We start from the raw sequence: 109,452 nt of genomic DNA on the forward strand, positions 1-109,452 counted from the left end.
AAGTGGATATATGGTTGTCAATTCTACTTTGTTCCATGCATACGCAAGTGTACATATAGAAGAGAACAAGTGAACAGTTAATTTCACAAATTACTTACTCGCCGGCGCAAGTGGTCCTTTATTTTCCATAAAGAACTCTGCATTTAGCGATGAACAAACTAATAATCCTCCAAGGTGAACTGAAAAACTTAATTTGCTTTTATCAACCATGGCTTCAGATGGTCTAAATCTAGGGTTAGGGTTTTGGAAAACTAGTTCAAATGATTGATCGAACTAGTTTTCCAAAACATGAAGTGATTTTGAAATTTTAGTTCATTTGGTTAAAGTAAGTAGCGTGTCAAAGGGTACCCTCCGAATACCCGTTTGCACTTCTACCTAGGAGTACTAATTACTGCAACGGGTATACTTTGAGAAGATGAGTACTATACTATTTACACTACAATACATACTTCCATTTTGATGATAATATCCATGTTAGGGTTATTCCCGAGCGTTCATGATAATCCTGTTTGTTGGTTGGTTAATTTAATTGGCTTACAGAGCCGGGTTTTTTCTTACAAGAAGGAAAATGAAGATTAGGTCAATAAAGCAGCTTGGAATTATCTCTCCATACACCTACCAACGGCATAATCCTCCTCCTTGGGATCATCTATCTATCAGTAACTTTCTGTGTTGGCACGTCTCTGTAAACGTACGTGTCAAGCTACAATACATGTCTTTGTCTTTGGCTCTCTTTTGCTTACAACAAGACAAAGAATATAGATCACGAAGCAGGGATAGCCACCACTTGCATATATAAGAATAGTCAAGGATAAAATGAGAATTGACATGCATGTTAAATACCACATGACAATGACATCTACAAGTGTACGTATATACCTCTCTCCAAGCTACCTTAGCCGTCTCCAAGATAGCTAGGCAAGTCAAAATAATTAACCAGGATGAGGCGAGCCTTGGACCAAGCACACAGGCATGAAGCTTCATGACTCCATCCTACTAGCTTAGCTAGCCAGAGACTCTGCCTCATGGGCTAGCTCAGTCCATGCGCATGCTTGCACATTCATATGTGTATATATAGAGAGATGCTCAGTTCATTCTCCGAAACAAGAGCAAAACATAAGTACATAACAAGACATACAGTTTCATCGATCGAACGATCCACCAGAGAAAGAAGAAGAAGATCAAATCGGACGCAACAAAGTCAATCGGCGCCGAATTAGAGGAGATTGAGAAATTGATGGTGGTAGCTTTGAAGGAGAGCATCATGGGGACGATGAAGATGATGCAAGGTGATGATAACCATGGAGGATCAGTAGTGCTTGAGGGGGGAGAGGTGGTTGTAGGAGAAGGGGAGGTGCTGGAGGAAGAAGAAGAGGAAGGAGTGGAGCTCCCTGGGTTCCGGTTCCACCCGACCGACGAGGAGCTGGTGACGTTCTACCTCCGGCGGAAGGTGGCCGGGAAGCGGCTGAGCATCGAGATCATCAAGGAAATGGATATCTACAAGCATGAACCCTCAGATTTACCCAGTAAGTTCACATACATATGTAGTGCTATTTAGTTTTAGTGCCTAGCTAGTTACACATTAATAGTTTAATAATTAATCATACCATGTTTTAACTAATTAATGGATGGTTTGCAGAGACAAGCACGGTTGGAGGTGGTGACAAGGAGTGGTACTTCTTCTGCCTGAGGGGTCGGAAGTACCGGAATAGCGTCCGGCCGAATAGGGTCACCGGCGCTGGTTTCTGGAAGGCTACCGGGATCGACCGCCCCATACATGGCTCTGCAGGCATTGTTGGCCTCAAGAAGTCCCTCGTCTACTACCGCGGTAGTGCCGGCAAAGGCGTCAAGACCGAATGGATGATGCACGAGTTCCGCCTCCCCCCTAACACCGCCGTCAACTCCTCCCCGTGCTTCCAAGAAGCGGTATGTACACCATCGCCATGACTAATGGAAATGGTTCTCACTTTCAATGAAATTTAGTCAAAATTTGAAAAATTCAGTCATTTCAGTAGATAGTAAAATATGTGCCTTTTGGTCAAAATTATTCAGACATTTGAGTGATTTCAAGTTAAAGTTTTGGTCCTTGGCCTAAATGCAAACCAAAATCACACTAAAGTCCATGCATTTTCAGTGTTTGTTGAAATATTTCTGAAACCGAAATTGGTAACTGAATATGACTTTAACTAACTGTGCGCCTGTCAAAATGCAGGAGGTGTGGACAATCTGCCGGATCTTCAAGAGGAGCGTCATCTACAAGAAGCACCCTCAGCAGCAGCAGCAACATATCGCCGCCGCTGCGCCGCCGCCGCAGCAGCAGCAGGACTCGAGCTCTGGCGTCACAGGCTGCGGCAGCCTCGAGTCTTCGGACTGCACTGGGGAGTATGCTGGCAACTACGAGTACACCATGAACAATAACTCCATGCCGGCACCGGCTCCGGCAAGCGGTGGCGCTTACTATGGCGGCGGGCAGCAGCAATATTTCCAGCAAGGGATGCAATGGAACGACGGCGGCGCAATGCAGCAGCCGGTGAGCGATGGTGATGTCTGGGATGACGACATTGGCAGGATGGTGATGGAGCTCACTGATCCCAGCGTCTTCTACGACTGTACATATGCCTAATTGAGCGATCGGTCGAGTTTGCAGGAAGCACATATAGTTTTAGGATTTTAGCAATGTTTTTGGTTGAGAATTTCCAGAGATCAACATATAATTTATTTATTTATTTGTGAGATGAGAGAACATATAAATTAATTGACACAAGATCAGTACAGTAGAGTACTGTAGTATAGTAGTGTAATATCAATTAATACACGTCAGTGAAACCGGCTGGCAAGCAGGGATGGGTTGTCAAAAATGTTATCAGCCCCATGATATAGACCCTGCCAGCGAGAGTTTCTTGGTTTCTTCCTTTCCTTGTGTGATTGGTTCCAATTTGTCTGTCTCTACACTTAACTTTGCACCTTGCATTGTGTCTGTGTGAGTGTGACAGGGTTTTATTTTTCCTTCTCGGACAATTAATCAGGTTTTGCTTTATTAATTAACTAAATTTAGTACGCGCGTTATGCGGAACAGTAGTGAGAGTGGCCATCAAAATGAAGAAAGAGATATGCAAAAGGCAAAAAAAGAAGAAGCGAAAAGAACATAATATATGTCTCCAAAAAGATCATATATATGCATGGCACCCCCCTATGCCAAGTATATGCATTTATTAAGACGATTTGGACGACGGTGTGGATCAAGGGGGAAGACAAGAAACATATATACTTAAGCAATTGTATAGGTATATATGATTAGCTAGAAGAAATTGAGACAAAAATACAAGCAGCATAGACCTCTGATAAAATCAAAAGTTGTGTCGAGATCTTTCAAATCTCGTCTTTCCTTATGTGCTTCCATGAAGAAACTGTAGAAGACCGAACACAAGCAACTACCAAGACAGGTTGCTGGGGTACCAAAAAACCATTGACTCTCGAGAGCATTGAACACAACCAGCACAATTTCGTTTTGGACATTCGGTACAAACAACTATTTTCGGGGTTTTGGTGTATGAAATTCCACCAAAAATTTATAAAATTTATGAAAATATTAGCAAAGCACAAAAAAATTCAGCGGCACAAGTTGATTACTATTTTTACTAGGTTCCAATTCAAATTAAAGGAAAGTCAAACCAAAATTTTTGGCCGGAAGCTAAAATTTTGAGGCCCACCAAAATGACCGAAACCTCGTCAAATGTCAAACCCTGATCACAGCCTAGACGAAGATGGTGTGTCACCGCCAGCATTTCGACGTCTCCCAAGAACAAACAAACATAACAAAGAACAAACACGATCTCCTGTTTCTCGGGTCTCGGCGTTACACCGATTACAAGAGGCTAAACTCACTTACTGATCACCCTCGCGTCTAGTTTAATTTTTGCTAGTCAACACCTTGTGGCTGGTCATTGCGAATCAGATTAATTATAACAAAACATACGGCATTGTTTACTGACTTAACATTATTCCACGGATAATATATATAACTCACCATCGATCTCCCAAATTTCCAGCTTGAGATCGTGAATCTGGACGAACAATCTACATCGACCAATCCTTCTCCAGTCATGCCCGGGGGAACCAAGAAGGAAACATCCATCAGTCGTCAGGTCACTTTCATGACTTTCAGCTAGGCGTTAGCGTTAGGTGAGACCGGCCGGCCGTGAGAGTGTGCTCAATGTAATGAGCGAGCTACCGTTGTCCCTTTCAGTGCAATTAACAACCAAACCCAAAACAGAAGAAGCTATAGCTCGCCGTAAATTCAAAAGGCGTTACGCAGCTCTCGCAATCGTCGCCGACGATGCTCGGCGAAGCGTCGCCTGTCTTCGCCGCCTGTCGATCAGTCGACCATGAACCCGTGCAGTTGGGACGACGAGATTTCCTGTTGACCTTATAAGGGACGCACGCACATGGCACAATTCCGAGTCCAAGCAAGCATGCTTGATCAGTTGATTGTGACACTGAGAACGGGCGAATTAAAGGTCTTCTTCAAGGCTGTCCTTAATTGTGTGCAGGGAGCAGAGGAGCCTCGGCTCAAGTTTGATTTTTGCCGGCTGGCTGGCCACACAATCTATCTATCTATATGTGTGTATATATATCTACCATGGGAAACAGCAAATTGGAACTATTGATCTGGCGACTAGTTCTATTATAAGATATTGACCTGGTTGTATCTTGTATAGTTGTATGTGTTCTCCGGCTGACTGACCAAAGAAGCTGAAGAATTCTTGGGAGGCACGGTCCCTTTCACGGCTGCTGCTATAGTTTCCATGTCTGAATGCACGATTGGTTTATACGGCAGGGAGGGACCCTTAGTGGTGCTAGTTTCCATGTCTGAATGCACGTTTAATATATACACCAATGGGGATTTTTAGCATCCGGGTACATGTGCTAGCTCTCCTTTTATTTCCATAATGTAAAAAATTTGTCTGCGAAATTAAAATACTATAATAAAAACTTTTTGTGTAGATATTAGTTACAGGGGACTATATATGTATATGCAAATTTAATTTCACGAGAATTTTGTTTTTGGGTGCTTGCTCATCTAATTTAGCTAACTTTTGGTAAATGTCGAACTACTAGACGTAGATGTGGACGAACGAACTGCGATGTTCTACGATGTTGATGGAATGCGAAGAACCAGCCCCCGTATTTATATGAATTTCGCGCGAAATTTCGAATTTGTCATTATTTGTTCGGTTTTGGTTTTCGGTATCTATTCTGCCGAAAGACAGCCAGTACCGATTTCTAGAATTCAGTTGATTCGACCTCGTTTAGTTCGGATCGCTCGGGTTCGGTAACTGGTAGAGTTGTTCTTACAACATGCAGACCGGAAACTGAACTGAACCCAAATAGAACGAATTGTCGGCCAATTCCAGTTTCGGGATTTGGGTTCAGTCAATGTTTTTTAATTTAATTCGGGGTTCAGATTTTCACCTTCAAATTCATAAGAAAATCTTTTGGCCAGCCAGGGCCCAGTTAGCTCTCTTCCGACCTATTCAATTCTACCACCCCTCCACTCTTGCCTTTCCCAAAATTCATCATGAAACCTCTCAACCAACCAAAAGCAAAGCCGAACTATATCTCCCCAAGCCAAGTCAATTTTACCAGGGCACTCTTCCATTCCCCGATCCAGTTCAGGTTATTCGTTGGGCCGGTCGAATAGACCAAACCAAAATTGTCGGTCTATTTGGATTCGGATTCTGTCTGTGTTTTTCTTTTTATTTCGGGCCTCATTTTTGCAGAGCCCGATTTTCTTTTTCTTTTTTCGATAGGCCAGGTACTGCAGGGACCGCAGTATGTCAGGGGATCTGCGAATAATTCATTGGCAACTCTCTCTGTGTGAAGTAGCTGTAGGGCCCCTACCAGTGCGCTAACATCCGGTCCCTACTCTCACTCTGTCTGTCTTGAAATATAATTGGCAGCATATGTACTACGAACAGCCAGAACGGCTCTACACATGCAAATGTAAATGAGGGTCCATCTTGCCATGCCCAGTTCTCCACTCTCCAAGAATATATACATAACCTCTTCTAGATATACTAGCTAAATACCCATGCATTGCTATAGATGAAAGAGTTATACTACTCGCTAAATTAAATTAATATCACTATTAGTACATGTTAGTGGCACTGCCCATCTTATTCCAATTTTGGTGACAAACATTATCCACGTGTCAATCTTTTGTAAGAGGTTTAGTTTTTTCTTTTCTTTTTTCCATTGGACCAAAATATGATCGGTTCCACAATTACTGATAACGGAATAAATAGGTTTAATTGTTTGCATTAGAAAGAGAGGGGCAATTGTTTTTTTGACAATAGAAAAAGATGATGAGGTTATTTCTTCACAACAAAAGGAGGTGACGGACCGCCGCCACCAATTGGCTCTTTTATATCTAGACTACATATATAGGAGCGGGGGGGGGGGGGGGGGGGATTCCATTTGGGATTGATCTTCTAGCGCACTGTTGCGTGTCGCGAAGAACTGGGGTAAATTTGAAGCCATGGATTTATTCTCCATCCAGTACGTAGTTGTGACAATAATATTGATCGATCACCGCCGTGCATTTCTAAATTATGCTTGGGGAATAACATACTGAAATTGCATAATTAACTAGCTATACCAAAACTACGCACTTATTGCATTTGCATACTGCAACTTAATTAAGTGACAGTCGATCATATATAAACTAACGAGTATTTCATAAAACCACAATTTTTTCGGTCTGTCTCAAGTAGCCCAAAAGAGAGGTTTAACTCCGTTTGGAAGGATTCCGTTACAGGTGGGGCCTAACTGTCAAGTTCTACATCGGTGTACCTGGCCTGTTTGAAAATATGTGCACATCTCTCAAAAGGAAAATGGTCCCGTCGGGTCAGTGTTACGCTGACGTGGCACCGACCACTACAACACAAATGTCTTGTCGTTAAGACAATATACTCTTTGTCTCTACCTAGAGACAATTTTGAGGCAGAGTTTCATGTAGAGGCAATCTATGAAGCGCTATGAAAAATGTCTTAAATATAGAGACACTAGTTGAGACATTATGGTGTAGAGACATTTTCTGAGGCGTTGAATATATTGTCACAAAAGTCTGTAGAGACATGGTTTTGAGATACTTGATGAAATGACCTTATGGTATGGTTAGAGACACTATTTGAGACACGTTTTATGTTGTGTAGAGACATTTTTAACAAGTTTGAGACATGTAGTAGACTACTCATAACAATTTCATTAGGAAGATAAGCACAAATTGGTATTAGGTTGAGATGGTTAGGTGAGTGTGGACTTTTCCTAAGGTCTTGAGTTCAAGGATTGGTCTTAACATGATTTTTTTCATTGTATATTTTCTAGCACGTGGGTATAGAGACACAATGTAATGTCTTCACAAAATGTCACATTGAATGTAGAGACAATATAGTGTCTTTATGAAATGTCTAAAAAGTATAAAGACACAATGCAATGTCTTTACAAAATGTCGTATTGAACATAAAGACATTATAGTGTCTTTATGAAATGTCTAAAACAACAGAGGCATTTTATTAGTGTCTCATCACACATAGCGACACTATCCGTAGTGACAGTATTGTGACACTGTACCAAATATGTCTAAAGTTATGTAGAGACAATTATAGTGTCTCTACGAACCAAAATAGTGTCTCTACGGGCTATTTCTCTTGTAGCGGACAAGTGGGCACACATGTAGGAATCCTCTCAAACGGGCTTGAACCTCTATTTTGGGATACTTGAGACAAACCGTCAAAAAAATGTGTGGTTCTGTGAACAAATTAGCAAAAATAGGTGATCGATGAGACAACCGCGGCCCCAAAAACTGTGGTTTTGTGAAATTACTCTAATCGAGCATTAATTAATTATTAGCTCCTCTTAATACCAAGATCGAGAGCACAACAACGAGATCGACTGATCGAGGCTATAATAGAATGACTGATTAGCTAGCTAGCTAAGCTAGGTAAAGGCGTTGAAGAGCAAGGGCAAGTAGAGTCCTCCTCCGAGACCTCCCAATCCCACGTCGTAGTAGCACCCGATCGGCACCCCGGGGAGGCACGGCGGCAGGGGCTCCAGAGCCGGCGCCGCCGCTTGCTGCATCGCCGTCGTCTTGCGACCACTACAAGAGGCCGCAGGGTTCTCAGCACTGGTCTTCGACGACGATGCCGCCGCCGCCTTGCCACTGCCGGCGGCATCATCATCAAGCTTGCCGCGCCCGATCTTGGTCTTGTTGGTCCTGACTTTCTTCTTCTTCTTCTTCTTCTTCTTCTTCTTCTTGGCGTAGGAGATGCCGCGCGCCCTGGACTGCGTGTCCCGGACATCCCGCAGGTACAGCCTCACCGCCCTGGCCGCAAACGGGTTAATGCTTGCCTTGTTGTTGTCGTTGTCGTTGTCGGCGAATGCGGCGCGGAGGCGGCCGACGAGCGCGTCGAGGCTGCCCCAGGCCTGCTGGAGCGGGCACTGGCATGGGTGAAAGTGTGTGTTGGCGGTGGAAGAAGAAAGGGCGGCGCCGCCGTAGGAAGGGCAGTGCGGGATGTGGACGCGTGTCTTGCCGAAGCGGTCGAGGTGGCGGAGGAACTCGAGCACGTGCGCGCCGCTGCAGCGCCGGAGCTCCAGCGGCGGGCGGTGCGCCGCCAGGTACCGCGTGAAGGTGGCCCAGTCGCGGCGCTTCTGCGACTCGTACCTGCTCATCGCCTTCTTCTTCGGCTCTGGCGCGTCTTCAGATTCAGACTTCTCCATGGATTGCCACTCGGCCGGACACCACTGCTCGATGTGCTTCAGATCGCCTTGAGACGAGACCCGCGGTGTATATATGTATATATAGTGGACCGGATTTCGTAAGGCATGTGCGTGGGTAGAACGTACTCCCTCTGGTCTTAAATTCTTGACTAAAATTTGTTCAAATTTGAATGTATCTATTCTCAAAAAATGTCTAGATACATGTAATATTTCGTTAACAAAATAGGATCGGAGGATGCACCCACATCAGTACATTATGGCTTTTGCATTTGGGAGTAGCTAGACGACGGGACGGCCGGCGGGCAGGGCGGCGGAGGTCGGTCAGAATGCAGAAGCAGGCGGTGTGGTACGCGTAGGGGCTCGGATGCATGCATGCAGATGCTGAGGTCAGCATGCATGCATGCATGAGGGCAGAGGGGCCGGCCGGGCCAGGGGAGGGGCTCGGGTTGATGCATGCATGCATGCACGTATACCGACGGTGTGCAGACATACATGCATCTGATCTGGGGACGGATATGGATCGAGACGCCGCGCGCCCACTGCATGCCCACTGGATTGCATATAGCTCTTTGGGCTCTTATACGGTACCCTGTAATGAAAACAGGCCGTCCGTTCGAGGAGATCCAGCGGTACGCAGAGCGAGCAGTATAAATCGGTTCGAGGGTAGTTTCGGAACATCATAACTTTTCAGCCCAGCAGGCCCCGCTCCCGGCCTCCCGCATGGCCCACACGGGTCTCGCTTCGCTCCCGCTGCTAGCCGCCGCTGCCCGCGTGCCCGCTAGGGTCCGGCCGTCGCTGACCAGCCCGGTCACCAACGCGCGTTCTGGAACCCGATGGGCCGCGTCACGTCATCCACCGCCTCCTGGGCGTTCGACGTCGACATCCCTGCCGTGCCAGAGTTCGCGCGGCGTCCCTGCTCCAAGGGCAGCAAGATGGTGTGGGAGGACGAGTAGCCATAGCCGAGGAGGTGCAGAGACCCCTAGCTAGCCTGCAAGATGCCCCGCCTCCTCACGAGTGAGAAGAGGGGCTCGCCGGTGAGGTTGAGGCCTCGAGGGTGGCTGGGGCCGGCGGCCATGCATGGCGAGGCGGACGAGCGGCTCACCTGCGAGGTCGAGGAGGGATTGGGTAGCGGCGAGAGGGCAATGAGCGGCTCACCGGCGAGGTCGACGAGGGCTGTTGACGCGGCCAGAGGACGATGAGCAGCTCGCCGACGAGGTCGAGGCTGAGGGCAGCGGCCGGAGGGCAACAACCGTCGAGGCCAAACAAACGGAGGAAATGGGCTGAAGCCCAAAAGGAATGCCCGGCCTCTACGAATTAAAAGGAAAAATATCCATATTACCCTTAAGAAATGAAGGGTGTACGATTATATACTGTTCGCTCTACCCAAGAAGTATAGGGGCCGGATACCAAAAAAACCTTTAGTTTTTTTCATCAGATCGGTCTTTTTGTTGAGTGGGCTAACGCATGAAGCTGTTTTGTTCAGTTTACGCACAAACCAACACCACCAAAAATTTGGCATACCCAATTTTTCGCCAGAGGATTTGCATGTGTCGGGTCAAATTTTGGTCAATTTGAGTCTCGTGAACATGGACACGTCGGGCATCATTAATTGGGCCATACAAACTCAAAATACATCATGCGGGCTTGAATTTCCTTCTACGATGATGGCATTTGGGCCATACAAACTCAAAATACATCATGCGAGCTTGGATTTCTTTCTACCATGATGGCATTTGGGCCAAACAGGCCCATGTGTAGATGGACTGGTCCAAAGCTTAGGTGTAGCCCAAATGGATGCAGCCTCTGTCTTGGGGCATTTAGGCACAAAGGAACCGAAAGACCCTCCCATCATCTCCTAAAAAGGGAGTAAGCTAGATTTTTTATACTTCGGTACTATTAAAAAAGGTGGAGTAAATTAGCTTGTTCTTTACAATATAAGTTGAGCAAAGTAGCTACGGACATGTGGCTTGTGCATCCACGGAACGTGCACATCTTGAAGATACCTAGCCAGTGCAAACTACTCAAAGGGCCCATACTACATCGATAGTCATCTTCCTGCTCTGACACTACTCTCATCTGCTAATGTGTAGAGTTGCAACATTACGGCTTCAGAATACCCTTTTGACTCTTCTTAGTTCAACCAAATGAACTAAATTTTCAAAATAACACAACATTTTGAAACTAATTCATTTGTTTGAACTAAAAAGGATCAAAGGATAGCCTGAGAATGACCATGTTGCACCCAACCTATGTGTATCACGGGTCTTTTCATAAATGTAGAAGGCATTCTAAGCCAAAAAAATTGTTGACAGCTTAGCAAAACCGAACTTCTGTTGACAAAGTTGGCACGTACAATAGAATTTTGCATCCAAGTTTTGGTTTCTGTGACGTAGGCTTGGGTGGCAATATTGATGTACACATATCAACCGTACATCATCAATTGCAGTTGATGTTCTTTTATTGGTCAGAGAACAAGACTTTTGTTGATGGTACCAGCTCAACTTTCAGGGAGGGGGGGGGGGGGGGTGTGTGGAATTCTATTATAGTTGCTAATTAATCTCATTAGCACATTGCATACTGCACGACTGCTAGTTTCGCATCTTTCAGTTAGACTGCCAACCTACCTTATTCCAAAAGCTGAAAACGAAGTAAGCCAACTCGATTGGGCAACCAATTTTCTTAAATGTAATTCAGGTTTTTTTGTATTAAGCAAGAAGAGTCTAACTACATAAAGTCAAAGGAAAAATGCCAAAGAAAACATTTCATGTTACTTGGCAGCTAGCTGGGGTGCTATCCTCAGAAATCATACACAGGTGCTGTTTGTCCATCTGTTTGGACGCCTTCATCTGTGCCGCTCGGCTGATGAAGCAGAAGCTCTGCCCTTACTCTGATCACACTGTACAATAATTGAAGTGTTTGAAATAAAAAAAGGCAGGCAACAATTTCTGACATGTGAATTTTATGGGTCTAGAGATATGGAGCGAGCTACACCAACGCGCTAAGACTGGTCCCGTTTACGCACAGACCATTGTTTTTTTAGAAACACAGTACAAACGCAGACGCTCACAACACACGCATACGCTCACCCCTATGAGCAAGCGCCGGTTAAATTCTAAAATAATCCAGGAAAATGTGACACGCATGTCAAGTTTAGGACTTGAACCTAGGTGGGCTGATTCTACCACAAGGAATCAGACCACCTGAGTTAGGCTCAGTTCACATCACAATCCATTGTTCTGTTTGCGCAGAAACTAAATATTCTTAGCAACTGATAATGTATACTCTCTCCCTTTCACAAAGGTTGGCGTATTAATTTTGTTTCGTCAAGACATGACTTTGACCAAGAATTATTCTATCTATTAATATGTAAGTTATATTAGGAAATCATGATCATTAGTAAGAACTTTTAAAGACAAATCTATCGATATAAATTTCATGTATGAAAAAACGCATACCAATAAAGTTTTCATTGGTCAAAGTCTTGTCTTAACGAATCAAAATACGCCGAGGGAGTATCTAGGTTGTTCATCGACGACTGTTTAGCAATAATGTAGGCCACCCGCACCGATTTTGACCTTAACTTTGGGGTTAGTTAAGCCTTAATTTTAGGCCTAGCTAGGATTGATTAACATTACTTTTGGTGTCAGCTACAGTAGGATTGATTAACCTTAATGTTTGTGGTTAGCTAGGATTGATTAATTGGATCGAGGGCTCAAATGTCAAACTATACAAGGAAAATTGTTTGACGGACCGAACGTCTGGCAGCCACTAGCTAGCCAGTATATCGAGTGCGAATATATACATGTCGAACCACTAATTAACCACTGCATGTGCAAAAGGTGAAAGTTAAGGACAGACTAATTGAACCATGCATATGGTTGCACGGCCCGCGGTCTCATGAGACAGACTGATCACGGCTGACCCGTCGTCCATGTGTTCGGTTTCGGTTGGCACCCATTTTTAAACAAGTCAAAAATGGCTGTCCACTGCGAAATATATCACGAGCCATCGTTCCTCATACATTCTCACATGCGTGCCGACCCTGGCCCACCATACAGTCACAGACCAAAGCAAAAGAAAACATCCAAATTGAATTAACACAAGCCAAGCAATTAAAACACTGCATTCATTCAGAGAGCTGACCAAGTCTGACCATGACGACGTCAGCGAGCAGTGGGCCCCACCCGCAGCCGTCTCTTTCCACGGGAAACTCCGCTGTGAGCACCGGATGCAGAGGAGACTAGTGCCTTTTCCCCCTCGCTGCCCCCTTTCCCTTTCCGTTTGTTCCCCACTTCACACGATCCATCCATCCATTCGCTGCCTGCCGCTTTCCTCGACCCAGTCGCAAAGCCGCGACCTTTCCTTCCAGTTCCACTCTCCCTTCCTCTTCCTCAGCCCGAGTGCCGCGGCGTACGCGTGTCCACCTTCCTTCTGCAAAAGGATCGGAGATTCGGAGGGCTGGCCTCGCACTAGCACTAGCTGTCTGCGCCTGTGTCTGGGAGAGGAAAAGGGAGAGGGTTGTTGGATCTGACTCTCTCTCACTCGCTGCGCCTCTCTCTCTTTTTGCGCGGCCGGCGGCGGATTCCAGCCTTTTCTTCAAATTCGCAGCAGGGACAGATCGATGCTGCCCAGCAGCAGGAGCAGGCCGCAGCCCAGACCCGCCGGCAGATCTTGGTCCTTCTCAGGTTCGCCGCAATTCCCGTCCTCCCAAACTCTTGCTAATACTCCGTAGTCAAGCTTCCTGGCTTCCTGCGATGGATGATTGATGCCCTGGCTCGTGATTAATTGAGCTTTCTTGCTATCTCCCTGGTTTCGCGCAATTCCCGTCTCCAACTCTACACACAAGCTCTTCTTGCGGTCAATACTGTCCATCGTTACAAGATGATTAGTCTGCTGATGAAAATGCTTAGTTCCTTGTCCGTCCGATGTCCATGTGTGCAATTGGGGGGATTTTGTTTTTTTGGCTTGGCGGGGTTATATGTGACAGCATGCGCTCTCGGTTCTTGCTCATGGCCATCTGATTGGTTAAAGATTTTCCATATGTACATCTAGCTGAACTGAGCTCGTGCTGTTCTGTTCGCAGAGATGGACTTCTCCGACCCCAAGCGCAAGCCGAGGTACCTCAGCAAGGTAATCATGGCCGCGCTGCTCATCGCCATGTGCGTCGTCATGCTCACCCAGCCGCCCTGCCATAGGAGGCTCCCCAGTGTGGTAAGTAACTCTTCCCAGCCACCCGGCCATTGGGCTGCAATGCGGGATGCTACTTGTTTGGTTAAATTTTCATGGTTTTGACTGGACAAAAGAGCTACTAGTATGAACTTCTAAACAGATCTTACTAGAAAACATTCGCCGGACACAATGATGAGACAATGCAGTAGAAACAGAACATGCATATATATTAATAGTGTATTGTTCTTTTAGTCTAGATGCTTCTGGGAAGCTGAGAGTATCTTGCCATACATAATTCAAGTGGTTCATATTTAAATCCTCACTTGTGTGCTGTCACCAGTTCTCCATCCACGAGCCTGGAGTAACACATGTGCTGGTGACGGGTGGTGCTGGCTACATTGGTTCGCACGCTGCTCTTCGGTTGCTGAAAGACTCCTTCAGAGTCACCATTGTGGTTGGTACTTTATTCACCACTCTGTGTTGTTGTTTCTTGCTCAAATTCAGCAATATATATATGCAGGTTTATGCAAACGCTTTCAATTTTTTCTCTTCTCCAGGATAATCTTTCAAGAGGAAATATCGGGGCAGTCAAGGTTCTTCAGAGCTTGTTTCCTGAGCCTGGGCGACTGCAATTTATATATGCTGACTTAGGGGATCCAAAAGCTGTATCCTGATATCTTTAAAAAAAATAGTTAGCCATTTCTGTAGATATATCTCTCACTTAAAGGTTAAGATTTTGTTCCTTGACATGTCCTTAGGTTAATAAAATATTTGCAGAAAATGCATTTGATGCTGTCATGCACTTTGCCGCCGTCGCTTATGTGGGCGAGAGCACGCTTGAGCCTCTCAGGTACCAAAGTTTTGCTTGTCAGTCTGTATTATCCATCAAACATACCTACTCTACCACACGAGATACTGAAACGCTTTGAACAGGTACTACCATAACATCACTGCAAATACTCTAGTTGTGCTAGAAGCCATGGCGACACACGATGTGAGAACTCTGATCTACTCTAGCACTTGTGCCACCTATGGTGAACCTGAGAAGATGCCTATCACTGAAGAAACTCCCCAGGTTAGTCGTTGCGCCTCTGTAACCTATTGCTTCTTTCTGAAGGCTTTTTCACAGCGTGTAAACTCCCAACAGTATTTCCCCCCTGAAATTGTTTGCTTAATCTTGTTGTGCAGTTTCCAATCAACCCGTATGGTAAGGCCAAGAAAATGGCAGAGGATATCATTTTGGACTTCTCCAAGTCCAGGAAATCAGACATGTCAGTGATGATTCTAAGGTTGGTGTCACTTGCTGAAAACTGTGAAGTATCCTCTTTACCACGCCATAGCACTATTTGATTACTGAGTGATTATTCCTGACACTATCAGATACTTCAATGTCATTGGTTCTGACCCAGAAGGCAGGCTGGGTGAGGCTCCACCACCTGAATTGCGTGAGCATGGCCGTATATCTGGTGCATGCTTCGATGCAGCACTAGGGATAATCCCAGGTTTGAAGGTACATCTTCCACCACCTAATCAATTTTTGTTCTGAGCTGTGCAACAATTACACCGAACAGTGTGTGTTAGATCACCTGACAATGAATAAAAAAAATCTGCTTATGTTCTACTTTTTTTTTTCTTCTTCTTGCGAACTCTTATTTACCAGTACATGACTGATTAATAGATCCTGCTTTTCTTTATCTTTACAGGTGAAAGGTACCGACTATGAGACGTCCGATGGCACTTGTGTAAGAGATTACATTGATGTCACTGATCTGGTTGACGCCCACGTGAAGGCGCTGAACAAGGCAGAAAGAGGCAAAGTTGGCATATACAACGTTGGCACTGGAAGAGGTCAACCCTCAGTCACCACATATTATATTATGACCATCTTAACAGAGAACAGAGGATTACATTTTCTGGCTACAGTTTCAGTCAGCTAATTCATTTTCATCCTTTTGGCTGGCCAGGTAGGTCAGTGAAGGAGTTTGTGGAAGCTTGCAAGAAGGCAACAGGGGTTGACATCAAGGTCGACTACTTCAATCGCCGCCCCGGTGACTACGCAGAAGTGTACAGCGACCCTGCAAAGATCAACCGTGAGCTGAATTGGACAGCACAGCACACGGAACTCCAAGAGAGCCTCAGGGTCGCATGGACTTGGCAGAAGAAGCACCGGAGTGGCTACGGACCGCCTCAGGCTATGATTTTGTGAAGAGGTTTACTTTACCATGTAGCATGATCTGTTGGCTGAAGATTTAGGTGGATATATTCCTAGGAATGTTCCTCAAGGGCTGTACTGGCTCAATATATAGCTCATATGGTCCATTCGTTCGATTCTTGAGATTTCATATTTATGGGAGATAATAGTAGTTCCTTGTGATATTGATATGACAGTATATAATGAAAATCCGATAAGTTATTCCCTGATTATCCAATGGCGCAAGTTTCTAGACAAAATTCCAGTGGGAAATATACCATAAATATGCCTCATGGCTAGTGCTGGGTAACACAAAAACTGGAGCATCAATATTCAATCAGTCAGAAACTACTTGTTAGGCCATATCAGTCTTTTTAAGGAACCCAAAACGGAGCGATAGATAGGATGGCACGCCATCTTTTCATGGAATGTAGGTGTAGACTTCGTAACTGACGACGGATTAGACAAACATTCCTCTTCGTAGAAACTAGAAAGGGGTGTAATTGTTTCGATGAAACGGTATTGACTTGTGCACCAGATGAAGCACCTAACCTAACCAACGTCCAGAGCCAAACAGGCAAGTACAAAGTAGCCAGTGGAGATGAGTTTCCAGGTTCTCCAAGAAACCAGATCCAAAAGAAAAAAAAACTACACCATTTTTTACATGCAAAATTGTTTTACAACCAAGCCATGCACTCATTCTGTTTTTGCCATCATACACAGTTTTAAACGCATGCATTAGCGAGATAAGCCCAGTGACAACAAACAAAAATGGCAAAAACAAAACAAGTACTCTCTCCGTTTCATAATTCTTATCGAAATCTTACGTGCATCTAGACACCTTTTAGGAATAGATACATCCATTTTTTGGTAAATTTGAGACAATTATGAAACAGAGGGAGTACAAACTTAGTGGCAAGAAAAAAAAAGATAGAAAGGAGCTTCAGTAAGCTAACACATCATGCTACCTTTGCGGAAGGATAACTAAAGCTTTTAAGTCCCCTATGTTTCCAGCCAGTCATGTATGCACCCACGACTCCCTGTTGGCGATCTACAGATCACAGCCATAGGGGGCACTGATTTTGTTTGGACAAGACTCCTGCATTAAGAATAGTTTTGCATGAATGGAATGCCTTTCTTTAATTCAGCAAAACTAGATGCTTGTAGCTCAGGAGTAGATAATAATAAACTGTACACTAGACCTTTTAAGAAGGAATCCGATACAGAACTACAGAGATCCTGTGCTCAACGCAATCAGAAAAACAGTACAAACCACTGTATTGAACACGACAAGGTGATGGCCTTCAGCTTATTGAACGCTGCACCCTCCTAGACACCAACAAAATGACTGGATGAGATATTTATCCTCTCTTAAGCCGGTAAAGTCATACTTGATACGTTTACTACCTATGCCCATGTCTCATTTCTCTAGCTTTCAGGAGTAAGACCAGCCACCAATATTGATAGGGAAAAAATCACTCTTCAATGATTGTTTCCTGCGGTCCAAAAGCAAGCACCATAAACAAATGATGTCAAATACTACACAACCAATGGCATTAATATATACATTTTATAAGGTTCATACCTAATCGTTATCTGCAAGCTTCGCAGTGCTGCCATTCTCAACAGGAATGGGATCTGGTCCAGCAGAAATGGTCACAGTTGGCCCCTGTAAATTTTCACCTGAGGGACCGTTCGATTGCATTGCGTTATTTAGTGACCTCATACTGCAACTGACAAAATGGAGAATTAAATTAATGATGCAGGACTGGCAGGTTGGGAGCCATCTAATTATTTTGCATCATCACTAAAAGGAGCTCTGTGCACAAAGTGAACTACCAATTAAGTAGATGTGAACCACTAAGTTCATAAAATGGGTCCTGGGTCTTCATCACTAACCAAATTACAGGAAATTTTTGGTAGAAGGCCAAAACATGAATACTATTCTGCAATACTTCAAATTTACATACCTTTTGTTCCTGCTAGTCCCATTTCTACGGGCAAAGGACAGGCAATCAGCAAGCCGCGAATATTCGTCAGCAGCCCCTTCAGCTATGTTTATATGCCTGGGTCTGCAAACGAGGGGGTAAGAAATTTAGAGGACACACATCGCCTTAGTTGACATTTGGCTCACAAACGCCACACAAAAACAAATTAGTCGGAGAGTAAAATACCTTGGGGTAGACTTCCGCTTCATCTTGTTAACATTTCCAGTATCAACATCTCTTTCCACAGAAGCTTCAGAAAGCAGAGTTGGAAGGTCCAACTCACAAGCATCAGCCATATCTGCTGCTGAACTATCTTTGGCTGATTTCCTGTGCAAAAGAGGTAAAAGACACTCTTGATGTCACTGAGAATATGAGGATAACAGATAGGAATTATGTCACGGTACACTATGAGGAATTGTTTTGCCAAAACATGCTACCTTGTTGCTCTCTTCCTTTTCACCGCGTTGCCTTCATTGCCGATGGGGACTGAACCCCTCGCCTTTTTTTTGGCTGCTCGCTCATCCCCAACAGAGATAGAGCCCCTCATTTTCTTTTTGAGAGTTCCCTCGTTGCCAGCAGACATAAAGCCATTTGTTCTCTTTTCAGATGTGCCTTCTTTACCAACAGATCTGGGTGCCTCATTGTCGATACCGATAGGCCCCCCAAGTATGTCTAGACTGGCCTCATTATCAAAAGATATTGATCCCCTCATTCTCTTTTGCACAACAACGGTGTTACCGTTGTTACTTTTCCTCTTCCTGGCTCTACTGTGGCCACTAGAGGATTTGTTGACACCATTAGACACAGCTATATCCTCTCCAGTTTGCATTTCAGATCCACTTCTGTAACAGCAAGCACAATACAAACTTGTGAGCAGGCAAAAGTGAATGAAATCCAATAGTCAAGCGTTTGTAATGTTATAAGGTATTACCCAGATGATTTTTTCCTTGATTTTCTCGTGGTGGTGTTTACAGAAGCAACATCAGCAGAAGATTTTGATGGATCACTAGCTGGCAGATTATCCTTGCATGTTCCTCTAGAGCGTTTTTTGACTTGATCACTGATAAATTAGAATTGATGAAAGATATCTTAGCTAAAACTACCCCCCAAAAAAAATTGAAATGCACTGATATTCAGTAACTGTACCTTACAGTGTTCCCATCACCTCTATCAACTTTGGAGTACACAAGTAATGGGAAGTCACTGGGGCCAATTGCAGGTCGCTCTGTTTCTCTATCAACAAAGTTGGTTTGGAAAATAGATTTCTTTACTTGATTGGTAGCGATAACTCGAGGTACTTCATCTTGACAGAGTCTTTTCCATCGCCTGCAGTTACAAATGACATAACTATTAGCAAGGAAGTATGCCCTCGGCATGAAGCTCATTACTGAACTGAAGTTTTGAGCAAAACATCAGATTAAAATCATGAAAAGTCTGGAAAGAAGAAAACGCTTCACCTCAAGCACATATTATCAGTTCGGCGAGGAATCATATCTCCAGCAATCTTAGACCAGCAGGCACCAACCTGATGGACAGAAGCCAATAACTTGGAATCCTCTTCAGGACGCCACTCCCCATGATCTATATCTGGATCAAGAACATTACGCCACCTGCTTAAAGAGGATAAAATGCTAGTATCACAGTCAAACCCTAAGCTTTGAACTAACATGGTAAAAACTACTACGTTACCTCTCGCTGCATTGACTTTGTGTACGGCCAGGAACGAATTGAGCGATCTTAATCCAGCTGCCAGATCCAAAAAGTTTGACAGATACCATGAGACGTTTGTCCTCATCCTCAGACCATCTCCCCACCCTTGTCCTTTCAGGGAGTAACGTCTTCCTCCACCTAGTAAAGTTGGATGTAAGGGTATTATCAAATATATCCCAACCAAATATAAGTAAAACATTATCCACATAAAATTATTAAGTCCATTTTACCCCCTGAACTGTGACCGAAGTCCAAATCACCACCTGAACTCTGAAATCAGACACATTACATCCCTGAACTTAAGAACCTGTTCACCTCGACCCCCTCGGTTGTTCCACACCTGCTTCTAGAGCTCAAAGACACCACACTGTGGGTTGACTGTGAAGACCGCCACGTCGATGTCATATCCTCCCTATCTCTATCTCCATCCATGAGTAGCAGCAGCAGCACAAACCCACTACTACCGCCCCCAACCACACCATCACCACCATGGCCCGCCCCTGCTGCTGCTCGACTCGACACTCAAGTCAGAGCCACACGCGCAGCTCGTCGACAGGCACGGTGTGGAGTCTGTCCAGGCAGTAATCAGTTACTTTGACGCAGCCGTGGCCAGCATATAAGGCAAAGTGCACAGGGAGGAAGGAGGACCAATCGAGGCCGTCAACGGCCACCGTGGAATCGGTGACCATCCAGACAGGGACGAGGAAGAAGCAGGGGACAACGGGTACAGCAGCGTCCATGGACTGAGCGGAGCCCCAAGAGTGGCGCACACTTGAGGGCAAAGACGCTCCTACTGCAGGATCTTGTGGCCTTGGTGGCGGCAGGCAGGTCGTCGAGGAAGAGTGAATGCAGGTTGGCCAGCCGTGAACGCAAGGGCAGCATCAGCGATGGAGAGAGCGTGCAAGGCTGCTAAGCCCGCAACAACCTCCGCAAGAAGCCAGGGCAGGTGGTGAAGAGCGGCAGCAACAACAGCAGAGGCGGGCCATGCTGGTGAGTTGGGGGCAGTAGCACTGGGCATGTGCTGGTGCTGCTATGGAGATGGAGGCTGGGTTGTAGGGGGTGATGTAGCACCGACATGGCAGTCTTCGCAGTCAAGTAGTCAACTAGCCAGTCTGGGTGATTTAAAGTAGTCAACTGGCATCTCTAGGCTAAAAACCCGGGCACGAAACAGTCAAGGTGAATGGGGATTGAAAGTTCAGGGACGTAATATGTCTGATTTCAGAGTTCAGGGGGTGATTTACACTGGGCAAAGTTCAGTGAGGTAACTTTATTGTAAAATTAAGGAGGGGGAAGATTAAGATACTATTAGAAAAGGTAACCACAAGAGAGAGAGAGTGACACCAGATGTGCCGTAACAGAATGTGGAATCACATAGGTCTCATAATAGGAAGTTTGAAAGAAAAACCAAAGAATATTACCTGTTAGAGCATTGATTGCCAATTCGACCATCCATGCTAGCTGATACAAGTTGCCAGTTGCAACCAAAAGTTTCGACGGCAGCTAGAAGTTGGAGATCTTCCTCTTTTGTCCAGACTCTCTTCAGTATGTGGGGATTAAGACTTCGTTGATAACGAGCAAGACATTGGAAAGGTGTTCTCTGAGTACCCAATGCTACTGCAATGTTAATCCAATTATGCATTCCTTTTTCTTGGACAGTTAGTATAAGTGTTTTCTCCTCATGTGCGGTCCAAGCATTGTTATTAATCAATGGATCGTCGACGTTTAGCCACCTAAATGAATAAATTACAATCTTTTGAATTAGGAATGACCAACTGGAAACACAGATGCAAATTGCTCTGTAGGCTAGAAGAAAAATATGTAGTTTTTTAAGGGAAAGTACCTTGATTCGCATTCAGCACCAGATCGACCAGGTAGGTACATAGCAGCAATTTTGTCCCAATTTACTAATGGCAAGACTGACCGGAGAATTTCAGGAGGCACCTCAAAATTACCCGCGGTGTTCGTCATTGCACATGCTATATCTAAAGCACTGAAGTCGCCAGTGGAACTGCAGTACAGGAAATATTTTTAATAGTAGAACAATGATTTCATGATCAAATCTTCTAGCAGAAGACCAAGTAAAATTTCATAAACTATAAGTTGCGCATCAAGCCCACATTTTGCTTTGTAGAAAATAAATAGCCCAATAGGACAAATAGATGAAGAAAAAAACTGTCAATTCATAATTGATAGGAAGTTCCCATCCAATTCAAACTGATAGAAGCCCAACAAGGAAAAATTAAATAGACTAATAAACAATGAGTTAACAGATTGCATCATGGAGAAACATGAGAATTACGAACTTACACAAAAGCATGACAATATACTGTGGTTATTTCTTAAGAGCTTGAAGCTTATAACTGGAAACTGTTCAAGTTTTAGCAACAAATTGTTGAGAAGAGGCAATAAGTTGTTCAATGCGGTATAAGAGATTTAAAATCATCCAAATAGAAGAGAAAATGCACCATTGGTGCAAAGAATTGAATAATTCAACATCACCTTCCATTCTTCATGGAGTTCTTAATCAATATTTCTTGGTACTGCTGCTTTACTCCTTTAGCAAGACTGTCTTTCTCCATATCTGACCATGATTGCTTCTGAAGCGAGATCGGAAATTGCTTCAGTACCGCTTTATACTCTGAAACATGAAGGTTCTCAGCTGGGCCATGAAGTAATGCAGACATCTTCTGCACGAACAGAAAATTCTTTTGTAAGCAGCCATATTTTCTGTTCCAAAAAAATTTAAACAACAAACATTTGACAATCATGCTTGCGCTAGCGCAAGACAGAGCAATATGTGACTAAGAAAAAACCATGGTCTGAGATCTAATAGGTTTTTGTTCACAATTCTCTTCATTATGAAAGGGAAAACATGACTGTGTACAATATAAACAACACATTTACAGAAGCGGTCGATTTAATAAATGATCAATCTAAGCATGAATGGAGCAGTAATTCTACAAAATTTGTTCCTCTTTACAGGAGAAGGATATCCCAGAATTTAATTAACACAAGTAAAATATGTCCAAAACAAAATACAATTGCAAATCGGCAGCTGGATTCTGATACAATCAAGATCTACCATGCTAATTAAGAGATGTGATTCAGATTCATAAATATTCTGTTGAGGATGACTAACAGATAACTAGATGTATACTATTTCATCTTATTTTTCTATTATTCAGACACATAGTACAATCTTGGGGAACAAGGCCCAAAGAGAGCAAAGAAAAATAATACTCCCTCCGATCCATATTAATTGTCGAAATATTACATGTATCTAGACGATTTTTAGGCATAGATACATCCATATTTGAGCAAATTTGAGACAATTAATATGGATCGGAGGGAGTAGCACATACAACATACATGAACCACCAACAAGAACTTAAGAGTGCCTGTCAACACATGCTGTTCCGGCTTGCAATAGGAACCAAACCAATTCACCTTTGCAACTATCATGTGAAGGAAACATAAGTGGGTGTAGGAAATTCTTTTATGCCAAGTTATGTTTCCAGAGAACAAACAATCAAACATAACATAATAACCATATGGCAAAAGTGCCTTATATATCAAAAATCAATTATATAAATGTCATCTAACATACAATTCACAGCTGTAAATACTGATATTGTTACCTTTTCAGATTGCAAACTTGGTTTTCGAGAGGAAATCAATCTAACACGAGGATCCACCTTCTGGCACAAAAATCTGCCAAATGATCTTCTGCAGCCTAACTGATAATCCATCAGACATTTGACACGATCCCTGAGATCCTTATTTACTTCAATTTTTGCTTCAATGTTAATCATCTTCCTTCTAATTAACTTCTGGCATGCTCTGTTCTTCTTAAGAGCATCCACTAACAACAGTGCAGCTTTTGGGAACCGAGCTCGATTGAGAGCCTTTGGGTTTTGCTTTTCTACATCCTCTTCACCAGGTTGATGTGCAATAAATTCATCTCCCCCCACCTTTGAGGTCTCGTTTTTCATGTTTTCAGGTGGCCCAGTGGAGGTACCTGCAGTAGGCATGCAGAGACTAAGGCTCCTTTATCTATTGACAGATATGCTTTCTGCCTAGGTCAAGAATTATGCTAACATCACATATGTTGAGCGGTCAATTATATACTGGTACATGATTCTTCACATGAACAGACAGAGAACGGGGTTCTGCTAACAAGTAATAACTCGTAACTCAGAAAATCAATTACATATGGCATCTAAGTTTTCAAGAATGGAATTTATAATGGTTTTATTCCTGTGCGGTGCAACTCTTGTTATCAGGATAACACCACATATAGGATAGCACGGCACATACTTTAAAGTTAAACTTAACCTTGTACATGAGTTACTAGGAATGCATCATGTTTTAGTTACTAACCTTTTTAAAAACATCATTACAGTACAAATTCCAGAAAATGCTGCAGGAAAACAATGTCAATCCAATAATTACCATTTGTACCAAACAAAATGCAGCGAGCATTTCGTGTTTTGATCAAAACTCACTTGTCATATGCATTTTCAGATGCCTATCTAAAATTCAAACTACCAGGCAATATCATACAGTACAATACTATCCTAAGACATGTTCACATGCAAACGAAGAGCCAGCGAACAAAAAACCAGCCAGCCACAAGCCGAAAATACTCACCGGGCGCCTCCAGATTAGAATCAGAGGGAACCGGGTCGCAGGTGGACTCACCGGCCTGGTAGTGCGAGAAGCGGCGCTGGATCGCGCGGAGCGTCTCGAGGTCGTCCTCGTCGTCGTCGTCCGTGTCGGAGGGCGGCCAGACGCAGATAGGGCGCGGCTCGGAGGGCAGCGGCGAGGATGGGGACGCCTTGTTGAGGTGGAGGTTCTCGCGGATGCTGCGGACGAGGGCCAGGTCCTCGTCCTCCTCCTCCTCATCCTCGTCGTCGTCGTCCGACAAGCCATCACCCGCCGCCGCGGGCAGCGCCGCCGCGGAGGAGGGGACGGATGGGGTGGTGAGGTAGGAGGAGACCTGGGCGGCGGCGGAGGCGGCGGCGGGGTCGGCGCCGGCGGCGATGCAGGAGCGGCGGACCAGGTCCAGGTCCTCCTGGAGGCCCTCGTCGAACTCCGGGTCCGAATCGTCGTCCGAGTACAGGTCCATCGCAGCCGGCGGCGGCGGCGGCTGCGCGCTAGGGTTTAGCTGGGGTTTTTCCGGCGTGAGGAGCCCGGGCGGCGGCGACTAGGGCTCTTGCGGTTGCGGGGGTTGGAACAGGGGAGGGAGGATTCGAACTGTGGAAGGGAAGGAAGAGGAAGAGAGGAGGAGAAAGCTTCGAAACGGCAAAATATTTTCGTTTTCGGCGTGTCAGTTTTGCTCTCCGGGGATCCTTCTCCGGGATTTCCGTTTTGCCACCGCTGCCTGCCATTGGTTTGCCACTTGCCGGGAAGTTACGTGTTCCCGTGTGTATTACGTACATCACGTTGTTCCGCCTCCGAGATACCTGACCCGCGTCTGTCCGAGCCTGCCACCATACGAATGGACACGAAATAGTGAAATACAGTGACCACCACCACAAGTCCGCAACCAAGAATTATCAGAATTGAAAACCGGCTAAAAACTTTCCGACGGCATCCATTGACAGTATAGACAGAAACATAGACGGATTATCTCTTCTACTTTTGCGAGTAATAGACAGATTATTTCGGTGCAACATCTCCTGAACAAGAGGTATGGGCAGAACATACTCCCTCCATTCGATATACAACCTTTATAGATTTTTCTCATTTCTTCATAATACACCTCATTTTATTTTTTTTATTTTCTTATCCGCATCTGACTAATAACTACTCACATCCATTTATTATTAACCTAGTATGAGCGGCCACGCACTAGAAACGAGAGATGTCTCGATCCAACTGAACAAATCTATATGAGATGTGTTTTGAAATAGAGAGAGTACTATTTTGATGCTCATCGAAGCAAGCCTCGGTGGCAGAAGAGGAGGCATAAACTAACCGATCTTATGGAAATGGATCAGCAATCCAGTTATATTTCAACACTCTTCTCACGCGTGACTTCCTGAGACCTAAATGTTGAGACCGATCTGATCTCATGGAAAGGGACAAACAATCCACTTAAACAACGCAGAACTAGTAAAGTGTTTTTTCCATTATCCAATCGGCAACAAATCGAATGAAATTCCGCTCTCGCTCGCCGCTATTAACAGCTCTCGGTTGAGTTAATGCATGGTCTAGCTGCATTTTGTGTGACATGTTGTGAAAGATGCGTTTGGTTTTAGGGTGGATCCTCAATTGTTCCACAAATTCCTCGAATGTTCCAAGTATTTCCGTTTGTTGCATCTGCTTCAAATGTTCGGTTTGTTACATCTGCTTTTCTAAATTTGTATACAAAAGCTATACAAAATGTACTTGTTCAAGAAACTATTTTCTTTACATACAGAAAGCTAGGAAAATTGTACCAACAAATCCTTACATCTAGATCCCCCGCAAAAAAAAAAATCCTTACATCTAGATATATAGTCAGAAGGAGAAGTAGCCCAATCCCACTTGCAGCTCGATTATCTATTAATCAAAGGGCTGATTGCATGACATAGTACATAAACTGGCCGCCCAACTTGCCGCAATTACCTGACAATTGTACCAACAAATCCTTAAGAGCTAACCGTCTGAATAGAATCATCACAGAATTCCAACACGATCAATCGTTGAGAGGACTAACAAATTTTCAGCTTGTAAACTTGAATCACAAGAAACTTCACACGGGCAGCCAGCATAAGATTGACAACGATAAACAGCATAAAATGCTTTCGCATAAAAAGAGATATGAAGAACAGTCTTGATAACAAGTCATAACCAGGATCCATCTAACAACAGATATTAAAGATACATTTCCACTAGGATTGTTTCAGGTAGTAAGGAAACTAAAATTGATGAGAACTTGCAACATCTCGGCAGACTGGGATGCTCAGCCTACTTGGATCTCTGCCTCATCTTTCGGCGCTTGCGCTTCAGCCTCCTCATCCGCTTCTTCTTCCACTGCGCCAAAGTAAACCAGACCAAACGTTAGCGTCGACACATCAAATAATCTCAAGAACGAGACTGAATTTCCTATAGAGAACGCAAGGAAAACAACAAGAGGAATCCAAATATAAAGTACTTGGTTGATAATTGGGATCAGAAGTGAGTGCAATTTGTTTCTTGCATCAAGGGGTGATCAGAAACACGGACCAAATGTTCTTCCTCATCTCCCAAACAAACACCACCATGACAAACCAACGTTCTACATCTAATCTAAAAACATTAACAAGCAAATATACATAATCTGTTTCATATTTGGGATCAGAAATGAGTGCAATTTGTTTCTTGCATCACGGAGATCAGAAACACGGACCAAATGTTCCTCCTCATCTCCCATATACACACACATCACCGTAATAAACCAACATTTTACATCACAACATTCGTGATCCAATCGACAAGAAATAATCAGAGCGCACAAGAACAACTCGAATAGCATCCAAATTAATCTGGCATTCAGAATGAGTAGGAGGAATTGCTCGTCATGTAGATCAGACATCAATCTCTTTTCCTCACCATGCCAACCCCAATAACAACAGCAATTGAACGAACAAATAAAACTAGTAATTACAAAACTACACTACAAGATGCCTCAGGTGCCGACATATTTACGACGAAACGGAGTAGATCGGGCTCGTAATCTTCGTCTGCTCATCGAAGAACGAACGATATGTCATATCTACCGCGATGGAACGAGTACAACAATACCCGTAGAAGAATACGCGATCAAGGAGAAGGACTGACCTTGGCCCTCATCGCGGCGGCGGCGGCGTTCGCTCCCCGGCGCGGCTCCCTCGGACGGCGGAGTTGGCGGCGACTGGATGGAGTGAGACGCGGATGGGAGGCGGCGCGTGCCTCGTCCTGGTTTTATATAGGGCGACGATGGAGTAACCCTAGCCGGGATTGTTTCGGGCCTGTGTTAGGCTTCGTATGGGCCTCTGCGTAAAATATTCCATGGGCCTTGCTATCTAGGCGTTTCCGGCCACGAGACCAATACCCGTTCTCAAAAAAAAAAAAACGAGACCAATACCCACAAACTCAACATGATTTATTATCTATCTATGCCTATACCTATCTAAAAAATACGGACCGTTCATTTCACCGTCGTCTGTCAAACTTCCCATAACTAGTTAACTGTCCGTGTGTTGCAACGGAAAAATGAGCATTTTAGAACTTAACAACAAGAATGACAAACATGAAAAATTGACGCATAGACATCGTCATCAGATAAGGAGACACCACTGCTTATGAGCATGTACACAGTCCAAATCATATAATCAATAATTGTGACAATACGAGAGGAAAAAAAAATACAATGGACCGATATACAATCCAAAATTCCACATGAACGATGATTATTGAAGAATTTGGCCATGGACCCTCTTCTCACAATTGTAAATATCACAAAGCATCCATGTTGGAGTACTGAAACAAGTCAAGACACTCGTGTTCTCCAACAAAATTATTGGAAAGAATGCAAAATTAAACACATCAAGACAGCCGTCCATACCTCATCGAATATCCATTTTGTAATGCATGCTCTAGTGTCCTGTGTTAAGAGCAGGAAAGCAATATTATCTTCGCAAGATAATGTGTAGTGTCCTTATGGTCTCTCTCAACATCTTCCCTTGAGAGATGCAAGAAAATCATAAATCATCTAATTACTATTGAAAAGTAAAATGTAGAAGACACACAAAATCAGCCCATTCCCCTTACTCTTGTATGCATCATGACCGAGTGATAAGAAATTGCATCGCTACGAAGAGATTTTTTTTTTGCCGATACTTATTCTCATCTTGAGAGGAAAAGACTTCTTTTTTCTGTTCTATATCGAACCACAACATTTGAACTCTACGAAGATTGCCATAGCTCATAACCTGCAACACAAGAAGTATTTGTAGATGATAGATCTATGAATAGAAACAATTGGAGTGTCAATCTAACCATCAAACCTTGATACAATTTGCCTTAAACAATTTTGACTACAGGTAACCTAGGTAACCAGCTAAAGTCTTGGTCATAATTAAGATGGATCGTTATGATAGCTCATCAGACTATTCTAGTATATCTCAACTTATACAGATTGTACATAATTTTCAGATTGTTTAGCGAATTAAACTTAAAACATTTATAATGAACATTTCTCTCTAGTGGGTTTAGTTATCAGTATATCGGTGTTATTACGACAATATGGAAAACAGAGCACAGTAGGAGAACCATGTTTGTCTTTTCAATCTAGATGAAGTATATTTTTCATCTCCCAGTCAACATCCATGCCAAAATAATCATGCAAAGCCGGTAAAAAAAAGAATCATGCAAAGAGCAACTAAATGTAATACAGAAAAAAATCATCTGTTGATTCCTCAATTCGCTGCATCATCACAAAAGGAGACAAGCAAATGAATGCCAGGACGGACCGCAAATAGATCATTCAGTAGATGGGATACTTAAGAGATATGCAACAGGATGCCTAACACTAAGATAATGTTCAATCTGCAACAGTTGTTACCTTCTACTTTACCAAAAATCGAATAGAAAGTCATTTGATGAACAGAAAATAGTAAAGGAAAAACAAAAAGAGGGAGAAGGGAATGCACAAACCTCTTCAGAATTTGTAAAAATTGATAGCTCCTTCTCAATGAACTCGGCCACTGACTTCACATATCCATCTTCCCTGCATGGATGCCGTTGTATTAGAATTTCAGGCTGTACAGTCAGAAGATGAGATTTCATATGACAAGTCAACTTACTTGACCAAATGCTTTGTTAACTTACTTGACCATCATATGATGGGTCTATAACAGAGCCAAATATCATATTTGTAATCGGATCAACAAGATCATATATAATCCCTCAAAAAAGAAAAACAAGATCATATATAACTTCAGCTGATGGATTCACCTGAAAGTGAATCAATAATACTGGATTCAGTTCACATATAACTTCACACATATATCCAATTGGATCAAAATGTATTAACTTTCAGGGATCTATGAAAGCCAGCAATTTTTGATTCTCACTAACATGTAGGAAACAAACTTTGATGGTGGCTATGTATACCCACACCCACTGTAGTTTATATGCAGAAAAAAAATACGTAAGGAATACCTCCACCAAAGTTATATCATTGCCTCCAGTGATAGACCAGACAATTCCTGTTGCTCTTTCAATGCCAATATCCAGTAGCAGAGACTTCAAGCTCTAGCATCAGCACATATAGGACTCAACAGACTAATAAAACAAGCAAAAGTGAAAGAGAAAACAATGATACATATGCTATTGTTTGATTAAATAACTGGATGGAATTGACGCTAGTGAACCATTAGCAATCAGGAAAATACAAACATAAAAGGCATGAAAGAGATTGAAATATCAGTTAAAATCAGCCTAATGCAGATTTTTCTACTGGATTCCATAAAGCACAAAAGATTACAAAGAGCTAGAGTCTACAAAGAGCCAACAAAAGAAACCATTAAGACACACTCACACATACTTATCAAAGAATAGTGAAACAAAGATTTTTCTACACAAGAGGATGGGGAGTAATCAAGAACTCACCTTACCACACGATATTGATGCCTCCCACTTCGACGGCGGCAGCCGCCGTCGTCTCGAGCACCCTCGCCTAGGCTGGCGGCATCGGGCACTCGATGCGTCGAGAAGGGGGAGAGCAGGTGTCGTCACGGGGACGCGGCGCGGCGGAGGACGGCTCTCCCACGACGGCGGCACGGTGAGGAGGAGGCGGATCTCTGCCTGGCGCGCGGCGGTCTCGTCCTGGCGGGCGGCGGCCTCGGCGCGCATCTCGGCCTCCTCCTCGCGCTCCTTGGCCTCGCGCCAGTACGAGGAGAAGGCGGATCGGGGTGGGCCGTGTTCAAGGAGGTGGAGGTGGATCTGGCGGGTGTGTGCGAGGAGGAGGAGACGGCGCTGGCAGAGAGAGATCGGGGCGGTGGCGGTGCGAGAAGAGGAGGAGCACGAGGAGAGGCAGGTGGGCGGTGGCGGCGGCGCGCGGGGCGGGAGGAGCGGCGGCGCGTGGGCAACGGGCTGGGCGAGACGCAAGAACACGAAATAGAAGAAACGATTCGGAGTTCGGGTGGTGGCATAGAGACATAATTTCTATGAAGTTGGGATGACGTACGAGCCTACGGGCTACCACGGACGCAACTGCAAATTAATTAGTAGTAAAGAAATTTATGGATTTATGGGCCCCCAGGATTGCATGTATAGTCCTACTAGGCCGGCTGTCCCGTTACCTGCACCGAATCTATCTATACCAACATAAAAAATACGGATCGTTCCACCATTTTTCCTCCCTTTTTTTCATCAAGCCCCCGAGACCCACCTCGTCCGCCTGCACGTGAACCACTCCTTCGTCCGCTCCAGACGGCCGAGCGCCCCTCTCCTGCGCAGCCCAATAGGAGACCATTCCTAATCCAACATAAATGCGGCCGTTATCTGCAGGCTCCATCTTGGCTAGGTCGTGGTAGCGCACGGTCATTCTGCTAGTTCTAAAAAAAAACTCCACATGATTTATTTATTTTTAGTTAAAAAAAACTTTATTTTTTCTTCTTCTTCAGATTACCGTAAGAACCTCTAGAGATAGCTTCACAAGTAGCGGCAGATGCTCTCGTCGAAAGAGATAGGGAAGTCTGCCACTTCAAATTCACCGGTTTAGGATGTGCTCTGAATATTTACTGTCACGTTTGAAGCAATTTGAATTTATTAATCAAAATGTTCCCTGAACTGCGGATCCGGGAGATTAGGCCATCCTCTTTCTCTTTTTTTTCTTTTCCTTTTCCTTTTTCTTTTGTACAGTGCTCTTTCTTCTAATCGAATGGCAGAGATCGACCGTCTTTTCGTAAAAAAAAATGTTCCCTGAACCCTCTGCTATTGGGCAGCAGTTTGTTTGCAAACTTTGGGTTTCATCATGATATTTATAGATGTTCCTTTTCCTGAAGGCTATGTTTACGTCTCCGGTGCTGCAATTGTCTGCACACTCTTCCAAAAAGAATAGGCAAGCTGCAGGGTTTGCAACTTTCAGATTCAAATTGGATCAATACTTGTTCTATTTGTACTTCTTTTAGGCGAACTTGTAATGAAACTTGAGTAAGAGCTCCAGCAACCAAGGGAAGAGCCTTAGTATGAAAACCTGGTGAATCAATGGAAAAGTGAGGATAAATGGAGATACAATAATAACCCAACAGCCTCTTTGAAAGCTTTGATCCCAAAAGAATGTGGTGTTTAGCCTCTGTTTGATTCTGTCAAGCTGCAACCTTTATTGTTCTCACAATCTGCATACCCCAAGTATCCATGTTCCTGGCGTCCAACTTGGTCTTGATCAGCAAGCAAAATCACGGTACTAAAAATCGAGTAAGATTTGTAGAGAACTGAATGTCAGCGCAATTAGAACGTGCAATATCAGAATTTCGTTAATCTATAACCAATTTAATCGGCACACAACAACAAGCATACAACCCATGTTGCACGGAAAAAGCGGCTACCTGAGAGGGTTAAAATTAGTTCAAGATACCTCCAAGAAAATAGAGGAAGAAAGCAAAAACAAAAGAGGTGGGCCATTTTTATAAAAGCGTGTTTTTCCTGCTTGAAAACAAATGGGAGAAAATTCTGCTGCAAGCAAAGTCAGTTTCAGCAGTTTTAGTCCACAACAAAATTCCGGAACCAAATCGTAAACAAAGTGATTGGAAAAGTTGATACGATTTGGAGACCCACCTGTCGTTTACACAAGATCCCCGGACCATAGGAAATTTCCTTTATGTGAAATATTTGTAAAATCCATAAAATTGTGTAGAAAAATCCTAAAAAAAAGGTAAAACTGGTGCCATTAGGCCACGAATTTCATATAGTTTATTGATTTTTTTTGTTATAAACTGTCATGTGAAATTTTTTTATGTGAAATGCTTTAAGCACGAAAGTAGGTGTTTAGTTTCTTTTTAGGGTAAAAGTAGGTGTTTAGTAAGTAGGAAAACCTTACAAAAGTTCATATTAATATTTATAGAAGCCAAACAATTGTGTAACCACTTTTGGTGTGTCATCTTTTTAGGGCATGAATTGTTTTGTTGTAATTTTATGCTTCGGAAATTCAAAAAAAACTGTTCAACGAAAAATTGTAAAACATGCTGGAAGAAATTAATTGCGAAACCACTTTCAGTGTGTTTTCTTTTTAGGACATGAACTTTTTTTTTTGCAAATTTTGTGCTTAGGAAATTCAAAAGAAATTGTTCAACTAAAAATTGTAAAACATGCCGGAAGAAATTAATTGTGTAACCACTTTTGGTGTGTCATCTTTTTAGGGAATGAATTGTTTTGTTGTAAATTTTATGCTTCGGAAATTCAAAAAAATGTTCAACGAAAAATTTGTAAAACATGCCGGAAGAAATTAATTGGGAAACCACTTTTGGTGTGTCATATTTTTAGGACATGAACTATTTTTTGTAAATTTTGTGCTTAGGAATTTTTTTAAAAAAATGTTCAATTAAAAATTGTAAAACATGCCGGAAGAAATTAATTGTGAAATCACTTTTGGTGTGTCAACTTTTTCGGACATGAACTGTTTTTTTTGTAAATTTTATGCTTAGGAAATTCAAAAGAGATTGTTCTATGTAAAGGCATGCGCAAATACTTGTATCAAACCGATGTATACCATTCTACACATGATGACTGACACATATGAGCTCATACATATTATCTTTTTTTTACCGGACTCATATATATAATCTGAAGGCAATAATTTTCACATAGTATCATATATTTGACAAACAATTAATAGCATACATATTTTTGGCAATCTTTAACTACGTGTAACTTATTACTTTCTAAAGCATTGATTGTAGCCAATTTGGTGTATAGATAAGGACGGACTCGAACTTCTGTTTCTATCCCCATGAAATGTATTATGTGCACCAAACTTACGCACATGTTGTTCCGTAATTATCTCTGCAAATGGACCTATACCATTCCTGTACAAAGAAGGGGCCACCTATCAGTGAATTTGGTCGTAGTTAGCACTTCCGGAGAAAACATAACCACAGTAGGTTATAGGATCCTTCGAGTGATCCTTCCGTTTGCAGGCATTTCCAATCTATATAAGCGACCCACCTCGCCTGTATTCCAATACACACTCAGATCTTGTATTGATCTCTTCTTTAGACAATGGTAGTGGCAAATCTATAACTCCTTGTAGACCCTTGTAGCTAGATATCTTTTCTTTTCCCGTAAGTCCACTCTCCGATTTTCCTAATGAGTCGGCCTAGGAGAGAGAGACGGTTGGGTGTGCGGTACATTGACAATGATAGGGAGCGCGACATCAGCTTCTACAAGCGGCATTCCAGTATGTTCAAGGGTGCCGCTGACTTCTCCGTCCTCACAGGCACACGGGTTGCTGTCGTCCTAGAAACAAACGGTGGAAAAATGCATTCATTTGGAACCCCATCGGCTGATCCTATTGTTGATGCTTTCCTGTCAGAAAATCCACCAATAGGGCCATTGACCGACGATGTGACAAGTGCCAGCATTGCATGGCTGCAGAACGAGGTGGCTCGTTTGGACATGGAGAACACACCGGAGGAGAATAAAACAAAACTCTCCATCGAGGATACCAAGAAGATCCAACGTGAGAACCCAGGAATGGTGGCAAACTTTATTTTCTCCAAGCAAGAAGATCTCAGCCTCGAAGATCTGATCCAGCTCTTCCATGAATACTCACGGGTCCAGGAAGTCATTGAACGTCATACATCCTATGGAAAAGTTATCGGGCAGTCCCTAAGCCTTAGGATTGGTGGTCCGATATAAAGCTTATTGGAAGAAACAATAAAATGTAAACACTATCTGCTTCAATTCCAGAGAGTATCTCATGCATGATGAGCTTTTCACCTTCAAAAAGGGCATAATTATGGTTTACATTTATATATTTGTGGTGTCTATTGTCTTAGATGATGTTGAGAGGTCTTACTCTTATGATTTTGATGCCAGGCATCAAAGATATATGATCTCTTTGCAACCTTGAGAGGTACTATAAGTTGACTTTGATATTGTTCTTATGTTGCTTGCCTTGTCATCCACAAATTTTCCACGGACACTGGTGCCATGAGATATATTGGAACGTGTTCTATTGCCAATCGATGTCCCTCAAGCATATTCACGACATCGTTCATCAGTGGTTGCAAGTGCGAGAAAGCCACCTTGTACTTCCTCGCCACGAGCTCGGCTGCGGGTCATCCGCCGTAGCCACCTCATCATTCTCAACATAGATCCCTGATCCCACAAGCCCTGTAACCTCGACGGTCTCTAACTTGGTCCACATCACCATGGGAAACCATTGTTGGGTCTTCAGAGAAGGCCTTGTCAAAGTTCCTCCTCAGTCCAACAATCTTGAGCAGGAGTATGCCAAAGCTATACACGCCGCACTTCTTCATGGTCTGGTGGCACTTTGTACTCCATGTCTAAACCCATACCTGTGGTATTTGGATAGCCCGCACTAATACCCACTTGTTGAGAGCAAGAGAATCCTAATCAATTCTAAAAGCACCTAAAATTTGACATGTCAGCACTAATACCACCTAAAGGGGATATCTATCTGGTTTTGCGAATTTGAGTGCTCAAATCAGACCAAATACGCCGCAGACTTACATTTGAGGGTGAAAATTGGTTTTGTTTCTTTGACTAGTAATTGAGCACGTACGTGCATTGCATAAAAACATTGAATCAAAATATTGAAGTGCTTAAAAGCATCACAAAGTTCAAATCATCAGGCACTCAATCAGCTCTCGTCCACTCGTGTGGTCTTCCTATCTGTGTAATACCACCCAGATTTAAAGAAGACTAAAAAAAAAAACTGTTGCAATATGTGATCATGGAGGGCACCATCAGCCTTGGATGGACCATACCAATTGGAGCAATGAGCCTGATCGACTGAGGTAAGAACCTGAAAATTTTGGTCCTGCACGGGGCGGCGGTGGCGGACGGATCCGCTTGGCCTTCTCCTCCGGCGATCGAGGAAGCCGCGGCCGCAAGCGCCGCCTCCATGGTCTTGTAATTCTTCTTCCGGTCTTCCCACGCTCCAGCATTGCCCCACGTCTCGCGCGTGGAGGGCCTGTAATCTGGGGAGCAAGAGGAAAGCATGGAGAATTAAGGGAAGGGAGGCGGAATTGGAGAACCCATGGTTAGGGATCGAAGCCGGATCAGGTTGCACGTGATTAGCGCGGCGAGAGAACAAAAGAGCATGGGCCGTTGGAGGGATCCATGGTTAGGTCAGGCCTGAAAGGCACACAGGCCGACCTTTTAGGCTCGTTGGACCTTAGTTCGGGCCAAACCATCCAAGCCCAAGCGTCAATTGTTTCCCTTCGCGCGCATCGATCTCCAACTGCACGAACGCAGGATCAGTGATCGCGGCTCTCCTCCGCCCCTGGCAGACTCTTCTCGTGCTCGCCTGCTGCTGCCAGCAAGGGCGTGAATAGTGTCAGCGCCATTGGCACCGGTGAGCGTGACAGCGAGCAAAGCTAGCTAGCCGCAGTTTTTATCGCCATTAAATCCTATCAAGAATTCAAGCAGCTCATACTTGTGTCCTGAAATAATTTGGTCATTGATCCCTGATGCAGTTGGTGCGGTGTTGAGCATCCTGGAAACCATCGCCGCAGCCTGCACCGTGTACAGGTCCTTGTTTTCGCTATTCTCAATGAAATTTCAACAAGATTTTGGAAATTTTTCAGCCATTTGAGTAGGATACAGAAATATTTTCCTTTTAGTTATATTTTGCCCGTTTCAGTAACACACAGATACCGGTTTGTTGTTTTACCGATCACATTTTTCTACCGGATGCAAGGTGAGTTCGTTTTCCGACAGTTATGAGAAACTCAGAATATTACCGTCCGGAAAAATTGAAATGAATTTTGAAGTCAAGTATTCAATTCAAAATTGTGGAAATTAGCTACCTTATTCTTCACACGAAACAAATCATATCTGTCTTGTTTTAGTTTAATAGATAAAAAGGTCGGTGGGTAGTAGCTAGTTGTTATCAGGCGGTTCCGGTTGGATCGGTTACCAGCTATCTTCGGTCATAAAACGATGCAAATTCTCCCATACCCAATACTCCATCCACCTCTAATGGAGTATCAGGGAAGGACATATCAGTTTTTTCACAATTTTGCATTAGTAAAAATAAGAAAAACTGCGTCGTCTCCTCAGTCATCACCCCTGAGCCGTCTCTCCTCCGTACATTTCCTCTCCTCCGAATTCTCTCTCCGCCGCCGTCGTCCTCGCCCCAGCGCCCGCCGCCGCCGCCTCCGCCCTACACCCAGCCCGCGCCGCCGCCTCCCTGGCCCTAGCCCTCGCCCTCGCCCCAGCACGCGCCGCCGCCATCCTTCACCCAGCCCGTGCCGCCGGATTACGCCCTCTTCACAGCGCGCCACCGCCCTCATCTTCCCCCATATCAACAGAGCAACCGTCCTCCTGCCCAACGAGACCGAACCACCTACAAGCCCGAGCACCCTCTCCCGAAGAACACCGGCCACGCCCCGAAGTCTGCATTGATATTCTCAACTATCATCAATTTTTTGGCTGGATTTCTTATGTTCTTGCATGCGCTCACTTTTTATAGTGGTCGTTTACTTTGCCTGTTAGCTTGCCTTACTGTCCACCGGAGCGATTGACATGAACTTGTATTTCTACCATAAAGAAGAACCAGGTGTTATGTACCAACTGCATCATATTTTTAACAGTAATCTGTTATACTGGAGCATTTTTTATAACTCAACTGGATGTTACTCATCAGCTGCATCATGTTTTTAACAGTAATTTATTATTGTTTGGCATTTTCTATCCACTCTGCATCCTGTTGTTCACTTAGTAATTGAGAAAGCAGCATTATGTTTTTCCTAATTTGCTATGCAATTTTTGGCGAATCATTTGTACAGGCCGGTTTGTTCTTTTACGGTCTTGCTTTATAATTAACTAGGCATATCATTTAGAGGCATCTTAACCAGTCTGTAAAACTTAAGCTTGAGATACTTGTGTCAGTCTAGATCCTTCACAATATGCATGAATAATGATTTTATAGATAGAAAGTGTTGCAGGTAGCAGAGGAACAGAGTGCAGAAATAATGATTTTTCCAAAAGGTGCTCCATGTAAGGAGATATTGAAGCCATTCAATGAGAAATCTAGGAAAACCAATGTGGACGGGAAAAGGATCAGGACTTGTTCGAATGTGGCAAACCAAATCACGACAGGCGAACATATCCTGTCCTGAAGTAATCATTTATGTTTTGCTGTTGTATGTACTTGTTTTATCTATGTGCTAGCAAATGAACTTACCATTTTTTTTGTTTAGGCCACCACCTGCGACATGATGAAATTGAGTGGTGTCCGGCTGCTTATCTGGTGAGCTCATGTAAAAACATGGATGCTGATTATGCTCCACAATGCCAATCTGCCATGTATATCTTCCATATAGAGATTTCCATATAATTGTTTGATAAATTGTCCATTGTAGGAGTTAGGCTATGGCTTTGGAAGAGGATCCAGCAGAACCACATGCTCCTGAGATGGCTTCCGCCGCACAAGCTAGATGGATTAGTCGTGCCATTTGCGATGCAGTTGTATTTTTTAGAATAAATTGTGCTAAGAAAGCCAAAAATGATGTCTTTTGTCTAATATGCCAAATGTTTGGCATATCTGCCATGCTTGGTAGTGTAGCATGCAAAAATGATACAAGAGATTGTAATGTGCCATACATTGAGCTTTTATTTATGTTTTTGTGGTACTATAACTCCATTTCTGTAATTTCTTGATGCCATGAAAAATTTGGCCCCAAACAAGCTGAAAATGTGGTCTACATGCCTACCAAATTGATGCCAGAATTTGCATTTTCGGACCACAATTTGACATTTTTTCAAAGTTTCCGGATAATCTTGAAATTTTTCCAATAAATAGTAAATGCTTTGTTATATAATCTGGGAAAATTTCATCTCATTTTAGTGAACAGTTCAAAAGTTATGAGCTTATGAAGTTTTTTTCCTTAAGAAAACCCTGGTTATGTTTGCTATGCAGCGATCGGCAAGTTCTATCGTGTAGAGCCGATAAGATAACTCTCTCCTTACTAGTCATTTTTTTTGTTCTCTTGAGCAAATAACTCTTGTCATCAAATATCAATGCAGGACAATTGTCCAATGTTTTGATCCATCTCCTTGAGTCATAAGTCGATTATAAAGGCATCGCTTGGGACATTCTGCAACTTGCTACATGTACATAATGCAATTGTTTATGGAGAGGGCAATCATCCGATCTGCACCTCATCATGGAGCTGTTTAAGCAAAAGGCAACTATGCCGGTCCGTCTCTCTGCTCGTTATTTAGCTGTTGATAGATAGGTTATATGGTCTGTTGATCTCGATCCAATCTCCCATCTTTGCCTTGTTTTATTGCCTTGTGGTTTCAAATATTCTTCTGATGAAACAATTTCAGAAAATGTGCATTTTTGTGTCAAAACAGGAAATGTGCACCAGATGAAAGTGAAAACATGAATATATAAAGTACAACTATAAATAAATACAAATAAACATATTTTCCTATAAAAAAATACAAATATCCATATCTTCGTACATACAGTAAAGAATATGACCCCATATATATATATATATCCTTCATGAGGCAACAACATTGACTATACATACTGCTGCTGTACAACCTGAACATCCTACTAGATAACCTACAGCCTACAGATTGAAATGTTCAAAACATCCAGCTGAATTCTGAGTACTCTTCCTATACTTTCTGATCCATGCCAAAAACCACAGAACCTGCAAGACATCAAGAAAAGCATAGCAGTCAGCATCAAAGACTCGGAGTAGGGTTCTTTTTGTTTTTGCTGGAAGGAGACTCAGAGTAGGATTAGTTTTTGTTTTAGAGTCTGAATACTTGGTTGTGCTGGGGCTGCAAGACAACTAATAGTCTGAAAAGTTACATCGAAGTGACAGAATATGATTAGGGTGAGCTCCCTATGTCTACGGTAGATGATCAAGTTACTTCCACGCGTATAGATTGACTAACTTACATCAATTATTTTAAAAACTAGCCTCCATGTAGTTTATAATACATAGTTACGTCTACCACTATAGAGTAACCTGCACACACAAAATACAATAGGTTGCGGATCAAGGACATCTAAAATGATCAAATTACATAGTTACATCTAGCATTCAAATTGTGACTACCTTTCCCATCTAATTAGTTTTGTTTTTATGCTGTTGAGATAGAACCATGCATATGTTCTCATTGATCCCATTCAAGTATTCAACCACAATATTGTGCTTCCTACAAAAGCTCAACTAGTGCTCTTGAAAGTGATCAAATTTCTCTGATAATTTTGTGACTATCACTAATGACCAAAGACCCATAAAAGTTCATCCGACTAATTAAGGTCCCCAACTAATAACTGGTTGGCTGTGATTTAAACATGCACAAAAGATGCAAGATAGGAAGTCTGCAATAATGGTCGGTCTAGTAAAAGCACATATTAAAATAGTGGTGTAGTCATGACTTTTGAGACCGCGACCGACGACAACAGCAAAACCAAAGCGTTCTTCGGCGTTATCGAGGAGATCTAGGAATTGGAGTACTTGATCACAAAGATCCCAATGTTCTGTGTAAGATGGACCAAAGGTGACAAAGCAGAAAGTCACAGGTTCACGACGATGGTGCTACCTCCTGAGATCCCTCGTGAACAAGTTGACGTGAGAAAAATCCTGGCAAGAGAGGAGTCATGGGTCTTTGCTAAACAATGCAAGAAATTATTCTACATAGACGACCCGGCAAATAAAGGCCGCGTCGTAGTAAGAAGAGGAAAAAGAAGCATTGTTGGAGTGGACGGAGTTATTTCACAAGAAGACTACGAAGGTTTCCATGATCCGACGACCGCCGCAGATGACGAAGAAGCGGAACGCACGACATTAACGAGGAAAAGGAGAGGGAAAAGAAGAAGTGATGGGAGTGAGAGCGATAAAATATCACAAAACCCCTACGTCAGAAGCACTACTGCGAGGAGTCAAGTTATGACTTACCGAAGGAAAGAAAAGCACTAGTAGTCACATTGTTATGTACTCGTACTGAATTAGAATGCAAACTTTGTACTAGGTGAAATTATGTGTGATCGATGTACTTTTGTGTATGCATGTTAATACATGGCTTTGTCACTCCTAAAAAGTCAATCCAAAATTATAGGTATTATGTCATGAATTTTTTAAATTAAATTTAGCACAAATACTAGACAAAATGCATGAATTTATTCATCAAACTTTCACTTTTTTGTTTCATCTATTGAATGTGACAAGTACATGTCCTAAAACACTAAAAAGGACAGGTTTTAATTTTTTTAAACGTTCTTGTAATTTAAATTGGTACAAAGCTCAACAGGTATAGATGCACATCAGTAACGGTCGGCTGGTTAATTGCCCGTTACTGATGTGCATCTATACATCAGTAACGGTCGCGAACTTACCGGACCGTTACTGATGTATAGATGCACATCAGTAACGGTCGCGTGGGAAGGCGACCGCCACTGATGTGCTTGGGCATATAAAAGGAACGGCCGAAACCCTAGCCCGTTAATCCTCTCGCCTGCGCGTCGCTTTCACAGCCGACCAGCAGTGGGCTCTCTCCTCCCCCGGGCGAAGCCCTGCCGGATCTCCGCGCCGCCACTGCCGTCCTTCTCCTCCGCGCCATCGACCTCCTCCTTCTCCTCCGCGCCTTCGACCTCCTCTGCTGTCCCGAGCCCTCGAGCCCGCCGCCGCTCTCGACCTCCTCCTCCTCCCCGAGCCCGAGCCCACGCCGTCTTCCTCCTCCACCCCGAGCCCATGCCTCGTCGTCCGCCACGGCGCCCGGAGCCTGCCGCCGCTGAGCCCGCGCTGTCGTCCCCGAGCCCGACGCCGCCGTCTTCCTCCGCGCCGCCGCCCGCCGCCGCCGTCGACCTCCTCTGCGTCGAGCCCGCCGCCGCCCTCGACCTCCTCTGCGTCGAGCCCGCCGCTGCCTCCCTCCGCGACACCCCCGACGCCATCCTCCTAACCCTAGGTGCGCGCGCTCCTCTGCCTCCCTCTCCTCTGATTTCCAAGAACTAGGGTACATGCTGGAATTAGGGTTAGGATTAGAACCATATTGTATATTCTGGAATTAGGGTTAGGAATAGAACAATGTTGTATATACATGCTGGAATTAGGGTTAGGATTAGAACAATGTTGTATATACATGCTACAATTAGGGTTAGGATGCTGGAATTAGGGTTAGGATTAACAAATGTTGTATATACATTCTGGAATTACGGTTAGGATTAGAATAATGTTGTATATACATTCTGGAATTAGGGTTAGGATGCTGGAATTACGGTTAGGATTAGAGCAATGTTGTATATACATGTTGGAATTACAAATGTTGTTTATATACATGCTGTTTGAAAGCTATATACATTGTACATGCTGTTTATAAATGTTGTTTATATACATGCCGCTTTGGAAAGTGCTTCATTTATGTGAATTGTGGGCCCGACCATTGTGTCGGGTCATTGGAGAAGGGGCCGGCCATCGTGCCGAGGGGGTACATTTGCGGGCGGGTTTTTTATGCAGGTTTCGAGCTCCTAGTAGACAAAATTTGCTAGTTTTTTAGCATAGGTCATGCCGAAATTTTCGACTGATATATATTTGATGGTTTTGAAGGCATAGGTACGAAATGGGCAAGAGTAGTCAGAAATCAGTTCTTAAGGACGTATCTCCTGAGGAGGTGTATCGTGTCGATGAAGAGTCTTCATCGGCAGAGCAAATTGCCAGCTCTGGCGGCGATCCTAGCTCTGGCGAAGGTAGCTCTTGTTCAGAAGAGCAGAACAACGAGCGACGGGTGGAAGAGAGTAACCCGTAGCCAACTGCTTCTACGGCGAAGAAGCCAAGGAAAAAAGATGCCGAGGGGGAGCCACAACTTGAAGAAGTTTTGCTACGTGGTCACCCGGCACTCTGACAGAGGCTGCCCGGAGTCGCCTGAGAGGGCACAGAAGGCCTTCGCAACCACCTGTGGAGCTGTTGCATGTAAATATTGCAAGATCACCAACGAGTGGAGTGACATCTCCGAAGTCGTTAGAAACATGTGCATCGCGGACGTTGCAAGGAGGTTCCAAGTCACTGACGAGTGGCGCGAGCGATTCCTAGCGTCCATCAACATAGCAGGGCGGAATGGTCTTGCTACTTGGAAATGTACCGCTAGAAAGTGGATGGACAAACCTTACGAGATCATCAAGAAGAAATGGCTGTCGATAACTGATGAGGCCGAATGGGAAAAATTCAAGAAGGAATCGTCTGACCCTGCCTTCATTGCGAGGAGTGAACGTATGAGGGCGTTGCGCGCGAGAAAGCCCTTGAACCACAGGCTAGGGAGTGCAGGGAAAGAGGGGAAGAAGAAGGTTTGGTGCAAGCAGGACCGAATTCTCGAGGCGGCAGGCAGGGTGCCTCCAGTGCATAACATTCTGGAGGATAACCGTGCTAGAGAATATGCACGTCAGCACATGACACCAGAGGAGTGGGCGGGCATTGAGCCAATGCAGCCGCCTGTTAAAAGTTTTACGGTAAAGGTTCACGTGCATTAATTTGTTTTCGGCGTTAATTATGACACTCAGGATCCATATAGACTCACGTCATGTCTTATATGATAACAGGAAAATGCCCACAAATGGGAGGAGAGCAAGAGGTTTGAAACATCCGCCGACTCCGTGCAGAGCAAGAGGTGGGAGTCGGCTGTGACCGCTGGCTTGCAAAAGACGGAGCTCATGGGCCGTGTTTTAGGGGAAGGCGAAGGGGCCTGCTGGGATGATTATTTCCCGCCTGCTCCGAAGCGAAGCAGGGTCCCTGCTTCTGCTGAAATAATAGAACAAGCTAAGGCGGAGGCGCGAGAGCAGGCATCTATGGTGTGTCAAGAGGTGTCAAGAGAATATGCAGTGCAAGACGTCCATCATTTGGTGTCGGCATTGGCCAAAGACCACCCCGCCCTTGACGCCATACTCGGGGGAGGAGTGGAAGGTTTGAGGAACCGCTAGCAAACCAGACCCAAGCGAGGGCATCCAGGATAACGATCCGGGTCCGAGAGACAACATCCTTGTAAGCATACTTTTCAAACTCTTTTTCACTCCTTACCTTCATGAATAAAGATCTTACACACATATGCCTTGTTCTTGTTACGTGCAGGCACCAGTGAAGTGTCGTATTCACGTAGACAAGCCTAGGAAGCCTGTAGGCGCCATTGGCCGCCTGATGCCCAGACAATCACCGCCACTGGTGCACGACATTCTTATGAACGACACACAAGTGAGTGTGATGGTGGACTCCGTCATCGAGGAGCATCGTGATTATGCTATCCCGCTACCTCCAGAGGAAGGCGTGGATATCCTAGGCGGTTGTCCAAACTACCGCATTATGTGGCCTAGGAGCTTGGTATCTCTCTACAACCAGCGCCAGTCCTCTATGACTCCATCTCCCTCCGCCCACAAAGGTACTTCTCAATCACCGCTCAGCCTTTCCCCTAGGATACTGCCTCCTGTCGATGCTGGCGGATATGAAGAGCAGGCAATGTCGATGCCTCCACAGCTTAAAGATAGCCAGACCACAGGGTCGGCACAGGCTAGAAGCGTCCCTCCTACCTTCTCTCTCTTGGGTGCCGCTGAGTCCATAGGTGGCCGCAAGATCGATGACAAGTACAAGGCAGAGGAGCAAAAGGCATGGGACAATAAGAGGAGGCATAAAAAGAGGGGGCACGGCGGCAAGACCATCAAGGACTCCTCGAATGTCAATCATGGTGAGATGCACTATGTGCCTGACATAACTGGAGTGTGGGAAGACAATAGGCCTGACATTCTCATGAAGAACCCCCGTCAAGGCCAGAGATTCGAAGACGGATCCTATTTCGTGGCTAGGAAGTTTGACCGGGTGCTTATTTACTATCCTGGAAGACCGATGCTCACCGAAGATTTCCTGCGTGCCGTGTCCAGAGAGATGCAAGAGCTTCATCAGTTCTACATGCAAGCATCAGCTGGTTCTCAACAGCATGCCCAACAAATTAATGTTCAAATCCTACGAGACTATGGCTTCTTTGACCAAGAAACCGGGAGCATTCAGGAACGTCTTATCACCTTTGGTGTGGAGTTCAACGAACTGTTCTACCTCTTCAACCACCAAAAGCTTGATATCAACCCTTTTAAGGCTGTGGTCTGCCTACCAAATAAGAGAAATGCGGTAAATCGAGGTCAAAAAAGTAGCCATTATAGACCCCGCGGTTAACTACGGTGACATCGGTCTTGAGCCAGAAAAGGATCCCTCAAGAATCCTGGCGTCTAAATACTTGGTGGCATGTCTGGAAAAATACGCAGACCACGACTACCTCCTCTTCTTCCTTAATTTGGAGTAAGTTGAATTTTATATATGAAACCGTTTGTTTTTCCTAATTTAGTCTTTCTTATACACCCTTAGATACTAAAGTTTGTTTTTTTTGAAAACAGAGACCATTGGGTGACACTACTCATTTGTTTGCCTTGGTCCGCAATGTACTATTTCGATTCACTACTTCCGAAGAAGAGTGTTCGAGGTCACTACTGGAAACCCATCAAATCACTCATTAACACTGCCTGGAAAGTTGCGACCAAGGGAAAACTAGCTGGTAAAGGCTATAAAGTCGAGCCTCACCACAACCACAGGTTCCCTTGCCAGCAACAGCCGGCCGACAGTGTGTACTGTGGCTACTACTGCTGTCACATCCTTATGGAGAATGCCAGCATGTTTAAGCCTGAGTGGAAGGGTCAATCGCGGTGATGGAAGAGTACTGGCGGCCCCGAATGACAATGGGACACCAACCTAAATGGGTTGTGTATAACATTCAAAGGGAGTTCGCCCATCTCATCAACAATGAGGTCATCAAGCCTAGTGGGGACTTCTACGAACGCGTGGAACAAGTGGTGACTAGGGTTCACCCACAACAATAGTTTCAAACTTGATTTTGCTATGAGATTTTGACACTTTGTAATCAATGTCGTGCAGTTAGATACATTTGTATTCTTTATATGCTTTAAATGATGCGGCTTTATATACATTTGTATGCTTTAAATGATGCGGCTTTATATACATTTGTATGCTTTAAATGATGCGGCTTTATATACATTTGTATGCTTTAAATGATGCAGCTATGTATTTTTCTGTGCTGAGCAGTGTATTCAAATATATATTTTTCTGTGGTTTTAATTAATTTTTTTATTACTGAAAATGTATTAGTGTCGGTCGCTCGTCCGACACTGATATGGCAAAGTGACCGTTACTGATGTACATATCATCAGTGACGGGCGCGGAAACGTGACCGTCACTGATGATGGTCTTCATCAGTAACGGTCGGGTCAGGCCGCCCGCCACTGATGATGGTACATCAGTAAGGACGCAGCGACCGTTACTGATGATAGGTACATCAGTAACGATTGGAGCGACCGTTGCTGATGATACCCATCATCAATAAAAGGAAGTTAGTAACGGAGGCCCCGACCGTTACTGATGTTGTTTTCGTTACTGATAAGTCTTTCTGTAGTAGTGTTGTCTTGTACTCCAAATCTATCTCCTCCTTTGTACCTCTATATATACCCCATATGAAGATCAGATCAATAACAATATCGATTATTGTGGAATACCAATTAGACTTTCAATCTCATATTTCTACATGGTATCAGAACGGTTAGACTAACATCACCAACTCTTGACACACAGCTTCCGCATCATGCCGCGTCCGGGGAGATCGATGGCTCCCATAGTTTCCCCTCCGATCATCATACCTGAGATCGGTTATTAAATTAGATGAGTTTCCAATCATAGATTGATTTCCTTAGCCAAATAAAGTCTTTCAGATCTATCCACGACCCTCGATCAGTGACAACAAATCGATGCAGATCGATGTGCATACACCTGTGCTATATGCCTCCAGTGCTCCACGTCCTCGGCAGGCGTCCGCAATCGCACCGGCCATGCCCGGCACACGCACACCAGCAGCATCGACCGGACTCCACGCGGTGCGATGCACAGCGACGGCTTCTCCAAGCGACCATGCAGCCCTGCCGATCAGGCCGGGGAGGACGGATCTGTGTCGAACTCACGAGCCCGAACATGCATACGTATACGTACGTGCAATCTTGCATGCAGCCAGCAGGCCGGAGCCCTCCTCACATGCTGCATGGCAACACGATCATCAATCCTTGAAGCCGGTTACAAGCAACAGCGACGCCACCAAGCGGAGTATCGGTCTCCTATGCGCCTGCACGGCCAACGACCAGATCTGGCCAACTACGCGAGCCGGCCGGTGTCTACGACGAGCATCTGCACCAGCGGCAACCACGACATCTACGAGCACACGAACGACTGCACCGACACAACGCCGAGCTGTACGACTACATCAGCCCAGCTACAGTTACCTCTTCGTCGAGTACATCTACGAGAAGCACATGCATGCACCATCCACACGACAGGCCGGTGTGGAACGACATGCAATCATCAACTTCTCAGGCACGACATGGCGTCGACACATCGTCGCCACAAGGGACGCCTTCAAGCGACGCACCATCATCGACAAGCCTGCAATAGCCACGCCGACACTCCATCGCCAAAGGTCTTCATCAATGTGGTCTCCATCAACAATCTTCGTCAACTAGCCGCCGCCACGTCCACACGGATGGACATCTCCCGCGTCCTCTGACAGTTCAACTGCAAGACGCATCAGCAATGACGGCATACCCGCGTTAGCTTCATCGGCGATGGCATCCCCGCGTCAGCGACACCGACGCTGGCTTGACCGCGTCCGACGTAGAGCAACTGCATCGACACCGGCATCACTACCTACACGGTGCACACGGTTCTGGCAAAACCGTTGTGTGCGGTGGGCTACCTCCAATTTTGGCAAAATTGGTGGTCTCACCTACGACCGCGTCCTCTGACATCCGCAAGACGCCCTCGAAGGTACCTCTCAAGGTGCAAAACGTCGGCCCCGACGGTACCATGTGACTTCCACAAGGTGCAAAACATCCCTGATTGCAGCTCCGTCATACACATCGCGCTTTTTTTTTGCGCCTTCGGTTATTTGCGGGTCCATCCACTTCGACGACGACTACTACCTCGACCACGGCTACATCATGATCGGCTACCTCGACATCGACATCAAGGGCTACGACGTCTACAGCGACTCATCGGCAACAACTCCAGTCAAAGCATCCGCGTCGTCACTAGCGTCCACGACACTCCCGCTATGACTGCGGGAGGGAATAGAGGAGAGACAAGGGACGGCACCAGAAGGGGACGGTAGGCACCGCTCCAGGTGACGGACCAGTCCATTAGAGACGCAGTTGATGATGGCGAAACGGAGAAGACGACGGAAGCACAAGACTTTAAATCCAATCACAATCGTCCGCTTTGCTCCCGCTACGACTGAGGGGGAATGTTAGAGATATAATACGGTTGGGATTAGAGATAAGATAGAATTAGTTTAAGCGAGATTACTTCCCTTGTACTCCAAGCCTATCTCCCCCTTTGTACCTCTATATATACCCCCCCCCCCCATATGAGCATATGAGGGTCAGATCAATAACAACATCAATATTGTGGAATACCAATTAGGCTTCCAATCTCGTATTTCTACATGCCATCATCAACTGCGTCTCTAATGGACTGGTCCGTCACATAGGGTGGTGCCTACTGTCCCCTTCTGGTGCCGTCCCCTGTCTCTCCTCTTTTCACTTGATGTGTACCTCTTCGATCGGGGCCACAACGTTGGCCTCCCAACGATGCGTGCCATTGCGGTGGGTGTTGCGAGGGGCCTCCGATACCTCCACAAGGAGTGCCAACAGAAGATTGTGCACTACGACATCAAGCCCGGAAACGTGCTCCTCGACGGCAGTCTCACCCCGAAGGTGGCCGATTTCGGACTCGCACAAGTGTTGAATCGGGCTGACACGCACAAGACTATATCTGGGATGCGCGGCACCCCAGGGTACGCCGCACACGCACAAGACTATATCTGGGATGCGCGGCACCCCAAGGTACGCCGCACCGGAGATGTGGATGCAGGCTGGCACCACGGAGAAGTGTGACGTGTATAGCTTTAGCATCCTTCTGTTCGAGATCCTCGCCAGAAGGAGGAACTTCAACGAGGCTGCGCCTGAGAGCCAGCAGTGGTTCCCCAAGCTGGCTTGGACCAAGTACGAGAGCGGTGAGCTTATGGAGATCGTGGAGAGTTGTGGGAGCATCAACGAGAAAGATAAAGAGACGGCGGAGAGGATGTGCAAAGTGGCGTTCTGGTGTGTGCAACAACAGCCAGAGGTGAGGCCGCCAATGGGTGTGGTGGTGAAGATGCTCGAGGGCGAGATGGACATAGCTCAACCGACCAATCCATTCCACCATCTCATGGCGGTGCCAGTGGCTGCAAACTTCTGGACTAGCAGCGAGAATAGCCTAAACTTGGCGAATTCTATGCTGGCAGCTAGGGTTTCTCATGGTAGCAACGACGAGATCATCTCGGAGCGGTCTACCAATACTCACCAGTACTAGTGGAGTGCCCGTGCGTTGAGTACGGACTGACAAATTCATGTGCGATGCTTAACTGCTTAAGAATAAGCAAAAAATATAATAATATGTACAAAAATATAATAAGCAATTAAGCATAAAAACAAATTAAATGAAGTCATCATGGGTGACGAAGTTCCTATTAGACGGCGGATCGAGCGTAGCTCGGGCTGATGATGAAGTTCCAGCGAGACAGTGGGTCAGGTTGAGCTAAGATGTCGTAGAATTTCTAACTAAAATTTGCCGCGACGGTAATGACGTTAAGATACCCAAACATATTTGCCATTAGCCTACCATCTTTCATCACCTGTATAGTCAACAATCCAAGCAATATGGCAACAAAATTAGAAGATTATTTCCTAATGTAATAATTATGAGCAATAATAAACTTTCAGTTAATGTGACCAAGCTTGCTTCCGGTCTGAGTCAGAGGGGCTAACACACTCCTGACAACACCTAACTTCGGAACCTCTTCCCTTTCTTACCCGTGTTTGAGGATTGAGCAGAACACACAGTTTTCCAAGTTTTCCAATAACTAACAGCCCTCACAAATGTTCCAATAACTAACAGCCTCATTTTCTTACCCTAAAAAAAACAGCCTCACTTTCCTAAGAGCAAAATACACAAGTATCTACTAATTCTGGACTGGATCAGATTGAGAAAACAAATACTGCACTGGATAAGCTAGCAAAATACACAAGTATCTACTAAATCGTGTAGTATATATGAGTGTAATTTCAAGTTCCAAGAGTGCAGTACATTGTATACAATTATCCAGAATAAAGAGCAGAGATTCAATCAGATGACCCATAATTTCATGATTTAACTCTACTAATTTTCTGCTGTACAACTTCAGTTGCCTATAGACTCGCTTCAATCAGAAAGAAGAGCAGATGAATAAATTACAGAAGGAATGCTCTGAAAGTGAAAAGGCACACAACAATGAGGTACCACTGATTGGATGAGGCACCGGTGCTGGAGCTACCAGTGATTAAGAGCGCTACTGCCCACGGTGCTGCTCCTGGCACCTTCTGATCACTGGTCACCTCGGGCACGAAAGAGAGCGAGCCTGCGACACCCAACACCTGCCGGCCGCCGTACCCGCGCGGGGGAGGGATTTTAAAGTACCTAGAGCACGACGAAACGCGGTCCTGACATGAGAACATAGTAAAAAGAAAAATACCCTTAGCAAGATGAACCAGAGATTACAAATTTACACTTGCTGGAAAAATTCCGGAGATCATGACATGAGAACATAGTAAATATTGCTTTTGTGGTGCGTTCTCGGAGTACCTTTCTGAGGGTATGAGAGTAGAACATGAGTCTCTTAATGTCAGCTACCTGCACAGCGAGATTATGAGAACAGAAAATAATTGGATGTCTTCAAGTTAACTGTCAAGCATTGGTTCCCAGAGAAAAGCACTGAGACGCTACATAAATATAGAGTTGATTCCACTCAGGGAATGCCAATCCAAATTGGCATAGAAAATGAAATTGGCATATAGTTCATAGCAACTCGCACAACGATATAGAAATTTACAGGTAAAGCAAACTACAGGAAACTGCCACTCTTCTACCAAGCCATGAAATTTACTACATTACAGAACTGGCAGACATTCTTGATAGAGAAGTTATCACCTCAACCAGTGGCTTCTTTCCATGAAGTAGCATATCCACACTCCTCTCAGTCTGCACAAGAGAGACACACCATATATTAGCATTCATCGCAGGTTGAGAAAAGAAAAGTACATTTCATTTTTCTTGTAAACAAAGGTGAGCAGATTACATTCAGGTAATATATCCTGAGTTCTGACAATATTCTTGGTAAAATAGCAGAGCAACAATAGGAGAAGCAAATAATTTTCAGATAATTCCTCAAGGATGATATATAACAAAAGGCGAGCTTAGAAAAGATAAGCATTATCGCAAACGGCATTACCGCACTATATTAGCAAATTTGGTCCAGCAAAAGATTCCCCTTTAAAAACTAACACCTCCTCATCTGTTTGACTTGAAGGTATTGCAAGTGATTACTATAAGACAGACTACAAGGATCAGTACAGATTAGAACATTTGAAGCAAAACCATGAGTTGAGATAGATATCAGCAGTATGAAAATTTGATGCCCGTGTAGATCCCTATTAATTTGTACCCTTTCCACAGAATCCCAGTAACACATTCATCGTAATCTTAAAATGACAAGATATATCACTGTGCAAACCTGATACTTCTACACGGTTTCGGCCTAAAATTTTAGACCTGAACGCCCTTGACCATGTTAACACAAAGCTGAAAAGATACATACTTGATACTTGTCCACATTGACCATTTGACATATATATTCATACCCGTTGAGTCACCCAATAGTGTCGCTCCCTCACCTCAATAAGGAAAGGGAACGTTGGATAGGTAGTGCACTCCACCACCTATCTAGAGATTTCAGATCTTGTGAATCAACACCCATTTGAAGATAGTACCTAATTCATGCATCAATTATGCATTACATTAGAAGCTGGTGAAATATCTTTATCAGATCTTGGCCTCATTTGAAGAAAATATAAAATAAAGAGTTCTAAAAATAATCAGTGGATTACAGATGGAAATAGAAGAAAAACTAAGGTGACAGTACCTGAATCCTGCAAGCAACATCTCCCTACAAATTTAAACTGAATTGGAAAGACAGAGTAAGATTCAGTTGCAAAACATTAGACCATGCTCTTCTAGTGGTTACCTGCAAGTGCAAAGAATAACTTGATTAGTGTATTAGGCCCACATAAATTGGACTCAACTAAAATCGTTTTCCTAGAACTTGAAGAACATTGAAAAAGAGATCTAGAACGCTGAAACAGAAATCTTGACACACATAAACTATATTTTATTATTTGTACTTATATATAGTTCTAGGCAAAAATCCTCTAATTTAGGCTAAAGCATTACATACAAGCAAGTATCGGTAGCTTAATGAAGGATAAGTATGCGGCAATGATTGCATCATATGTTGTTACTACCATCATTCCCGAACAATGCAGAACTAACTAAAAATAATTGGACTGTCAAAGCTTATAACATTTTTGAACGATAATAAAAGATTAAACATCAGTGAACACATCATATGCAAGGCCAAAGCTTAATGAAAGATAACACTGCAACTGTTCGTAAAATGGACACTGAGATAATCTTTTGCTTGAAGAATCAGACATCATGGACGTACTGTTCAGAAAATTTATTTCAGATTCAAAATGTATCATCTAAAAGACTTACATTATGTGATCCACAAGTTTCACGGACTGTTGGGACGCAAGGTATCAACAAGAAATTTAGAATAGTTACTGAATGTCTGAATATAAACAAACTCTAACAAAAAGACAGGCACACATACCCCAATTATCTGTTCTCCACAGAGGTTGTGCTTGTCAGTGCCCCAAACGGGCTCGGTGAGAGTTTTGGGAGGGGACCTGAACCCGTATGTGGTGTTGGGAATGGCGACGCAAGCGGAGGTGAGCAGCGCGGAGGACGACCAGCCGGATTCTGAATCTTCTGGCGGCGGTCGAGACAAACCGAAGTGGAGATCGCGATTCGCTGCATCAGCCAGCAAAGAGGAGAGTGATCGAGGGGATGTGTCGGATGAGGAGGCGTGCTGGGGAAGGATATGCAGGTGGCGGTGGCCGGGGGCAAGGCGGTTGCGGGCGGAGGTGATGGGGAACGGCGATGAGGTACCGATTTGGGGTCAATCCGGGATAGGCCGGGGAGGAGCTCCGGTGGGGTGGAGGGGTCGTGCAGAACTATACATCGTAGGAGGGCTGACGGCAAGATGGGCGGGTGAGCAGTTGCGGGGGCTTGTTTCTGATCGGGTGGGTAGGGCAGCGGAGTAGCTACGGAAGCGGCGGCGTGCGACGGCGGCAGAACTCTGAGGCGTGCTGAGTGGGGAGGAGGAGAACTGGGAAGCGGCGGCGGCAGCGGATGCGGAGGCGCGGGTTCGGAAGAGGAGAACGGGGATGTGTATAGGCGGCAGAGAGGAGGTGTGGCCGCAAAGTATCGGGAAGGCCGGACGGCGACTTCGTGCTGGAAAGGATGTTAGAGGGCGGCGGCGGCAGCGGCGGAGGCGAGGAAGGGCGGCGGCGGAGGCGGGGAAAATCCTATCAGGAGAGAGATGCGAGCGAAGGGCAGGTAGCGACGGGGATCCGGGTTTTTTCTCCTTTTCGATTTTCTCGCGCGTGGTTCGGGGTAGGACGGACCAAAGTAAAATGAAGATAAAGATACCTATACAAAAATAAAGATAAAGATACCTAAGCAAACCCGGACCGGGCTTCATAAAGCCCGACGGGAAAACCTCAAACCCGAGCCCGGCCCGGCCCGAAGCCCGACAAAAGGACCATTTTAGCATTAAAGTAATTGTTTTGGAAATAAATAAATAATTTTTTATACATATTTTTTCTAAAAAATACCCGTTTTTATTCATTTCGGGCTTTCGGGCCGGGCTTGGGAACTAGAAAGTGAAGCCCGAGCCCGGCCCGGGACGTTGGGCTTCGGGCCGGGCCACGCCACGTATGCCCAAGTATACTCACTGGTAAGGGCAAGTGCATTAATAGAAAGGCATGTTTCACATCTTGATGTTGCATTAAAAATACTGGTTGTCATAGCTATCTACGCTATATTTTCCATCTAATTGAATAAAATGTCACATATCACCACTCATTCCTTTTCTCAATACACGGTGCATTAGATTTCAAAGAGAAGGTTTTGGCAAATGATTACTTCATTAACATGTGAAAGCAAACCATAGGATTTTGTTGTTCCGAAATATTTCCATGCTAATTCAGAAGAATCGTGTAGGAAATTGAAAACAGAGAGAGTTTATTTTACTGTGTTGAATAGAGAGAGTTTTTTTTTAGCGAGAATAGAGAGAGTTAATTCCATGGGAAGCACAAACGTTTGTTCGGCCACATTCTTCCTGGGCTTTGGCCCATCTAACAAGCCAGGCCTGCAGCGTAGCGGCCTTTCCTCGTTCGCCTCTGCCATATTTCACGAGCACACACGCAGCGCCGCTCGCCGGTGCAAATGGACGCTTGTTTGGCTAAAAAAAAAAATGGACGCTCGAAATTCCTCTCCCTCGACCCTTTATAGCATCATCAGAAGATGGCAAGACGCTAGTTCAGCAGAAAATGGGCCTAGCTAGGATGATCGAGGCTTGTTTGTTAGCATCACCAGAAGATGGCGAGTCCCATGGGTTGGGCACATTTCCAGACATCTGTTCAAGCCGATTTGGGAGTGAATGAACGAATGAAATAAAGCAAATCTTACTAGGTTCAGGCTGCATCTATACTCAGACATGTTGATAGCTGATGAATATATAGGAGCACTCGTTCAACAAGGTGAAGATAAAGATAAGATAGGTGTACGGAAACATTGCTCAGAAAGAAACACATCTTATATAGTAGGAGCGTTAATTCACCTAGGCGAAGATATAAAAGAAAAATAATATTTCCTCCGACCGGTATTATTTGTCTCAAATTTGCTCAAATACGGATGTATTTATGTGTAAAACGCATCTAGATACATGTAATATTTCGACAAGTAATTCCGGCAGCAGGGGTACTGAAATCTTGCACTCGCATGTCATAGTGTTGACGAGTAGATACGGTGGATTTCCTCATGTTACCATACATCAAGATGATACGCAAAATCCCATGAAATCCCATGATCATGAGATCTCTGTCTCTCTAACCCAAAAGGTCTACGGAACAAAACTCTTCTTTTATGATGCGCAAAATCCACAGTGTCACATCAACAAACACGACGAAAGAGAAAAACACAGCGAACTTCAACTGACAACACCCGGAGATATTGAGAAAGTCCTTCAATGCAACGCCTTCAAAAATAGATCCAACCATTGGATCAGGTCAGGGATTTTTACCTCATTCAGCAGGTTCGACTAACTTCAAAAATTGCCTTCAAGGAAGTAAAACACGCGTTCACGGCCGTTGTCATTTCCAACCAATTATTAAGATCAGACCTGGGAATTTCTTTTACAAGCGATACTTGACGACCAGTCATCGCCATTCCTCTCAGTCTTGACAAACAGCGGTAGGACACGAACTCAATCAAAGGTCCCGGCACAGCCCAGAGAGGACATCCCAATGGACAAATCGACACTGCAAGTTATGCATGATATATATCGACCCAACCGTCAGTGCCAACATGAGATTTTGATTTTGTCTTCTATATTATTGCACATCTCCTTAAGTACAATCAGATGCAAAGTGTTGAAGCTAAACGATCTCATTGCTACCATGATGAACACCATTTACCGATGCTGACACCGTGTTTACACTGCTCGTCACGGTAGTCCACAGGTTTGCTGCCACCGGCGCCGCCATGAGATGCAGGAACGGGTTCGCCGGTTCAGTTATGTCCATCTCGCCCTCGAGCATCTTCACCACCGTGCTCATGGGCGGCCTTGCCTCCGGCTGCTGCTGCACGCACCAGAACGCCACCATGCACATCCTCTCCACCGTCTGCTTGTCCTGCTGATCGCCCATGATCTCCATAAGTTCCCCGCTCTCGTACTTAATCCACACCATCTTGGGGAACCACTGTTGGCTCTCGGGCGCTGCTTCGTCGAAGTTCCTCCTCCGGCCGATGATCTCAAACAAGAGGATGCCGAAGCTGTACACGTCGCACTTTTCGGTGGCGCCGGCTTGCATCCACATCTCTGGTGCGGCATAACCGGGGGTGCCACGCATCCCAGAGACGGTCTTGTGCGTGTCAGCCCGGTTCAGTAGCTGTGCAAGCCCAAAGTCGGCCACCTTGGGCGTGAGGCTGCCGTCGAGGAGCACGTTGCCAGGCTTAATGTCGTAGTGCACGATCTTCTGCTGGCACTCCTCGTGGAGGTACCGGAGGCCCCTAGCCACGCCAACAGCGATAGCGCGCAGCGTCGGGAAGCCGATACCACGGTTCCGATCATCGAAGAGGTAGGCGTCGAGCGCGCCGTGCTCCATGTACTCGTACACCAGTGCGCGCACGCCATGGGTGGCAGAGTCGAAACAGAAGCCAAAGAGCCTGACAAGGTTGATGTGGTGGGTCCTCCCGATGGTGCCGACCTCCGCCATGAACTGGTCCTGGGAGGTCCGGTCATCGTGGGTGGTGTGGAGCCGCTTCACGGCGACCATGAGACCGTTGGGTAGCATGCCCTTGTACACGGTGCCGAACCCGCCGGCGCCGAGCCGGGCCGAGTAGTTGTTGGTGAAACCAGAGAGTTGCTCCGGGGTGAATCGAATGGGCTTCTCGCCCGCGATCTCCTTGAGAAACCTCTCGACGGTAGCCTCCCGTATCTGAGAGTCCGGCACCACCGCGTACATAGCCGATGCCGTCGACGATGATGATGCCGCGGCAGCGGTCGTGTTGATGTTGATGGCGGGGAGGCCGTTCTTCTTGACGCACCTGTACACGAAGTAGACTATGGCGACGGTCCCCAGGATGCTCAACACCCCAAAAACTGCATGTCGAAATTCAGGTAAACATGCGCAAAACAAAACAAAAATTGCTCTTGAAATACGATTTAATGGCTGGGACTTGTGCGCTCACCGACGGAGATGACGAGGAAGTTGTTGAAGGTGCTGGAGGCTTGTTTGCCGAGATCGTCGTTGGGAGACGAGGTTGGGAAATTGTTGGAGTCCCCAGGCTGGAAATTAGACGACATTGTTGACGAAATTAATTGGTTTGGGAAATGAAACGGCCGGCTGGATATCGATCGTTTAATTAACTAGCCTGCAGAACGCCAATCTCTACTCGATCGTTGTATATGTAGCAGGATCCATCCACCCACAAGAAAAATTAATGTGGAGAAGCACGCAGTCCACGTACTCCGGTCAGTCAACACTTCAATATTATCCGGCACGGCAGATTAATTGACCGGCTGTGTGGACTTAATCCTAGGCGAGGGACAGTTGACTTGCTGTCAGCTAGTCCATGCCAATTACTGATACGTACAGTACTTCCTAAAGACGCTGCTGACCGCTGACCATCCTGATCGATCCGGCTCGGCTCTCCGTCCAGTCGAATACTCCCGCCATCTCATATTAAATGATTTTCTATTACATGTATTTAGACATATTTTAGTATATATAGATACGTCCATATTTAAACAAACTTGAGTCACTTAATATGGGACGGAGGAAGTAATTATTAGTAAGTACGGGGACGTGTAAAATGGACTGATGTCAGTCTTTTCTTAACGATGCCATGTTGGATAAAATCTGATGTGGAAGAGAAATGAACGAAGGAAATACATATGCATTCTCTTAATTAAGAGATGATCTCTTCACAAGAAGGATAAGGCAAAGATAAAACAAAAATTTCATCTTTTCTTAACCTTTATTTTGTTAATTTTATTCATCTAATCATTAATCGTAAGATATGCACTAAGAGATAACATATCGTACAACATATTTTGTTGTCTTCTTATAAGGTAGTTTTATCAAGCACTGTGCATGCCCGGCCTTAGTCGTTTACCCAAACCCAACCAATTAACTTTGAGAAACCCATTCAGAGATAAGAGTAAATTTCAGAAAATAACAGCTTTTTTTGGGCATACATAGTTTTTAGGGCCATTTGTGTCAAGTAGTTTTTCCGGGTATGCCGGGAATAATTATTCAGCGCAGTCGCGTCGTTAAAGCACACTTAACGAAAAAATTCTCCACAAAACCATAGGAGCAGACATTTTTCAGTGTGTGCGCGCGCGGGGGAGCTAGCTAGCTAGCAGTCATCTCTGCATTCAACAAGGCGAAGATTAGCTAGCTTGACAGCTTCCAGGAAAGAACGGGGATGGTCAAGGAGACGTAGCAAGACCCTCACACTCACATGTCATAGTTGACGAGGAGATACGGTACTGGGTAGAGGCCCGGCCGGCAAGCATAAAATAGCTACATCAACCGGGTCTTCTCCGCGATTTCCATTTGTTGGTCGCACCACTGCGTGCCAGGTAATATGAGGACAGGGATGCTTTTGGAGCTCAGGCTCATTGGAGTGCGATATTTTTAAAAAATAAATAAATAAATCATATTTCTAAGTTTTAAAGGATCCTGATTTTCTGTAAACATAGATGTATACTATGTACCTGTAAATATTCATCAAGAAATACGTTAATTTGTGATCTGCCAAAAAAAATCACAAATCTGTAAATTCTACACATTACAATTCTAGATCTACATATTTGCGACTTTTGCATAGAGCGCGAAGTATACATCTATATATATTTACATTGGAAAACAATCATTTTTTGTTAAACTACAATATTATTTTTATTAAGTTTTAATAAAGGGCTCGGCGTAAACCGGGAGCTAAAACACCATGTTTGACAAGGATAGACTTTTTGAGAGTCTTGTGTTCCGGACCCTAGGACAATGTTCCTACATACTGGGAGTATCACGCAAAAATCACCCATATGATCGAAGCCGGGGGAAATACTGAAAGTTTCAGATTTTTGTTAAATAAAAATAATAGTTTGGTTGGAGGGGTGAAATACTGAAATCCTATAAACATGCTGTGTCTCCCCTTTTTGAAAAAAAAAACACTCACATTCATTTGAGAGGTTCGTAAAAATACCAAATTCAGCAATGAATAGCCTTCCAAGAAGGCTACGACCTCTGCTCCAAATTATAAGAAGTTTGGGAGGCTAAGCGTGCCGTCACTGGATGTACACCACCCAAAGAAAAGAAAATGTAGCAGTCCACGCTAGCAATCAAAACGGCAAAATTAGTTAAGATCCTTGAAGAGAAATGTCAGGCGAACAAGGCGACCTAGTCGACACTCAAAATTTTCTTTTTGATCTGGGAAAGCAACCTCCATTACTTCAGTAGGAAGTTACTACCAACTTCATTATTTTACAGGAGATTCCATCACATGGATACCTGCAGTCACTGAACATGATAGGACAGCACCGGATCCGGCAGATAAGATCTTGGAAAGATGGTGCGCCTCCAAGGGACAGGGAGATTGTGCAGAAGCGCCACGATCATTCGATCCGGGAAAACCGGGGTCCGTCCGATGTTTTCCTCCCGACTCCAGGCTTCAGTTTGCGGCCGAGCTTGCATCGTTTCCCACTTCTGTCTACTCGATCCGAACGAGTGAACGACGGTAGCAGCGACATCTTCCTCTTCAGCTCTGCTTCATCTTCTTGAACACATGTCAATTGCTTGATTGGATATGTGTTGGCAGATTTTGATCCCAAATGGTCGTACATTTGTTTGTGCCGAGAGCTGTTTGTATTGCATTCACTGTTTGTATTGTAAATGGCCAATCAAGCAAACTTGGTATATGGATTTCTATTTATGATCACGTGATTGTTGATGATGAAATGTGCAAAAAAGTCAAACAATCATGTTGAAATGAGTAGGTAAGCTCGCCATGTAGGTAACCACAATCTTGGGCAATGCAAATCTATCAACCAAACACGAAATGGGTTCGTCCTGCCCATTTTGACTCAGCCAACCAAATACGAATTCGACTCACACCCATCTCAACCAAACACTCACCTTGAATGGCTCCACCCCTAAATCCGGTTGGCCGCAACCCATCCAATTTCATCCATCAACCAAACACACCCTAAACCGGATGGGAATTCGAATCAGTTTCCTAAAAACTTTTAAATTTTAAGAAAGACTTTCAGTTTGTTGAAAAAGAGCGAACTTCTAAAATTGTGGATGAGCGTTCAACAAATGTTGACAAACTTTTGGACTTTCAGAAACGAACATTCTATTATTTTGACAAACTTTCAAAATTTCTGGATGAACCTTCCAATTGTTTTTGACAAACTTTTAAAAATTCAGATAAACTTTTATTTTTTAAAAATTGACTTCCTTTTTTCTACCGACTTCCAAATTTTAGAGATAATTGTTTCTAGCTAAGTTTTTTGCATCCTGATGTGCTGGCCTTGGCTTGCTTAGCGTAAAGGCTGATTAGCGTGAAGCACGTTTCGTCCGCACGGCGCAAAGCTTCGAGCAAAAAGTTCTTCCGTTCATTTAAAAAATAAATCAAAACACTAAACCCTTACACTCGTATCTCAAAAGTTGACGAGGAGATACGGTCTTGTCCTTTGACGAGGAGTACACCATGGTTGGATCAACCAATAGAAGGACATTGAGAATGGTCGTTCAATGCAATGCCTTAAAAAAATGGGATGATGGGCCTGCGTCACAGTTGGTAGATCCAACTATTGGGCTAACCTATAAAAAAACTATTGGGCCAGGCTAGGGATTTTACAAAAAAAAATCTTTTTCGAAAGGGCAGACATCCATTTCCATTGCAGAGTTGTTATAAGTTAGAGATCGTGTAAACAAATATAAGCCGGCCGAAAAGATCAAATAAAGCGAGTCTAGACAACTAAGCGTCTAGTACACCGGCAGCTGAACAGGATCGAAAATCTCCAAATAATACCTGAACAAGGAAGTAACAGACTAATACGCATTAACGACCATTGTTATGTCCAAGCAATTCAGACCACATCTGGGCTTTCACACAGGTACATGAACGACACAACCAAACTGATGTCCTCCCTGTGCTTTCACGCCAGCTTGATCAGTGTCTTGTCTTAATCACCAACATATGCAAAGTGTTCAAGCTAAGCGATCCCGTCGCTACCACGATAAACACCATTTACCGATGCTGAAACAGTGTTTATGCTACTCGTCCCGGAGGTCCACAGGTTTGCTGCCATCGGCGCCGTCATGAGATGCAGGAACGGGTTCGCTGGCTCGGCAACGTCAATCTCTCCCTCGAGCATCTTCACCACCGCGCCCATCGGCAGCCTCGCCTCTGGCTGCGAGCTCTTTTACCGTACACCGAATTTAATACAGACCGTTTATTTGTCCCGATCCAATGATCGGTATAATTTGGCACTCCACGGTTGATTCTATGAAGTACCGGGTCAAAAATTACTGGAGTTCCTTGATTTGGAGGGTAAAATAGTAATTTGGGGAGGATATTTTAATCTGTCTCGTCCTAACCTGAATCGTTACTTTCACTTTCCAATAAAAAAGACAAATGATTCAGCTTTGACCTAACCCCGCCGCCGCTTGACTGGCCTGCCACACCGGCGTAGCGGACGAAGGTGCGGATGAAGCATAAGCGGCACTGCCGAGCTCCTTCATGCATGCAACGGATAATGCGGTGCCGCCACCCACCCTTGCAAATGATCCTAGGCTAATTAAGTTGGTTTGCTCTCTCGAGGGTTGATTCGGTGTAGTGGATAGTAGTTTTGATCTCTTTTTTTATAGAACTCGATCGAACCATGAGCAAATTCGATTCAACTGCCCAGATGTGGATGCATTATTTGGGATGTGCAGAGAGAACCGCTAGGAACCCAATTTGTGCCATGATTGATTCAGCTAATTAAACACTACACGATTAATCAAATAAGCCAATCAAGGTGCCTAGCTAGCTTTGAACAGATCAGGTTGTTGATGGCATGTTGAAGGAGGCGCCCGAGATGCCAGACTCCAGACGCCTAGGATGAGACGGGTGACATGCATTACGACGGAGGATCGCCGTCCGTCCATGGTGACGAAGGACGAGGAAGTAGTGTGCTACCAGGATACCGGAGTAGATTAAGATAAAACATAATATTACTCATAAATTAGCAAAAGAAATCGACCAATTTACCCTTCAATTGGACGGTCAGATTTACTTGGTACTCCAGCCTCTAGTCAAGGAGTACCAGGGTACCGTAAAATTCCTCCCGGCTGCTGCTGCACGCACCAAAATGCCGCCTTGCACATCCTCTCTGCTGTCTCCTTGTCCTGCTCGCCCAAGATCTCCATAAGCTCGCCGTTCTCGTACTTGATCCATGCCATCTTAGGGAACCACTGCTGGCTCTCTGGCACGGCCTCGTTGAAGTTCCACCTCTGTCCGATGATCTCAAACAAGAGGATGCCGAAGCTGTACACGTCACACTTCTCGGTGGTGCCGGCCTGCATCCACATCTCAGGCGTGGCGTACCCGGGGGTGCCACGCATCCCCGAGACGGCCTAGTGTGTGTCGGCCCGGTTTAGCAGCCGTGCGAGCCCGAAGTTAGCCACCTTGGGTGTGAGACCACCGTCGAGGAGCACGTTACCAGGCTTGATGTCATAGTGCACGATCTTCTGCTGGCACTCCTCGTGGAGGTATCGAAGGCCCCCTGGCCACGCCAATGGCGATGGCGCGCAACTCCGGGAAGCCGATGCCGCATCTTCGGTCATCAAAAAGGTAGGCGTCGAGTGCACCATGCTCCATGTACTCGTACACCAGAGTGCGCATGCCGGTGGCACTGGCATCGAAGCAGAAGCCGAAGAGCCTAACGAGGTTGATGTGGTGTGTCCTCCCGATGGTGCCCACCTCCGCCATGAATTGCTCCTGGGAGGTCCGGTGGTCGGAGGTGGCGTGGAGCCGCTTCACGGCGACCATGAGGCCGTTGGGTAGCATGCCCTTGTATACGGTGCCGAACCCGCCGGCGCCGAGCCGGGCCGAGTAGTTGTTGGTGAAGCCGGAGAGCTGCTCCGGGGTGAACCGGATGGGCTTTTCGCCGGCGATCTCCTTGAGGAACCTCTCCACAGTGGCGTCCCATATCTGCAAGTCCGGCACCACCGCGTACAACGACGATGCTGGCGTCGCGACAGCGCCTGTGGTATTGATGTTGATGGCTGGGAGGCCGTTCTTCTTGACACACCTGTACACGAAGTAGGCTATGGCGACGGTCCCCAAGATGCTCAACACCCCTAGAACCGCAGGAAGAAATTCAGGTAAACGTAAATATAAAAAATCATCACTCTTGAACTATTCTTGAATATGATTTAATGGTGATCCGTGTGCAAAAAAACGATTTAATGCTGATCGATCGATGGAACAGTCGTCACGCACCGACGGTCAAGGCCATGAAGGAGTTGAAGGTGCTGGAAGCTTGTTTTTTCTTTTGAGGGGAAGCTTTAGGTCATAAAACCTATAGCATTTTATTAATAAATAAAGAGAATATTTACAAATAATTACAAGTGACAACTATCTGAAGTTTTTGATCCATGATTGCATGGAATGGTATTTCTTTCTTTTGGCTCTATGGAAGACCAGGTTGAGCTCATATTTGAAGGTGCGTTTGCATCTGTAGAGCGATGGGTTGATCCCATTGAATATATAGTCATTGCGTGTTTTTCAGATACTCCAGTTGACAGCAGTAATTATCTCCATGTGAAATGGGACTTGAAGCGCCTGTTTGATGATCATGATGTTGCCATGGACAATTGGCTGGGGCATTGTCGGAGCACGGTCTCCGGCACCGGGGATGCCGAGCACCCCCTTTTTGGTTCGGTGGAGGGCGAGGTGATCGCTCCGGCGAACGCCGGCGTGGCGATAGACACGAAGTGTAGACACAAGAGTTTTACCCAGGTTCAGGCCAGCCGGAGGTGTAATACCCTACGTCCTGCTTTGAGTTGTATTCACAAGTTTGAGAGCGTACAGATCACCCGGGGAATTCCCGGGTTGGCTACTTAGGTGAACGCTATGCTATGTTCTACTCACTCGGGTTTGAACTGAGCTGAACCCTTTGACCGGTGGCATTGGTCCTCCTTTTATAGACAAGGGGATACCACAGGTGGCTATGCATGCAGGGTGACACGTTGCCTAGACGCGTGTCACAGCTATATGGAATACACTTTTGCTCATCCACGTGAGACGCCATGTAGCGCCCGGTCCACTGTACACGGTAGAAAAAATGGTTCTCAGGGTAGCCTAAGACTCCTGTCGGTGCATTAAATGCACTGCGCCCGTCGTCTTGTCCTGTTGTGGTGACCCAGACCCGTAAGGATCCGGACCTCTGTGTACTCTGTGCTAGTCCCTGGATCAAATGCTAGCACACACAGTTCCATTGATGAAGTACCATACACATGTCTATTACATCGGTTCGAATTACAAATCCAAAGTACTTAATACAACCAAGCGGAAGTTCAAAATAAAACAAACTGATAGGTGCAGGTCAGTACATTGAATGTACTTGCAAGTCACACCTGTGTGGTTAGGAGGAATGCATGGAAATGATGAAGGGTTTCCTAGTTTGGCTACTAAGGTTGTTTTTGCAAAATGCTGCTTTTGGGGTTTTGAATTACTCATAGTACTTTCCTTTGAAAACCTCTAATCCTGGAGTTTTGATAAAACAATGTTTGATCAATAGTATGGTCATTATGTGGAAGTTCACTCCACGACCTAGCTATGCACTCTGGGTCAACTGACACTCACATAGCATCCCTTTTTTCCTGACTCATTCTGTGGAACCTTCCATCGAGTCAAAACAGTTCTGGGGTTTTTGAAAACAAAACCTGAAGATCTCCACTTCTCCTGACTTAATGACTCAAAGTCGCCCGTAACCAGGGGCATGGCTAATCGATTAGATTGACACTCTCGAGAGGTTTGTACACTTTACCCACTTGACACAATCAGTCCAAAGTGTTGCCTGACGACAAGCGTGCGCAACAGATAAAGATTGTGACGAAGTCTTTCACTAGAAGCCCCCTGATACCTAATTCTGGCACCGCCCGCCCCATATGAGCACATTGGCTCCTCTCTGGATGGCGATACCCAGGTAAGGGTTTCCCGCTAGTTAGTCGACCAAGCCAGAGCCCATAATAGCAATTGGTTGCACAAGAAGCTTTTGGGTACATGAGAAGGTTTGAACTCTTGAATTTCTGGACAGCGGTCCCCACCTTCTCCGGAGCGTGTACCCGTTACGGGGCTACAACACTTGCCGACAGCCAACTGGCCTCCATCATACCACTCCATCCAGATAAAACATTTTGGTTTTATTTCGAAAACATTTTTCCAAAAACATACTCGCTCATAAAGAGCACTTAATACTTTTCAATATAGTTTGGGTCCCGTCCCGTTATAATAGTATAGCATGCTTTGGAAAAACGTAAATACATAACTTATGGTATTTGGTGGCATGGCAATAAAATCCTATAAGCAATCTACTAGGAATAACTAAACATGTTGAAAACGCATTTGATAAATACTTCATAAAGAAATAACTCTAACATGCATCCCTATGCCATTGTAAACAAGATAGCTTAAGCAAAATATAGGTACTACATGATCAATAAGTGTAACTTGCCTGGTTCAGAAAAGTTGTTGCGGTCGTCAACTCCCTGGCACTCGTTGCAATCGCAATCCGAATAATCTAACGCGAAGAACGAATCAACAATAAATGCATAGTTCCAAACATCTCTCAAAATCCAAATATAACTCCAAATGAACTTCGGATAAAGGATGTGTCACAACCATACAAAAACAGAATCTAAACATCATCTAAGTAATACCATAGTATTAACAATCAAGTTCTAAAGCCTAAGGTTAACGCTAGTGTGGCTAAGTCTGAAGATTCAGTAATCTGCTTCTGTTAACAGATTGCAACTAGGGTTGACAGGAAAAAGGTGCTAAGGTACAGAACATGGAATGAAACATAAGCTACAGTGTAGTTCTAATGTTGTACTAACTAACGCAATAGGTTTCAGTCCAATTGGATAAACAGACCAAAAGTTACTGGCTTGCAAAGGTGGCTAGTCAGATTCTGACAGACAAAGAATACTAACTTCTACTGAAAAGCTACTGGTGCTAAACTATTCCAATGACAGAGAAATAATCCAAGGAATCCAAGAATATGATATACTCTTCCAAATGGCACTGGTTTCACTAATTATGGAGATATGAGGCAGTAGCTATGAACAGGTGAATGTGGTTACTCTAAAACAGAACAGTACAGGATATGAACTTCTACCGTCATGCTGCTAGTGAAGGTGAAATTGAAATGGTCCAACTAGGAAATTGCTTTGAAGGGGTGTACCTAAGGTTCAAACTACAGAAAGAATCAACTAAAATGATGCTACGGACAACAAAAAGAACTACTACGAATAAGGCTACCCACTAAGAATGGTGCTGCAACTTCCTGCCGTGGCAGAGATATGGCAGAGAGGCTGCTTAGAATACAATTTTGCGACGAGGATGCAGTGCTCAAGATGAACCATCTACGGCTACTGTCTACAGAGCAATTATAGAGAAACATTCACTCTACACAATGGTGAAAACTAGAGCACATAATGATCAACGGTCTGCTGACAATCGACGCTTGAAAAGAGCTAACCGAAAAGCACGGGAGATGAACATGTTCATACCCAAATCTTCCCGGAGATGAACGGAATCGAAGATCCGAAGAGCGGGAACGAAGAAGAAGGGTTGGAGGAGATTCACGGTGTCGCGGGGATCGCGCAGGCGATGGCGGTTCGGCGAACGGAGCAGCGCAGCTCCGGCAATTTCTCCCCGGAGTTTGGGCGGCGGCGGCGGCGGTTTCGGCCGGAAATCGGGGCGCAGGGCGAGCGGGGAGCGGGGGCGGGCGAGGGCATGCGCGAGAGGGGGCGCGGGGTGCTTTATAGGGCTCGGGCGCCTGGGCGGCGGGGCTGGTGGTTGCGGCGCGACGTGGGGTCGCGGGCGCGTGCGGCGACGGCGGTTGCGCGGGCGACGCGGGCGGCGGCAGGGCCGGCAGGGCTGAGGGCGGCGGTGGAGTCGGCGGCGCGGGGCAGCGGCGACGGCGGCTGCGCGGGCGAGCAGGCAGGCGGGCGCGGGCAGCGGCGGCGGTTGGAGACGGCGGAGGTGGCCAGAGGAAGAAAATGACTGGTGGGCCCCACCTGTCAGTGAGAGAGAGATAGAAAGCGTATTTCTCCAAGAATACGTTTTCCTGCGGAGAAAGCGTAATCCAGATAAAAAGAAAAAGAATAAAAGAAAAAGATTAATAAATACTTTTCAGGATCTATAATTCACCCGAAATTCCATTTAAATCATTTAAAATATCAATTGGCATCAGAAAAATTCCAAAAAATTCTGTAAAATAATATATTTCATTTAGAGTCAAGGAAAATTATTCCCACTCAAAAATAAATTAATAAAAATAGTTGTAATGTTTTTAAGCTTTAAATAAAACCAAATAAAATCCTAGAATGCGTTTTTAAATTCTAGAAAATTCTCAAATCAATTTCTATCAACCTAACACATTCCAAGACACCATTTAAAACACTTTCAATAATGCATCATAACGAACACCAAAATTTTAAGATATGATCAAGGTGATATGCATAAGAAATGAAAAGGTGCGAACATTCGAAATCGTGGGCCACTGGTACGACAGTAGCCCTCGGGCGTGCGCCGGCAGCCTTGAAGCTTCCAGCAAGCGCTATCCTCGATCGGTTGCCGGGCTACGCCCTATTTGACACGTGGGTCCCAAGGGGGAAACCCATTGGCACCCGGCCTCGTGGGCCGCATTTATAGTTCCACTTCTCCGAGCAAAACGGTCGGGCGCACGATTTCGTGCCTTATCCCCCTTAATCGCCAGAGAGTTAAGGCCACGTCGCGCACCCCCTCTTAATCTTTGATTCTTTAGGGCTCTTTATTGATGATCATGGGGGTGTCCGTTGCAGTCCGCCAGCCCCGATAAATACCCAAGGCCAGTGGCGGGGCACTCCCCATTGTCTCTCGCTCCTGCCATCACCTCCTCCCAAGCTCCCCGCTCCCCAACTCCAACTGAACCACCTCTCCACCTCCGCCGATGTCTTCCAAGGGCCAGAACCGTCCCAAGGGGAGCACCAGCAAAGGGGATAAGGCCGGCAAGAAGGATCTGTCGGACAGGGCTCGGAAGGAGGAGGAAATGCGGGCTAAATTTGCCTTCTCCCCCCCCCCCCCCCAGGGTACAACGGCGAGGGGGTCGACAAGCTGGACTTGGTACTGGCCACCAAGCACAATGAGCACGGGCCGACGCAGGTCCTTCCCGTCGGAGCGGAGCGTGACGGGCACTATTTCCGGATCTTCGGGAGGTTCATCCTTGCCGGGTTCGTGCCGCCGCACTCCTACTTCCTTTCAGCCATCATGGAGACCTACAAGCTCATCATGGCACAGCTTCACCCCATGTCGTTCTTCACATTGGCTATTTTCCAACACCTCTGTGAAGCGTTCGTGGGGGTGATGCTGTCGGTGGCGCTATTTCGCCACTACTACTACCCGAGGGTGGAGAAGAAGGCTCCCCTGTCCTCGGGGGTAGTGTTCCGATTCCGCGACAGAATCAAATCGGAATTCATCGAGCTGCGGAAGAAGAAGATCGAGCATGAGTGGCGCTATGACTGGTGCTGGGTGCGCACCGATGAGCTCCAGGAATTCCACGAGGAGCCCCTCGGGCCTCCGAAGGGCTCTGACGACTGGACGCTCCGCGACCATAAGGACGAGGAGCTGGCCCCAATCTGTGCGAAGATCAAGGCGCTCCGTGAGGCCGGGCTCACGGACACGGATGTGGCGCGCCACTTCATCGGGAGGCGCGTGCCCCCTCTGCAGCGGCGCTCTCATCCGGCGTGGATGTACACCGGGGCCAGCGACCGGACCCGGCTGCAGCGCACGGACCTCCTCGCGGAGGAAGTGCAGTTCTGGGTGAAGGGTATCACCGGCGAGGACGAACCTTACCGGCTACTCTCGCCTAGAACGCACTCGCTCCACGCCGAGATCCCGAACCCGGGAGCCCGGGATCTCCCACTCTGTGACGAGTGGGGGATTGTGGAGGACCCCTCGGTGCAACCCTCACCCCCGCAGCCTAGGTCCCGGAAGGGCAAGGAGACGACTGCCGACTCGGGGAAAGGGGTCCAAGGCCAGGCCTCCACCAAGGCAGAGGGCTCGGACTCCGACGACTCCTCGCTGGGTGTCGGAGGAGACCTCAGTGACGACGACGTTCCCCCGGCAGCCGGCAAAGTCGTGCCAGAGGTGGATGACGAGTAAGATGACGTCCCCCTGGTGAGGCGGTCCGCGGCGGAGCGGGCGGGAGGCCAGCCCACAGCTCCAGGAGCCTCACGGCGACGCGGGGGCTGGGGCCTCCGATGGCAGTGGCGCGGCAGCAGCAGCCGCCCCGACCACCTTGGCAACTCCAACAGTTCCCCCCGCGCGAAGCGGCCCTCCGGCGAGGAGCATCCTAGCGGACAGGGTGCTCAAGCTCAAGCCTGCGGGGTAAGTCCAATGTTGTCCAGAACAGTTTTGATTTCGTGAAATTATTTTGTGCCTGACTAATCTATTTTTGCGTTTTCCAGTTCGTCGAGGAAGAGGGGGCAGGCCAGCGTGTCGCCGGCAGCCCCAACCAAGAAGCCTTGCCCGGCATTGGGCGGCCGCGACCAAGACGCTGCTGACGCTGCGGTTGCGATGATGGTAGCGGGGTCCCCGATTCGAGCTCGCAGGGCACCGGCCCGGCGGTAGGTACGTGCAAGTTCGAACACTTCCTTTATCTGTTCGCACCAATCCCCATGCTTGACGCAGGTGCCGTTCATGCAGTTGCCGGAGGGGCTCCAGCTGCGCCCGCGCCTACAGAGGTGCGGGTCATCGACCTTACTGGCAAGGTCGACGACGATGCTCCGGCGGAGGTTTCCTTCGCCGGAGCCCTTCAGCAATCGACCACGGCGCCTGCCGGGGCCATGACTGCTGCAACAGGTGACGCCACGCAGGGGGTGCCATCTGAGGCGGGCGACACAGAGCAGCCTCTTCTAGCCGGGGTGGGCGGTGGTGCCCTGGAGAAGCCCCCGAGCCCCCAGCTCGCCCCTTCGGACGAGCAAGGAGCGGCGGGGCTCGGCCATGCCGGGGGCGCGCCATCAAATCCTGACGCGCCCTCGGGGTCGCAGACGGTTGCGGCGGGGTCCTCCTCCTCCGCCGGAGCCGCCTTCAGCCTGGGAGCAGGGGAGCTCGCCGGGCGGACTCGGGGTCGGATCACTTTCGAGCCCAGCGTGTTCCAGCAGGGACACCAAGTGATCGACAACATCCAGCAGCAGCAGCGGATGTTCGTCAATTATTTCAACGACGCGCAGCAGCACCACGCCCGCGTAGTGGCCGAACTGGGCGCAGCGCGACGGGAGGCGGAGGAGCAGTGCACCGAGCTGCAGCGGCTCCGGCAGGAACTCCAGCAGGCGTGGCAAGCCGGGGCAACGCCAGCTCTGCAAGGGGTGCCGGAGGCGCAGGTCCTCCAACAGCTGTGGGATCTCTAGCAAGAGCACAGCGGGAGCTCGAGCTGGTGAAAGCCACACATGCCAAGAGCGAGGAGGAGCACCAGGCGGCTCTGGACTCGTTCCAAGGGCGTCTCCGGAAGAAGACGGACTTACTGTCCGGCTACTCCCCGGAGATCCAGCGCCTCCGCCGCGAGGTCGGAGAGCTGGAGACGGTGGCCGCAATAGCAGCCGAAGCCTCAGCGTGCCGGGAGAAGGAGCTGCGGGACCAGGCCCGCTCCCGGGAGCGTGAGCTTGCGGGGCAGCTCAAGGCCGCCCAAGATGCCAGCTCGTCCCTTCAGGGCGAGTTCGACATGGTGCGGCAAGAACTCCGGTTGGTCGACGACGACAACACCAAGAAGGCGTCGGAGATCGGTAGGCTGAAGTTCTAGTGCCGCGAGCACAAGCTGCAGGCCCAGGAGGCTCGCGGTGCGTGCATAGAGCTGCGGGCCCGCAGGACAGGGGAGGTGGCCCGGCTGAAGAAGCTGGCCGACTCGGCGGTGGAGGCGTTGCAGGGGTTCGACATCCCTGTGGCTTCCTTCGATGGGGCAGACATGGGGAGGTTCACTTCGTTCTTCTCAGACTTCGTCGGCCGGCTGAGCGGCTTACAGAGCTGTGTCACGACCTTCGGGGACCGGCAAGTCGGCCTTGCGGCCAAGCAGGTCGCCAGGCAGATTCTCACCCGGGTCCACTCCGCCCACCCCGACTTCCCGTTCGAGTCGGTCTTCGACGCCTGGTCGGACGAGGAAGAGGCCAAGACCCACCGGGAGGCGGTGCAGGGCGTCGTGGACGAGATGGTGGCGCGAATGCAGGGTAAGGTCGACGAAGACGAAGCCGCTGCTGAGGAGGTTGCCGGAGAAGCCCCCGATGCCGAGGATTCCCCTGACATCGACGCAACCACCCCGGGAGCACCTCCCGCGTAGTTCTCTTCCTTCTCTTTTTTTTATTTCCCTGGAAGTGGTGCATGGCGCCTTAGAACTTTTTATGTTAGCTTTCCCTTGTCATTATCAGTGTTACTCGTCAACTTGTTTTGCCCAAGCTTTGATATATATCCAATGCTACTTTTATTTGCTCCTTTGCCTAAAACTAGCTTGACGGGGAGGGGCTCTGTCCTTCCCGTGTTTTAGCCTTGCGTACTCGGAGACTCGCCAACCACATGCTTGGCCAGACTAGGGACCCGGGATGGACCCGCGATGCCGACCTAGGGCCAAACAGCAGCGGCTAGTCACTCCGCCTGCGGGTTAACTACCCCAGCGCGCACGCCTCTGGGACGGACCCGCGAGCCACGTGTGGGGGGCGTCCTCACCCCGCAAGCGTCCTTCCTACGCTCCGGCTACACGGGGACCGAGCTTACCCCAGCAAACCAGTGTTACTAAAGGGGAAAAACCAAGGATCCAAGATACTTAGCTTCCCGTTCTTTTTAGACTTGTTGCGCCTTGTTGAGAGCCGTGGCAAGGACGTGGTGGCAGTGCACCCTCCAGCAGTACCTTCGGAGCTGCGGAGGCATGCACCACCAGCCTTTACGACGCCTCTCGCTTGTCTCATCGCCATTTCTAGTGTCGCTCCATAAGAGATGTGGCAGGGCCACGATGGTGAGAACACCCTCAGCGACAAGCGCAGAGGGATGCAACACCATCGCCTCTCTGCGACATCTCTTGTTTTCTTGCCCGTTTCTGGTGTTGCACTTGCCCTGGTCTCCTTAAATAGCCAAAGGGTTGTTCTTGCCTCCACACGCCCGGGACCACCAGCCGCCGCGTGGAGGGCACTGGCCCTGTCTCAGTTTCCTGCATCAAGCCTCGAAGTAATCGCCATATATGTACAACTTACTCGCAAGACGACGACACCCGTGACCGCCACGAGTGTCACTGTGTGCCTTCGCCTCATCCCTATTCTGCATGTCAGATTCCTGCAGTGCCCAAGGTATATAGCAAAAAAATTCGAAATGTACGAAAAACAATATAAACTGGATAACCTCCTGCCTCCCAGCCCCCGGGCACAGAAGAATCAACCTCAGACCTGGGTGTGAACATCTCTACGTTTCCACGGTGCCTCTCTGGCACGTAGCACGTTGCAGACGGGCCCGACAACTGCTAGGCCTCGTTCCGGGGCGTCCCGGCAACGAGCTTGGTTTTCAGGGTTCCGACAGCCCCCTGCTCACGGCCAAGGATGAGGAGACAATTCGGTGCACCTGGAGCAGGAGACAGAAGCATTCACAGACAGGAAAGCACAATATTTACCAATGTAACACTTATCTTTATTCAACTTTGTGCTAGTGGATTACAATCGGGCCTTGCCCGGCTACACTAGCTTAAAGAGGCATGCTGCCGTAGCGTCACCCGTGGGTAAGGCACCATCGTTTCACGGGCAAAACTTGCGTATGTGCTCAATGTTCCAACTATTGGACACCGGCAAGCCTTCTTCGGTTTAAGGACGGACAGCCCCCGGTCTGGTCACCTGCACTACCCGGAAAGGGCCTTCCCAGATTGGAGTCAACTTGTTCCCGACCTTCATTCCTTGTATCCGGCGCAGGACGAGGTCTCCAACCTCGAGCCCCAGGGGACGGACTCTCCTGTCGTGATAACGACGGAGTCCCTACTGGTAGCTTGTAGCTCATACAGCAGCTCGGCATCGAATCTCCTCGATGAATGTAAGGTCATCAATCCTCTGCGTGTGTTGGCTCTTGTCGCCGTACGCGCGTACCCGAGGTGACCCATACTTGAGCTCGAGTGGCAGCACAGCTTCTGCCCCGTAGACGAGGGCAAACGAAGTTTGACCCGTCGCCCGACTCGGCGTGGTCCGCAGTGACCACGGCACGGGCTGGAGTTCTTCAACCCAGTGTTTCCCGTGGTCTTTGAACTTGTCAAAGGTTCTCGTCTTGAGCCCCCGCAGCACCTCTGTGTTGGCTCGCTCAACTCGCCCATTGCTCCTCGGATAAGCAACAGAGGCAAAGTGAATCTTAGTGCCCATTTCCTCGCAGTAAGCTCGGAAAACCACACTAGTGAATTGCGTGCCCTTGTCGGTGATGATGCCGTTAGGCACACCAAACCGGCACACAATGCCCTTGAAGAACTTGATGGCTGGCTGCGCCGTGACGGCTCGGACAGGCTCCACCTCGACCCACTTCGAGAACTTGTCGATGGCCACAAGTAGGTACTCGTAGCCGCCAACTGCTCTCGGTAGTTTGCCGATGATGTCCAGCCCCCAGACCGCGAACTGCCATGAGGACGGGATGACTTGCAGGGCTTGCACCTGGTTGGTTGCGCTTCTTGGTGTGAAACTGGCATGCTTCACAGATCTTGACTAATTGCTCGGCATCGGCTAGTGCTGTCGGCCAGTAGAAGCCGTGCCGGAACGCTTTTCCAGCTAGTGTTCTGGAGGCCACATGGTGTGAGCATGTGCCTCGATGTATATCTTTCAGCAACGCGTGCCCTTCCTCCTCGGGCACACAGAGGAGCATGACTCCGTTAAGACGCCTCCGGTAGAGTTCTCCGTCCACCAGGGCGTACATTTTAGCTTGCCGGGCTACTCGCTCCACGGCAATGTCTTCCTCCGGGAGAGTCCCGTCCTTGAGGTAGCGAATAATATCCGTCCCCCAGGATGGTGTTGGGAATATGCCCTAGAGGCAATCATGTATGATGTAATTCCCAATGTATTCATAAATATTATTAAGTTGTCCTTGTTTGAACATCTGATATGTATCATTGAATATGTGATTTGATTGTGAAACTATGTATTCTTGTTGTTCATACTAAATTGTCCTTAGTCATTGAGGTTGTGCTGGACACATAACCTAGACTAATGTGAAAGTTGGCTGATGACTCGGTTCCACTTGTCATGGGCATGGTGATGTCATTCCAGCTTACATGGACTCGGCTAAAGAGTTTAGCGAGTCGGACTGACCCATATTGAGATGCAACGAGTAGGTCGTCATTTGCATGTCTCAATCAATGTAATCCTTAGACCTGAGGTTATCGCACAATCCGAGTTGTGGATCACCAACTTAGGTTCTGTCAAACGTTGTTCCGTAACAGGGCAGTTATAAAGGCAGAGTTCGGGTTGACTGAGAATCAAGCTGTGTGATGTGGATAACCAAGATGGGATTTTGCCCCTCCGACTGGAGAGATATTCTCTGGGCCCTCTCGAGTGATATGATTCGGGAAGCATGGCCATGCGCGACTTGGTTAACTGTTAACCGGGTCGATCGACTAAGAGTTAGTCGGATGAATCGTATATCACAAATCGAGAAGAGAGTTGAACTATTAAAGGGATGACGATTAATCGCCTATAGTTCGACAAGGTATATCGTGAGGCAAAAGGGACTAAGACGTATGTCACATTGGAAGGTACGTCGTCATGACTCGATGGTACTTGGGAGTCGGCACGTTCTGCTAGGAGCCGCTACCGATTGATCGATTGTGAGTCGGACTCCAATCGTGTCCAAGTCGCCATGAGCCTGCGGGGTCACACACTTAAGAGCGGGAGCAAGTATTTGGTCGGGTTGGACCTGAACTGGAATTGGGCTGACAATGCGAGTTGGACTCGCTGGGTGGATGGGCCACAAGGCTTGGAGCCCACTTCCACTCGGTATATAAGCAGGGGCGTGGGATGCCTAAGGGGCAACGGTTTTTCCACTCTCATGCGTTGAGAACTCTAGCCCGATTCAGTTCAACCGTCGCAACGGACCTAGCAGTCCGCCGCCGGAGCTCCTCCTCGCACGTGTGGATACCGGCAGAGGTGCTGTACGTTCAGCACTTCGACGATCGCGGGATTGGATCGGCTGGATCGGATCGAGGGACTGCACTGCATCAAGGCGCCGCATCGATAATCCGCAACTGCGCGTCTAGTGGTAATCCTCGTGGCCTTCTACCTCGGCTAGATCTTGGGAGTTCGCGTAGGAAAAGTTTTGTTTATCTCTACGCGCCCTTCAGATGGTGGCTCCCGGCTAGTATATGCCCCCAATTTGGCGGCATAGTCCCCTGCAGCTGCAGACTCACCTTGAGTTGCCGGAGGGGCTTCCCCGGTAACTGCCTTGGGGTCGACAGAGGGCTTCGACTGCCTCTGCACGAACACCCCAGGAGGCACCTTGCTGCGTTCCGCTGCCCACTTGGACAGTTCATCCGCAACAAAGTTGTCTTTACGCTTCACGTGCTCAAATCGAAGTCTTTTGAACTTGGACTCCAATTTTCGCACTTCCTCCACGTACGCTGCCATCTGGGGGCAGTCATAGTCCTTGTTTACCTGGTTGATCACGAGTTGGGAGTCTCCGCGAACAACCAAGCGCTTGATGTCGAGGGCGATCGCCGCGCGTAGCCTGGCAAGTAGTCCCTCATACTCTGCCGTGTTGTTGGTGGAGTTAGCGAAGTCGAGCTATATCACGAACTTGAGCTGGTCTCCGGTGGGCGGCTCGATCACCACTCCGGCACCAGCGCCCTGCAAGAAGAAGGCGCCGTCGAAGTACATGACCCAGTACCCTTCGTCCAATCTGCCGGGAAGGCTTACTTCCGGCTCTTCTTCCTCTATGCCTGTCGACGTCCACTCCGTGACGAAGTCAGCGAGAGTGCTTTTGATGCTCTTGGTGTTTGTGAAACGCAGGCGAACTCTGCCAGCTCCATTCTCCACTCGGCCACCTAGCCGGTGGCTTCACTGTTGGTGAGGGCCCTCTCCAAGCAGAACCCCGACACCACCGTGATGCTGTGCGCCTGAAAGTAATGGCGCAACTTCCTTGAAGCGAGCAGGATCCCAAGCAGAAGCTTCTGGACCTACGGGTACCGTACCCGGGCATCGCGCAGCACCGTGCTAACAAAGTACACAGGATGTTGTACTAGCCGCTTGCGGGGGCCAGCCTGCATGGGCTGTCCCTCGGATCCAGGGGCAGAGGAGGTAGCCGGAGGTTCTTTCGGCTCGCCGGGAGCCCCCGCCCCTTCCGTCTCATCCCCCGGGACTTGCTCTTCCCTCTCGGCGATGAGCACGGAGCTCACCACCTGATCCGTCGCTGCCAGGTACAGCAGCAATGGCTCGCCCGGCTTGGGGGCGACGAGGACCGGCGGCGACTTCAGGTACCTCTTCAAGTCTTGGAACGCCGCTTCCGCCTCGGAAGTCCAATTGATTGGACCCTTCTTCATCACCTTGAAGAAAGGCAGGGCTCGCTCGCCCAGCCTTGAGATGAAATGCCCTAGCGCCGCCACGCACCCGTTGAGGCGCTGGACGTCTCTAACCTTGCGGGGTGCCTCCATCTTCTCGATCGCTTCGATCTTCTGTGGATTGGCTTCGATTCCCCTGTGAGAGACCAAGAAGCCCAGCAAGTGTCCCGAGTCCACACCGAACATGCACTTCTCGGGGTTAAGCTTGAGCTTGATCCTGCGGAGGTTGTCAAACGTCTCCTGCAGGTCGCCGACGAGCGAGTCCCTATGCCGCGACTTGACGACGATATCATCCATGTAGGCCTCGATGTTCCGGCCTAGCTGGGGTCCCAGACACTCACGCAGGGCGCGCTGAAATGTCGAGCCCGCGTTCTTCAACCCAAAAGGCATGCACGTGTAACAGTAGCAGCCAGCCGGGGTGATGAACGTTGTTTTCTTCTCTTTGACTGCCATCTTGATCTGATGGTAGCCGGAGAAAGCGTCTAGGAAGCACAAAGACTCACAACCCGTTGTAGAATCTACTATTTGATCGATACGGGGTACAGGGAAGGGGTCCTTAGGACATGCACGGTTAAGATCAGTAAAATCTACACACATGCGCAATTTATTTTCAGCTTTAGGGACTACAACAGGGTTTGCTAACCAAGTAGGCTACAACACTTTCCTGATCGCTCCGGCGTTCTTGAGCTTCTGCACTTCCTGCTAGATGAAGTCCTTGCGTTCTTGTGCTTACCGGCGAACCTTCTGCTTGACGGGCCGCGCGTCCGGCCGCACTGCCAGCCGATGCTCGATCATGTCCCTAGGGACTCCGGGAAGATCTGACGGCTCCCAAGCGAACACGTCAGAGTTCTCCCGGAGGAAGGCGACGAGGGTGCTTTCCTATTTGTCGCCCAGGCTCGCACCAATGGAGACGATGCGTGCCTCGTTGCCGGCATGCAGGGGCACCTTCTTGACCTTGGTGCCCTCCTCCTTTAGCTTCGTGCCCTTGCTTACGCGCGGGCTGGAGCTGGAGCTGCCCCCGGCATCCTGCCTGGGAGCGGCCCGTGCATTCTTCTGGGCGGGTTGTTCACCCGCAAGTGGATCCTCGCTCCCGGCAACGTCGTAGTCGTTGGGATCCGCACTGCGGAGGTCTTCACGACCTCACCCACGCACCAAGCAGCATCCTTCAGGTTGCACTTGATGGAGAGAACGTCGTATGTTGACGGCATCTTCATCACGCCGTAGGCGCAATGCGTTGCCGCCATGAACTTGATCAGCGTTGGCCGACCAATGATCCCGTTGTACGGCAACGGGGTGTGAGCCACATCGAAAATGATGTGCTCAGTCCGGAACGGTTTCCGGGAACCGAAGGTCATCGGGAGCGTGATTCGCCCCATGGGCTGCACCACTCCGGGATTGATCCCCTGGAACGGGTCGGTGGGCTTCATCTGCTCCAGGGAGAGCTGAAGCTTTTCCACTAGCTTGGCGGACAGCAAGTTGAGGCTTTCCCCGCTGTCCCCTAGTACCTTGGTCACCGTCACGTTGTTTATGATCGGCGACACTACGAGGGGCAGGACCCCTTAACCCAAGGGACAGATTTGGTCATCGTCCGAGTTGAAGGTGATCGGCACATGCGACCACCTCAACGGCTGCTGCGCCTCCACGCTGGGGAGGAGGGCGCAGACCTCACACGTGAGCAGCTTCACGGCGGCGTGAGACGTGAGAGCATAAGCTCCCCCGTGGATGCAGGCGACGTCGCGAGGCTCCTGGAAGCCGGCTCGTCGGCGTCGTCATCGCTTTAGACATCCCCGTGCTGCTCAGCGCGAGGCTTGTCATGTCCCCGGGGAGGCCGGTCCTTGCCACCGCAGGCCTAACAGCGACCCCCCACGGGTTCTCCTTTGTCGCCGCCGGCTGCGCCCCGGCCTGCTCCGCTGCGGGGGTTGTTCGGGCAGTCCCGGGAGAGGTGCTCGATGTCTCCGCAGTTGAAGCAAGCCCCGGAAGCGTGGCGCTCCTCGTGGCGTTGCTCGCGCTTCTCCTTGACGGTCTGAAGAGTGCGGCAGTCCTGTGCGTCGTGGGTGGCGTTGGTGTGGATGGGGCAGCGCGCGGCCACTGCCGGCTTGCTGCCCGATGCTCCTGCCGACACTGCCTTCTTGGTGGGCCTCTGGGGAGTCCCCGGCTCCGCGGCAAGCACTTGCTTCCCGCCGCGTTTCCAGGAGCTCTTCTTCCCGGAGCCCTCTGGTGGGTTTGCCGCAGCTTTGGCGGCAAGCTCGGGCGGCAAGCGCCCTTGCTCGGCCATCACGCACTTGTGCACGAGAGCGTAGAGATCCCTTGTGCTCCAGATCCGGTGCGTGTTGAGCTTCTCACGCATCTTCGGGTCGCGGACGTTGATGGCGTACGTGTTGATGATTGCGGCCGCTTCCGCCTCAGGGATGGAGTAGGAGAGGTTGGAGAACCTGTTGGTGAAGTCCTGCAACGTCTCCCCGATTTCTGCACGACCGTGTGCGGTTCCGCCATGGTTCTCGGGCGCTTGTAGCCGCCCTGGAACGCGTTCACGAACTACTCGCGCGGGTCAGCCCAGCAGGCTATGGACCCGGCGGGCAGGTTGAGCAACCAAGTCCTCGCTGATCATTTGAGGACCATCGGGAAACAGTTGGCCCTGACCTTGTCGTCGATGCCAATGGCGTGCATGCCCAACGTGTAGGTCAGGAGAAAATCCTTGGGGTTCACGGTCCTGTCGTACGTCCCGAGCATCGGCGCTTGGAACTTGTGGGGCCACGTCACCCGGCGCAGCTCGCGAGTAAACGCGGCGCAGCCGTCCTCGGCGCCTATGGGAGCATCCTCCTGCTCCTCTGGGCGCTGGCATTCTGCCTCACGCCAGCACCGGCGCTCCAAGCACTGGCAGGGGTCTTCCTGCTGGTGAGCATTCAAGACGCCTTGCGCGTCACCCCGTGTAATGGTCGGTGACGAATCCGAGGACCCCACGGGATACTCGCCTCCTTTCCCTCCCAACGGGGGAGGGTGTTCTCCGTGGCCCGAGACGCGGGGCGCATCTTCGCATGCCGGATCTGCCCTCGGCCTGAACCAGCCGGGGCGCCCTCGCCTTGCGGCTGTTGGGCGGCGAGTGCAAGGAGCGCGTCTAGCTCCGCACTCCATGCTTCGTGCGCTGGTGTACCTTGCGGTGGCTCGTAGCGCACCATGACACGCGCGGCTATGATGGCTTCCGCCGGGGTCTACCGATGGCCGAGGAGGTGGAGGTGGCAGCTGCGACTGCTGCTGCTGCCGTGGAGAGGACCCCTGATCCCCTTGTGCTTGTGACGCGCGCGCAGCGTCATGGGACCGAGTGCGCATGGCGAGAGTGTCGCGCAAGTCGACCCGGGGCTCGTCTGCCTTCTTAGGCGGCATGGCGAGCTAGTCATTGAAGATGTCGTAGGCGAAGAAGCCGGTGTTGATGACGATGACGCCGGCGGTCACCTGAAGCTCTCTGCACGCCCCCCTACCTGGCGCGCCAGATGTCGGAGCACGGTCTCCGGCACCCGGGATGCCGAGCACCCCCTTTTCGGTTTGGAGGAGGGCGAGGGGATCGCTCCGGCGATCGCCGGCGTGGCGATAGACACAAAGTGTAGACACAGAGTTTTACCCAGGTTTGGGCCACCCGGAGGGGTAATACCCTACGTCCTACTTTGAGTTGTATTCACAAGTTTGAGAGCGTACAGATCACCCGGGGAGTTCCCGAGTTGGCTACTTAGGTGAACGCTATGCTATGTTCTACTCACTCGGGTTTGAACTGAGCTGAATCCTTTAACCGATGGCATTGGTCCTCCTTTTATAGACAAGGGGATACCACATGTGGCTATGCATGCAGGGTGACACGTTGCCTAGACGTGTGTCACAGCTATATGGAATACACTTTTGCTCATCCACGTGAGACGCCATGCAGCTCCCGGTCCACTGTGCACGGTAGAAAAAATGGTTCTCAAGGTAGCCGCTCTAGCCTTGCTACAAGGCTAGACCTGCTGATAAGACTCCTGTCAGAGCATTAAATGCACTGTGCCCGCCGTTTTGTCCTGTCTTCACTGTTCTGTAGGTCCCGCTTGCATGCCCGAGCGCGGGTTGCTGGGGTGCACCTTCCCCGCTAGCGCACCGGCTAGTTGCTGGGAGGCGTTCCTTCGGCTTCCCGGGACCAGGGTTCCCGGGAGCATCTTGTACTCGTCCCTTAGCTTTAGCTTCACTAGGGGGCGTCTCCTCGAGGCAGGCTTCCCGGGCTCGTCGCTTCCCGGGAGTCCTTCCTGATGGGGCTCCGTCACTGGCGACCCACGCGTCCCGTATCAGTGGGACCCCGTGGGCCACTGGTACGACAGGCATGAATGTCGGGCAAATATATCTCCAGCATGTCAATGCAAAGGGACAGGAGAAGAAAAGGTGATCACTGGTTTCCAGCTGGAATTGATTGCAGAGGATGCGGTTGTAATCTTGCAAGTGGAAGTTCTTTTTCTGTAGCATGGCCCGAGTGTTGAGTCTATCAATCAAAGGGAGCCACATGAAGACCTTATGTTTGAGCTGACAACATGATGACCAATTCCATTTGAGTGACATGGGAATTTCAATGTGAGCAATGAAGGATTGGTAGATATTCACAGTAGAGTAACCAGGATCATTCCATGGATATAGCCATGTATGTCGTTCATCAGTTCTGTTCATGTTTGTGCAAAGCAGAGTGAGTTCCAGGAATTGTTGATGAGCTCCAGCCGAAAGTGGCAGGTGGAAGAGATCAGTGAGCTCTTGTTGATTTGCAATGTCCCAGTTGGTGGAGAACTGATTGATGACAAATGAGTGCAGTGTGGCCAAGTGTGGGCAAGTGGATTATCCTTCCATCTATCCAGCCAAAAGAGAACTGTATTCCCAACCTGAGCGTTGCAATGTGCAATTTCCTTGTATTCAGGTAATAGTTTCAACGTGTCTTTCCACCAAAATGATGCCTCAGGTGTATTATGTATGGGCAGATCATGTGAATAGTATTGTTCCCATACAAGGTTAACCCATGGAAGATTAACTCTATTGTAAAATTTATGCAGATTCTTCCTGATCAGAGCTTTGTTTTGTAGTTCCATGTTGATGACCCCAAGTCCCCCTTCATCTTTCGGCCTGCAAACCATTTCCCATGCTGCAAGTGGAGGGTTTTTCTTTGTAAGATCTTGTCCCCGCCAGAGGCAGTGTCTTCTATATTTGTCAATCTGTGTTATCACTCCTTTAGGCAGGATGAATGTGCTCATCTGGAAAGTGGGTAAAGCAGAAAGGATAGGATGAATTGCAATTTTCCTCCATATGAGAGCATACCGGAGAAACAAGAAAGTCTGCTTTCAACTCTTTTGATCAGAGGCATGAATTCCTCAATCTTTGGCTTTGTAGTACCAAGTGGAAGGCCGAGATATGTGAATGGTAAGGTGCCCATTTGGCATGCAAGAATATCAGCAAAGTACTGCCCCCTTTCAGTAGTCATATTAAGTGGGATCAAGCTTGATTTGTGAAAGTTAACTTTTAGTCCAGTGGAAGCATGAAACTGTTAGAGGATGTCTTGGAGAATTTGGAGTTGGTTCTCATCAGCCTTCATGATAATCAGAGTGTCATCAGCATATTGGATGATAGGGAAATCTGGACAACCAGATGAGTTGATTTTGGCTTTCAAGATGTCCCTGATGCATGGCTTCATTAAGTGCAGTCTGAAGGAGGTCAGCAACAATGACAAATATAAGAGGGGATAGTGTGTCACCCTGTGTAACACCTCTCTTACAGTGAATCATTTTACTAGGAACACCATTAAGAAGAATTTGTGAGGTAGCAGAGTGTAGTATGTTATTGATCCATTGACACCATTTAGTACCAAATCCCATAGCCTGCATAATCTGGATGATGGCCTTATATTCAACTTTATCAAATGCCTTCTCAAAATCAAGCTTGAGAAGAATTGTCTCTTCCTTGGATTTATGACATGCATGAATGTACTCAAATGCCCAAGCCAGGCAGTCTTGAATAGTTCTGGTTTTAATGAATCCATGTTGATTGGGGTGAATCAATTGCATGATTATATTCTGGAGTCGGTTAGCAAGGAACTTGGTGATGAGCTTGAGTGAGCAGTTGAGGAGTGAGATGGGCCTGAAGTCATTGACCTTGTCAGCAGCATCAGTCTTAGGGATGAGTGCAATGTGGCAGGTGTTGATGCAGGATAATGATAGGATGCCATCATGGAATTGTTGACAGAGCTCATAGAAATCCTCTTTGATGATAGGCTAGCATTTTCTGATAAAGTTAGTGTTGAATCCATCAGGTTCACGGGATTTGTTTGTTGGAAGGTTCTTAACCACCATGTCAATTTCTTCATGAGTAAATGGCTCTTCTATGGAGGAGAGGTCAATGTTCTGCTGGAAGAGATCTTGTAATGGAAATGTGAGATTCCGACCCTTAGTTGTTCCAAGTCTCTCTCTGAATGCTTGCCAGAACATATTGGCTTTGATATCATGATCATATACAAGAGACTCATCACTCTCTTCAGACAAGCAATTTTGCTCTTCCTGTGCTGGATTGTTGCAAGTGAGTGAAAAAACTTTGAGTTCTCTTCTCCAAATTGAACCCATTTAATTTTTCATTTTTGTTTCCAATATGTGCTCGTCATTGGAGAATGATGAAATAGACATGATGATCAATTGGTTTGAAATGAAACGGCCGGATACATCGATTGGCTGGCTGGCTAGCTAGAGATGACAGAGAACGCCGATGATGATAATTCTTCTACTGCTTGATCCAACATTTGAAAATGGGACTTGGATTTATCCATAGCAGGCATGCAGTCGCTGTTCTCCAAGTCAGTCAACACGCGGCCCCGCTGCTGCTGCTGCGCCCAGAATTCAACACGGCAAATTAACTACGATCATCAATAAGAGGGAAAGAAAGCTAGTTACGACGAAGAAGCCGGTGGCCGTGTGGGTCTGTGGCCCATATATACGTGTCGAACATCAAATTCTTGCGAGCAACGCTACACATACGACATGTCATGTACGGTACGATGCTTGCAGCTGCCTGCCCTATGCAGTCAGTCCAAGCTGCCTCGCTGTTCTTGATCAATTACTTAGCAGAGATGAGACTCTAGAGAATCACTTGTGCAATTAGGCAATAGCAGAAGCAGGGGAGGAGGAGGACAAGGAGGCGGGGTCACGCGCGCAGTTGGGCTTCACGGCCCAATATTTATTTCATGGCCCGACAGTAGATTCATTCTTTCCTTACAGGTCGCGCTTAGGGTTGGGCTTCACGGCCCACATTAGATACCTAGCCGGTCTGGTCGGGGTGTGCAGCAGCTGGACCGGGGGGCCTTCTCCGACAGAGACCATCGAGAAAGCTATATCTCCGGGAGACTCCCCTGAAAAAAAAAATCTCCGGGAGACCATATATTTCTCCGTTCCATATTAAGTGACTTACATTCCCAAATATGGATGTATCTATAACTAAAAAACGTATAGATACGTGTAATAGAAAGTCATTTAATATGGGACGGAGGGAGTATATCAACACAACCATTGATGCATGTTATTTATGTTTTCTCTTCTCTAGTATTACACATGTCCTTAAGTACAATCAAATGCAAAGGTTTGAAGCTAAACGATCTCGTCGTTACCATGATAAACACCATTTACGGATGCTGGTACCGTGTTTACGCTGCTCGTTCCGGTAGTCCACAGGTTTGAGGCCACCGGCGCCGCCATGAGATGCAGGAACGGGTTCACCGGCTCATCAATGTCCATCTCGCCCTCGAGCATCTTCACCACCGCGCTCATCGGCGGCCTCGCCTCCGGCTGTTGCTGCACGCACCAGAATGCCATCTTGCACATCCTCTCCGCCGTCTCCTCGTCCTGCTCGCCCACGATCTCCATAAGCACGCCGCTCTCGTACTTGATCCATGCCATCTTGGGGAACCACTGTTGGCTCTCGGGCACGGCCTCGTCGAAGTTCCTCCTCCGGCCGATGATCTCAAACAAGAAGATGCCAAAGCTATACACGTCGCACTTTTCGGTGGCGCCGGCCTGCATCCACATCTCCGGTGCGGCGTACCCAGGGGTGCCACGCATCCCGGACACGTCTTGTGTGTGTCGGCCCGGTTCAGCAGCCGTGCAAGCCCGAAGTCAGCCACCTTGGGTGTGAGGCTGCCATCAAGGAGCACGTTGCCAGGCTTGATGTCGTAGTGCACGATCCTGCTGGCTCTCCTCGTGGAGGTACCGGAGGCCCCTCGCAACACCAACGGCAATGGCACGCAGCGTCGGGAAGCCAACACCACGGTTCCGATCATTGAAGAGGTAGGCGTCGAGCGCGCCGTGCTCCATGTACTCGTACACCAGCGCGCGCACGCCACCGGTAGTGGTGGCGTCGAAGCAGAAACCGAAAAGCCTAACGAGGTTTATGTGGTGCGTCCTCCCGATGGTGCCCACCTCCGCCATGAACTGCTCCTGGGAGGTCCGGTCATTGGAGGTGGCGTGGAGCCGCTTCACGGCGACCACAAGACCGTTGGGGAGCATGCCCTTGTACACGGTGCCAACCCGCCGGCGCCGAGCCGGACCGAGTAGTTGTTGGTGAAGCCAGAGAGCTGCTCCGGGTGAACCTGATGGGCTTCTCGCCGGCGATCTCCTTGAGGAACCTCTCCACGGTGGCGTCCCGTATCTGCGAGTCCGGCACCACCGCGTACAACGACGACGAGGCCGGCGCCGCGACAGCGCTGGTGGTGTTGATGTTGATGGCTGGGAGGCCATTCTTCTTGACGTACCTGTACACGAAGTAAGCTATGGCGATGGATCCCAGCAAGCCCAACACCCCAAAAACTGCATGTCGAAATTCAGGTAAAACACGCGTAAAACAAAACAGAAAATTTTCTCCTGAATTGATTCTTGAACACGATTTTAATGGATGGAACTGTGGATTTGCTTGTACGCTCACCGACGCCGATGACCGGCACGTTGGTCATTCCGTTGTTGAGGTCTTTGAAGGCTTCGTTCATATCAGCCGGCGGCGGGATAAAAACAGACATTGCTGATGAACTTTGTTTGTGAAATGAAAGGGCCGGCTGGATATATATCGATCGTTTAGCCAGAACGCCAAGGACGATAGCTCTACTCGATAGTTCTAACTTGTACTGAGTACTGTTTTAAAACGGGAACTGCATTCATATTTATATAGGAGTAGTAGTACGTACTATAGCAAGATCCATCCACGCACGTGTCGGTTCCAGGGGTTCGTGGCACCTACGCGACCCCGGAAATGTACACCGGATCACGGCCAACTGGCCAAGTATTCAACACGGCAAATTAACGAGGATGCCGTGTGGCCCATATATATATATACGTGTCAAACACTCAAATTCTTGCGACCCATACGACATGTCTTGTAGTACAATGTTTGCACGAAACAGCTGCCCTGTGCAGTCAATCCAAAGCTGCATCGCGGTTGTACAACTCGAAGGAGATTGCAGTCACACACACAGCCACGGATGTACACAAAAGAGTTAAATAAACATACAAGATTCCTCGAAAAATAAAACATACAAGAAAGAGTGAGGAGCTCTTTTTCTTTATTACTCCCCCAATCCATAAGAATACGTAGTACTCCCGAAGGAACGTTGACCGCTGACCATCCTGAACGAAATGGCTCTCCGTCTACGTCGAACAATCAGGCAATAGCACAAGGAGGAGACAGATCCTTCCAAAAAAAAAGGAGGACGGGAAGGAGGCGGGGGAGGACAGAGGAGGATCAAGTCACGCGCGTAGCTGGGCTATTCCATGGCCCGACAATAGTGATAGATTCTTTCCTTATGTGGGTCGTACTTAGGGTTGGGCCTCACGGCCCACGTTAGGTGCCCGGCCTGGTCCAATCCGGTCCGGTCGAGGTGTGTGCAGCTGGACTTGGGCCCTTCTCCGACAGAGACCATTCAGTTCGACGCGGACCGAGCTCTCAGAAGAAAAAATGAAAGAGTTCGACGCGGATCGAGAAATTACTACGGAGTACTTCGCGGTCGCTGGAAGCCCCGAAAAGGAAGAATGAATGACGGCGTGGGTGACGTGGCGCGGCGATCCGACGTGGCCCAATAGCACCTGGCGGCGCCTTATCCGATGGCAATCCGGCCTCATCCCAACTCCATCCACACGCTCACCACAAATACTCTCGCGCTTTCCCGTCCCCACCAAATCTCCTTCGTTTAACGCCTCAGCACACGCCCTGCCCAAGCTCTTCTTCCAGCCCAAATCCCCAGCCAGCAGCAGCACAAGACATCTATCCAGCAATGGCGTCCACCTCCTGCTTCCTCCACCAGTCCACCGCCCGCCTCGCCGCCTCCGCCCGCCCCTCCGCCGCCCGCACCCAGATCCTCGTCTGCAAGGCCCAGCAGCACGACTCCTCCGACGCCGCCACCACCCGCCGCGCCGCCCTCTCCCTCCTCGCCGGCGCCGCCGCCGCCGCCTCCCTCAAGGTCTCCCCCGCCTCCGCCGCCTACGGCGAAGCCGGTACGTAACAGAGATCTTACCCGCCGTTTGGTCCCAACAGATCTCTCTCTAATTTGGTTGATTTCTCTGTATGTGCAGCGAATGTGTTTGGGAAGCAGAAGAGCACGGAGTTCGTGGCGTACAGCGGGGACGGGTTCAAGCTGATGATCCCGGCGAAATGGAACCCGAGCAAGGAGCGGGAGTTCCCGGGGCAGGTGCTGCGCTACGAGGACAACTTCGACGCCACCAGCAACCTCTCCGTCATGATCACGCCCACACCCAAGAAGTCCATCACCGACTACGGATCGCCCGAGGAGTTCCTCTCCCAGGTCGGATACCTCCTCGGCCAGCAGTCCTACGGCGGCAAGACCGACTCTGAGGTAGTACCCATTTTCTTTCTACTTCTTTCTTCAATCTTGATCCATTAGAGTGAGTGAGTGAGCGAGCGAGTTCGATCTTAATTGCAGGGTGGGTTTGAGTCGGACGCGGTGGCGACGGCGAACGTGCTGGAGAGCGCGGCGCCGGTGGTGGGGGGGAAGCAGTACTACAGCATAACGGTGCTCACGAGGACGGCGGACGGGGACGAAGGGGGGAAGCACCAGCTCATCACGGCCACCGTCGCCGACGGGAAGCTCTACGTCTGCAAGGCGCAGGCCGGGGACAAGAGGTGGTTCAAGGGCGCAAAGAAGTTCGTCGAGAACGCAGCCGGTTCATTCAGCGTCGCTTAAAAGGAATTCATATATATCCTGTTCGTACGTCGAATTTGCTCAGGGATGCACACCATTTAAGTGTAGAAGAGATATGTCGAGCATACTGTAAGAGTGTGTTTCTTTGATTTGTACATGAGAAGGTCAGAGGTCGATTTAATTCCCTCAAGGATTTATGCATGCATGTATGGACAATAATGCTGCCTAAGAAATCGTAGTTATAATATGTTTCGGTTTTTGTACCTAGCTAACCATGTCTGTAACTGCAGGTAAATAACCAGCTAGGGATCTAAATTTTTGATACAGGGGACGCATAGGGAGCAATGTCTGCTCCCTTGTCCTGCGGCGACGAGCTAAAGTTGCGGCCTTCATGGAACTAAACTTGCCAGTTACCCGACGTTGAGTGACGGCTTCTAGAAACACCACATAACGTTTAGTGGCGGCGGCTTTTTCAACCAAAACTAATGTACCCTTTAGTGAGCCTTCAATCACCGGTTTGAAAACAACCGGTCTGGAGTCACCAATCTGAACAGAAAACACCTCTTACTTCTTCCTTTCTTCTCATAAGTTGTGTTCTTTGTATTGCTCTCACAATGACAGTCACACCACTGGGGTTGTGGGGGCTAGGGTTTTCTTTTCTCTCTTCTACAAAGAGAGTAATATCAGCCGTTGGATAGGGCTGAGATCAACGGTTCACGTGAACTGGGCTTTTGGGTTTCATTAGGCTGCAGCTCACCACCTCCATATCAAGGAATCAGTCCAACACGTTTCTATTGTACCCTTTAACTATAGTGGAACTTAATTTAGAGGGAAAAGTTCCTTTGGTTGGTGTGTTTCTTGGTGACACATGCAACCTATCAAATGTGGACAGGAATTGGCTTGCCAATTTTTTTGTCAAATTCCTCAACCCTTATTTGTATATTATTTGCAAGGATTTGTGAAAGACATGAAAGTGGTCTACGCTGTGGACCAAAATTTTGACAACGCCGAACAAAAGCTAAAAAATATTGGTTGCTAATTTTTTGGCATGGCTAGCTTAGACACCAATTAAACACACATAAAACAAGGAGGTGAGTCGGGCCAGAACCGGCCGGCAAGCGAACCAACCTAGTAGAGGGAGAGGGAGCTGTCTAGCTAGCTGATGATGTCGCCTAGAGGGGGGGTGAATAGACATTTAAAACTTTTACAGATTTGGCTCTTTATATCCTAAATGCGGAATTAAACTAGTCGGATATTTTCAAACACAAATCCTAAATATGCTAGGCTCAACAATAGTGCACCAACAATAAAAGCTAAAGCAAGATGAGCACTTAATAAACAACAAGCTAGCACAACATATAAGATAGCACAAAGCACATGTAAAATAATATATGACTTCAAGCACGATGGCTATCACAAATTAAAGCACAAGTGAAAGAACTCGGTTTAGGAATACCGAGGCACGCGGAGACGGTGATTTATCCCGATGTTCACTTCCTAAGAAGCTAATCACCGTTGGAGAGGTGCGGGCACCACAAGAGGTAACCCCAATAGCCGTGAAAGGGCACACCCAACTCCTTGAGCCTTTCACACCAAAGTAGGAGCTCAATCACTAAGATGGCTAGCTTCTTCCTCCACTCCGGAGATGGCAAGCTCCACAACCAATTCACAAAGCACCACAAAGGAGAACCTCGGGCCTCTTCACAATCTCCACGAAGAGGTCACCGGGGCAACAACCACTAAGCCGTCTAGGAGGACCTCCAAGAGTAACAAGCTCACAGGCTCTCACTCGAACTAATCAAGGTGGAGAGCTCAAATCAATGCACCAAATGCAAAGCAAGAACACAGGAAATTCTCAAATCACTCTCTCCCAAATCTCACCCAAATCAACAAATGGATTGGAGAAAATAGAGAGGAGGAACAAGGAGGAGATCAACAAATGAACCCTTCAAATAGATCTACAAACTCCCTTCAAATGGATGGAAGATTTGGGGCTTGGGGGAGGTGGAGAAAGATCTCAAAGAATGGGGATTTTCGGCTCTTGGAACCCTAGACCCGATGGGGAAGAAGACCCCTATTTATAGGGCCCCCAAAATCTGCCCGTTAGACACAGATTTTGCGACCCGGAGGCAATCCTGGAGGCTCCGGGATTCATTCCGGACCAAACCCGAAGCTACTGGACGCACCCGGAGGCAATCCCGGAGGTTCCGGAGTTAAATCCGGCTGCCCAAAACTACAGCACAACACACACGAAAACGGCGATAACTTTTGCAAACGAACTCCGATTTTGATGAACTTGGTCTCGTTTCGAAGAAGACAACGAACTCTACATTTTAACACAGAAAACCAGCAAAGGTCAACCAAAAGAGATGATGCAAAATATGCAAGGTTTGAGCACTCTACGCACGACGTGTTCAAGTTACCGCCCGGAAGCCCCTCTTGATAGAATGGCTATCGAAACTATAAACCGGTCTCCCACCAAACTCCTTGAGACCGGTAAAACTAGGAAAACCTAGCTAGAATATACCTTTGCCTTGAGCAATCCACTTTAGGTTGATGTAGGCGTCAATGCTCGTCTCAAGTTTGAATCCATCGCTTGATCATGGTCACTTGGTGAAGATACTCAATTTGCTCCCCAATACTCCAATGTGGGAAATCTTCACTTTAAGCTCATCTTTACATGTCCATTATCACCAAATGGATGGCAAGATTCAAGCATATATCTGTTGGAAATATGCCCTAGAGGCAATAATAAATTTGTTATTATCATATTTCATTGTTCTTGATAAATGTTTATTGCATATGCTATAATTGTATTGATTGGAAACTCAAATACATGTGTGGATAAATAAACAAATACCGTGTCCCTAATACGCCTCTACTAGATTAGCTCGTTGATTAAAGATGGTTAAGGTTTCCTAACCATAGACATGTGTTGTCATTTAATAACGAGGTCATATCATTAGGAGAATGATGTGATGGACAGACCCAAACCTAAACATAGCTTTTGATCGTGTCACTTAAGTTTAAGTTGCTTATGTTTTATTATGTCAAGTATTATTTCTTTAGACCATGAGATCATGCCACTCCCTAGTACCGGAAGAATACTTTGTGGGCATCAACCGTCATCTCGTAACTGGGTGATCATAAAGGTGTTTTTCAGGTATCCCAGAAGGTGCTTGTTGGGTTGTATGGATCAAGACTGGGATTTGTCACTCCTTGTGACGGAGAGATATCTCTGGGCCCTCTCGGTAATATAACATCCTAATGAGCTTGCAAGCATGTGACTAATGTGTTTAGTTGCGGGGGTATTATATTACGGAACGAGTAAAGAGAACTTGCCGATAACGAGATTAAACTAGGTATGGCGATACCGACGATCAAATCTCGGGCAAGTAATATATCGCGAGACAAAGAGAATTGGATACTGGATTAATTGAATCCTCGACATAGTGGTTCAACCGATGAGATCTTCGTGGAATATGTGGGAACTATTATGGACATCCAGGTCCCGCTATTGGTTATTGATATTTGATCATGTCCACATGTTCTCGAACCCGTAGGGTCACACACTTAACGTTTCATGTTGCTTGGGTTAGATGAGATAAATGATGATGATATCGAATTATGATTCGGAGTCTTGGATGGGATCCTAGACGCAACGAGGAGCTCCGGAATGTTCCGGAGATAAAGATTTATATATGGAAAGTTGTTTTCAGGGTTCTGGAAAGTTTGGAATATTTCCCGGTTTTGACCGGGAAGCTTCTAGAAGGTTCCGGAGGGATCCGGAGGGTTCCACCTTGAGGCCCACCTATCCCTGGGCTAAATGGGCCTGTGAGGGAGCACCCTGGCCTTAATGGGCCGAGGGGCTAGCCCACAGGGCCCATGCGGCCAGGAGGAGAGTCCTGGCCGCGGGAGAGTCCTGGCCGCATGAGAGTCCTGGCCGCCGGAGAGTCCTGGCCGCGGGATAGTCCTGGCCGGCCACGCCTCCTCTACCCCTATATAAATAGAAGGGGGGGCAAGGGAGAGAGACACCCCAAGCTTTCAGTTGGATCTCTCTCCCCTGAGCCCTCCTCTCCTCCTCTTCTCACGCGCACGGCGTAGCCCTGCCCGTGAGAATATTCACCATAGTCACCATGCCGTCGTGCTGTCGGGATCTCGTCTACCTCTCCCTCTCGCTTGCTGGATCGAGGAAGGAGGAGATAACGTGAAGCTGAACGTGTGGATACCAAGGAGGTGCTGTCCGTTCGGCACTGAGATTGATCTCATTGAAAGTTCCACTACACCAACAACGATCTCGTGATCGTAACGCTTAGCGGTCTACGAGGGTATGGTGTTCATGATCCCTCTCGTTACATACATCTAGTATATATATTCTTGGGTTTCTTCCGCACTTCTCGTAGGAAAATTTTTGTTTCCTATGCAACGAACCCATCAGTGGTATCAGAGCTAGATCTATGCGTAGATGTTTTGTACGAGTAGAACACAATTTAGTTGTGGGCGTTGATGTTCATATTGCTACCTCCTTTGTGCACTATCGGATTTTGCGGGATAGTGGGATGAAGCGGTTCGGACCAACCTTACTTGTCTTCGCACAAGAGACCGGTTCCGCAATTAACATGCAACTTGTATTGCATAAGGCGGCTGGCGGGTGTCTGTCTCTCCCACTATAGTTGAAATCTGATTTGCAATGGGAGGCCTATATGGTTAATAAGCAATTTGTATATCACCGTTGTGGCTTTTGCGTAAGTAAGAACGGTTCTTTTAGTGCAGCCCCTAAAGCCACGTAAAACATGCAACAACAAAGTAGAAGCGTCTAACTTGTTTTTGCAGGGGCATGTGATGTGGTATGGCCAAGATATGATATAATATATTTGATGTATGAGATGATCATGTTTTGTAATATTTCACGACTTGCATGTCGATGAGTTTGGCAACCGGCAGGAGCCGTATGGTTGTCTCATTAATTATTGTATGACCTTCGTGTCAATGATTTAATCGCCATGTAATTGCTTTACTTTATCGCTAGTAGTAGCAATAGTCGTAGTAGTAATAGTTGGTGGAGGCAACTATACATGACGCCCGAGGACCTAGGCGCCATGCTGGTGATGATGGAGATCATGCCCGTGCTTTGGAGATGGAGATCAAAGGCACACGAAGAGAAGGCCATATCATGTCACATTATTTATGCATGTGATGTTTATCCCTTTTATGCATCTTATTTTGCTTAGTTGACGGTAGCATTATAAGATGATCCCTCATTGTTAATATCAAGATAATAATGTGTTCTCCCTTAGTATGCACCGTTGCAAAAGTTCGTCGTTTTGAAGCACCACGTGATGATCGGGTGTTATAAACTCTACGTTCGCATACAACGGGTGTAAGCCAGTTTTACACATGCAGGAATACTTTGGTTAACTTGACGAGCCTAGCATGTACAGACATGGCCTCGGAACACAAGGAACCGAAAGGTTAAACATGAGTCATATGAATGATGTGATCAACATGCTGATGTTTACCATTGAAGCTACTCCATCTCACGTGATGATCGGACTTGGTGTAGTGGATTTGGATCATGTGTCACTAAACAACCCGAGGGATGTTGATTTTAGTGGGAGTTCATTAGTAATTTGATTAGCTTGAACTTATTATCATGAACTTAGTCTAATTGCCTTTGCAAATATACTGTAGATCAATGGCTCGTACTACGTTCAATATGAATACTCTCCTAGAGAAAGATAAACTGAAGTCCAATGGAAGCAACTTTACGGACTGGTTCCGGAATGTGAGGATTATCCTCGAAGCTGCCAAAAAGGCTTATGTTTTTGATGCAGCGCTTGGTGCAGAACCCGCAACAACTGAGTCTGCTGACGTTAGGAACGTTTGGCTGACTCAATCTGAGGACCACAATGTAGTTAGGTGCGGCCTCTTGCTTGGTATGGAACCTGAGCTCCAAAAGCGTTTTGAGCACCACTCGGCATATGCTATGATTGGGGAACTGAATACTTTATTTCAGACCCAAGCCCGTGCGGAGAGGTATGATGCCTCCGAAAGGTTCTTTAACTGCAAGATGGAGGAGAACAGCTCCGTTAGCGAGCACGTGCTCAGAATGTCTGGGTACGCCGACCGCCTGAGACAACTGGGAATTGAGATTCCTAATGAATTAGGCATTGACCGGGTTCTTCAGTCACTACCACCTAGCTATAAAAGTTTTGTGGTGAACTACAATATGCAAGGGATGGATAGGACACTTCCTCAGCTCCTCGCGATGTTAAAAACTGCAGAGATGGAAATCAAAAAGGAGCATCAAGTGTTGATGGTCAATAAGACCACCAGTTTCAAGAAGGCAAAGGGTAAGAAGGGAAATTTCAAGAAGGGTGGCAAAACTGTTGCCACTCCCGCGAAGAAGCCCAAATCTGGACCTAAGCCGGATACTGAGTGCTTCTACTGCAAGGGAACTGGCCACTGGAAGCGTAACTGCCCCAAGTACTTGGCAGATAAGAAGGCTGGCAACGTCAAAGGTATATTTGATATACATGTTATTGATGTGTACCTTACTAGTACTCGTAGTAGCACCTGGGTATTTGATACTGGTTCAGTTGCTCACATTTGTAACTCGAAACAGGAGCTACAGAATAAACGAAGACTAGCAAGAGATGAGGTGACTATGCGCGTCGGGAATGGATCAAAAGTTGATGTGATCGCCGTCGGCACGCTCCCTCTACATTTATCTTCGGGATTAGTTTTAAACCTTAGTAATTGTTATTTGGTGCCTGCGTTGAGCATGAACATTATATCAGGATCTTGTTTAATGCAAGACGGTTATTCATTTAAATCAGAGAATAATGGTTGTTCGATTTATATGAGTAATATCTTTTATGGTCATGCACCACTTGTGAATGGTTTATTTCTATTAAGTCTCGATAGTAGTGACACACATATTCATAATGTTAATGCCAAAAGGTGCAAAGTGGATAATGATAGTTCAACATATTTGTGGCACTGCCGTCTAGGTCATATTGGTATAAAACGCATGAAGAAACTCCATTCTGATGGACTACTTGAATCACTTGATTTTGAATCATTTGATACATGTGAACCATGCCTCATGGGTAAGATGACTAGAATCCCGTTTTCAGGCTTAATGGAACGGGCCAGTGACTTGTTGGAGATCATACATACTGATGTGTGCGGACCAATGAGTGTTACAACGTGCGGTGGATATCGTTACTTCCTAACCTTCACAGATGAGTTGAGTAGATATGGGTATATTTACTTAATGAAAAACAAGTCTGAGACATTTGAGAAATTCAAGGAATTTCAGAATGAAGTGGAGAATCATCGTAACAAGAAAATTAAATTTCTACGATCGGATCGTGGAGGTGAATATTTGAGTTACGAGTTTGGCACGCATTTAAGACAATGTGGAATTGTTTCACAACTTACGCCGCCTGGAATACCACAACGCAATGGTGTGTCCGAACGTCGTAATCGTACTTTATTGGATATGGTACGGTCTATGATGTCTCTTACTGATTTGCCACTGTCGTTTTGGGGTTATGCATTAGAGACAGCCGCATTCACTTTAAATAGGGCACCATCTAAATCCGTTGAAACGACACCGTATGAATTATGGTTTGGCAAGAAACCTAAGCTGTCCTTTCTTAAAGTTTGGGGATGCGAAGCTTATGTAAAAAGGCTACAACCTGATAAGCTCGAACCCAAGTCGGAAAAATGCGTCTTCATAGGATACCCTAAAGAAACAATTGGGTACACCTTCTATCACAGATCCGAAGGAAAAGTGTTTGTCGCTAAGAACGGGTCCTTTCTAGAGAAGGAGTTTCTCTCGAAAGAAGTGAGTGGGAGGAAGGTAGAGCTCGATGAGGTTATTGAACCTTCTCTCGAATTTGAGTGTAGCGCAGCACCAGAAACTGTTCCCGTGCATCCTGCATCAGCTAGAGAGGAAGCTAATGATAATGATCATGAAGTTTTGAATGAGACAACTACTGAACTTCACAGGTCGACGAGAACACGTAATACTCCTGAGTGGTACAATGTTCGTGTCATGAATGTCATGTTGTTGGACAACGATGAACCTGCGAATTATGAGGAAGCAATGATGAGCCCAGACTCCGAAAAATGGTTAGAAGCCATGAAATCCGAAATGGGATCCATGTATGAAAACCAAGTATGGACTTTGGTAGACTTACCGAATGACCGAAAGGCCGTTGAGAACAAATGGATTTTCAAGAAGAAAACAGATGCTGATGGAAATGTTACCGTCTATAAAGCTCGACTTGTCGCAAAAGGTTTTCGACAAATTCAAGGAGTTGACTACGATGAGACTTTCTCACCCGTAGCGATGCTAAAGTCTGTTCGGATTATGTTAGCAATTGCTGCATTTTTCGATTACGAAATTTGGCAGATGGATGTCAAAACCGCGTTCCTTAATGGTCACATTGAGGAAGAGTTATACATGGTTCAGCCCAAAGGTTTTGTCGATCCTAAGGATGCTAATAAGGTATGCAAACTTCAGCGTTCCATTTATGGGCTCAAGCAAGCATCTCGGAGTTTGAATCTCCGTTTTGATAAGGTGATCAAAGGGTTTGGATTTGTCCAAACTCACGGAGAAGCTTGTATTTACAAGAAAGTGAGTGGGAGCTCTGTAGCATTTCTAATACTGTATGTGGATGACATATTGCTGATTGGGAATGATATAGAATTTCTTAAAAGTGTTAAAGGCTATTTGAATAAAAGTTTTTCAATGAAAGACCTTGGTGAAGCAGCTTACATATTAGGCATCAAGATTTATAGAGATAGATCAAGACGCCTGATAGGACTTACACAAAGTACATACCTTGACAAAGTTTTGAAAAGGTTCAAAATGGATCAAGCAAAGAAAGGGTTCTTGCCCATGTTGCAAGGTAAGACATTGAGTAAGACTCAGTGTCCAGCTTCGGCAGAAGATAGAGAAAAGATGAATAGTATCCCCTATGCCTCAGCCATAGGCTCTATTATGTATGCCATGCTGTGTACTAGACCAGACGTGTGTCATGCTGTTAGTTTGACTAGCAGGTACCAAAGTGATCCAGGAGTGGAACACTGGACAGCAGTTAAGAATATCCTTAAGTACCTAAAAAGGACTAAAGAAATGTTTCTCGTTTATGGAGGTGACGAACAGCTCGTCGTAAAGGGTTACGTCGATGCTAGTTTTGACACTGATCCGGATGACTCTAAGTCTCAATCCGGATACGTATTTATTTTGAATGGTGGTGCAGTTAGCTGGAGGAGTTCCAAGCAGAGCGTTGTGGCAGCATCAACAACTGAAGCGGAATATGTGGCTGCTTCAGAAGCGGCACAGGAAGGAGTTTGGATGAAGGAGTTCATATCTGAACTTGGTGTGGTTCCGAGTGCGTTGGATCCCATGGACATCTATTGTGAAAACACTGGTGCCATAGCCAACGCCAAGGAGCCGAGGTCTCACAAGAATTCCAAGCATATTAAACGCCGGTTTCACACTATTCGTGAATATGTCAAGGATGGTGACATAAAGATTTGCAAAGTACATACGGATCTGAATGTCGCAGACCCGTTGACTAAACCTCTTCCACGAGCAAAACATGATCAACACCAAGACTCCATGGGTGTTAGATTTATTACAATGTAAACTAGATTATTGACTCTAGTGCAAGTGGGAGACTGTTGGAAATATGCCCTAGAGGCAATAATAAATTTGTTATTATCATATTTCATTGTTCTTGATAAATGTTTATTGCCCATGCTATAATTGTATTGATTGGAAACTCAAATACATGTGTGGATAAATAAACAAATACCGTGTCCCTAATACGCCTCTACTAGATTAGCTCGTTGATTAAAGATGGTTAAGGTTTCCTAACCATAGACATGTGTTGTCATTTAATAACGAGGTCATATCATTAGGAGAATGATGTGATGGACAGACCCAAACCTAAACATAGCTTTTGATCGTGTCACTTAAGTTTAAGTTGCTTATGTTTTATTATGTCAAGTATTATTTCTTTAGACCATGAGATCATGCCACTCCCTAGTACCGGAAGAATACTTTGTGGGCATCAACCGTCATCTCGTAACTGGGTGATCATAAAGGTGTTTTTCAGGTATCCCAGAAGGTGCTTGTTGGGTTGTATGGATCAAGACTGGGATTTGTCACTCCTTGTGACGGAGAGATATCTCTGGGCCCTCTCGGTAATATAACATCCTAATGAGCTTGCAAGCATGTGACTAATGTGTTTAGTTGCGGGGGTATTATATTACGGAACGAGTAAAGAGAACTTGCCGATAACGAGATTAAACTAGGTATGGCGATACCGACGATCAAATCTCGGGCAAGTAATATATCGCGAGACAAAGAGAATTGGATACTGGATTAATTGAATCCTCGACATAGTGGTTCAACCGATGAGATCTTCGTGGAATATGTGGGAACTATTATGGACATCCAGGTCCCGCTATTGGTTATTGATATTTGATCATGTCCACATGTTCTCGAACCCGTAGGGTCACACACTTAACGTTTCATGTTGCTTGGGTTAGATGAGATAAATGATGATGATATCGAATTATGATTCGGAGTCTTGGATGGGATCCTAGACGCAACGAGGAGCTCCGGAATGTTCCGGAGATAAAGATTTATATATGGAAAGTTGTTTTCAGGGTTCTGGAAAGTTTGGAATATTTCCCGGTTTTGACCGGGAAGCTTCTAGAAGGTTCCGGAGGGATCCGGAGGGTTCCACCTTGAGGCCCACCTATCCCTGGGCTAAATGGGCCTGTGAGGGAGCACCCTGGCCTTAATGGGCCGAGGGGCTAGCCCACAGGGCCCATGCGGCCAGGAGGAGAGTCCTGGCCGCGGGAGAGTCCTGGCCGCATGAGAGTCCTGGCCGCCGGAGAGTCCTGGCCGCGGGATAGTCCTGGCCGGCCACGCCTCCTCTACCCCTATATAAATAGAAGGGGGGGCAAGGGAGAGAGACACCCCAAGCTTTCAGTTGGATCTCTCTCCCCTGAGCCCTCCTCTCCTCCTCTTCTCACGCGCACGGCGTAGCCCTGCCCGTGAGAATATTCACCATAGTCACCACGCCGTCGTGCTGCCGGGATCTCGTCTACCTCTCCCTCTCGCTTGCTGGATCGAGGAAGGAGGAGATAACGTGAAGCTGAACGTGTGGATACCAAGGAGGTGCTGTCCGTTCGGCACTGAGATTGATCTCATTGAAAGTTCCACTACACCAACAACGATCTCGTGATCGTAACGCTTAGCGGTCTACGAGGGTATGGTGTTCATGATCCCTCTCGTTACATACATCTAGTATATATATTCTTGGGTTTCTTCCGCACTTCTCGTAGGAAAATTTTTGTTTCCTATGCAACGAACCCATCAATATCTTCTCGGGATACTTATATTGAGCTTGCCCTTTGTCAATCTTGAAGTCCGTCTCCATATGGGCTATATAAGATTGTTTCTTTAAACCTCACCCATATGTATCACCTAATCCTCAACCAAATAACATAGACATAATATTGGTTAGTCTATAAGTGTAATATACAATTGCTTACCATATGATTCATGTATATAATCCTCGGAGTGCTTTTCTTGAACTTGCTCTTCTCAACCACTAGATCACACCCCATCATTTATGCTTGTGTGTTGACCAATAACTTGAATCCGCTCTTTGCACTTCATTTCGGTCAACCTTCATATTTGCTTCACTTTCCATCTTTATGATATCTTCAAGCCAATAATGAACTCTTCACTTAACCTTCATTGCTTCAAGACTTAATCACCAAATGCACTCTCATGACCATACATGGGATTCACCATGAATATCACTTTGGTCTTCTTTATTCTCTATCGCAATATCTTGAGACACATAATGGATTATTCACTTGAGTTCTTGCTCCATAACCTTGTCATGAAGCCATATCTTGAATCCTTATCTTGTAATCATTATCTCAAGATCTTAATCTTCATGAGAAACTTCACTTTCTTCTTCTTGATAATATTTGATTCGCCCATTGAAACCCAATAACTTCATACCTTCAATTCAATATACGTTTCTTACTAGCATTCCTTGAATTAAAGCTCAATGCAAACAACTTATGCAAAAGGATTGTCATCGGATACCAAAACCACACATCCAATTGTTAACAACTCAATATATATCTTTATCTTCATAACATTTATAATTGAATTAACCAAGTGATCTTCGTTCATTGCCTATGAAACATTCCTTCAAATATATCTCAACTAAAACATTAGTCCATAGGGATTGTCATTAATTACCAAAACCACACATGGGGCAACATGCACTTTCACCTGTGTCTTGTCACTTGTTACTAGAAAAATGGATTTAATGATCACACGGACACGGTAAAATTAGTCGCACCCGTGGCGAAAGTGAAGGAAAGATAGTTCTTTGTGAGGTGTTGCAGGGAAAGAGAAGTACTTCAGGAGCGGCAAGAGAACACACATACTCCATGGTATCTAGCGTCAGTACTGCCTCTCATCTTCTTCCTTGTTTCCTTGCTTCGGTAGCAGCTGGTTGATCAGACGAGATGTTCGAAGGCGGCGACACTGGTGCGCGGCAGACACAGCCCACGATGGGCTATTCCGATCGGTCTCTGAATATGATACAAGCTATAAACGATTCCATGTTTGTTGAATTTCTTTAATCTTGTGCTACACAACGCTCGGCGTCGTCATCGTCGTGGTGCTAGGCGCATTCGTCGTGGCGGCTATCTTTTACATGCATAGATGTGCAAACTTGTGTTCCAAGAGATCGCGCTTCGCGGGCGGGTCAACGGTGGCGGCAGTGGTGGCGACGACGACGACGATGCAAGACTACATGGTGGTGCCCTTGTGCCGTGATTCAGGAACACCTATTGATTTCTGATCGGCCAACCAATCCTTGCAGAACTCGATGCACTCTTCTGCCCTAAAGCCTTCCACGATGCTACCTTCCGCACGCGATCTGTTACGAACGTAGCGCTTCATAACCTCGTTGTATCGTTCAGGGCCATACATGTTATGCAGGAACGAGGGCCCTAGGGACAAGATCTCATCACATATGTGGATCATTAGATGGACCATGATATCGAAGAATGATGGAGGGAAGAACATCTCGAGTTCGCACAAAATCTGTATCATACTATCCTGCAGTATCTGGCATCGTCTAACGGTGATTGACTTCCGCGAGATGCTGTCAAAGAAGTCAGAAATCTTCTCCTTCGGTGCTGTCCCGTGCTCCGTCTTCCCATTGAACCTTTCCTTGTCATCCCTCCAAGGGTCTTTAGCATCCAACCATTTTCGGTGGCCCATGTAAACAATTTTGGATGAAGCGGGCAACTTCTCTAATGTCGTGTTTTCCCCGCACTTTGTACAGGCCTTGTAGTCATGTGTCACCTGGCATGAAGTATTTTCATTCGCGGGGTAGTCATGCACGCAGGTCAAAAGCGCTGCTCTCATCGTGAAGTACTCCCTCCTGTTTGCGTCCCAAACCACTCTGCCAGGGTTCCAAAGCTGCTTCAGCTCATCCTTCACTAGCTGCAGATACACATTTATGTCAGCTCCTGGCTGCTTTGGACCCTGTATGAGCATGCACATGTGGATGTATTTTCTCTTCATGATTAACCATGGAGGAAGGTTGTAAACAAACAAGATCACTGGCCATGTGTTGTGCTTGTTGTTCATGTTTCTGAAAGGATTTATCCCGTCAGTGTCGAGACCGACCTCAGGTTTCTGGGCACTACCCCAAAATCTGGAAATGCCGTGTCGAAGTTCCTCCACTGAGTCCCATCGGCGGGGTGTCTGAGGACCTCAGCTTCCTCCACACGGTAGTGCTCGTCAAGATCGAATGCTGCCTGCGCCGGATCATGATGGACGAGATACCTCGCGTCCTTAATGTTCTGCATCCAACGCTCAACTCGGCCACCTGCTGTAAGATACCAGACAGTCTTTGCCGGCCTCCCTTCATCACTTCTTCCCCATCGTCTTCGCCAGTTCTGGCGTTTCTCTTCTTGTATCTCGATGCACCGCATATGTGGCAGCTCTCATGGTTCTCGTACTCTCCAATGTATACCATGCAGTCGTTTGGACATGAATGATGTTTCACGCAATCTAATCCAAGCGGGCATGTAATCTTCTTCGCCTCGTATGTGCTATTGGGCAACTTGTTTGGCTGTGGAAAAACCGAAAGCAAGGTAACTCAACAAGTCCGTGAAGCCCTTGTCTGACCAGCATGATGCTGCCTTCAGCCTCAAAAATTCGAGCGTTACTTTGAGCACTTGTTTTCTTCGCCAGCTCCATCATACAAGGGTGTGTTTGCGTCCTCCAACAATTTTTTGAACTGAGCAGACTCTGCCTCATATCGGGGTCCTCCAGCTGGTCCCGTAGGTACGGGTCATCTAGCATTTCGGCAATCCTGCCACATGGAGCTCCTTCACCTTCCACATTAGCCTCCTCATCGACCCTTGTTTCTTTCTCAGAATCATTCGCCAAATCATACCGCAGGACATTATCATCTTCGCTAACGCTACCGACATCAACCGCATCCTCCTCGTGACAAGTCCAGCGTGAATAACCTTCCACAAAACCCGATACTAGCACGTGCATCTGAACATCTTCAGGCTTCATCATGCATGTGTTTTCACATTTGTGACATTTACAACACATCATCACAAGTCCTTTTCGTTCCATATCACCTTTCGCGACTCCAAAAAAGACTGTCCATTCGGTTATCCATCGAGCATTGATTCTTTTCGTGGCGTACATCCAAGAACGGTCCTTTGATCTACAACACAATACACAAGAAAACACAAAGCTAAATAGTTAGCCTAATAATTAACAAGGGGATTAAGGTGTTAATTAACTGAGGCTAACTAAAAATTTGAAATTAGGGACATCGGAGAGAAATTGGAGGCCGGCGAGAAAGATCGGGAGGGAGAGAGAGCTCGCAAGGGAGAGGGAAGCTCCGGGCGACGATGAGGAGGCCGCATTTTGGCCGGCGGCCGGAGCTCAAAAATTTGAAATTGGGGAACTTCGGAGAGAAATTGGAGGCCGGCGAGATAGATCGGGAGGGAGAGAGAGCGCGAAAGGGAGAGGGAAGCTTCAGGCTCGAAGATTGGAGCTCGCCGGCCATGGCCGCCGCCGGCCATGGAGATGGGGGGCGCCGGCGGGGGGAGAGAGGAGGAAGGGAGAGGGAGGAGGAGGGGCTACCTGCTAGGCTCGCTGGCGGCCATGGCGGATTCAGGCAGAGCTCCGCCGTCGCCGGAGAAGAAGGGGCTGCAGCTGGTCCGTTACGACGCGCCGCGCGACCAGCTGCGGCTCTGCCCCGCGTACTTAAACCGCGACGATCATCAGTGTCGGTCGGGACTTGGGCGAGACATCAATAACGGTTGGGACGAGAGTGACCGTTACTGATATGTACCACACATCAGTGGCGAGCACGATAGGGCGACCGTTACTGATGTGTGGTTCATCAGTAACGGTCGTCTCTTAATCGACCGCCACTGATGCATCTCACAAGGAATGATGGTACATCAGTGGCGGTCGCCTCGCGCGACCGTCACTGATGTATGGCTGGGCGGGGACGAGCAGACCCTGCTCTGTTCATCAGTAACGGTCGCGCCGGACCCGTTACTGATGTGCCGTGAGATATAGACTGTTTTGTAGTAGTGCAGCCCACGATGGGCTATTCCGATCGGTCTCTGAATATGATACAAGCTAGGAACGATTCCATGTTTGTTGAATTTCTTTAATTCTCTTGTGCTACGCAGCGCTCGACGTCGTCATGGTCGTGGTGCTGGGCGCATTCGTCGTGGCGGCTATCTTTTACATGTATAGATGTGCAAAGTCGTGTTCCAAGAGATCGCGCTTCGCGGGCGGGTCAACGGTGGCGGTGGCGGCAGTGGTGGCGACGACGACGACAATGCAAGACTACATGGTGGTGCCGGACCACATGATGAAACACACCACCGTCGAGAGGTTCCTCGGGGAGATTGCCGGCGAGAGACCCGTCCGGTTCACTCCGGAGCAGCTCTCGGGGTTCACGCATAACTACTCGGCCAGGCTCGGCACCGGCGGGTTCGGCGCCGTGTACAAGGGCATGCTCCCTAACGGCCTCCTTGTTGCCGTGAAGCGCCTCCATGCCACCCACGACGAGAAGACCTCCCAAGGGCAGTTCATGGCAGACGTGGGAACTATCGGGAGGACCCACCACATCAACCTCGTCAGGCTCTTGGGCTTCTGCTTCGGTGATGCTGTTCTCGCCCTCGTGTACGAGTACATGGACAACGGCGCGCTCGACGCCTACCTCTTCGACCAGGGTCATGTTGTGAGCCTCCCTAAGCGTGACATTGCTGTCAGCGTCGCTAGGGGCCTCCGTTACCTCCATGAGTGTCAACAGAAGATCATCCACTATGACATCAAAGCAGGGAATGTTTTCCTTGATGGTAGCTTCACACCCAAGGTGGCCGACTTCGGGTTGGCACGGTCGGTGAACCGCGTGGACACACATGTCGCGGTGTCCTGCGTTCGCGGCACCCCTGGGTATGCTGCACCAGAAATGTGGATGCAATCAGGCGTCACGGAGAAGTGTGACGTCTATAGCTTTGGCATGCTACTACTGGAGATCATCGGTCAGAGGCGGAACTTTGACCAGACCGCGCCGGAGAGCCTACAATGGTTTCCCAAACTAGCTTGGACCAAGTATGAAACCGGCGAGGTGATGGAACTCATGGTGCCACCTGTCCGCAGTGAGGAATTACATGGTGTCTCCGTGGCAAATTGACGGGAGCTGGCGCAGAGGATGTGCAAGGTGGCATTCTGGTGTGTGCAGCAGCAGCCATCGGCGAGACCACAAATGAGTGCAGTGGTCAAGATGCTTGAGGGCGAGATGAACATTGCCGCGCCAGCAAATCCATTCCAGCATCTTATAGCATCGGCGACCGTGGCAGACCTATCAACAACAATGGAGAGCGTAAACACAGTACCAATGCCGATGAATGAGACTACAACCTCATATCCAAGATGTAAATCCTTTTAGAAGCAAAGCCAGTCAAGTATTTGACCATGAATCCATAAATTATTACTTGCATTAAACGTCAGATTCGTATTACTAGATTTATCGTGAAATATATGTGATTATCTAATGCTTAATTATTTTTATGCGAGGAAACATGTGCTTGCACGGAAATTCGTACTCAAAGTACCATCTTGAAGACTATGTCAATATCTAAAAAGATGCCTTCATAGTTGCAGTAGAAGGCCTGGCACCTGAAAGTTCAGCTTTCTACTCGAACTTGGTTCATTGTTAATACAATATAATTCAGAAGCTAATGTTTGCATCAAGAGTGTAATCATGTGTTTAAATCCCAAAGTGCTTTGGGACGAGGTTTGTCTTTGGACACACGATATGACGATACATTGAGACTGGGGTTTTGATTTGTCTGGAGTGTGAGTTGCCACATTTTCAGCTTGATAGTTGATACATTGAAGAATCTAGAGATCAAAATCTGCAAACAGATCACTTGCTGATTTGACAAAGGAGTAGTTAAGACTAGGAAATCTGCTAATTATTCAATGATTGGGAGGTTTTTATGGTCAGTGATTGTCGAATCTCACCTCCTAAACCATCTAAATCAAGCAAATCAGCAGAATCGAAGATTTAGGGTAGTGAGCAGTGAGCTGGACGGGAGAGAGAGGAATATCGAAGAACTGAGGCTTATCCTCTCCGTTTTCTATTCCATCCCCTTTTCATGGCTTTTACATTTACATTATTCACCTTATGACATTCTATATTTACACTTAGGTACAACACATCTCAACACTCCCCCTCAAGATGGGGCGAAAGCGTCATATAGTCCCATCTTGCTGCATAGACTTGAGAAATTTTTTCTTAGGCAAACCTTTTGTTAAAATATCAGCTAACTGATTCGCGGAACTCACATAAGGCATGCCGATCACTCCTTGATCCAAGTTTTCCTTAATAAAATGTCGATCAATTTCAATATGTTTTGTTCGACCATGTTGTACTGGGTTGTGAGCTATATCTAGTGCTGTCTTGTTGTCACAATATAGCATCACGGGTCTCGCTTGAAACAGTCCTAGCTCCATTAACATGATCCTTAGCCACAATACTTCACAAATTCCATGTGCCATTGATCTAAATTCTGCTTCTGCGGTAGACCTGGCAACAACATTTTGTTTTTTACTTCGCCAAGTGACAAGATTACCTCCCACAAACGTACAATAACCTGAAGTTGATTTTCTATCATCTAGACAGCCAGCCCAATCAGCGTCAGTATAGCATTCTACTTGCAAGTTACCATTTGATTTATATAACAATCCACGTCCTGGGCACCCTTTCAAGTATCTAATAATTCTGATTACTGCATTCATGTGTTGTTCCTTGGGGTCATGCATGAACTGACTTACAACACTCACAGCAAAAGCTATATCTCGTCGAGTGTGTGACAGGTATATTAAACGTCCTACTAATCTTTGATATTGCTCACGATCTATAGGTTGCCCTGGTTCACAAGTCAGTCTGTGATTTTGTTCAATCGGAGTAGAAGCTGGACGACAACCTAACATGCCAGTTTCAGCTAATAGGTCCAATATATATTTCCTTTGAGATAAGTAGATACCTTTTGTACTTCTGGAGACTTCAATACCAAGGAAGTACCTTAGCTGCCCAAGATCTTTGATTTCAAATTCTTGTGTTAGCTTCTGCTTCAGGTCTTCTATCCCATCAATATCATCTCCTGTAATAACAATGTCATCAACATAAACTATTAATATAGCCACTTTTCCCATATTGTGCTTATAGAACAGAGTATGATCAGCATTGCTCTGTTTATAGCTCAGCTGTAACACAACACGCCTGAACCAATCAAACCAGGCACGTGGTGATTGCTTTAGACCATATAGAGATCGATGTAACCTCAAAACCTTACCCTCAGTTTGGGCAGTACTAAACCCTGGAGGTATGTCCATGTAAATTTCCTCCTGTAAATCACCATGAAGGAAGGCATTTTTAACATCAAATTGATATAGTTTCCAGTCCATATTAGCAGCACACGATATTAAGGTTCTTATTGTGTTCATTTTAGCCACAGGAGCAAAGGTCTCCTCATAATCTATTCCATAAGTTTGGGTGTAACCCTTTGCTACCAAACATGCTTTGTATCGCTCCACTTTACCTTCAGGGTTATGTTTAATGGTGTAAACCCATTTGCATCCCACTGGCCTTTTTCCAAGTGGCAAGTCAACCAACTCCCATGTCTTATTTTTTTTCTAGTGCCAACATCTCTTCCATCATGGCTCTCTTCCATTTTTTATTCTCCATAGCCTCCCTCCAATCTCTTGCAATAGATGTAGCATCTAGAAAAGCTATGAATCCTTTAAACTTTGTACTACAGTTTTCATAACAAAAAAAATTTGCAAGATCATGTTTGTAGCCCACATAATCCTTAAGCTTTTCTGGTATGCTAGTTTTTCTCACCGATTTCTGCAATGCAATGGGAGGATCACTTGCTGGATTATTAGGGACAACTGAAGTACCTTGAGTACCTTCTTGTCCCATCTCACGGCCAACCTCCTCCCGAAAAGAATCATCCTCTGGAACAGATATGCAATCACCCCTTTCTCTTGTTTCTTCATAAGTAGCTTCAGACAAGGAATTATTAGTCTCCATAATCTGTTGAATGGGAGGGACATCACATACCTCATTGTTTGCAGTGCCATCAGTATCGTGCTCCCCCTCTCCTTGATTCTCCTGCTGAGACTTGTCTATCATAGGTATCAAGAATGAACTACCAGGAATTTTCTCTTCACTGGGGTTCTCCCCCTCACGATTAATTCCACGAGGAACACTAGTAACTGAAGGATAAAATGGTTCATTTCCCAGAATGTGACATCCATACTTACAAAGAATCTCTTCTCTGCGGGGCTCCAACAACGATAACCTTTCTGAGTGGATGAATATCCCAAGAATATACACCTGATAGCCCTCGGATCAAGCTTCCCTGCTGAATTTCTATAATCCTGAACAAAACATGTGCAGCCAAATATTTTCGGAGGGACAGTGAAGGCATTAGCTCCAATCAAACATTCCATTGGAGTTTTATGAGCAAGAACTCTCGAGGGCATGCGATTTATGAGATAAGCCGCTGTTTTTACGGCTTCACTCCAGAAAAATTTAGGCACATTCATCTCAAACATAAGTGATCTGGCAACTTCCAATAAGTGCCTATTCTTTCGTTCCGCAACTCCATTTTGGGCAGCAGTATTAACACACGAAGTTTGATGCATAATACCATGTGAAGACAAGAAATTATCGAAATCTCTGTTAACGTACTCAGTGCCATTATCTGTACGAAGTACTTTTACCCTGGCACTGTACTGATTACCCACCAAAGCAGAAAAATCTTTAAAAGCAGAAAAAACTTCACTTTTATGCTTAAGCGGATATAACCAAGTACATCTACTAAAACCATCAATAAAGGTTACATACCAACGCTCTCCTAATACAGAGGTTACAACTGAAGGACCCCACACATCGGAGTGCACTACCTCAAAAGGTTCTTTACTTCTTTCGTTCGTGCTAGGATAGTTAGTGCGTGTGTGCTTAGCTAACTCACACACGTCACACAAAAGGTATTCCTTGTTGCAGGATGCAAATAAAGAAGGATACATACGTCCTAGAGACTGGAATGATGGATGTCCAAGCCTCCGGTGAAGTAGCAACAATTCACTGGTAGCCAAGGTACAAGTAGTACTGAGTGCAAGTGAAGCTGCTGCATTATCAAGATAAATACAAGCCTTCACGCTCGGTGCCAGTCCCAAGTACTTTTCCTGTCTTCAGATGCAAAAACACACAAAAATCAAGTTCAAATATAGCTCTACACCTCAATGACTTGGTGAGTGAGCTGACCGACAACAGATTCACAGGAAAATTAGGCACATGTAGAACAGAGTCTAAGGGTAGAGATGATGTACAACTAATGGTTCCACAACCCATTGTAGGTGCCGAGGATCCATCAGCTATGCAAACTTTCTCCCTTCCGGACCGAGGTGTATACGATGAAAAATACTTTGATAGCCCAGCCATATGATTAGTAGCACCTGAATCAATAACCCATGGAGTAAGTAAATGATTCACACCTTTTCCCACTTGGGTGCTTGAGGTAGCTTCGCTAGGATTATCTGCATCAGCGGTCATGAGTTTGGCCTTGAATTCCTCTAGCGCTGTGACTTGAGGTGCTACATTTACCTGCTGTTTGCCTGCAGATGCACTGAAAGGGACTCGATCTGGCTTTCTTTCAAGGTTACCTGCAGCCGCGAATCTAGTATTCTGCCTTTGCTGCCACCCAGGAGGATAACCCACTAACTCGAAACAATTTTTTTTTTATGTGCCCTGGTTTCTTGCAATGGTCGCATATCACTCTGGTTCTCTTGTAATCAAACTTAACAGCATTAGCTTGATCATTCTTAGGAACAGCCAAAGATTTGTCTGGAGTGTGAAATGACA

The 109,452-nt window shown here is 46.9% G+C and overlaps 9 protein-coding genes, 2 long non-coding RNA genes, 2 other non-coding genes and 3 pseudogenes across 25 annotated transcripts; 7 read left to right on the forward strand and 9 right to left on the reverse strand.

Moving 5' to 3' along the window:
- The first annotated feature begins 936 nt into the window (after positions 1–936).
- On the forward strand, positions 937–2,956 carry LOC100827850 (transcription factor JUNGBRUNNEN 1). Its single transcript, XM_003561401.4, has 3 exons — positions 937–1,526; positions 1,640–1,926; positions 2,213–2,956. The coding sequence occupies exons 1-3, from the start codon at positions 1,238–1,240 to the stop codon at positions 2,621–2,623; spliced, it is 987 nt and encodes a 328-aa protein (XP_003561449.2). The 5' UTR covers positions 937–1,237; the 3' UTR covers positions 2,624–2,956.
- Positions 2,957–7,870: 4,914 nt separating this feature from the next.
- Positions 7,871–8,869, reverse strand: BDG1 (protein G1-like1). Its single transcript, XM_003561402.3, has one exon. It carries the CDS (start codon positions 8,776–8,778, stop codon positions 7,999–8,001), a length of 780 nt encoding a protein of 259 aa, XP_003561450.1. The 5' UTR covers positions 8,779–8,869; the 3' UTR covers positions 7,871–7,998.
- Positions 8,870–13,009: 4,140 nt separating this feature from the next.
- On the forward strand, positions 13,010–16,371 carry LOC100824116 (probable UDP-arabinose 4-epimerase 1). The gene is made up of 10 exons (XM_003557568.4): positions 13,010–13,463; positions 13,862–13,989; positions 14,288–14,401; positions 14,505–14,612; positions 14,706–14,797; positions 14,881–15,022; positions 15,136–15,236; positions 15,328–15,457; positions 15,651–15,795; positions 15,912–16,371. The coding sequence occupies exons 1-10, from the start codon at positions 13,400–13,402 to the stop codon at positions 16,151–16,153; spliced, it is 1,266 nt and encodes a 421-aa protein (XP_003557616.1). The 5' UTR covers positions 13,010–13,399; the 3' UTR covers positions 16,154–16,371.
- Positions 16,372–16,773: 402 nt separating this feature from the next.
- Positions 16,774–25,174, reverse strand: LOC100828457 (snRNA-activating protein complex subunit 4). Of its 7 annotated transcripts, none has more exons than XM_014897225.2 (16): positions 24,487–25,174; positions 23,475–23,854; positions 22,336–22,523; positions 21,677–21,844; positions 21,255–21,566; positions 19,816–19,974; positions 19,584–19,736; positions 19,273–19,452; positions 19,058–19,186; positions 18,564–18,968; positions 18,313–18,453; positions 18,109–18,210; positions 17,724–17,865; positions 17,546–17,634; positions 17,341–17,467; positions 16,774–17,237 (listed from the first exon to the last, which is right to left on the reverse strand). In XM_014897225.2, the coding sequence occupies exons 1-13, from the start codon at positions 24,962–24,964 to the stop codon at positions 17,724–17,726; spliced, it is 2,937 nt and encodes a 978-aa protein (XP_014752711.1). In that variant the 5' UTR covers positions 24,965–25,174; the 3' UTR covers positions 16,774–17,237; positions 17,341–17,467; positions 17,546–17,634. The 7 variants fall into 7 exon arrangements, with proteins under 7 accessions (XP_014752711.1, XP_014752713.1, XP_014752712.1 ...); XM_014897227.2 differs by having other exon boundaries at positions 24,538–25,173; XM_014897226.2 differs by having other exon boundaries at positions 17,724–17,871; positions 24,538–25,173.
- A 1,421-nt stretch (positions 25,175–26,595) lies between these two features.
- Positions 26,596–27,798, reverse strand: LOC100827003. The gene is made up of 2 exons (XR_729856.3): positions 27,643–27,798; positions 26,596–26,856 (listed from the first exon to the last, which is right to left on the reverse strand). It is a non-coding gene; the product is annotated as an uncharacterized LOC100827003 (long non-coding RNA).
- LOC112270368 lies at positions 26,991–27,070 on the reverse strand. Its single transcript, XR_002962759.1, has one exon. It is a non-coding gene; the product is annotated as a small nucleolar RNA SNORD18 (small nucleolar RNA).
- LOC112270227 lies at positions 27,355–27,422 on the reverse strand. Its single transcript, XR_002962628.1, has one exon. It is a non-coding gene; the product is annotated as a small nucleolar RNA Z105 (small nucleolar RNA).
- A 6,351-nt stretch (positions 27,799–34,149) lies between the features above and the next one.
- Positions 34,150–34,704, forward strand: LOC104581734 (agamous-like MADS-box protein AGL62). Its single transcript, XM_010230117.2, has one exon. The coding sequence runs from the start codon at positions 34,153–34,155 to the stop codon at positions 34,702–34,704; it is 552 nt and encodes a 183-aa protein (XP_010228419.1). The 5' UTR covers positions 34,150–34,152.
- Positions 34,705–37,075: 2,371 nt separating this feature from the next.
- On the forward strand, positions 37,076–38,689 carry LOC104581735. The gene is made up of 3 exons (XR_001405094.2): positions 37,076–38,157; positions 38,238–38,287; positions 38,400–38,689. It is a non-coding gene; the product is annotated as an uncharacterized LOC104581735 (long non-coding RNA).
- Positions 38,690–47,208: 8,519 nt separating this feature from the next.
- LOC104582324 (LEAF RUST 10 DISEASE-RESISTANCE LOCUS RECEPTOR-LIKE PROTEIN KINASE-like 2.1) lies at positions 47,209–49,496 on the forward strand. The gene is made up of 4 exons (XM_010231787.2): positions 47,209–47,341; positions 47,991–48,180; positions 48,634–48,939; positions 48,989–49,496. Exons 1-4 carry the CDS (start codon positions 47,209–47,211, stop codon positions 49,494–49,496), a joined length of 1,137 nt encoding a protein of 378 aa, XP_010230089.2.
- A 720-nt stretch (positions 49,497–50,216) lies between these two features.
- Positions 50,217–53,729, reverse strand: LOC100827307. Of its 7 annotated transcripts, XR_002963801.1 has the most exons (7): positions 52,891–53,727; positions 52,773–52,798; positions 52,141–52,242; positions 51,451–51,988; positions 51,150–51,200; positions 50,805–50,852; positions 50,217–50,662 (listed from the first exon to the last, which is right to left on the reverse strand). XR_002963801.1 is itself a non-coding variant. In XM_010230118.3 (3 exons), exons 1-3 carry the CDS (start codon positions 51,234–51,236, stop codon positions 50,414–50,416), a joined length of 384 nt encoding a protein of 127 aa, XP_010228420.1. In that variant the 5' UTR covers positions 51,237–51,444; the 3' UTR covers positions 50,217–50,413. The 7 variants fall into 7 exon arrangements, 1 of the variants encoding a protein (XP_010228420.1); XR_001407150.2 differs by lacking the exon at positions 52,773–52,798 and having other exon boundaries at positions 51,893–51,988; positions 52,891–53,728; XR_001407171.2 differs by lacking the exon at positions 52,773–52,798 and having other exon boundaries at positions 50,217–50,639; positions 52,891–53,726.
- A 1,986-nt stretch (positions 53,730–55,715) lies between these two features.
- Positions 55,716–57,349, reverse strand: LOC100828760 (rust resistance kinase Lr10). Its single transcript, XM_010230119.3, has 2 exons — positions 57,096–57,349; positions 55,716–57,006 (listed from the first exon to the last, which is right to left on the reverse strand). The coding sequence occupies exons 1-2, from the start codon at positions 57,208–57,210 to the stop codon at positions 55,781–55,783; spliced, it is 1,341 nt and encodes a 446-aa protein (XP_010228421.1). The 5' UTR covers positions 57,211–57,349; the 3' UTR covers positions 55,716–55,780.
- A 3,779-nt stretch (positions 57,350–61,128) lies between these two features.
- On the reverse strand, positions 61,129–72,124 carry LOC100829062 (annotated as a pseudogene).
- Positions 72,125–84,261: 12,137 nt separating this feature from the next.
- LOC100829359 lies at positions 84,262–85,853 on the reverse strand (annotated as a pseudogene).
- A 1,045-nt stretch (positions 85,854–86,898) lies between these two features.
- Positions 86,899–88,148, forward strand: LOC100827919 (oxygen-evolving enhancer protein 2, chloroplastic). Its single transcript, XM_003557581.4, has 3 exons — positions 86,899–87,224; positions 87,303–87,583; positions 87,671–88,148. The coding sequence occupies exons 1-3, from the start codon at positions 87,005–87,007 to the stop codon at positions 87,929–87,931; spliced, it is 762 nt and encodes a 253-aa protein (XP_003557629.1). The 5' UTR covers positions 86,899–87,004; the 3' UTR covers positions 87,932–88,148.
- A 15,562-nt stretch (positions 88,149–103,710) lies between these two features.
- Positions 103,711–106,685, forward strand: LOC100829668 (annotated as a pseudogene).
- The last annotated feature ends 2,767 nt before the right edge of the window (positions 106,686–109,452 follow it).

Source organism: Brachypodium distachyon, chromosome 1, assembly GCF_000005505.3.
Source record: "Brachypodium distachyon strain Bd21 chromosome 1, Brachypodium_distachyon_v3.0, whole genome shotgun sequence".
Lineage (NCBI taxonomy): Eukaryota > Viridiplantae > Streptophyta > Magnoliopsida > Poales > Poaceae > Brachypodium > Brachypodium distachyon.

Coding starts and splice junctions, on each gene's coding strand:
- LOC100827850 (XM_003561401.4), top strand. CDS start 1,238: ATGGTGGTAGCTTTGAAGGAGAGCATCATGGGGACGATGAAGATGATG. Junction 1,527..1,639: donor TGAACCCTCAGATTTACCCA/GTAAGTTCACAT, acceptor GATGGTTTGCAG/AGACAAGCACGGTTGGAGGT. Junction 1,927..2,212: donor CCCCGTGCTTCCAAGAAGCG/GTATGTACACCA, acceptor GTCAAAATGCAG/GAGGTGTGGACAATCTGCCG.
- BDG1 (XM_003561402.3), bottom strand. CDS start 8,778: ATGGAGAAGTCTGAATCTGAAGACGCGCCAGAGCCGAAGAAGAAGGCG.
- LOC100824116 (XM_003557568.4), top strand. CDS start 13,400: ATGCTGCCCAGCAGCAGGAGCAGGCCGCAGCCCAGACCCGCCGGCAGA. Junction 15,237..15,327: donor ATGTCAGTGATGATTCTAAG/GTTGGTGTCACT, acceptor TGACACTATCAG/ATACTTCAATGTCATTGGTT. Junction 15,796..15,911: donor CAACGTTGGCACTGGAAGAG/GTCAACCCTCAG, acceptor TTGGCTGGCCAG/GTAGGTCAGTGAAGGAGTTT.
- LOC100828457 (XM_010230111.3), bottom strand. CDS start 24,964: ATGGACCTGTACTCGGACGACGATTCGGACCCGGAGTTCGACGAGGGC. Junction 21,567..21,676: donor GGTGCTGAATGCGAATCAAG/GTACTTTCCCTT, acceptor TTATTCATTTAG/GTGGCTAAACGTCGACGATC. Junction 19,187..19,272: donor GGTGATGGGAACACTGTAAG/GTACAGTTACTG, acceptor CTAATTTATCAG/TGATCAAGTCAAAAAACGCT.
- LOC104581734 (XM_010230117.2), top strand. CDS start 34,153: ATGAGTCGGCCTAGGAGAGAGAGACGGTTGGGTGTGCGGTACATTGAC.
- LOC104582324 (XM_010231787.2), top strand. CDS start 47,209: ATGCGCCTGCACGGCCAACGACCAGATCTGGCCAACTACGCGAGCCGG. Junction 48,181..48,633: donor GCATCCGCGTCGTCACTAGC/GTCCACGACACT, acceptor TCCGTCACATAG/GGTGGTGCCTACTGTCCCCT. Junction 48,940..48,988: donor GGGATGCGCGGCACCCCAGG/GTACGCCGCACA, acceptor CGGCACCCCAAG/GTACGCCGCACCGGAGATGT.
- LOC100827307 (XM_010230118.3), bottom strand. CDS start 51,236: ATGAATGCTAATATATGGTGTGTCTCTCTTGTGCAGACTGAGAGGAGT. Junction 50,853..51,149: donor GAAAGAAGCCACTGGTTGAG/GTGATAACTTCT, acceptor CTCGCTGTGCAG/GTAGCTGACATTAAGAGACT. Junction 50,663..50,804: donor ACTCTCATACCCTCAGAAAG/GTACTCCGAGAA, acceptor TTCTCATGTCAG/GACCGCGTTTCGTCGTGCTC.
- LOC100828760 (XM_010230119.3), bottom strand. CDS start 57,210: ATGTCGTCTAATTTCCAGCCTGGGGACTCCAACAATTTCCCAACCTCG. Junction 57,007..57,095: donor CTTCCTCGTCATCTCCGTCG/GTGAGCGCACAA, acceptor TTCGACATGCAG/TTTTTGGGGTGTTGAGCATC.
- LOC100827919 (XM_003557581.4), top strand. CDS start 87,005: ATGGCGTCCACCTCCTGCTTCCTCCACCAGTCCACCGCCCGCCTCGCC. Junction 87,225..87,302: donor CGCCGCCTACGGCGAAGCCG/GTACGTAACAGA, acceptor CTGTATGTGCAG/CGAATGTGTTTGGGAAGCAG. Junction 87,584..87,670: donor GCGGCAAGACCGACTCTGAG/GTAGTACCCATT, acceptor TCTTAATTGCAG/GGTGGGTTTGAGTCGGACGC.